At 38.5% G+C, this 135,138-nt stretch overlaps 14 protein-coding genes and 2 non-coding genes across 27 annotated transcripts in view; 10 read left to right on the top strand and 6 right to left on the bottom strand.

Moving 5' to 3' along the window:
- The window catches only part of c5h11orf68 (chromosome 5 C11orf68 homolog), an 8,398-nt gene extending 5,037 nt beyond the window's left edge, over positions 1–3,361 (top strand). The window contains exon 2 of the transcript XR_014123873.1: positions 2,936–3,361. The gene's annotated coding sequence lies outside the window, so the exon portion shown is untranslated. The remainder of the gene's footprint in view (positions 1–2,935) is intronic.
- The window catches only part of rela (RELA proto-oncogene, NF-kB subunit a), a 13,068-nt gene extending 265 nt beyond the window's left edge, over positions 1–12,803 (bottom strand). The window contains exons 1-12 of one of the 4 annotated variants that reach the window (XM_081714780.1): positions 12,626–12,803; positions 10,242–10,358; positions 9,947–9,985; positions 9,412–9,548; positions 7,059–7,204; positions 6,455–6,546; positions 5,387–5,521; positions 4,980–5,084; positions 4,651–4,866; positions 3,480–3,557; positions 3,080–3,157; positions 1–1,750 (exon numbers count right to left, since the gene is read on the bottom strand). The exon at positions 1–1,750 is cut by the window's left edge and continues 265 nt beyond it. In XM_081714780.1, coding sequence (XP_081570906.1) covers positions 942–1,750; positions 3,080–3,157; positions 3,480–3,557; positions 4,651–4,866; positions 4,980–5,084; positions 5,387–5,521; positions 6,455–6,546; positions 7,059–7,204; positions 9,412–9,548; positions 9,947–9,985; positions 10,242–10,358; positions 12,626–12,632 — 1,959 coding nt within the window. In that variant the 5' untranslated portion in view covers positions 12,633–12,803 and the 3' untranslated portion in view covers positions 1–941. Of the gene's footprint in view, positions 1,751–3,067; positions 3,158–3,479; positions 3,558–4,650; positions 4,867–4,979; positions 5,085–5,386; positions 5,522–6,454; positions 6,547–7,058; positions 7,205–9,411; positions 9,549–9,946; positions 9,986–10,175; positions 10,359–12,625 lie in introns of those variants that run through there. The other 3 variants (XM_081714779.1, XM_027020965.3, XM_081714781.1) reach the window with 3 other exon arrangements.
- A 909-nt stretch (positions 12,804–13,712) lies between these two features.
- On the bottom strand, positions 13,713–13,795 carry trnal-cag (transfer RNA leucine (anticodon CAG)). Its single transcript has one exon. It is a non-coding gene; the product is annotated as a tRNA-Leu (tRNA).
- On the top strand, positions 13,787–17,022 carry LOC145657921 (uncharacterized). The gene is made up of 3 exons (XM_081714789.1): positions 13,787–13,890; positions 15,959–16,169; positions 16,589–17,022. Exons 1-3 carry the CDS (start codon positions 13,871–13,873, stop codon positions 16,727–16,729), a joined length of 372 nt encoding a protein of 123 aa, XP_081570915.1. The 5' UTR covers positions 13,787–13,870; the 3' UTR covers positions 16,730–17,022.
- Positions 15,829–15,911, bottom strand: trnal-cag (transfer RNA leucine (anticodon CAG)). The gene has a single exon. It is a non-coding gene; the product is annotated as a tRNA-Leu (tRNA).
- On the bottom strand, positions 16,881–23,469 carry si:cabz01076231.1 (calcium-binding protein 5). 6 transcript variants are annotated; one of them, XM_081714787.1, is made up of 11 exons: positions 23,260–23,469; positions 22,940–22,978; positions 22,539–22,689; positions 21,493–21,523; positions 20,989–21,132; positions 20,652–20,761; positions 19,846–19,993; positions 18,372–18,389; positions 17,987–18,252; positions 17,138–17,158; positions 16,881–17,015 (listed from the first exon to the last, which is right to left on the bottom strand). In XM_081714787.1, the coding sequence occupies exons 2-9, from the start codon at positions 22,975–22,977 to the stop codon at positions 18,185–18,187; spliced, it is 708 nt and encodes a 235-aa protein (XP_081570913.1). In that variant the 5' UTR covers position 22,978; positions 23,260–23,469; the 3' UTR covers positions 16,881–17,015; positions 17,138–17,158; positions 17,987–18,184. The 6 variants fall into 6 exon arrangements, with proteins under 6 accessions (XP_081570913.1, XP_081570911.1, XP_081570909.1 ...); XM_081714785.1 differs by having other exon boundaries at positions 17,138–17,188; positions 23,354–23,444; XM_081714783.1 differs by having other exon boundaries at positions 23,354–23,444.
- Positions 23,470–25,730: 2,261 nt separating this feature from the next.
- LOC145657883 (uncharacterized) lies at positions 25,731–27,577 on the top strand. Its single transcript, XM_081714330.1, has 3 exons — positions 25,731–25,787; positions 26,509–27,060; positions 27,374–27,577. The coding sequence occupies exons 1-3, from the start codon at positions 25,731–25,733 to the stop codon at positions 27,575–27,577; spliced, it is 813 nt and encodes a 270-aa protein (XP_081570456.1).
- A 1,696-nt stretch (positions 27,578–29,273) lies between these two features.
- Positions 29,274–35,391, top strand: LOC113567806 (butyrophilin subfamily 1 member A1). Of its 2 annotated transcripts, XM_026995921.3 has the most exons (9): positions 29,274–29,363; positions 29,574–29,630; positions 29,919–30,281; positions 30,537–30,818; positions 31,968–32,069; positions 32,160–32,180; positions 32,261–32,281; positions 32,447–32,488; positions 32,594–35,391. In XM_026995921.3, exons 1-9 carry the CDS (start codon positions 29,348–29,350, stop codon positions 33,190–33,192), a joined length of 1,503 nt encoding a protein of 500 aa, XP_026851722.3. In that variant the 5' UTR covers positions 29,274–29,347; the 3' UTR covers positions 33,193–35,391. The 2 variants fall into 2 exon arrangements, with proteins under 2 accessions (XP_026851722.3, XP_081570904.1); XM_081714778.1 differs by lacking the exon at positions 29,274–29,363 and having other exon boundaries at positions 29,574–29,696; positions 32,594–35,390.
- A 564-nt stretch (positions 35,392–35,955) lies between these two features.
- LOC113567805 (uncharacterized) lies at positions 35,956–44,213 on the bottom strand. 2 transcript variants are annotated; one of them, XM_035529974.2, is made up of 9 exons: positions 44,074–44,213; positions 43,352–43,458; positions 42,695–42,779; positions 42,351–42,546; positions 42,068–42,136; positions 40,387–41,459; positions 39,356–40,212; positions 38,954–39,157; positions 35,956–38,020 (listed from the first exon to the last, which is right to left on the bottom strand). In XM_035529974.2, exons 1-9 carry the CDS (start codon positions 44,163–44,165, stop codon positions 37,773–37,775), a joined length of 2,931 nt encoding a protein of 976 aa, XP_035385867.1. In that variant the 5' UTR covers positions 44,166–44,213; the 3' UTR covers positions 35,956–37,772. The 2 variants fall into 2 exon arrangements, with proteins under 2 accessions (XP_035385867.1, XP_035385868.1); XM_035529975.2 differs by having other exon boundaries at positions 39,392–40,212.
- A 155-nt stretch (positions 44,214–44,368) lies between these two features.
- On the bottom strand, positions 44,369–49,363 carry LOC145657920 (uncharacterized). Its single transcript, XM_081714777.1, has 3 exons — positions 49,058–49,363; positions 48,046–48,360; positions 44,369–46,455 (listed from the first exon to the last, which is right to left on the bottom strand). The coding sequence occupies exons 1-3, from the start codon at positions 49,169–49,171 to the stop codon at positions 46,300–46,302; spliced, it is 585 nt and encodes a 194-aa protein (XP_081570903.1). The 5' UTR covers positions 49,172–49,363; the 3' UTR covers positions 44,369–46,299.
- Positions 49,364–63,651: 14,288 nt separating this feature from the next.
- Positions 63,652–77,993, top strand: LOC145657919 (uncharacterized). 2 transcript variants are annotated; one of them, XM_081714775.1, is made up of 9 exons: positions 63,652–63,783; positions 66,874–66,934; positions 67,068–73,792; positions 73,992–74,056; positions 74,241–74,419; positions 74,609–74,721; positions 74,840–74,904; positions 75,072–75,250; positions 75,361–77,993. In XM_081714775.1, exons 2-9 carry the CDS (start codon positions 66,895–66,897, stop codon positions 75,450–75,452), a joined length of 7,458 nt encoding a protein of 2,485 aa, XP_081570901.1. In that variant the 5' UTR covers positions 63,652–63,783; positions 66,874–66,894; the 3' UTR covers positions 75,453–77,993. The 2 variants fall into 2 exon arrangements, with proteins under 2 accessions (XP_081570901.1, XP_081570902.1); XM_081714776.1 differs by lacking the exon at positions 66,874–66,934 and having other exon boundaries at positions 63,665–63,783.
- A 3,554-nt stretch (positions 77,994–81,547) lies between these two features.
- Positions 81,548–90,537, top strand: LOC145657918 (uncharacterized). Its single transcript, XM_081714774.1, has 9 exons — positions 81,548–81,643; positions 84,374–84,436; positions 84,563–87,231; positions 87,430–87,494; positions 87,679–87,857; positions 88,047–88,159; positions 88,302–88,366; positions 88,534–88,712; positions 88,823–90,537. The coding sequence occupies exons 2-9, from the start codon at positions 84,397–84,399 to the stop codon at positions 88,912–88,914; spliced, it is 3,402 nt and encodes a 1,133-aa protein (XP_081570900.1). The 5' UTR covers positions 81,548–81,643; positions 84,374–84,396; the 3' UTR covers positions 88,915–90,537.
- A 1,275-nt stretch (positions 90,538–91,812) lies between these two features.
- On the top strand, positions 91,813–99,713 carry LOC145657916 (uncharacterized). The gene is made up of 9 exons (XM_081714772.1): positions 91,813–91,902; positions 94,631–94,693; positions 94,820–96,405; positions 96,604–96,668; positions 96,853–97,031; positions 97,221–97,333; positions 97,480–97,544; positions 97,712–97,890; positions 98,001–99,713. Exons 2-9 carry the CDS (start codon positions 94,654–94,656, stop codon positions 98,090–98,092), a joined length of 2,319 nt encoding a protein of 772 aa, XP_081570898.1. The 5' UTR covers positions 91,813–91,902; positions 94,631–94,653; the 3' UTR covers positions 98,093–99,713.
- A 1,277-nt stretch (positions 99,714–100,990) lies between these two features.
- LOC145657915 (uncharacterized) lies at positions 100,991–109,976 on the top strand. The gene is made up of 9 exons (XM_081714770.1): positions 100,991–101,080; positions 103,809–103,871; positions 103,998–106,666; positions 106,865–106,929; positions 107,114–107,292; positions 107,482–107,594; positions 107,741–107,805; positions 107,973–108,151; positions 108,262–109,976. Exons 2-9 carry the CDS (start codon positions 103,832–103,834, stop codon positions 108,351–108,353), a joined length of 3,402 nt encoding a protein of 1,133 aa, XP_081570896.1. The 5' UTR covers positions 100,991–101,080; positions 103,809–103,831; the 3' UTR covers positions 108,354–109,976.
- Positions 109,977–111,251: 1,275 nt separating this feature from the next.
- LOC145657917 (uncharacterized) lies at positions 111,252–118,371 on the top strand. Its single transcript, XM_081714773.1, has 9 exons — positions 111,252–111,341; positions 114,070–114,132; positions 114,259–115,844; positions 116,043–116,107; positions 116,292–116,470; positions 116,660–116,772; positions 116,940–117,004; positions 117,172–117,350; positions 117,461–118,371. Exons 2-9 carry the CDS (start codon positions 114,093–114,095, stop codon positions 117,550–117,552), a joined length of 2,319 nt encoding a protein of 772 aa, XP_081570899.1. The 5' UTR covers positions 111,252–111,341; positions 114,070–114,092; the 3' UTR covers positions 117,553–118,371.
- An 8,677-nt stretch (positions 118,372–127,048) lies between these two features.
- Positions 127,049–135,138, top strand: part of LOC145657882 (uncharacterized) — a 10,612-nt gene continuing 2,522 nt past the window's right edge. The window contains exons 1-7 of the mRNA XM_081714328.1: positions 127,049–127,156; positions 129,355–129,417; positions 129,627–130,720; positions 132,709–134,071; positions 134,270–134,334; positions 134,605–134,780; positions 135,033–135,138. The exon at positions 135,033–135,138 is cut by the window's right edge and continues 7 nt beyond it. Of these exons, the coding sequence (XP_081570454.1) occupies positions 129,378–129,417; positions 129,627–130,720; positions 132,709–133,593 (2,019 nt within the window). The 5' untranslated portion in view covers positions 127,049–127,156; positions 129,355–129,377 and the 3' untranslated portion in view covers positions 133,594–134,071; positions 134,270–134,334; positions 134,605–134,780; positions 135,033–135,138. The remainder of the gene's footprint in view (positions 127,157–129,354; positions 129,418–129,626; positions 130,721–132,708; positions 134,072–134,269; positions 134,335–134,604; positions 134,781–135,032) is intronic.

The raw sequence follows: 135,138 nt of genomic DNA, 5'->3' as shown, positions 1-135,138 counted from the left end.
AGAGCCACATATCATCAAAGTAGCTCAAATATGTTTTCATAAAGATTTGTTTTCGCACACCTTTGAAAACATTACATTCTTGCAAACAAACAAACAAGCAAAAAAACCTTTGTTCAACCTTATGTGAACACAGTATTTAAACAACATACTTCTGGTTATTTACTGAAGCATGTTCCAAACCTTCTATGTTAAAGTAATATTTTTATAAATTATTATACATTTTATAAAAACTTTACAGAATATTGTCTAGTTTAACTTAGTGGACTTTTAATGTATACCAAGGTCAAATACGAAACATAATTTGGGTTTACATCTGAATTAGGAAGAATTATTTCTTGCTGCCTATCGAGATGGTGCACCATGTTACTGTCCCAGTTTCAGAGGATTCTATTCCCAGGAGCTAATGTTCCTTAAACTTTGCTCTGCTCTTAGCAATCATCTAAACACCATCAAGCTCTCAACACCGGTAACAAAGACTGTATCAGCATCAAAGACAGTACATCACAAATATTACCAAAACACATACTTTGGAAAACAAAAAGATAATTTGAATCCCTTAGAAAGGAATCTTTAGCTGATTATTTCAGGAAAAACACATTTAAAAAGACAGATGATAAAGGGAATTTCAGGTGACAAGCATCTTGTGGAGCTAAATCTTCAAAAAACTATTCCATCAGGTCCCCACTAGGTACTGAGCGGGTGTCTGAACTCATGCAGGCATTTCCTGCTGGGGTCAGTCTGCAGTCAGGCGCAGGGAACTAATGTTACCCTTAAAAGACCAGCTGACCTCTTTCTTCCAATCTATCCTTTTTCCCTTTCCTGTCCTCAGAGTTTTCTCTGTTCGTCTTAAGTGGGATCGGCAGTCTCGACATAAAAGATAGCATGTATCGAGAAGTCAGAAGTGTCGATGACGTGGAACCCATGAGTCCCACCCAAGACCCCTAAGTAGGATGCCCAGACAGGAAGCTGACTTGGGTGCCACTGTTGAAGATGGACATGAGACGATCTTCATCCATAGAGCTCAGCACGTCCATGTCGTCAAAGGTGACACTGATGGAGGGCATGGTCACAGGGCTGTCCACAATCTGGTCACTCTGCAGCAGGTTGGCGATGCTCGGAGGGAAATTCATCCAGGTTGCTGTGCTGTTCCCTGCGTTACTGACTGCCGACTCTGTGCCGCTGCCCGCGGTGTCGGAAGTGCTGGCCGTGGCGATGGTATGGCACACGGAAGTGGAGTTCCCAGATGCAGCCTCTCCGGGAAGTCCGCTCTGGCCCAGAAGCACCTGGAAAGCTTCGATGTCAATATTCTCCACGTCCGAAGTCTGAGCGTCGGAAAAGCTCGGGAACTCCGGAAGCTCTTCATCCACCGAGGGATCCACTCGGAAATTCCCCATGCTTGGGGCACTAAAATTGTTTTGGACATCTTGGGCTACGGCAGTCCCAGTGCCATCTCTTCGGGGGCCCACGTCAGTCTTCTCCGGAGCAGAAGACGTGAAGGACGTGTTGAAGGCAAAGTCGCGGAGATCGGACAGATTTACAGTGTGGAAGTCTTGGGAAGCGGGAAGCGGAGCAGCAGTGGCGGTGACTGCAGGCTGCACCGTCACACTGTTGAGGAACGGCCATGTGTCTCCAGCAGAGGGCACTGCTGCCAGCGGTTCCACTTTAGGCTGAGTGAACAGATGTCCTGAAGGAGTGGTACTGAAAAAGGGCTGAGTCTTCAATGAAGAAACGGATGACACAGGATTCAACACTAGAGAGAGAGAAAATACAACAGTTAAAAAAGGAGAAGCTAACAACCCATAAATGATAACAAACAGTATAAAGCAGTAGTTTGTCTATACACAAATCCAAATAATTTAAATATTACATTTTAAATCTATACTTTAAACAAAATATGCTTTCTTTCCTCTCGTGACTCAACTGGGGCTGATGCATAGTACCAAGACATCAGCGACTACTTAAATTCACTTTCAAATTTATTTATGTAGCACTCTTTACAACATACAGCCAAATAGCATCTTTACAAAAATCCGGGTGCAGACTACAGAGCTGCTCGAGTATGGAATTCTGTCCCCTAGCCAGCAACAGTGTTTACTACTTTCTAAATGTCATTATCCATTCATGTGAATAAAATATTTTCACATGTGTTGTCTTTATAACAATTAGAACTATAAAAAGTATGTTCATTCATATGATACAAAGAAAGATACAAATATAATATTTGTCCTTACATTTTATATCTCAGTTTGCCAGGTTTGGTCTTAAGCAAGAGATGTATTAGAATTTTCTCACAATTTCAGCAAAATAGATCAATATGTAGTTCTTCACATTAACACTAGATCACAGCTGCATCTAATTTAAGAACATACTGAACTGCCACTCAAGACATTCAACTGATGACAATACAATACTAAACTGCCAGAGTTAACCTCACTTTTGCAAACTAAAATATATCCACATTCTCAGTAGAAGACATTAAGTCTTTCAACCTTGATCAGTGCATTTACGACACTTGGCAGACGCTCTAATCCAGAGCGATTTACAAAAGTGCTTTGTCATTTACTCATAGTGCAAAGTGCTTTCAGACATTTCAAAATGTAACGTGTGACTTTCATGGTGAACACGTGACTGAACGTCCAGGTTTCTGTCTAGTAACAGATGATATGAGATTGGCTAAAATTAGTGACATGCCTTTCAGCCAATGACAATAATCACTACCTTATCCATCATACGAAGACAAAACCCAAGAGTCAGACTATCCTCCTCAGTACAGAAACAGAGAATGGTTTTGATTACAGTATGTGGATGTAAACACTCACAGTTACCATCGCGTTAAAAGACATTTTATTACTGTTCCCACAGAAATGCCAAAAAGCTTATGCCCAGTCCTGCTGTCATCACAGGAATGTTTTTAATTGTGTCCCTTTACCCACAGATTACCATGGAAATCTGAGTCATCATCTCCATTCCCACACCACCATCTCGGAGAATCTCCTGAAGATGGTCAAGAAAGGACAGGTTCTCCTGGTACCAGAGGAGTGCGGTGTGTGCGCGCGCATGCATATACCTGGCGTAGCACCTGCAGAAGTGGAGGACTTTGGACCTGGGATTGTCCTTCTGGCAGTGCTGATTGTCCTTCTCTCAATAGACATGGGAGCTAAACACAGACAGACACACAGATACACACACGAATTAGAATGTCGTGGCCAAATATGCTGACACACAAGGAATTTGGTGCCGGCTGCTGGTAATTCTCAAGAAATACAGGCAATATACATACACTACACAATAGACCAACAATTTAAAGATTATGTACAAGAGAACAACAATAAAGTGCCAGTGTGTGGTAATGCCAACATCAGTATGCGAGGGAAGGTGTGAAAGCATTATTTAATGTATTACAGTGCATAATTAAACATAAGCATCACCTTATTACAGACAAAAGTTGTGAGAGAGTGTAGGTCACGTGCAGAACTCACTTGATATGACGTTGCTCAGTTTAAGGTTCTGCAGCATGCCCTCTGTCCGCTTCCGTTTCTCCATCAGCCTGTACTCATCTGCTCAAAAAAACCAAAAACTCATCTGCTTTCAACAGTTTAAGGGTGCATGTATAAGGGAAAAGAGGGAATAGAAGGATTTTAAATACGCTGTTATTGAAATGTGAATCACACAGCAGAAACAAGGGAACTAAGAAGTGTGTGCTTGTTCAAACAACTCAGTCTGCATCTGCATTTACATTCAGTCTTTTGGCAGACACTCTTGTCCAGAGCTGCTTGTGAAAAAAACGTGCCGACAGTAGAAGGCAAAGTGATCAAATATACAGAGGGACTGAACACATGCAGTAACCTATAACATACAAGAATCTTAATCTAATTTGACAGAGTGATTACAAAGTCTGAGACTACCATTCTACACCATTATCTGGACCTGCAGATAAGCTTAATCCTGGCTGCTTGAACCAGCACTGCTACAATGGGATACAGGGAGCAGTCGCAAAGACAGCCCACACCCAATTGTCCAATCACTGCACTTCATTCCCTTTATGGAACGAGGGGAACCTAGTTTACGGTTTAATGGTGTTTCAAAGTGTGCAGGTGAAATGCAGAAGCAGATTAATCAGTCTGGGTTTTTACTCCCTCCACTCCAGCAGAAACAGGTTCCAACATCAAATGTGCCCCTTAGCTGCCCCCGTTATTCCCCCCCCACAGTCCTGATGATTAACTGTGCCTTTCATCACTCCATCAGCACACAATACTCAAGCTCACTGTTCAAACAGCAGCTGCCACAGGATATTAAAACCTGTCGTCAACATCGACACTCGGCCTGAGATTTCGATCGGTAACCACACAGCTTTTCTGTCTGCAGCCTTCACTCTGGCTGCTCCAGGTCAAACAGACCCCGTCAGTAAACCTGCTGCTCTAACCTAGCGTCAACCGTTCACTACACAACAAATTAAGTGTTTAGACGTGCCCATGTGTCTCATGACTCAGTAGTTTCTCTACTGGCCTGTTCTTGCTGGCACATTTGCAAAGTCTTAGTTAGAGGAATACAGGGAGTTTGGAGAGTGGCAGATGTAGAATGGAGGACCAAAGAAATAAATCCAGTGTGTGAGCACACACTTACAACTGAGGTTGTGACATCACCACTGACCTGGGTCAGAGGGCAAGTACTGGAAGTCCACGGGCTCGCTGACTTCCCGGTCCGACGGCCGGCGCAGCTGCATTCTCACACGGACGGGTTCGGTCAGGTTGGTGTCGCAGTAGGCTGGCGTGCGGAACACGATGGCCACCTGTCTGTGGACATCTGCCTGTGAGAATGAGCCCTTGCCCTCCCAAGAGTCTCGGAAAAAGCGCACCTCAATGTCCTCTGTGGTGGGAAGATGGGCAGGGAATGGAGACGGAGGAAAAGGAGAGCAACAACGGCATTTAGGAGAATAAAACAAAGCAAAACATGAAGAGTTAACTGAGAAACTCACACACCTTTCTGCACTTTGTCACAGAGTAGAAAGATTTCATCTCCTCCTCTACAGCTACCAGAGTTCCTGTTCACGCGACAGATCTTTAACTCAGCTGTATTAGGGGCTCCTAGAGAGAGAGGGAGAGAGAGAGCACGCGAGAGAGGAATATCAGTACTACTTAGTTTCAGTTCAGCCCTCACTTCCGAAACACTTAGAATATAACATACATTACATGCTGCTCATGCTAAGTCTTTACACACTGAGAGGCTGTAGGTATGCAAATATCATGCAATAAATACACTAGACCATCTACAAAGATGTTTGCGATTTGAATAATGACAGATCAACAACCTCAAAACATAACTACTTTCAATCTCAGAATCAAAAACATGGTATTTTCCACAGAAGACCACACACGCACGCACTCACTATTGTCATAGATAGGCTGAGAAACTATAGGCTCCAAAACATAGAGGTCCCCACTAGGCAGAGTGATGGTTGCCTGGAAACACAGGCGGACCGCATTCAGGTCATACTCTTCCTCCCACACTTTGGCCTCGGCAACTGTAACCACAAAAGAACAAAGATGGGTGGGGCTAAAGGAGGGAAGTAATACTGCAGCAACATCCTGAGGAAACCAGTGTGGATCATGATTAAGCCCCCCCCCCCCAAGCATGTAGACACACGCATGCTTGCTTCTGGGAATTTTCAGAACATGTCAATTATATACATGCGTTTTATACATGTAATAAAAATTGAAATAATCCCAATCTCACTAACCGAAATGAAATAAGTTTTTGTTAGTGCCATTTTGGCATGTCCAAAACCTTAGTTAAGTATGTCAGATGGTTACATAGGGTCACTCTCAGTCACCTACAGCTGTCAAAATTAACAAGCCACACTCAATTTTCCCATTAATAAGATAAAAGACATGGATACACAAGTCAAACCATGATACCTGGACAAACGTTCACTCTGTAACAGAATAACTATCCAAAACAGTTTTAAATGTTGTGTTTAGACAGGTGAAACGGTGCAGTCACTCGCCACACAACTACACTGACCACTCGATAAGTCATAGCGAGTTCAGAATGTCATTCCAGAAACATTCCTGTTGGCAGGTCAGAAAAAGCCACAAATAGGTCTAACAGACCTTAAAGCCAAAGAAGATTGTAGAATTTAACCAAAATCAAAATTATGAATCAATTAGTTTAAACCCTTTTGTTCAGCAAAAAAAAAAAACCTTTTTAAATAAATATAAACTTTAAAAAAAACAAAAAAACCCACAAACAGTTATTTTAAACAAACAAAGGGTTGCTTCCAACTGTTAGGCCTGTATGAATGGGAATTTATTACAGCATTATATATACGCTTAGAACAGTAAAATATATTATTATTATTAAGATAATCTAAACCGTGAAAAGAAAGCATGTTTAGGACAGATGAGCATGGCAGCACGTGAGGGTGGGGGCATGAGGCATTGTGTGCGAGTCTCACTATTGAAAGGGTTGTTCTGTGTCTGCAGACGGCAGGAAACGGCTTCAGTCACATCTTTCTTTTTCACACACTGAATACCAAGATTCTGAAAACTGAGAGAGAGAGAAACAAACATGTAAATATCACAATTGGGCAGACCCGTGAAACCCAACAGAAACAGAAAGCAGGTAGGAGTGGATGGAACAGAAGCAGAGGAAACAAGATAGCAAGCACCCACCACCGCTCTCAGAGTTTCAACCGAGTCCATTTACAAGCAGTCTCATACACTGTACAGAACGTCACTGGCTGTTCTAGTGGGGGGAAAGGCTTGAACCGTTTAGAGCAAAACTAACATATCTGACTTTGCTTATGAATGGCTTTGTATTAGCCAATCATCTTAAGAAGGCCTGTCTGATTCAGCTCTGTTCACCCTGCTCCTAACACAATTGATACAGCCCATGATGTACATATAAAAACTTTCAAGATCTGGATCAGGTGAGCTAGGACAGAGAAAACTGCTTTAGTCTTATGATACTGGAAATTCCTGTTCCCTTAATCTGACCAATTCACCATTGGTTCTGTTCACACACACACAGACACACCAGACACACACACACACACACACCTGTGAACTCGTCTCTCGGGAAGGTCAGCCTCATAGTAGCCGTGCTTACAGTCTTTACCAACCAGCTCATGGGGGTGGGGCTTGTAGGGTTGGTTTTTGGTAACCAAAGAGATCCGCACTCTTATGGGACCACTGTAGTTATGGACCTGTCAAAACAATCACAGGCAATAATAATTAAAATCTCACCTCTCATTGTTGGCTCAATTCCAGAAATTCCATTATGATGTCCCAAAGGCATTGCGGTTGGATGGTTTTAATGAGTATTGCTTTAACACAACTACGCCGGAAAATAAAGTAGAGGCAGTCTTGAACTTAACACAAAAAAAATTCATAAAGTCATCTAACAAATTTTCAGCTGTTTTACCTTGCAAAGCAAGACATCAACAAAAAAAGGTTGCATCCGTAAACAAAACTTGCTGTGCAGAAACAGCCCCTGGACAGGCGACCTTAAAGCTGACCGCAGATATAACAGCCCCCAGAGAGGCGACCTTAACCCCGACCCTGGATACAACATCCTCCAGACAGGGGACCTAAACCTGACCTTGGGTATAACAGCTCCCTAGACAGCAGCACTGCCCAACTTCTGGAGATCAACCACCCTGCCAAGTTTACATACAACTCTGATTTAACATATCTGAACCACTTAATCAAGGCGTTCAGTAGCATCTTATTCCTAAAGTCAGGTGCTCTTGACCTAAATTCTGCAGGGCAGTGGATCTCCAGGGCTGACACCAGTTAGCGAGAGTCTCAAACCCCTCTAATTTAAACAAAGGTCTGTGCCCAACAGCTCATCTACCTTTATCAGAACTGAGACTTCTACATTCAGTTACAGAACAGCTGAGACATTGTATCACTTTCAAAGGCTTAAAATTCACTAACCAAGTGCACATACATTTGTGTTTATCTTAGTTCCCAAAAGAGAAGCTTTAGACTGAGGACAGAATGCTGCCAATTTAAAAATCACTAATAAACCACTGAAATGTTTCATTATGGTCACAATGATTCAATTTTGAAGAATTTCAAAATGGTTCAGAGAAGTGTCAAGTTAGGTTCAATACAGTGCTGATACTGAAGGCTGTGTCCAGTCAAGCTAAGAATGATAAATCGATTTACAAATTGAAATTAAAAATAAAAACTAAATTCCCTCTTAGAATAATCACCATCATAGATACCAGATTCACCACAAACAAAACTTTGATTCATGGCAAAGCACCAAGCACCTTGCAGCATGAAACCAGTCATAATGGTGCATCGGAACTATTTCAGAAATAATTTCCATTTTGTTACCACCACGGCTACACCATAGCTTGATTAAAATAACACTTCCTCTGAGGGATCCCAACTGCCAGATGGAAACATGAAAACCCAAGTGTCTGTGGCCATGAGACACTTTCATAAACATCCTAAAATGGGTGGCTATGAATGGAGTAAAAAAAAAATAAAATAAATTCTTTTAAATAAAAATTTAGTTCAAGAGATCAGAAGCGAGCTTACAAGGCCTAATATATTAAACAGATGCCTAAATATTGTTAAACAGGCTAAACATTGCAAACATTATAAAACAAGTCTGAGAAACACAGAAACTAGCAGAAGCAATAAAATACCCTGCACCGCTCCGCTGAGTCATGCACAGCTGCCAAGACTCAGCTATGCAAAATGTGACGTCATAGAAACTTTACAGTCATTAAAGGCAGGCGATATAAACAAGACGTTTCGAGCCACTGTACTCTCAGCCCATATTGTGTTTGTATTTCTTGCGTGTAACAAATATGAAAAAGTGTTTGTATAAGTCTCAAGAGTGATCACAAAGGAACTAAAATACCACCACAAAGAGACTGGTGTGGCCTGGGTAGAGTCAATTTCCACCCAAAAATGAGAATGTTACGGGAAGGGTGTGTCTCCAGTTGATCCTGTGTGCATTTGTGTGTAAATGGAAGGTTGTGTTTCTAGTACAGTGTGTGTGTGTGTGTGTGTGTGTGTGTGCGTGTGCGTGTGTGCATGCACGCGCACGCACGTGGGGTAGCAGTCACACTGACACCCAGCAGTGTGTCAGGTGCCTGTGCAATAGGAAACTCTCTCACTAGGGTTAGTATAGGGTTAAAAGGATAAAACCACGATTAATGTGATTGCACCTTTGTGTTTGCATGTGTGTGTTTTTACAGATCTTTAAAGAGGACAAAATCAAACATTTTGTTTTGGCATCTCGATGCCTAACAGTCTGATACATGAAAGAACCCTATGTACGTGTGGCTGCAGGACCGCAGCTGGGCTGCACAGGGCTAGGCGGCTCCTACGGCCCTGCTACACCTTCACCAATGTGGATGTAGCAACACCTCCGGCAGCGCGCAGGTACCTTGATAGCAGGATGCGTTTTGGTGGAATCGTTGCTCTTCTCTCCCGGGATGCTACCTGCTGACCTGCCCTCACATTTATAGCGGAAGCGCATTCCTCTTGCCTTGGGCTGCTCGATTATCTCCATGTACGGGGTGCCTGAAGGGACAAAAAAATGCAAACGCGAAAAGAAAAAATTAGCATTGCTACGTTAATACCAAAAAGAAATAACCAGCGGTATTGCTACTACACAGGAAATCTTCCTGAGGAAAGGACAGAAGTACTACTCCAACAACTTTCTTTTGGATCATTTACTGTGTTATGAGTGTAAGACGTATTACTCATGTTCATTGTTTATACTGTTTATGTTATGTGGATGCCTAGTGAATTATAGCTGCAACTACACAGATACACAGCATGGAGTAGGAACTGGAATTTTATTCAAGTTGTACACACATCATAATACTACTCCAAAAACATAAAATCAATGTCAATCAAAAAGTAATATCACTTACAAAGATCAAATAAACAAACACGTGCGCACACAAAAAACATACCTTGGGGCATAGTGGGCTGTACCCAGCTCCCATACATTCCTAAATATGTAAAATAAAGAGAAAGGGAGAAAAATGAACATTAAGTAAGACATACAGAGCAAACACAAGTGACTGATGTTTGTTTTACTCCTGCAATCCTAGGTTGCTGTTCCACAAAAGGTTTAGCTATGTGCAACATATACACAGTCTAAATAATAATAATAATAATAATAATAATAATAAAACCTACATCCTAACACCAGCCATGTGTTCCCTCTCAACCCTGAGTCAGTAGGAGGGCTGGATAATCTCCCACCTCCAAAGTAGGACATCAGAGAAGCCATCAAACACACATCAGAGTCGGGCCACATTTCTCTCCCCTGAGGACTGCTCAGTAAGTGGCATCGCAGTGCAGGCCTCTGACATACTAACACTGCAGAAGATAATATGTAAATCAGCTCTCTAAAACCAATCACTGATTTGATTATTGTGGACTGTGACAATTCTAACCAGACTCACATGGTCCTAATGAGTGCTTTATGAAGCTTTTGATAAAATGAAGGATCCAACAAATGTAAATAAACAGGGTTCAATTAAGGCAGCCAAGTCACTGCTGTACTGTCTCAGATACTGCGAGCCACATCGTTACTGCAGTACACAGAGGAGTACTCAGCATGATATATTTTACCCATAATGCGCAGCACACAATGACCACAAATCCCCCACAACACAGAAGCGTACGTCTCACTGCAGTGTGGTTACACATTTCTATTAGTGACAAGACACACACCCAAAAATAGTAAATGTAAACTGTGGCCTCAGCACACCAAACCTCTAGTCTCTAACTCAGTAAAGGTTGTTCCCATTAATGATGCGCTTCTTCAAGCAGCCAGTAGTGAAAAAGGTCTACAATCAAAGCATGCCTTTCACTCACTTAGCTAATACTCATGTACTAGTACACTATATCACTTCTCCACCATTTCTCTTTTACAACTGGACCTGGACACCAGTTTCTCCTTGTTGATTCTGCATGTGTGTGTGTATTCCATGCTGTGGCATCACAGTAACCTTCATTTCTTTTCAAATACTTCATGTAACTACAAAGGATTATGTCAACGTTTTTAAACTGACAGAGTGCATATTATGGCTTTTAGAACAGCAAGTTAAGAAATCCAATTAAAATCCAGGCAATACAAAACTCAACATTGCTGCAAATATGCCTATTAATTAAATGAAACCATAAATGCTCTATGCACAAGAGGTAGGTATAATAATCCTACTGGTTCTTTGAAAACATCTCAAAATCATATTCCATACTTGTATAAGTCTAAAGATAAGTCAGTAAGTCAGATAAGCCCTGGAAAACAATGCAACCAGCTACAATCCGTATAATCGTTTCAGTAAGATGTACGATGCATAATACGCATTAATGAGGACGTGTGGGGAGATTCATTTTGAAAGTTACTTGAAAGAAGTGGTTAATATGACACGGATAATTTGAAAGGTCATGAATATGAATAAGATGTTCCTTCAACTGTCCCAAACCGAAACACCCACGAAGCAGCCAGCCGACACTAGAGCAAACCTGTCAGATAAGACGATAGGATCGCTCCTACTTTTCACTAGTTAACTACTGGTCTTTAAAACAGGCGATTTTCAAGTTATTGAGTTAGATCTGCACTAACCCTGTCTTAATTAGATCAACACATTTAATACCCTAACAAACGGTTCACACACAGTTAATGGGCAAATATGGGAGAACCCATTTGACCAAGATAGTTTCAACCCAAATTAAAACTGATATAGCGGGCTGCTAGGTTAACTAAATAATTTAGGATGAAATTACCCTACAGAAGAGATAGACTTTGACTTGGCTAACTAGCTAGATTTATCACTTTCAATCAAGACAATTTGAATGACTTCCGTGTGTAACGTGGTAGCCCATCCTCAAATTAGACATTCAGACTAGATTACATTCTTTCCCTTCGCATAATCTGAACATAAACAAAACCAGGTGAAAGATTGTTAACTGGGTGACTAGCTAGTTAGTTAACTAACTTGCGTTTTACAACTCAGACACAGGTGCACTTCGACTGTTCATTTATAACCGGACTTCAAAATGCAGCCTTATGACTGGAAACATATTTCCGATTAGTTTCATAAAAATGTAATAAGATATTAACCATTGACAGCATCCAAATAATGCTTCGTTATAATGTGAGAGCATTTAAGTCTCTGACGTGGGACGCCTTCACACTAACCTACTGTCATCCACTAACCTACTGTCATCCATTTAAGAGTGCTATTGCTAACTTAGTTAACCTAGCTAACGCTAACCCATTTAACAACGCTGTTGCTAACTTAGTTCACCTAGCTAACGCTAACTAACTCACGCGTTTATAGCTAGGTTAACTAGCTCGGTGCTACTAGGCCTGGGCTAAAGGTTAACCAAACATTGGAAAGGTTTCGTGATGACCGAACTAGCCAGAAACAAACTGGTTAGGTGATTAAAAGCAACCGGTTTGTGTTTTCTGATCGACTGGCTCAGTAGGCTTGGTTAATGTTTGTAGCTAACGCTAGCTGCTTCCGGCAGGTCTGAAGTAAAAACCTGCCGTCTGGGGCTTCCCCGCGGACACAAACACCCTAGCTAGTTAGCTAGCTAACCACCAAACACACGGCTCGGCAAAAGACACAACTTACCATCCATTTCGGCCCCAACTCTCGCTCAGATAACGGTTAATTCCACACACGCACAAAAATAATAACAAGAGTCTAGTTTTCTGATTTTGAAAAGTAGCTTTCTTTTTCCCCCCCCAGTTTTGACTTCCTCGCCTCACCAACCCCGACACACGAAAGTAACTTTCTCGCCTGACCGGACCGCGCGCAGTGCGGAAATACCCGGATGACGCATGTGCGCGTGTAGCGAAGCAGAATATGAGGTCGTGTGGTCAGGTATCACCTACTGCACGGCAGAGGCCTTCAGGGGCTGTCATTACAAAGTAGGGAGAACATTGACTTATTGGGAGAATAGTTATTAGTGTTATGTAAATTTCTACAATTTCTGCTTTGACTATATCCATCTTTCGCATCTTTGATGGGTGGGTTGAGACTTTTCGCTTATTGGCAGGTTGATGTCAGTGGAGGGCATTTAGGGAGGATCCCCTAGGCTTAAAGTACCATTGTTTGCTCTCCGGGCCAACGACGATGGGCTCCAAACTCAAGTGTGCAGAGTACAATGGATATATCTGAGCCTTTGTGTATGCAGCCAATAGGAATCCATGTAATATAAAATGTAAGAGCAACAACGTTGCATTTCATCAGTACAGGCAGGAAGAAGTGCCTCTACAGCTCACATTTTTCTCTCATTTTCTCTTTTCTTCCATCACCCTTTTCAGGGGGACTGTTGTTCCCCAGCTTGAGCATAAAGCCTTAGACCGCTCAGCCATACTGACAGTGGTGGAAAAGAATTTTCAGAGTCGCCTGCAAGAATAAATCTGTTTGAATGAATTTGTCAAACCTATAAAGAATGCTCAGGTAACAACCCCCTAAAGTGTACACCCCATATGCAGATTCATATTATGCATTCCCAGATACAAGATGCACCCCTCATTCAGCTTTCCAACCCATAGGAAATCCACAACAGACAATTAAAGTCAGCAAAATGTGTTCTGAGGCTTATCCACCGACTCCATCCTCCTCTGGCCAAAAACACGGCTCTAATCTTTTTGCTTTCACAGGCACGGTATATCATCTCACTGCAAATAGGGGGAAAAAAATGGAAAGCTGCTGTCAGAAGTGGGATTCGAACCCACGCCTCCAGAGGAGACTGCGACCTGAACGCAGCGCCTTAGACCGCTCGGCCATCCTGACTGTTGTGGAAAAAAGAAACCACCACGAGAAGTCAGTCCTGCAGGCTTCAGTTACCCTACAAGCTAACAAACAAACATGTTATCTAACCAATACAGGTAAGCTCTGTAGTATAACCAAAGCAAATAATTACATATGTGTACTAGTGAAATGCAAAACAGACAATTAAACCCAGCAAAATATGCTTTCTGAGGCTTATCCACAGACTTCTAGCAATGAAAATGCAATAATAAGAGTTGTTTGCTTAGAGGTTAATACATGAGATGCTTGCAGTTTAAATTAACGTAAAAAGAAAACATGGCTCTAACATTTTTATTTTCTCAGGCATATTAATGCCAGTTAATAGTCTCACTGCAAATTTGAGTTAAAAAATTAAAAGTTGCTGTCAAAAGTGGGATTCGAACCCACACCTCCAGAGGAGAGTGTCAGTGAGGTTGACGACACTAATACAATTCTAACACGATATTCCGAAAGCTGCAAGGTGAACCAAACACAACTAAAGAGCAGATCAACACTCAGACTTTCTCAGGGTCTGTGGCATATCGTGGACCAACTCGATGACAGGTTTACAGCTTTCCCAGCGTACTTCTCCAGTCTAAAATGAATGAATCCCTCAATCCAAAACGATGCAAATATTATTGCAATGTGATTCAATTTAGGCCAATAATCCAAATAGAAAATAATTAGCATAACATATCCTTTACTCAGCAGGATTAAATACAACCTGGTCCTCTATACATGCTCCTTGATGACAAAATGTAGAAATATATAACTATATAAACAAATGCAATATTTACTATTGTATCCCATATTTATTTATTTATTAATGCTTTTATGTTTTACATTTGTTTATTCATTAATCTGTAGTTGCACTGTCAACTTTTGTCCTCTAGCTATGCTGACCATAACTTGTACTTTGATAGCTAGCTAGCTAAAACAGATCGAGAAACACAAATCTAGTTCCTCGTCCAGTTTCTGTATTTTATTAGACCTTGCAATCAGCAGTGCTTTGACTTAATACTCACCACTTATTCACTCTCACAAAGGTTTTACTTCAATTTAAACCAACACGCATGCACACCAAAGACAGCAGTATAGTTTCAAAATTGGGTAACTATTATTTAAGTGCTTAGTACAAAACTTTAAATGCGTATAAATCAAAGAGGACAACATGAATGACCACTGAAGTTAAACAAAAGAATTAGCTGCAGCTCGGGTTCTATTATTGTTTTACACAACAGTGTCTGTGTCTATATACGAGAGTCTCGAATACAGGGTTGAAGAAACAATATATTCAGACACAATATGCAGGTCTTTGTGAATTAATTGCGGTGAATGGAGCATCCACGGTGGATGCGAGTTCCTATGAACAGACACCAGACGTTTCTTCTCTCACGGGGCTACACGTACTACGAGTGGTGCATATACCACATACACAGGCGAATTCACTTAATGTGCACAAGTAAACACCATTAGTTTACATAAAACTAGCTGAACTAAAAGTAGTTATGCAGGACATGACAATCTAAGCTTACAGCACATGCACAATGAAATAACAGTGGAAATCATTAAAACACATTCACAAAAGTCTATAGCAACACTGTACCTAACAGACCGCAGAAAACATGGCTAATTTCCCCTGGTTAGCATAAATCACAACGTAATTGGTATACAACTCAGAGCTCAAAAGTAAATAAAAATATAATGTCTCTGAAATAACTGAAATGTCTTACGTAATATGAAGAAACTATTTATTCAGCTCAATATGGAGGTCTTTGTGAATTAATTACAGTGCATATAGCAGCCACCACACTTTACTTTACAATGAACATGTAAAAAAAATTAGAAATCAAAATGTATTTATATAGTGCTTTTTACAACAGATGTGGTCACAATGCATCTTTACAAATGTCCGAGTCCAAGCCCCCAGTGAGCAAACGCAAGAGTAACAGTGGCAAGGAAACACTCCCTAGAGCATGAGGAAGAAACTTTGAGAGGAACAACTTAGCATAATATTTTAAAAAATGAAAAATTGCTGTCAGAAGTGGGATTCGAACCCACGCCTCCAGAGGAGACTGCGACCTGAACGCAGCGCCTTAGACCGCTCGGCCATCCTGACAGTTCCCAAAAAGACTTCTTTTAATTGTTCTTATTCTGGTGTTTTAGGCTCAGGACCTCCTGGAGCACCCCAAAGATCCTGACAGCGAGGATGGTGTGGAGGACCTGCAGAGGATCTCTGCAGACCCAGCGGAAGGAGGAGAGTGTCGGATGGCGACCGACGGACCTTGGGTCCTGGAGCTGGCCGGTTGGGCCTCGGAGCCCTGGGGTACCATCTTGGTGGAGCCAGGTTCAGGAGCAGGTGGAGCAGGTGGAGCAGGTGGAAATAGTTTCCCTTTTCCAGCAGCTGTTCATATAGATTTGTGGCAAGATCACATGCACGATCAGCTACTGTGTGTCTGCTAAGGCTCACATTTAAAAATGCTTGCTTTTTATCTGGGCAGGCGATGTCGCAAACTTTGATCGTGCACTTTTTGACAAACTCTCCCTCGTCAAAGGGCTGGTTTTGTAGTTTCTGCTGCCACAGTAAAACCAGCCTTTACAGCAGCCTCACTTTGTGATATGGCTTTTGTGAGGACAGTCTGTCGTGAAACCAAACTTCTTTTCATCTCCTCTACTTGTCCAGGTCCTTGTACTTAACCTGGTGTTTCGTTTCAGTCTTACGTTATATTCTTTGGTTACAGCTACATTGGCTCCGCAAACAAGACAAACAGGTTTGTCCTTTACCTTTGTCAACAGATATTCTGCTTCCCACTTTTCTACAAAGCTCCTGTTTTCCACCTTTCGTTTGGCCATTTTTGGGAGGGGTGGCCTGATGTGATTGGCAGCATGAGGTCGCTGATGAATGTCAACACAGGAGAGGACGCTCGTGGGTCTTGACTGATGCGCCAACGCCCCAGCACAGCATTCTGGGATTTGTAGTATTAGCGGTGCACGCGCTGTCTACCGGCGGGCCAGCTCTAGTAGCTGGTAATTTTGTTCACGGGCCAAATATAATTACACCGAGGACCAGATTTGTCATCTCTGCTTTAAGCAATTCAAATCAACATTGCCACATTCTGCTCTCTCCCCCTCTCTTGCCTCTCTCATTTTAAATGCCATCTTTCTTTTCTGCTCGATGTCTTTGTCGTTTTGGGGCACCCACACTGCCGCCTGCCTTTGAGACCTCACAGAGGTCAAAGGGCAAACCACATACAAACATACATTGATAAAAATCTTGAACATAAACAACTATCCTTAAATAATAAAAATTAATCGTCTGATTGTAAAATGTGCTCCATTACTTACTGTGACTGCAACAGATAAGAGCTGATTAGGTCGGAACAGGTGTTGCAGTACCTCACAGGAAAAAAAGAAAGCACACTTCAGGCTTTATGTTAAACATATTGCTTCATAAGCATGCCTTTTATGTTTTGTGAAACAAAAAGTGGCCCCAAATTAGAAACAAGAAAAGGTTTGTTTTTTTAAAATATAATTGTTATACATTCTTTTCCCTTGTTGCATGTTGTCTGCTTTTGCTTAATGTTTCTGTTGTGTTCCTTAAGATGGCAGTGGATGATTTGATTTGGAGAGCTCTCCTTTGGAGATATCTTCTTTTTTAATCGTGCCATTAAGATCTTCCTCTCATTTTCTTGCTGTCTGGTGCTTACTTGCTCCTCATAGTATCTTCTTGCCAGCCCGGCTTTGAGCATGTGTGTGTGTTATAGGTACCCTCATAACAAAACGCTGCCTTCTAAGGCACTGACTCATGAGACAACATGGGTAGCAAGGAATCAAGGCTGTAGCCTGTAGTTTCAGATACATCCATATTTATAGGATCCCTGGTATCAAATCTGCTTATCACCATGCCCGTTACCTGGTGTTCTGTGTAATTACTAACGTGCCCAAGTTAAAAATATATGTCTTTATTAGGTACACCTCTAGCAGTAGCTATCTGCTACCAATCCTTTTTGGTCAAGTCAATGTAGAAGATAACACTGTTTTCACACAATGTATGAACATTGTATGAACATGTTTTCAGTGGCATTTTGTATAAATGGATATAAATTCATATACACAGTAAAGTATTTATATGTATATGTCCTGAATTACTTAAAGCATTGTGACAAGACAGTGCCTGGTTCAAATATACTTCACCTCACTCTCCACTCAGTGCATGTGTAGCCATCACGTGAGGGCATCATTTGGCCACTGGGGGGGTGTTTGCCTAAGGCCTTGCTGGGGACTTCGCTGGTTCAATGACAGACACAGTCTGCTTGAGGTCCTTTGGCTGCAGTGCTGATCCAGGGGAAGTTGAAGCATGGCCAAGGCTTATGATCCAGTCATGATCAGAGCTCAGCTTGGGCAGAAAGACAATGGTGAGACTGCAGTTGGTGGTGCAAGAAGTAGCATGTATGCCCCAGCTGCAAAAAAGGTGAAAGGTTACATGGAAAACTGCTCATCTCCTGCTGATGGTGCAACCAGTCTTCTCATCCATGGGAGAAACATTTTGTTTTTCTTGTAAATTTTTTTTTTGTCTTACCGCAATCAGGCTTGTTTGCTATAGAAAAAAAGGGAAATATACAGTTGTTGTATTTTATTTTTAGTGTAATAAAAAATTAAGGGAAGACCCTATGCAAGTGGTGCCAGAAACTATCACAGTCTTAGCTAAGTATTGTCCAATAAGCTACAACCCTAAATAGCTGGCCTTCTAATCAGGCTATGAGGTGCTATTCTTTCTTATCAGCCTTGAAACTGTTACATGAAACTTTTACAAAACAAAATCAACTGTGATATTTTTTTAAACTACAATGACATCAGACTACCACTGCAAATTATAGTCTTGACAAATGCATTTATATATATTTTTTCATTTATTTCCATATTATTTATTTATATATATATATATAACACACACACACACACACACACACACACACACACACACAGAGGAATAAATAAGGCTAATGATGGACATTTGGGTTCTCATTTAAAGAGAAGCCTCCAGGTGCAGTGAAGAGTAATTTCCAGTGAAGTATAGTAAAGTGTAATTTCCAGTGAAGTAGTTTCCAGTGAAGTATAGTAAAGTGTCATTTCCAGTGAAGTATCGTTTCCAGCGGAGTAAAGTGTCATTTCCAGTGTAGTATTGTTTCCAGTGAAGTATAGTAAAGAGTAATTTCGTGTATATACAGGATGAGGATGAGCAAACATTACATTTGCATGTTCTGCATTTAACAGACTTAATCAGAGCGAATTACAAAAGAGCTTTGTCATTTACTCATGGAATGTATCCTAGCCAGTACAGTAGGTTAGAGCCAAAAATACCATTCAGCTTGAATACAGCTAAATACAAGAATCAATGCTGATTTCCAGAAGAAATGCCCAATGAGCACAAATACTATAAAAAACAAAGTTAATTGAACTGTATAGTTAAGTAGTAGTAGTACAAAATTTCCATTGGGTTAGTAACCAAAACAGCATCCAAAAATGTAGTCGCAAAACCATACAACATAAGCAGTGGAAACCAGGAAATCCATGAACTGCGAGCAGATTTGTACACCACGGTAATGGTGAAATTTCACTAGCAGGTGGAGCCTGGTATGAATAGTCTGTGGTTTCTGCAGGAATTACAAATAATCGGAAACTGTTGTGGAACAGGGTGACGCTGTAGGAGTTGGTGCTTCCAGGTGACAGTCTGCACTGCACTGAGACAATCCAAGAAGCCCTGCTGTGAGAACTACTGCGTGGACAGCATCATAACAAACTCTGCAAGACATGCATACACACACAAACAGACCAGATCAACTGATCAAAATATTTTGCTTCATCAAAAACAGGCATGTGCTTAGAATAACCCAAACCTACTGATTGGTACAAATGTGTGAACAAGTAGAAGCACTGCAGGAGAACTGAAAAGAAACACTTTAGTAGTTCGCGTGCTCATTTTCTCTGGTTACTAAGGTTGGTTCTTTCATGAAGTGTGTGTGCATGTGTGTTTATTCACGTGAGGTCACTACCGTCAAAATCTACACTGCCGTCTCCATTCAGGTCCATCTCCTTCAGGATCTCTTCCAGCTCTCCTTTCCTCGGTTTCTCTCCCAGTAGAGTCTTTGCTGCTTCCTTCATCTCATCCAGACTAATCTTCCCATCCCCATCCATGTCAAACTAACAGAGAGAGAGAGAGAGAGAGAGAGAGAGAGAGAGAGAGAGAGGGAGAGAGAGAGAGGGAGAGGGAGAGGGAGAAAGAGAGAGGGAGAGAGAGAGAGAGAGAGCGAGAGAGGGAGAAAGAGAGGGAGAGGGAGAAAGAGAGAGAGAGGGAGAGGGAGAGAGAGAGAGAGAGCGAGAGAGAGAGCGAGAGAGGGAGAAAGAGAGGGAGAAAGAGAGGGAGAGGGAGAGAGAGAGCGAGAGAGGGAGAGGGAGAGGGAGAGGGAGAGGGAGAGAGAGAGAGCGAGAGAGGGAGAGGGAGAGAGCGAGAGAGGGAGAGGGAGAGGGAGAGCGAGAGAGGGAGAGGGAGAGAGAGAGAGCGAGAGAGGGAGAGGGAGAGGGAGAGAGAGAGAGAGAGAGAGAGAGGGGGAGAGGGAGGGAGAGAGAGCGAGAGAGGGAGAGGGAGAGAGAGAGAGAGAGAGAGAGGGGGAGAGGGAGAGAGAGAGAGAGAGAGAGAGAGAGGGGGGAGAGTTTGTGTCTGGAACACACTTTCATGGACATGAAAAGATCACATTTGAAATTTTAGGTTCATCCTTCACAGCCGTTCATCCTTAAAATTTTGAAAGGCAGCGTATGCACTAAGATTAATTGTGTGTGAGTGTGAGTGTGTGTAGCTCACTTGTTTGAAAGAGCACTCAAGTTCTTTCAGCCCCACCATATGAGCTGTCTCGACCATCATTCTTGGTCCCATCAGCTCACAGAAATCGTCAAAATCCATCAGCCCACCTACTGCGCAAACACACACGCATTCAAACAATCAGACTGTGGAGAATAGACAACAAATAAACAGATATTTAAAAAAAGTTAAACGGATATACGGATAAAAAAAGTTAAAAAGTCACTCAGTCAGTGTGTGGTCAGTACAATATGTTGTTATAATAACATTTAGTCACACATACACACAATCAGAAACTGCAGTTTTGTTGTAGAAAACCAGACATACGTGGGACACTCACGCCTCATTTTAATTTGCTGAATGATTTCTAGGAGCTCCATTTCCATAGGCATGTATCCCAAAGTTCGCATGCACTCTGCCAGGTCTTTGTAGTTCAGGTAGCCATCCTGGTCATAGTCAAACTCTTTAAACGCCTCTGCAAGCTCTGAGAAACACCATAATTTTTCACTCTTCACAATGTAAAATCACAACATGTATCCTCATTTTCTCAGAACATGATTCAGTCAGCCAGTCATAAAAGAAACCAAGGCAATTGGACACTATATGTTCATTGTTTGCAAAATATGTTGTTAATCTATAGAAAGCATAATGCCAAATGAAGTGATGGAATTTTGAGGATGCATCCCAGTTTTCCTTCTGTATGAACAAGATTTAACTAAGGAAGAGAGCAAAGCTTGCACACCTATTGGGAGAACATCACTGATTGTGAATGTGAAACATTTTTGTGGTAGTGCTTCAGTAAATTAGTAATTCTTTAATCGTCATACACTTTGTAGGTACTCACCATCTAATTCTAGCTGGGATAATTCTCTTTCCTAAAGAAGAAACAATAAGAGGGGTGGAGTTATTTATGGTGCTAAAGGTTACACTTTAAATATGTACTTTGTACATTTCCTATTATATAAGTTTCACCTAGCCACAGTTCTATGCACTCTCAGATGGTATTATAATAACCATACACTTAAGCTTCATGAGCCATCACAAAGCAAACATGTGCTTAGCTGGCACAGTGCTTAGAGCTGGGATTTTCCAGAGCAGACCAAACAATCAGGCAAAGCAAAGACGCTTTATAAGTTAAAACCACAAATCAGTTTGTACAGTTCAGGAAACAAACATGCAAACACACAGACAGACAGACAGACAGACAGGCGCACACACACACACACACACACACACACACACACACACACACACACACACACACACACACACACACACACACACAGAAATGCACACAGGACTACATTAACATGTTTGCTTTTTTAACAGTATTGCTTACACCCATCATTCACCATCCTTCATTATGGATTTCATCAAATCATACAACACAACACTGCAAGGTGAAAGGTCTGGCCCCAGTCCTCCCTAAGACTGGCTGAGTGGTATTAGCAGAAGAAATTAGCCACACTAAAGAGCTTTTTTTTTTTTTTAGATCTTAGAATTACTACAGGGATTAACCACTCTGCACAGGTCATTAAACACATGCACACGTACACGCGCACACACACACTTTTGCAGAAGAGATCAGAAGCAATGACTGAACCTCATTAGATATACATCAGAGATCAGCATCATTTCTGTTACTCATATTGACCAGGACTGGGCAGGGGAGAAGTAATCAATTAACAGATTAGATTATTGGTGTATTTCATTTCTGAAGGAGTGTCTGTAAAAGGAGGTGTGACAGTATCTGAAAGCATCACTGCGCACAATGTGACTGCCCTCTTTCTGTTATTTTGTGTCAGTCTGAAATAGGGAGATCATAACATGTGTCCACTGTCTGTATATTTTAATGAAACATAATTAGAATTGATATGTGTGTGTAAGTACCTGTCCAAAAACCCTGTTGAGCAGAGTTGTGTACATTTTGTTCATGACTTCCTCATTGGATTTCTGGCTTCTGGCTGTTTTCTTGGGTGTGTCTACCTTTCGGAGAGCAGGTTTCCGAGCACAACCTTCAGTCGACTGGGCAGATTTGATGCTATGGAACAGAGAGAGAGAGAGAGAGAGCGTGCGAGAGAGAGCGAGAGAGACTTAGTAAAATGAGTTAGTGCTCCTTTAAACCTGTATTGTAAGTGCTATAAGGATGACCTTAATAATATAGTTTTTCAAAGCACCAGATTTGAGATAGTAAAGAAATAAGGTAAAACTGGAAGGAACATTCATATAAGGCACATTCTCAAAGCTCAAACAGCCAGTGTTGAATACACAGCCACAGTCAGTCCTTATACCTGTCTGTAGTGGGTGCGGTCTCTGCCTCGTCTGTCATTCTAGAGGAAAAAAGAAGCAAACACAATCATGGATTGCATATGTACGTGAGGGAGAGATAAATTGATTACCTAGAATCTAACATTTCTTCAATTATACCATACTGCTATTAACACTATAAAAAGCTAAAAAACATGATACTAGGATCACTTCACTGCAGGCAAAACACAAAAATAAATGTTCCACAGTTGCGTAACGACTGGTGTAGTTCAGCAGATTCGGCTACTCAGCCACCATTCTACCAAGTGGTTCGCCGGAACCCTGTGGCTCTTTCCTGTCTTACCTTCAATGGGAGCTAAACGAAAATAACAAAAATACACTCCTTTTTTCACCACCACTCCGCCAAGGCTAGAAGGAAGCGAATGATTCTTTGTGACCTTTCGATTTCCAGCCTTTCATTCCGTCTTTCCTTGGAATTTTTTCCCGCTCTCTTCAGCTCTTCCCATCCCTTCATCCTCTCCTCCATCCGAGGACTAAGACATGATTACGTGGTTAAATGTAGTCAGATTAAGCCCAGAAACGTGCAGGTGCATGTGACAGTGGACTAGAGCCATAGAAGGACTGCAGAACAGTCTTGCTAATGACTAATAATTTAAAAATGAATTAAAATACTGTAGTAATATTGCATATAGAAAAAGGTTTTTCATATAATGTCTAAGTTTGAAAAATAAATCTTTAAATGCTTCCTTAAAACCAAACCATTAATAATGGGCTCAGAACAAAACAACTTCAAAATTAAATTATCTTTATTGCCTTAAGTTCATTGCAAATAAGCTTATAAGGAAATATAATGCCCAAGATTTACACCTTTAACTTTTAACTACTCATATGTGGCTTTGGAGTTTTTACTAATTCTACCAAGCTTATTGAACTTACATATGGACCACTGATTGACCATTTTCTCAGGTTGTGGTCAAGGTGTGTTTTGTAAAGGGAAACATTTGCCTTCATCCTGACTGTTAAATTTACGGCATTTAGCAGACGGTCTTATCCAGAGCCACTTACAAAAGTGCTTTATCATTTCCTCATAGAACACATCCTAGTACAGTACAGCAGGTTAGAGTCAAACATACCAATGGACTAGAATACTGTAGAACTACAGGGATCAATGCTGATGACTAGTAGTACAAAATACATGAGCTCTATCTTAGACCATGAGAAGTGCAATAAACAATAAGTACTAGAGTCCGTTAGACAACATCAGTGTAATGAACAATACCCTACAATACCCTGACCTTTTTAAGATAGCCTGGTTGTGCATTCCAGATCATTAAGGTAAAGTTAATACCTAAATTCAGTCCTCTGATAGGTGCAATTTTTAAATAGCCTACTGACATTCTGCTGACGGAGCCCTTCAGGGCTGTGTTATATATATGTGTGTAGGTATGTGTGCCCTGGTTTGTTCGCTTCTGTGTTGCAGGTTCGAGCCAGGTCTTGTGGGTGATTTTCCAGTACAACCCAGTACAAATGTTGCTTCTCTGTGCTGAGCTCACCAGATAAAAGGAGGAAGAGTGAAAAAAGAGAGAGGGAGGTAGCTTGTGTTGGGAAAGAGACTGGGCTGTGTACTTGTTTGCAGTTCAACTAACAGAGTGTAACTGTGTATGACCTTGTATTCTATCCCTGGTTCTCGAGTTAATGTTCTCCTTCTAATAGTTGGGAATGGGTTCCGTTTCTGTGTTCTTCGGTGATAGGGAGTGAGTGTAGGCTGTGTATTTTCTTTTGGTGGAGTAGACAGCTGTCTTATTCTTTCTTAGCCTGTTTTCTTTGTCTTGCTGGCCTTGGTCCCTCCTGATGTTGTTACACTGATCCCCTGAATAGTTGTATGTTATTCCAACACGTTGTATGTTATTCCAACGCTTTTTAATACACTTGCTATGCACCGTATTGACTTTATCTGTTTCGTTTGTCATATCACTCACCAGTCACTCACCATTATCACGTCATGTTTTAATGTTACAGACTCTCCTGCCTAGACTGAGACATAACAGATGTCTGAATCAGGTTGTTTAGTGCTTGTGTTTTTTTTTTAAAGGTATCTTAAGGTAAATTAATGTAGTACAATTAAGACAAAAATAAAGCTGTTATTTTTTTTGCTACATATGTCATACAACTTTACTGACAGAGGTAATACCAAAGTTGAACAATTCTTAACATTGGGTCACAGCCTATATCCGTTTTAATGTGATTACAACCAGGGCTGGATGCATAATGCACATTGCGCAACAACGTTATTCAGCAGACTGCATGTACCGTGTAAAAAGCTACAATTCTTGCCAAGCTCGACGATTACGCTTTCCAGTAGGTTTCAGTTTACTATCACTTGTGCAATCCTGTCAATTTAGATCCAACCAAGAACCTACTAGCTGCCAATAAACAAATTTTCCCTGCCTCCTGCTTTCTCCTGAGACACAGGTAACAGGATAAATAGGGCCAACTGCATCACTCCTCATCCTTAGTGTCCTCCTGGAAAGCTCATTATTCCTCTCCAGGAGTATGCCGAACTGATCACCTAGGCACCCATGTTACTCAGCACCAGTCATTAGTGAACTGCAGAACGTTCATCCAGACGGACTGTTTATTATCACCGGAGACTTCAACCACGCAAATCTCAAGTCAGTACTGCCTAAATTCCATCAACATGTGAACTTTGCAACGAGAGGAGCGAACGCGCTGGATCTCGTTTACACAAACATTTCCGGTGCGTACCGGGCGGAGTCCTGCCCGCACCTCGGATACTCTGATCACGTGTCTGTAATGTTGATTCCTGCATATAGACCGATAGTCAGACGCTCGAAACCGCTTCTGAAGCAGGTGAGAACCTGGCCAGCAGGAGCCATCTCTGCTCTTCAGGACTGTTTTGAGCAGACGACTTGGATCACGTTCAAGGAGGCTGCTACTGACGGTGGCACTGTTAACCTGGAAGAGTATACAGCATCAGTGACTGGCTACATCAGCAAGTGCATTGATGATGTTACTGTCTCCAAGACCATCACCACACGCCCCAACCAGAAGCCATGGATGCCTGCTGAGGTGCGCATGCTACTGAGGACCCGTGACTCAGCCTTCAGAACAGGTGACAGAGAGGCTCTCAGAAAAACAAGAGCCAAACTCACGTGCGCTCAGGGAAGCAAAGCGTGCACACGCACAGAGCATCCATGGACACTTCAAAGACACTGGTGACACACGGCGCATGTGGGAGGGCATTCAGGCCATTACTAACTACAGGAAAACATCACCTTTCTGTGACAGTGATGCCATCCTCCCAGATGCACTGAATCATTTCTATGCACGGTTTGAAGCGCAGAACAACGTTGCAGCAGAAAAGTCCATCCCTTCGCAAAATGACCAGGTGCTGTGCCTGATGGCGGCTGATGTGAGGCGTACTTTGCGTGGAGTTAACCCACGGAAAGCTGCTGGATCAGACAACATCCCGGGTCATGTGCTCAGAGAATGTGCTGACCAGCTTGCAGATGTCCTGACAGACATCTTCAATATCTCTCTGAGCTGCACCATGGTCCCAACATGCTTCAAGACCACCACCATCGTCCCCGTGCCCAAGAAGCCCACGGTGTCGTGTCTCAGCGAAGCACAGTTTGAATCACATCAGTTCGCTGATGACACGACCGTGGTAGGTCTCATCAACAAAGACAATGAGTCAGCATACAGAGAGGAGGTGCGAGAACTGGTGAGCTGGTGTAAGGTCAACAACCTGTATCTGAATGTTGACAAGACAAAAGAAATGGTTGTTGACTTCAGGAGAGCAAGGCGAGATCACTCCCCGCTTGCCATCAACGGCTCCTCAGTGGAGATCGTCAAGAACATCAAGTTCCCTGGTGTTCACATAGCGGAGAACCTGACCTGGACCCTGAACACCAGTTCCATCACCAAGAGAGCCCAGCAACGTCTTTACTTCCTTCGGAAGCTGAGGGAAGCCCATCTCCCATCACCCATCCTCACTACCTTCTACAGAGGTACTGTAGAGAGCATCCCGAGCAGCTGCATCATTACCTGGTTTGGGAACTGCACCGCCTTTGACCGCAAGACCCTCCAAAGAATAGTGAGAACAGCTGAGAAGATCATTGGGGTCTGTGGTGGAAATTCAGCAAACAAGGAGTCGGATGTGGATAAGAAGATTTTATTGAGTTATTAGTTTCAAAAAATGAGCGTGCCTATTTGCTTCGCTCTCCTTTGGGTGATTTCCCTCCCCTTATATAACAGCCGTAGCGTTCGAGAGAACGAGGGAGGGTTTGCTTCTGCTGAGACCAGATAACTCCTTGGAAGGAGTGTATTTCTTCAAGGACGTTCTCTAGGGAACGTCCTGTTCTTCTAATCTTATGCTAAGCTTTCTCACGCTTTACAATGATAGAGAAAGAAACACAACAATATTTCCTTCACAGGTCTCTCTTCCCTCCATCACGAACATCTACATAACACGCTGCATCCGGAAAGCCACCAACATTGTGAAAGACCCCACACACCCCTCACATGAACTGTTCACCCTTTTGCCATCTGGAAGAAGGTACCGCAGCATCCAGTCCCGCACCTCCAGACTGTGCAACAGCTTCTTCCCAGAAGCCGTTAGACTCCTGAACTCTGGCTAACTCCAATTCCAATTCAGATTCCAAAATGGGCACTTTTATACATGCTTATAGACAGTCACACACACACACACACACACACACACACACACACACACACACACACACATACATATCTATACACACACACACACACACACATACATACATACATACATACATACATACATATCTATACACACACTCACACATTGTTTTGGACTAGTGCTGAAGTCAAACCTCACACAAATAAACTATGCACTCCTGTTGCAGTCTTGCACATTATCCTACTTGCTGCTAGAGTACTGTACTAAACCAGCACTGTACTCTGAACTGTTCTGGCTCCAACCGGTGACTGCTATGTTCAGGGTAGCATGTCACTGATTGCTATGCACAACTCGCCCAGTACTGTGTACTGTACTAAATTGCACTGTCTACTCATTTTGTATTTGTCCTGTCCTGTATTTATTATTTATTTAATGTTTATTTAATGACATTTTGCACTATATTGGACTGTTTGCACTTGTGTAGCATGTTGTCTGTTGCACTGTTGCTTTTATGTTGCACCATGGTCCTGGAGGTACCGGTGCACATCTATATATAAGGATGTGGCCTTTTTTGTATTGCTATGGACATTGTCAATAATCTGTCATCTGAAGTTAAAGCCACTATACTTGAACATTTCTCAAAAATGGTCCATTTTATCCCACTAACTTCTTTCCCCAGAGAATTATAAATGACTGAAGAATTATTCCAGCACATCTTCTGTCTGCTTGGTCTGCCTGGTGTCTATATTTTCCATGGGTGGAATATACGTGAAACTTGCTCAGTCAGACCCTGTTTGAGTGTGTTTAACTCATGGATTTCATTAGTTTCGGAATGGCCATCATGGCAAACCTGGTTCCACATCACTGAATGTTTCTAAGGGACCTCAATGCCCCTTAATGCCTCCAAACCACCATTCAGCTTATCAAGAGGCACTCATATGTACACAGGTCAGCCACACCGCACTACAACCCCAGAGGAAAGGTGCGAGTATCCATGCTTATCTAGAATAGCTATGCTAATGGAAAGTCAGGTCCTACTTCCATACATCACAGACGAACAGATAAGGAAAGTCACATAGCATGTCATTCTTCCTCTGTTGTTCTCAATCTCCATCCTTTCACGTCTTTCTGTTGAAGCCAGTCATCCTGGGTCCACAGGAGGACTCACTTCCTTAGGGTTGGGTGCCATCATGCCACGGCCCCACAGGAACAGGCCCACATCCAGACAACATGATCACATTGGTCCAAACCCCTAGATCCCTCCTGCCCTGCTACAATGTTACTCACTTCCCAACCACACAGACACTGTGAATCTTCCCTTAAATATGACTGATTTCAATTAGCGGCAACATGGGCAGGAGATGTGCATTTCATTGTTTTCTACCAATGAAATCTTTGTTCCATATAGCTTACCCAAAATGCCATGGTTATGGGCCTGGTAGCGCAAATCTTTGTATTAAGAAGGTGAAGTTCTGGATAGTTTCATTATGTTCGAGGCATTTACTGTTTCCAAGAATCCAAGGCACACATTTATTGTTTTATTTATTAATATTCGTAAGAAGCTAGAGCATACTGTTAGCCTACAAGTCAATGTTTGGGCTAAGGATAAAAAATAAATGATATCGCCATTATTTCCATTTTCGGTGCCAAATGAAAATGAAAGTATATAAAGCAGACCACGCCCTCTCTGTAGGTTGAGTTGTTCGTTTACCGAGAAACGTCTGCTGTGTGTTCAAATTTCGCAAGTATGTGCGCAAGCAACGGTACGTTCATAATGATAATTTCGCTAATTTTAATTTACGCTAGCTATCTGATTACTTTTTCATTGCAGCCCAAGACGACTGGTAGAGGTTTAATCGTCCGTCGCTTTGCTTTGACCAACCGCTGGAGCTAGCGTTAAACTACAATCTTCATGATTTTTTAAACTGCTTTTAAATTATTTTTTTATTTTTACATTTTTTTTTTTTTAACAGAAGTGATATCGTGTGCCATCTTGATTTTCCTTGGGTCTCAGCTCGTTGGGGGTTCCGGTAAGAGTTTTGCTGTTAGGCTCGGTTACTGTAGCATAACATGACATTAATTGGATTGAGGTTCAGGTACGTATTTATTTTCTTTACGTGAACATCGTGTGGTATATTGGGTCTGTAGAATAGGCATCTGCTGCTTTCATAAGTATTCATATGAGATCACGTGGATGTCGAGTACAAATCCCTCCTGAAATAGTGCATTGCTAATATTTTTACTACAGTGGCAGTGACGAAAACAAAGTATGAATCTATCTCTGGGTTTCCTCTCTGTTCCCTCCCATTCTCTGTTAGATCTCCCTTTGAAGTGCGCTACTGGTTTGATCACGGGGAGACTGGGTTCCTCTGTGGTTCTCCCATGCTGGCTTTCTCCTCCGCTGGATGTGAAGGCCATGGAGATCCGCTGGTACCGTCCAGACCAATACAGCACTCCAGTCCTGCTCTACCTCAACCACAAGGTCATGACAGATTTGCAGAAGGAGAGGTACAGGAACCGGACCTCTCTAAGCCTGCGAGAGGAGAACTCCGCTGGGCTGAAAGGGGGAGATGTGTCCCTCGAGCTGAAGAACCTTAATATGGGGGATCGGGGGACGTTTCACTGTTTTGTGAGTGGAGATAAAGCATATGGAAGCTGTACATTGACTCTAAATTTAACTGGTGAGTTAAATCAAAATATTACTCTAGCTCAAATGTCTCCAAGCTCCATGGTGATTGTAATTGAGTATTAAAATATAGTCAATAAATAGAAATACTCTTTTTGTCCCTTGACAAGTTCAGTAGCAGTTTATTGACAGTGTGGTGAAAATGAGTCAGTGGTGTGTCACACTTCAGCATTTCTTTCTTTTGTCTCAACCGTTTTTCTCCTCCTTTTATTTCTCATTCATGTAATTGCCCTGCCCTGTTCTGTCCCAGCTCTGGGGTCTTCTCCTGTCCTGTCTCTGCAGCCCCAGGGTGACCAGGTAAACGTTACCTGTAGGTCCTGTGGATGGCTGCCAAAGCCACGGGTTGAGTTTAGTGAACAGAAGATCCCTGGTCCTGGTGGTCTGCTCTTCAGCCAAGAAGGAGAACTGACCTGTGTCCAGAGCTGGGTTCTTCTCTCTCCCTCTCGCTCAGGCCCGATCACTTGCTCCATCTCACTTCCTGGAGGAGAGGAGAAGGATGGACACGTGGACATTCAAAACATTCTCTGCCTAAGTGAGGAAATATACGAATGATTTGTAATTATAATGCTGTTTGCTGAATCAAAAATGGTGTGTTATGGATGTCTTCTGTAAGCAATTATATATATATTTATATTTACTTTGTCCATTGCATATTACTGCTAAACTGCTAATGACTGTTTTGCCACCTAGCTTGCCATTTCAAAGAGAAAAAGAAGCTCTTGTGGTGTTGTCATATATTCAATTAAAGCCCTTCTTAGGGTTTTAAAATTACATTTGCTGATTTTACATTTCACTGTAATTTAGCTTTTACAGCAAGCTTTATGGAGAATGTGTTGTTGGCTGATTAACAAGGAAATTATGTCAAAATCTTTTAAAGAATTATTTCAAGGACCAATCAGTTCTTTTTACCACCGTAAAGTAGCAAACAATATTTATGAAAGTGATTATTCATAATGAATACTGACCCTCGGAAAATGTATAAATAATTATCTATTGCTGTGCCTCTAAATACACTACCTAACAATTTATTAAACACATTGTTAAATACACATTTTCTAAGCACATTTTAAAAGTGTATAATTGCAGATTGCAACAAAAATTAAGTCGCACTGAATTAGTCAGTCACCATCAACCACATTCATGGTCAGTTTATGACAGTATTAATGCTGACATGGTAGTGGTATAGTTGTGGGCGTGGAGCTGGTGTACATTTATCAGGCACAGCAGTCTGGCTGGGTTTATTACACTGCTCGGCTGACGGCGGTTTGCTCTTCAAAAGATATCCAGTCTGCAGTGGTTATGCGGTCAGAAACTGACCACTGACTGAGCACTGAAAGGTGGCAAATCGTGCATAGATGCTGGGCTGAAACTTCTAACTGCACATCTGCAATGTATCTCAAATAACGTGGCATAACGAGCCATTAAACAATAGAACGATTTATCAAACGAGTGCAAACGTTACAGGCACCCAGCATTTGTGCAGAACATGGTGTCAGTGTATTGAAATCTACTCATCACTATTACTACTAACACTAATGCATTTTTTGCACCAAGTGATGAAAATAATTATTACTGATTATTAATCACAATACTATTGAAATACTTAGGTTGTGCCTTAAGTTGACTAAACTTATTGTGTTGTAACATTGGTTAAATCCACCTCCACTACTGAGCCCCACAGAGCACGGAGGAGGACCATGGAAGGCCATTTCTGCTGTGTCAACGTTAGCGGCAGTGGCTCTGGCCGCCATCAGCATCTACTTCTACAGAAAATACAAAACAGGTCAGACCTGCTGTGAATGGCTGCTTCTGCTTGGATGTCATACTGTTTTATCGTTTTGAGATCGTTCATAATAGCATTTCTCTGTTGCAGGATATACAGCAGTTAAGAAAGGTAAGAGGTGTCCTCAGTCTGGCTAGTGATCTTTCTCCCATTCGGGACATTAAAACTAAAACTCTGCTTTGTCTTTTCAGGTCAAGAGGCTGAGGAAACAGGTATGATAATAATGTATTTATGACAGATTTATGCTTGATGTCATTGATAAAATATTTAAAACAATAAAATATACTACAATTATGACAATTTGACTTGGGGGGGGGGGGGGAAGACAAAACAAAACAAAAAAACCCCTCATTTTAACTACTTATTTAAATTTTCAGCTTACCCTAATCCAAACATGGAGGAATTGAGAAAAGCAGCAGGTATAAATATGCATGGTCTCATACACAGTACTTATGCAAAATATCAGAATGTTTGAGAAAGTGTGGAATAAGCCTTTGTAAACTCAAATGCTTTCTTCCCTGCAGTGAGCATCACACTAGATGATACACGGACCTGTCCAGGTTTAATGGTTAAAAACAAACTTGTAAGAGATAAAGAAGGTGTTGCCGATACCCACAGAGAACCTGGTTTTCCGTACCATTTATCAGTGTATGGAAGAAACTCCTTCAGCAGTGGTCGTGCATATTGGGAAGTAGGACTAATATCACCTAATATACCACCCAAAACATCATGGCTGATTGGAGTCACCAAAGCTTCAAATGATTTCACTGAAAATAAGCATGACGACATGACCCCTTCCAAAGGTTTTTGGTTTCTTTACTTGAGTAAACAAACTGGCCTCCGTGTAAATACTGAACCTGAAATCTCACTCCCTCTAGTCTCAAGACCTGAGAGTGTTGGAGTTTTGCTAGACTATGACCAAGGCGAGCTTTCATTTTACAATGTTAAGGAGGGTATATGTCTGGTCACTATGAAAACGAAATTCCAAGGGCAGGTTTTGCCAATGTTTAACCCAGGGATAGGTGATGAGGCTCCTCTTAAGATCCTTGACACTGCTGGACCCAGCGCTGTTCCTGCAGAGGGTGCTAGTTCTCCAACTGACAACTCAGTTAAGATCCCATAATGACACTAACATCAGTATGTGCAATCTTGTTAACTCACATTTAGATTCTAAAAGTTACTCACATTTAGATTCTAAAAGTTAACTCAGACAGAGCAGATCCTTTTCACTCCTAATTCTACACAAATCATAAAATCACACTACATGAACAAACCAGGATGTTTTCCACATTTACCTTTGAGGGCGGGGTTGCATAACATATGGCTTAAAACCTAAGAGATGCACATCAACATAAATTAAATTACATGTGCAGGGCGCTACATAGTTGTTAGTTTTGCTAGATACATTTGTGCAGTTCTATGCTTTTAAGCAGTCTATAACAACTCATGTTTATGGAACTCCCTTGTCTGTTACAGTTTGCATTTATGGTTATTCTTTCAGAATTGCTGTTTAAAGCAGCAAACATTAAAAATGTAATTTTTAAAAAAGGTTTTAGCAAACATTTTATAATCTCTTGATGGTAATTTCATGCAAAGACCACCTACAGCTGTTTTAATATCACTGATATGATAGTATAGACATTGCAGATTCAGTATGTGGAGGTTTAAATCTACAAATGGTTGTAGACATTAGCAAACCTGTATCATGCCGCATTCTAGAAATCTGAGCAGCTATTTATTGAGTGGGTATGTATATTGTGACATATTGGAGTGCAGTTTTAGGATAGACACTAGCAAAGAACAGCCGTTTGCTTGCATGTGGCAGTCTTGCATTGTTTAATACTTTCAGACAGTAATGCACCTGCTTGTGTAAGTTTTGTTCTGTTGTGCTGTTGAGCTTTCTGCTATTACAGTGGGCATCAGCCATGGTTCCACTCCCTAATTTTGAAACCATGTCTGAAAGCAGATATGCACCAGCTATAGACTCAAATAAATGTAATTATTATTAGACAACAAATTACGTTATAGCCTGCCCTAAGTCTTTAATCAGGCAGACAGTTTTAGTTCATGTTCACACAATGTATTGTTTATCAGAACAGTTCTATTGTGATATGTTGCAGCTATGTAGTATTTAAATGTGAATGTTAATCTTTGTTAAATTTATACCTCTTATATTGATTCACTGCCTTTTTAAATTAAGCATAATACTTGTAGCAACAAGCATTTGCGCACCAATGTGCCACAGCTAAAGCCGTGATGAAAATAATCTTAACATGCCTGAGTGATGCGTCATCATAGGTTACAACTTATTTTCATTATAGAAATTTATATTTGAGAGTATTTATATTTGTGGCAACTATTTAGATTTTGGATGTGTTTGTAACAATCATTTCAACACTAATTTGTGCTTGATAGTAATTTGTATTAATGACAAAGCTATATACTGACAAATACTGAAATACTATCAAAGTGTTTACTTGTGATACTTTACACACTGACAGCCAGGAACGAACTGTTCAACCACAATAGTCCTAACACATTGTATTGTATCATTCTATGGCTTGGAATAATTTTAAAAGTGGTTAAAGAAAAAAAAAAGATCACTCATGAAAAACACAAGATGAAGTTCCTTGAGACACACTTGTGCTAGAAGCAAGTCAGTCATCACTTACACATCACCTAGCTGGGTGAAAAAGAACATACTTTGTTGGCTAAGCCAGTTGCATTCTGTTTATGTCTCAGGTCATAAGAGAGGCCATAATAGTGTTAAGCACTGCAGAAAACTGGCTATACAAAATCACCTTTCAAGTAATTAGCTCTTTGGAATTCATTTTAAAATGTGAATAAATTGCCAGGCTTGCATTTTTTTGGCAACTGTTTGTTAAGTTGTTTGTGACTTGTTTGCACAAGCACACCTTTGTATAATTGAATAAAATGTAAAATCCTTAAAAAATTATTAGTGTTTTTTGTGAAAAGTGGTCAGGTTGGTTAGACCACAGGAAAGTCAGACCAACGCTTCTGAAGTAAATGAATGCCCCAGCTGTCACTTAAACCATCACTCACCATTCATATGAAACTGAATGTCAACCGAATACATTAATTTATATAACGGTAGATTATTCAAAATTCTCTTTTAGAAAGGCTTCGCTCTCAGGAAACTTTGGCATAAAAGGCTCTCTCCTGAACATTACTGAACTGAAGCTTTGTTACATATTTAAGAGTCTTTTTGGTTTAACTTACACTTGGCCTGGTGACTATAATTTCTTTTAATGTGCTTAAATTGGAAGTAATTTAAGATCTTGGATGAACAGAGAATCTATTCAATGTCCAGCTGCCTTACAACATTTAGAGACCTGGTTGACCAAAAGCCTTCACTATTTCAGTAATATTAGTCTTTAATGATGTGATCATGATTTTGGGGTAGGTTAAAACTGATAGGACTCATCATGCTAAGAGAGGAATGCTGTGATGTGATATCTACTCACTCTTGGCCCTCGGCTCCAATCCCAGTCCCGGACTTTGTAAATATGGAACGATTAATGTTGACTGGGTTGTGCCATCACACCTGACTCCTGGAAAAATCTGCAGGAGCAAACCAGGAGGAACAAGGACTGAGTAAGGCATTCTGGGTTAAGACCAAATGATTTCTTTCCGCTTTGTGCTATTTTGTGCAATGTGTCTGTTGAGAAAATTTAGTCAGCTCGGACGAGCACACTCACTCCAGACTGAAGATTAAAATTTGATCAGTTATAAGATAACCCCCTACTGGCAGACAAAAATTATTTCTGGTTGTAGGTGCAGTAAATAGGCATATCATGACTCCGTATGTAACAAGATCAAAACGCAGCCATTCAAATAAAGGTGAAATAAAGAGCACAACCCAAACTAAAAATGCAAATAAGTGTGTTATTTCTTGCAGTGGGACATACATTAACCTCTGTGTTTCTCTAAACAGCTTTCTTCTAAAATCAGATAGATCTTTACAATGCCATTTAAGAAAAACAAAACATCCAAAACGTAGCACTTTTATATAAGTAGATATTTACAGAATGTACAGCTTCACACAATGAAAAGACAACACCCACTTCTGCAAGCGTGATTTTGTTACTGTAAGATTTTGAGAAACACTCATCGGCGAAAAGAAAGTTGTAAAAAACAAACAACAACAAACAAAAAAACCCACAACAAAAAAATTCCCCTCAAAACAAATACAAAATATGAAACAGAGCTCAGGTTCAAGTATGTGTGCACGCCTTGTAAAATTGTGACACTGAAGAACAGACTGAAAAATATATACAAAGTCAACAGTGGCTTTGCAAAACAACACAAACTTGGGGCCAGAGGCTTTAGCTTATGTTAAAATACTGTTGCTGTGTAAACAAACAAAAAAATCCCAAACAAACAATTTTACAGTCCATAACTGGTCGAGAGATTTTGCAGAGTAAGTGATGTGCCAGACTATTTGAAGAAAAAGGAGATAATGGAGAATCAACTCTAACGGAATGAAATCCTTGGCTAGCTTTATTTATGACACTTTTCACTTAATATTTACTGCAGTTTTTGTTACTTCCAGCAGTCGCACAACTAAGATGATCAAGATAAGTTCTTTTATCATACAAACACCAGGGACAAAGCCAGTTCATGTTTAAAAACACACTGGTGTCCACCTTTAGCTTGCTTTTGGGCTTAAAAACATATTTTAATGGTAATTCCACACTCACAATTCATTTCTTTACTTAGCTTGATAAAGTTGCTCTCACTTCTAGTCTCAGACCCACCATAAATGTCATTATTCAGGGTTTTCTCCACTACAAAGCACCTGACTTGGTTACTAGGGGGTTGAATAATACACTGGAAAGTGAAGACAGCAGAGAAGCCCAACAGCGAGTGGTCTGAACAAGCTTTCTGGTAACGAGTCTGAAAACCATTGGCTTATTTTGAGATAAAGAACCTCAACAAGGTTATCACAGCAAGCTTACCTTTTAAAATTCTCCCCAGATCTTGAGAATGACATGGTCCCACAAAATGAAACACTGCTTTGTACAACCCTGCAGCCCCCAAAGAATGACTTTAAAAATCTTAAGTCTTTATATATAAATCTAACACAATCAGTCCAACAGCAAGACTCCACTAGACAATGTTATTAAGGTAGAAAAGAAAGGGAAGGAAAAAAGTTCAGAGAAATAGTAACGCTGTATGAATCAAATGTACATTGTTTGCTTCAGTTCAGAGACATGATTTGAGCTGCATTGTTGGGGGTAGGTGAGATCTCCCTCATCTGTGTGTTTGCACGCACACACGCACGCGCGCGCGCGCGCACACACGCACGCGCGCGCGCACACACGCACGCGCGCGCGCACACACACGCGCACACACACACACACACACACACACACACACACACACACACTCCAGTCCCAACGGATGTCAGCGACCAGAGATTTTGTCCTTCTCGTTATGACGAACATTCGGTAAAGACGTGCGCTCGTCCATGTTCGCTTAACAACCATGACAGTCTGTGTGCGTGCACTCAATGGATACGCTGATACACAACCACCTACAAGGTCCAAAGATGCATAACAGTGTGTATGTGTAGTCAGTAAATTTCTTTAACCCCACATTCTAGGAATGAGGTCAGTGAATCCCTGTGTCTGTGTATGTGTGTTTGTGTGTGTGTGTTCAGAGAGCCCCTCACTGCTGTGGCTAACACACTGAAATGCCACTACCCTCCCTGCGCCCCTGTTTCTTAAGTAGCTGGATCCGGTTGTGGCAGTAGAATTTGATGGCCCTCCAGTCACGCTGGTTGGACACCAGTAGGGGGCAGTGCTGCAAGCATCGCTCACAGTCTGCCTTTGCCGGCACACGCAGCTCCTCAATGTTGCGCTTCAGGTGCGTCTCCACTGCGACGCGCTCCGCCTCCGACCATGGCCGCTTTAGCACCCCACGCTTGCCTGCAAGATGGACAGACAGATGAACACAGTCCTCACAGCACAGTTCAGTAGTTCAGACGATTACACTAAGTGACTAAAAATGTGTGCAGGTGAGGGAAACCAGCAGCCAACACCTGGCAGACTTCCACTTAGGGCCGAGTATACCGAAAAGATTAACCCAAATATCATTGTTACTTTTAGAGTGGGTAACTCTGAAATCTCTTACTTCTTTGAGAGAATGCCCACATTCTCCCCCCCCAGTTTTTTTTTGGTGACTGGAAAAGCAACACCCATCTGAGCAACTTGCTCATGCTCAGTATACTGCACCTTATCATTCTGCTATAGAAATGCATTTTTACAGACACAAACTTTATGAATTGTATGGAATGAACAAAACAATACTGGTACTGTACTGTTTCACAGACTAATAGGGATAGAACACGTCTGTGAATGTCAGATGATTTCCATGTAATTACATACATCAAATGTTAAAGACTATTGGCAGTAAACTCAAATGAACACATTATTCTGGAAGTGTCTACAACTGTGATTAGAACTGAGTGCATTAGTCACTATATTATTATATTATATATTATTCTTTTACATCTAGTCTACTGTATCCAACTTCCTCATAGAAGGCCCTTGGCTATAAATTAAATTGATATGGCCCACTTGCGCACTAGACCAAGTAAGGGTGGATAATTGGTATAATTATTTGGTTGAACTACTGAACGACACGTGCAGCATTCTCTGCACATGAGCACATTTGGTGTGGTGAATCAACTATATTTCAAGCCACTCTTGACACTGATAATCCTAAATTAAACCCTGTTACTACTGCAAATATAAATCTTGAAATAAAGAATCCAGAATCTAAACTTGTAGAGCATCTCTGAAGCCTGTATGGTGGTTAATTGTAAGGAAACTCAAAAGCTGTCTGAAAATCACCATTACCTGATTTCACCTGGGAGCTCCTCCTCTTGTGAGCAGCTGAGGGAGAGGGTGTAGTGGACGATGGGTGAGGGTTGGCATTCTTTTTGGGTCGCGGCCCACGTCCGTTCACTCCTGCCTTCTTCCCTGACTCTACTCTTTCTTTAGTCTTCTCTCCCTCGCCATCAGACTCCTCAGAGAAAGAGTCGGCAGAGTTCCCCGACATCACTGAAAAAAGTAGGAAATGGGAAACACGGGAGGGGGAGAGAGATTAAATGAGCGAGATAATATACTAACATTTGACTGTCTTGTCTCAAGGGAACACTTGGTATGACTCAGTTCAGTAAAACAATAGCTTGCTCATTACAGAAGAGTGCCAACTTCAAATCTTAACATTCCTCATGCAGTCTAACAGAGGATAATTACGTGGGAAATGCAGTTCTTGTCTTTTTGTCGCCTCACCGTCCAGCTCGAGGCAGATATGCTGTAGACTCATTCCTCTGAAGAGCACGCCATCCCTCTCTCCATACAGTACCACTCGCCCGACCCGGCCCATCAGAGCTGGGTCCTGGCTGATCCGGGTGCAGCTCTGCGTCACGTGATACTCCCTCTGCAGGAATTCCTCTAGCCGCTTCGAGGCGGCACCCTGGGGCCGTTCTCCCTCCTCTAGGAGGAGGAGCTGCGTCAGGATGGCCACCTGCCTCCGGGCACGGGGCGCCGTCAGGGCCGTGGGGTTCTTCGCCCCGCTGCTGCGAGCCAGACCCCTCAGAAGGTCTGTGCCGCGCAGAGGCGTGGCTGGCGAGTGGTACGGGCGGGAGAAGACGTATGGACTCTCGGGGTCCACGCCCACATCGGCGGAAGTCTTCAGGAGCAGGTCAAGGCAGGCTTCAGAGTGGGGCGGGAGGATGAGGGGCTGGACCCGCCCGCGCTTGCCCAAGACGCCCACACGGGGGCGGTGGCACAGCACATGGCGCTCAAACGGAGATAGAGAGGCCTCGAGTGGGGAGAGGGGTGGTGAAGTGGATGCAGAGGCAGAGGTGGGGCTGGTGGAAGGCGTGATGCGGTTGCGGTAGTCCTGGGCGGTGAGCTTGGCCACCTCGCACTCACGGTGGCGGTTGTAAAGAATCAGCAGAGCCAGGCTGGAGTGACAGAGAAGGCGCCAGGCCTCGGCCGAGCTGCTCGAACGGGACAGAGACAGGAAGGAAGAGTGTTGCTGCCGCCGAAGGTATAGCACCAGCGTGGACAGGGACGACAGCAGTGGTGGCATGTGGGAGCGGTGAGGGCTGAAAGAAAGAGCAGAGAGAGTGGGAAAAGATTTCAGGGTAGTTCCTGAATAATTCAGATAAGTCCAGATAATAATATGCCTTAAATATATAAATATCCTGTCATTCAAAAGCATAATTATGATTCATTAAGTAAATTAAAATGTAAACTGTCCTAAATGTATAAGTAAATACCTTGCCATCTCGCCAGTCTTCTCTTCTCCACTGTCATTTTCTCTAATTTCATTCATCCCCATCTCTTCATCTTCTTCACCAACTTCTTCCTCCTCATCACGTCCTGGGGTGGGTGGAGGTTCCTCTTTCGCTCTCTCCATTTCTGCCTGTTTCTTAGGCTGCTCCTCTTTTTCTTTTTCCTTCTCCTTCTCCTTCTCCTTCTCCTTCTTGGGTCGGCGCCCCCTCCTGGTGGGAGGGTTGGGAGTGACGGGGGCACTCTTCACCAAGGCGGCGGCCACCGTGGCACCCTTTCTGGGGGGCGTGGTGAGAGAGGCAGGAGATTTCCTAGAGGCGCCGACGGCCGTGGACGCCGGCGGGGGCGAGAGGGACAGCGAGAATGACACGGCTCCCGAGTTGGCAGCGGACGACTGCGAGTCCCGCTCACAGGAGAAGAGGGAGGGGCCGGGGGTGGCAGCGGTGGCGGCAGAGGAGGAGGAGGAGGAGGAGGGCTGTGGCGAGGCGAATGAGTGCGAGCTGGAGTGTGTGGAGGTGGCGTGTGGGGAATGCGAGTGCAGGTGGGCAAGCTCCATAGCCGCACGCACCTCGGGCTGTTGGTCATGGTGCTTCTCCAAGTGGCGGGCCAGTGAGCGGAAATGGCGACCGCAGTAAGGGCAATGCTGCCGCCTTGTGACCGTCCCGGTGGCACCACGGCCGATGTTTATGTTTATGTTGTTGTTAATGTTTGTGGTGGGTGGGGCTAGTGGGGCCTGGAACGAGGTGGAGGAGGAGGAGGAAGGGGTAGGGCGAGCAAAGGATAGGGGGCGTGGCTGAGCCCTGGGGGCGGCCTTCTTTTTGGGAGCAGGGGCAGCTGCTTTCCGTTTCTTGCGTCTCCGCAACATGCGGCCCCTCAGCTCCTCCAGTTCTTCTTCGTCGTCGTCGTCGTCATCGTCGTCTTCCTCCTCCTCATCTTCTTCGCGGTCCGAGTCGCTGGCCTCGGAGTGAGAGAGCGGAGAGGAGGAAGGAGAGAGAGACCATGAGGGAGTGAGGTAGTCGGATACAGTGAGAGAGAGAGGGAGGGGACCTGCCTCCTCTTCCTACAGAGTCAGTGAGAAAGACAAAATTATATTTAATGGCAGCCTGAAATCAAAATTGACCCCAGCCCTTTAATTCCCTGGTCATACTGTGTACTCCTCCTAACTATCACATAACTTTGTATTCCATAAGAAAAAATGCTGTATTCCATAACCTTCCACCAAAAGACAATGACTGCCTGCATCTAATGTCTTGTGATTTTTGGATATTTAGTCAAGCTTGAAAAAACAATATTAACCAATAGTAACAATATATTATACTGTCACTATCCTATTAAATCTTAAAAGTTAAAAAGGTCTGACCATTAATTCTTGCCTAAACATCCTGTGAAAACAACATTTCACTCACACTCAGCTCATGCTCCAAAATTATGATTTCAAGTTGATTTTAAATGGCCTTTATACCCTTCTCTCTCACACACAGTAAATTCATCCTGGACCTCATCTCTAAGGATTTATTTGAAGAAGTAAAATATATAACCAAAATGTGCTTTTAAAGCTACTTGAGAAAAATATATAAAAATTATATATTACAAGTTACAAAATAAAAGTGATCCAAGTTAAAAATATGTCTCTATAGATATGGGCAAGTCCAAAGATAGTAGATTTACTTTTTTGATGTTGTTGTCTGGATTGAAGCCGCATTCAAATCCTCGTGGGGAGACAGAGCGATGGAAACCCTAAATTTGTCAAAAACAAAAACAACCAGACTGTAAACAGCAAACAGTATAGACGAATGCCAATGTTTTTTTGTGAATTAAACCAGAAGGGGCATTCAATCACAGTCGTGGAAGGCTGGATTGGAATGCAGTTTAGCGCTTCACCAGCTTGCCTGTGTCTGAAGCTAGGCAACCCATAAAACAAAGTTATGTTGCAAGAGGTCAATTTAATTACCATGGCATTTTCGCTCCAGTCAGTCAGACTGTAGTCCACCGTTATCTCCTCTCCTTTGGCAATGTCTCTGATTGCTATGACGACCAGCCGCACCTGGCTCCCACAATGCACCTCTCGGATCCTGCAGTTGGGTGGTGGGTGGAAGAGCACAGGCCCCCGGACCCCGCTAGCCCCCTCCTCGCCCAGCTCCGACACACTGCAGGGCACACAATCACTCTTTTAGCAAAGTCCCTTACAAACACACATCTGAGACAGCTGCTCCTGAAAATATACACACCACAGATGCACTGTAGGAATTCTACAAATCCAGCCACATCCTTGACCTTTATGAAATAAATGCTTACCAAAGCTGAGCTGGGTCAGTAAGATAGTAGGGACTACCGGGTGGGGGGAGTCGGTCCTCCGCTCCGTCCGGATACTGCCCATCACCTGAGTTGTGTTATACAGAGTCAAGACTCGCATAAAAATTACTATATATATATATATATATATATATATATATATATATATATATATATATATATATAAGTGTCAACAGCCATACTTACTTAAACAAGTGTGTTGATATTCAGCTAAAAAGTAATATCTATGACAAACATTTTACTTTTAAGGCTCCAAAATTTGAAGTTAGCATTCCTATGACTTGCTTTAAATTTGCATGTTAATGCATAAGCTGAGTATGGCCCATAGGAGTCAAAGGGACAGATAAGAGGCTTCCTGTGCAGTAGTTCTCATCACTGATGAATAGGCAAACTGATGAATAGAGAATGTCAGGATGTGGTCTTAATGTAAACCCATCTTCTGAACCACAAACACTAAATCTTTCTTTTAGACTGCTTTCAGTCTCCATTTGTACTCCAATACAGTACAATTTGACATATTTCAGGAACACGAGGCAAGACCACGAGCTGTTCTATTACTATTCTTGCTATTACATTATTACAAAGGGGTGTAAACTGTAACAGAATATGACCGAATAACACGAATGCATGTGTGTGTACCTGGGCTGTAGCTGTGTTCAGACAGACTCTCCTCTTCATCTTCAGTGACATACGCGCGGTCGCAGACCTTAACCGGTGTACCCTTCCTCTTCCTCCCACACACGCGCCTGCGAGACAAACAAATCGGTCAGACAGACACCTCTCCGACACTCCAAAGTTAACCACACTACGAAGGAACATCATAAAATCAACAATCCGAGTGGGCTTGCTTTCCAGAGTCACGCTTCCAAAACAACGATAAACAAAGGTTGTTTTTGTTGAACAAGTGTGATGAAACGGCTCAGGTGTTATCGCCTAATGTAGGTTATCTGGCCAGCTAGCGTTAGCTTATCTTAGCCTAACCATCAGGAGGGTGAGCGCGCTAACCCAGCTCGCGAGCCTAGCTAAGCTAACGCTACGCCTTCTCCCAATAGGACGGCTAGCTAGCCAGCTAACCAGCCCTCTAGCCCATTGAATGTTTTGCTTACTGATATCTTAGCTTTTCGAGATTTTCCATGACACCTCGAGCGGCCAGATCGCAGTTTGAAGCAGAGGCGAATAAATGAGATAAATGGGAATTAACCCGCTCATCAATTTTCTACCACTGCTGACGTTACATGCGCGCGGACAACAACAGAAACAAACCCGCTAGCTAGCTTGCTAGCGCCACCCTTCTGAAACATGAACATGAAATTAATTTCGTTTTTAATCCAATGCCGATGTAACGAACAGGTTTCACTAACCCCCGGGGTGGCGGAGGCTTGCTGCCATCTCCGTCGCTGTCGAGGGTCGGTGGCTCCCGATAGTCGAAAGGCGACCGTACGTTCTCCGCCATTAGGGCTGCTACGGCAGTACCTAGCGCTCCGGTGAAGACGCCACTGCGCATGCGCGGTGTGCCTGGACTGAGGCTTGGGGCTGGTAAAATGGGGGTGAAAATGACACAGCTGGGCCCTACTAATGCTCCCATCCCAGTGTCTAGTGACACGAAGTGTGAAGGTGCTCTGCGTGTTTGGAGTAACTTAAAAAGAGTAATGCATGTTCATTTTAATAATTTATTCATCTACAGTCAAACACATACTCTCATAAATAACAATACAAAAAGAAGGAAAACAATATTCCAAATGCAACACTCTCCTACATTCTGAAGTCATCACATTTCTCCAATGAAGCATATAGTTAGTGTATCTAAAAAAACAACTGTATTTAAATGGATGCACATATAGTTAGTGAATCTAAAAAAACAACTGCATTTAAATGGATGCACATATAGTTAGTGTATCTAAAAAAACAATTGTATTTAAATGGATGCACATATAGTTAGTGTATCTAAAAAAACAACTGTATTTAAATGGATGCACATATAGATAGTGTTCTAAAATACGACCGTGTTTAAGTGGATACACAGTGAGCAAAACAGTTTTGGTGTCAGACGTGCAACAGTTTGCTACAGGAAACTGCAAAAATTAGTAATTATTAGGTTTTCACAGACCTATATTCATATTTACCTGTTAGTACCTATTCTGGTACCAAAATATCACACATTTTAGTAAACAAAGTAAGTAAATAAAAATAAATACATCAAGAAAAAAATATATTTTTCAAACTGAAATGTTGGTTGTAACTTGTCACAAGTACTTTCCAATGGATTCATTCTAAAATTCTTTCAGTTATTTAATTGCTTTGCTCTTTGTACAGTCACAGTAATAGAGATGCTACACAGAAGCTGTTAGTGTTCAATGTAGTGTTAACTGCAGTAGTGTTCAATGTAGTGTTAACTGCAGTAGTGTTCAATGTAGTGTTAAATGCAGTAGTAAATCTTAAAGCTTAGTGTTCAATGTAGTGTTAAGTGCAGTAGTAAATCTTAAAGCTTAGTGTTCAATGGCTAGACCCCTTTCCACATCCAAGTCCTGGCACATTGCAATACATCTTAAAATACATATGATGATTTTCAAAATTAATTATATACATATTTCCGTCTCATTCCTTAGATGGTGTGAGGTTTCAATTTGGGATAAGCCTTTAGAAATTTCATAGTGTACATTTTCCTAAGTACATAAAGCTTCAAATCTGAACATTGATGGATTGTAAGCACTAAGCTCAAATGACAAATTTGTTGTAGGCAATAATTAATATGTTCAGACATGTCAAATTTGTGATAAAATAACATTTGCAATGCCAGGCAGTTAAATAGTGCAACAACACTAATGAGATCCCCCTCTTACTTTCGAGATTCAGACGCTTAACTGGAGCATCTGTGAAAACCTACTGGCATCTCTTTCGGGAGTATGATCTGCTTTAGGGCTGCTCTAGGGCATACTTTAGAGTATGATCTGCTTTAGGGCATAACCCCAGAGGTGAGCTAGTATTACTACCATGATACATTTTACAAAAGAGACCTAGTCATTACAGTCCAGTGAAGCGTGACCTCATGACCTCTGTCTAGCAGGCGTACATTGCACTGTTAGGGGTTTGTTTCAACTAGACCGCTGAGAGCTTGGAAACATTTATGTCTGTCCGCCATGCATTTGGCCAAAAGAAAGTAATTATATTGCCCTCAAAAACACAGACAGTGAAAAAAATCTGAGGACCAGAATGTTGATAAATTTATAAAGAAATAAAGTGTCTGCTCTGATAAATGTGAAAAACATAAATAAATGAAAGATGGACCCACCCCATCCGTGCAAGAAACAAACAAACAAACAAACAAAAAAAACAACACATATAGGTTGTGGTCTCAAACCTAGATCCCGTATATTAAAACAAATCTTTTAACCAGATCGTGGAAGATCGAGGCAATAGACCTTGAAAAAAAATGATACCCCATGAAGAAGAAGAAGAAGGAAAAAAAATTAAGATGGTTGTGTCTTAAGAAGCCATAGTCTTTTTAGAACATTTGCCAAACATGATTCCAGGGTCTTTTCCCATGCGGTGAGCTTTCTGAATGCATAGTGGATGTGTATACAAGGCATCTATAGTTCTTGCTCCTCTGGCACCTCCTCTCTCTCAGAGTGGAGCAAGTGGAGGGCATGAGTAGCTGAGTCTGTCCAGTGGATCAGCTCCAGCAGAACCTTGTAGGTCCAGAGCTTGCCAGCAAAACTGCCGGAACCCTCTACCTCGTCCACAACCTGGAAGGGTACAAAAAAAAAGAAAGAAGAAGAAGTGGAGAATGGGGATGGATGAGGAGCCTCTAACTGCATGGATGAGCAGGTTTCATAAATATCTTTTTTAGGGTTTGTTGATGAGTGTAGGAGTGTGACAAAGAAAGAGAAAGGCTATGAGAGTGAGAAGAACAAATGAGTGTGTGTATATGCGACTGAGTGGGAGAGAGGTCTGTGTGTGTGTGTGTGTGTGTGTGTGTGTGTGTGTGTGTGTGTGTGTTACAGTTGGGTCAAATAAGGGCACAGAATGTAGGAGGGTAGAACCTGCGTAGGAGAGGAAGGATGTCCGGCAGATAAAATTCAGAACTACACACATCTACTTTTGGTGAACAAACAGGCGTACTGGAGCATGAAAATAGAATAAACAAAACATCCAACACCAACACAAAAGGAAATGGTATTCTGATCACAGGCCAAGCTTCCTTTTAGACAGCAGCATCAAACTCAACTTCAAGGTCACCTATTTTTACCTTGACAGCATGTCACCTGTTTTAACTACATCTGGCCACTGCGTAGGCAGAGAGGCCTGTTTGTAGCTGATGTATGGGAGTGTGTGAGGTGGATGCTGTTTTACTGTAAAGGAGGATTTACTGACAGGGCTTGGCAAAGCTCCAACCAAAGTTCAAAAGCCCATTTGTACAATTTACCAGAAGTAGTACTCCAAAACACTGCCTTATAGGTCAATGCTATAGAGTAATTTCTTTCTGTGTAATGCCCTTCTGGTTGACAAACCCCATCCAAGATTAAGGTAGTTCCAGTGGATTTCCTAATCAAAACAATATTCCCCATGTAATTACTTTCTAATGTAAAGCCTGGGCTCATTCCAGTTAAATAATACATCCCTTTCTGTATGACTGAAAAACATCTCTACAAATGTTTGTATGCAAAACCCCCCCCCCCCCCCAACAACCCTGTAATCTTTTGAATTACATGACTTATTGTAAGTTAAAGATAAATTGCTTTATAAAGAACACACAGTGGATTCTATTCCTAAAGAGATCCCAGAGTTTCAAAAGAGATCTCAGTATCAGGACTATATATGCAAAACAAGCATAATGACATCAGCACTAGACCTACCCATGGTTCTGTAACACGACATAAAACGTAAGGTTTTGCTGGTATGCTAAGTGATGCTCTCCTGATCTTGTTGAATCAATGGTGCACCTTATATAACAGCACTAAGTGCAGTTAAGGAAGATGTATTTAAAACACTGATTTGAGCACTGAACTCCAGCTTTTTAATTCCAGCTGTGTTTGACAACATGAATTATTAAAGCAAAGGGTTGCACTATATCTGCCTTGTATATTACTGCATAGCACTCATTCACAGTAATTCAGAAACTGACACTGTCTGCTGAAATTTTCTGAGATGTAATGAGTTTGCTCTCCTTGTTGACATATAGTTGTTTTCTTACCTTGTCACATTTTTGTGTCATTTGGACAATAAAAACAGTAATAAAAGAAATAAATGAATAAACAAAAATAACCCCCAAGGTGCTCATGCTCATGCTCTCTCTCTCTCTCTCTCTCTCTCTCTGTCTGTCTCTCTCTACCCACCTGGGTGCACTGAAACTCGGGTGATGGCGGGCAGAAACCCTCCCCGTTTTCCAGCAGCACACCGGTGCTGTGGAGGAGGTGCCCAAGCCGATCCTTGACCGTCTTCCTGGCTGTCTCGTACTCCCCTTCTAACTCCTCGCCCATCTCTTCTACCTCTCGGACAATCACGCACTCCAGCATCTCCAGGCACCGGCTGAGGGCGGAGCGTACGTGGCCAACCTGTTCTGTCGAGGTTGGGGCTTCGGGGCAGAGGGCAATAGTCACCAAGCGATCGCCCGCAGGGATGTGTTCAAAGTGAAAACTCTCTCGCTCTTTCTGAAAGGGTGGAAGATGGGCAACGTGTGAAAGGTAGGAACAGAGGGTCGACATTTAAGTCAGTGAACAACTTATAAAAGGACTCTTTTTCCTGTAGCCTTCCACAGTACTGAAACACTGAGAAAATAAAATTATCAGTGATAAAATAAAGAGACTAAAATAACCCCCTCAATATTATGTCTAATATGTATTACTGAATTTCTGTGTACCACTGAGCATCACATAGACAACAATTATTCTTGGTGCCTTCAGTATACTCTCCCCATTTTGTTTGGTTCTGGGGTTTACCTTACTGTATAAGCTGACACTGCGAGCAAAATACATCCAACTCTCATCCATTTAAGTGGGCCTCTCCCCTCGCCGAAATTACGTGTTACAGCGGTGGATGACATATAGCTAGTTGGAAGATGAATATCTCTAGGAATTAATTCATTAAAGACGAGCATGCATCGCTAAGCAAAGCCCTAGGAATCGACTAAGCCATGGTTTCCGAAAATGGTACAACAGTAGTTAGGGAAGAAAATACACAGGAATTAGTCGGAGTTCAGATTGTTAACAGGTGCAATAACAGAACTGTGATTTATTTCGGGAATGTTGTGAGCTATTATAAAAAGATAACGGTACACACAGCAGAATAACTTTCCCAACAGTCAAACTGATAGCTTGCCAATAAAACAAACCCGATATAGCTACTCACAAATAATTCCAACAGTTGTTGGCAGTCCTGGTGCAGTAAGCGAGCCAAAGCGGCCGCCCGACCGAGAGCCGACGGACCCGGGCCAGGCATGTCTGAATACGCTTGTCCCTCCATGCACGGCGAATACGGCTGGCTATCAGAGGAACTGGAGAAGCCGGTTCTTTTCCCAGCTGATATTTAGACTGCGCTAAATACAACCGAGCCGAGAATGTCGCGCACCCAAGCCTGATCTCTCTATCTGAGAGGTGCGCTACCCTGTTTCATTCCCGATGGCACTGCGAAAAGGCGCTCACTGGTCAGTGCTTTGAGGGTGGCCGGAGCGACAGCAGGAGGCATGGCCATTGGATGGTTTCACTGTCATCAGACCAATGACGACCAGGTCAGGTTCCGAAAATACTTTATTATGGGTCAAGGTGCAAATCCTTTTAGGAGCATTTGACTCATTTTTCATCATTATCCACCGTTAACAAAATAAGACCTTCTACATATGACATGGGTGGTTGTGGGGAAAAAATATAATAATTATCTAATTGGATCAGGTGACACGTGAACGCGAAGGATGTAGAAAAACGAATTGTGGTGGTCTACAGAATAAAAGCACGATCTGATTTTGAGGTTTTGTTCTTGCTGAAAGAACATCATCCGATTCACAATCCTGGAACGGTATAACATGAACCAGTGAACTTCAATACCCTCATTGTCCTCCATTAGAGACTCTTTAAAAGGAAAGTGATATTGTATTCTCTCTGGGGACGGCAACAAGATACTTACATTAAGCTAATTTGTCCAAAGCATGCTAGATTTCTGTAAACGCCTTACTGGTGGGATCGAGTGGGACTTCTTAACTGTCTTGCTCAAGGGGAGAATGACAGCGGTTATCGGTTGGGACAAAACCCATAACAACTTTAATCAAAGCCAGGCCTTACAGAGCTGAGAATAAGGAGATTAGCCGTGGGAAGAGCCAGCTCAACACGATAATGCATGTTGACAAGTTCAGTGTGTCTATAATATGATCGTGGGATCAAAACTTAATGGCTGTGTTTTTGAAAAAAGGTGGGCCAGTTATAATGCTGAAAAGAGGCTCCTCTGCAGTAGACTATGATCACATATATAGAGCCATTCTCCTTCAGTGCACTCATTGTCAAACCCCCAAATCCACTGCCAGACAACAGTGTTAACTACTTGAACTGAAAGGCAATTGGACTTTAAGCCTACAATGCGGTTCAGAGCAAGAATAAATTAAAATAGTCAAATTTATGTTTTTACGGTACTGTTTACAATCACGGTAATTCTAAAATTACTGGTAGCGCAGATGTCAAAGAAAAATATTGCAAAATTAGTACGACTTCCATTATTTCACTGCAGTTTCTGAGGAAATTACTGTAAAATTATCCAGATATGGACTTTTACAGCAAGAATCAACTTAGTCCTTCTTTTGAGGTTATAGCATGGCTGTGGTATCCATGCATTCTCTGCAGATAGTAATGATAGTTATGGACTAACTATAGGAGTATTAATATGGATTTTTTTTGGTTGTTTCTGATGAATGGTTGTAAATATATATATATATATATATATATATATATATATATATATATATATATATATATATATATTTGGAGTTTTTAAAATTCATGCTACATTAATTGTTCATTGTTAGTTGTGGGAAGGAGGAGGCAACACCATTATAGAGGAATAGAGGAGTGTGTGGCACAAAATAAGGACGTTACAAGTTCTCCATGTGCTCCTTTCAATGATGCCCATACAATAATGAGTACAATTATTTAAAATAATACTTACTCAATAAAGAATGGATAAAAGTAATAATATCCATTTAATATACATCGTGTGCATTTGTTTCTTCTCTTTTTGTTTTAATTGCCACAAGACATGTTGGTGGTAATTTTATCTGGTGCAAGAGGATATAATTCAACTCTGTTTTAGCACAATACACATAAACATACAAGATTATACATATACTGTAAACAATATACAGTACAATGCACAGTATACGACATTTAGCAAAGGAGAATCATGGAAAATTACACAGTATATGGATGAGTCTCCTTGGATCGCAAGAGTGCAGAACTGACATAATCTAATGCAGACAAGTATCGGAGCTAGAATCACAGACCAGATCGTTACCACAGACAGCTCTAAACCAAGCAGAGCCTTATGCTATTCAGTAATTTACATAATTGTCTGTGATAATTACTGTATGTTTGAAAAATAAAAATAGAATAGCTACCTTGAATAGCTAACTTTAGTTCCTTGTGTTATATAAATGTAGCCAGCAGGGGGCACAATTGCACTAATCTCAATTGTTCCCTGTTCAGTTCACCGCTGCGGGTCATTTTGATCAGTTTTATGATAATATAAAGAGCTTTGTATGTATAAGCATGGCGGATCTCTTCATCATTCTAGCATTAACTGCACATTCAAAATATTGCTTCTGCTAGGCAACATCTGACAGGTTCACAGTCTGATGATTCCCTGGGCTGAAAAGAGCTGCAAATATGACTGAAGTTTGTCGTCTCCATTAATCTCTGGCATGAAAGAAACTAGAAAATGCATAGCATGATCAAATCAGTCTAGACATTCAACTCCACATCAAAAATTTAGCATTGAATATTAATCTACTGTAGCATTCTCAAAGCCTAGCCCCGGGGTTTATAGTGTTTACTGGTTTTCTTATTCCAACCCACTTGATTCATTTTAAAGGTTTGCAGGAAACACTCTCATTCACTTCAACTTACATAAAATATCAGTATGATATAATTTTTGCTATCTTGAAATCTAACCAATGACCTTTAGGCTAGTAGGATTGTGAAGGACCCCACCCATCCCAACAACAGGCTCTTCTCTCTGCTGAAGTTAGCGAAGTGCGTTCACTCCCTGAAGACCAACACAGAGAGACTGAAGAAGAGCTTCTTCTCGCAGGCCATTCGGGCCCTGAATCAGGGCAACTGATGAACTGATGGGAATTCTGTGTACTCTGGGTATGATGTCCACAATAACATCATTAAAAAAAACTGTAAAAACTGTAAATTGTACATTGTATATATGCATAGTATACATCCCCTCTTCATTCATCCTAACATATTTATTTATCCATTAATCCACATCCATTTCCCTGCATCTCTCCTCGGCCACGGACAGAGCAGTTACAAAAGGCATTTCACTGCCAGTTATACCATATTTGACTATGTACGTGACAAACAAAATTCGAACTTTGAACGTTGAACTCTATATATATGTTGCGAGGCCAAGTGCATAACTTTCATCCCTTACATTCATTTTTGTAATATGTTTTCTTGGAGATATTGCTTTGTACACAATCAGGTATACAGGTTCAGAAACTGCCAGATTATTCACCTATAAAGAACATCTGATGTTACAAAACAACAGGTGAGATGTGATCTATTCATTTTGACTTTGACAAACCAGAGCCTAAGTAGGGAGTGTAGCTCAACCTACAAGATGTTTGTGCATTCATGCAGAAAAAGGGACATGGCCATACAAATAAAGAACTTCCTATAAACATGATTTTCTCATCTATTCTCACTGGTTCATTGCTTATTGCTATTCTCATGTAGTTGTCACACATATCTGATACAAAAAGATGTGACAGTGATTTCAAAATTGCTTTCTAAGGCATAGTGCTAATGGGGAAAAAAGGTTTTATTGCAATTAAAAAAATTGTGATTTAAAAAATGTGAATGATGACAAGTGAAGATAATTACTATTCTAGCAATGGAAAAGGTGAGATTCTGTAGGGCAATAGTTCTGTATATCTCTATATAGGCTGGATATCTAGCTCTATGGAATGCATAATGCATCAAGCTGAAACACCCTGCTGAACCTTCAGTGTCACGTGTTTAAAGCATATCTGGCATGACTGCTCAAAACAAACACAGATTTTATAAGAGGACATGTCTGATAATAATCAGAACAATTACATACAACATAAATCAATTTGATTTCTTAGAGGGCTTATTTGCTCATTTCAGCCTTCCGTGACGTCAGTATTGCATAAACAGAAACTGCAAAAATGACTAATCAGTGATATGTTTTGCAATCCTAATGCTTGCAAATGCCATTGTCTGGGATAGCTGAAGCACTGTGTCACATCACATACAATAACTCCTCTTACATAACTGTCACCCCGTCTATGTGGGTGCAGTAGTCTGGCTAAGATCTGGCCTTTATGCTGTGGGTCTCAATTTTTTTGGGGAAACCATATAGGATAAAATAATACAAAATGCTAAAATAATACATAATAATACGAGTATACAGTACAAGATACTCAAAATGCCATAGTGCTATGGACCGTCTATTCATGATCTATTCATCTATTCATGGAATATTTAAATGACCACTGACCCTGCTCCTATATTGACTGACTAAATTAATATTTATTGCAGGGTATTGTTTATTAAACTGATGTTGTCTAACGAACTCTAGCACTTATTGTTTATTGCATTTATCATTGTTTCAGAGACACCTTATGAATTTTGTACTTCTAGTCATCAGCATTGATCCCTGTATTTCTACAGTATTCTAGTTCATTGGAATACTGGACCCTAACCTACTCTACTGGCTAGGATGTATTCTATGAGTAAATGACAAAGCACTTTTGTAAGTCGCTCTGGGTTAAGAGCGTCTTCCAAATGCTGTAAATGTAAATGTAAAGTTATATCTTGCTGTGTAATGAATACGAATATTCAAAATTAAAGCTGGCAATACTGCAATCATTTTGTTTTATGTTATGAGACCACTGTATCGCAAATAGATTGTAGCACCATGGTACAGAAGAGATACGGGTATGCATTTAACAAATATATTTAGGTAAGAGTACTACAGGTTTTAGAGAATGCAAGTTTAGCAACTAAGCCAGATCTGTTGATATGTAGGTTAGTTTCTACATCACACCTGTCACTTTTGAAAAAGCATTACTTGTTTGAACGCTTCCCTCCCAAAGCAGTGAGATTAGGTTTTTACTTTTTAGGAGTAGAAGGTATCCCTGCCTGCTGTCTGATACCCTGACCCTGCTACAATCTTGCCCACTGCAGGACTAGAGCCAGGACTGAGTCAGAGATCAAGCCAGAAAAGGCACAAGACTTTATTGTAGCATTTGTGGTAGTACAGACACCTTGCCATACCACAAAGTGATCCAGGGGAGGAACCACAAAGATGTTGCCAACCACAAAGATGTTAGTCTTAGGAAACACCATCTGTATTTATCCATTCATTCTCTAAATTGCCTAAAACTACCATCATCTCCTTGCATGTACATTTAAAAAGAGATCGTACTGATAGTTTGCTGATAATTTTGTAATGTTATTTCTTCTCTATATCCTTATCAATATAAATAGAAAAATCTGTGAAAATCATATGATGACAACTTTGTGTGGTTATTATAAAATAGACTTTTCTGGTATAAAATTGTACTGCATGTGTTATGGAGGGGCACCAGGCCTTCCTTTGCATGGCTACAACAATAGTAATGTTTGGGAACATGATCATTTATTCATGGCCACAACTTAGTAAGGAAGGAGAAGACGTTTAAGACATTCAGAAGATACACAGATGACAGACCTTCACGCAAACATTATTTATATTTATATTTTATTTGATTTTTAATTTATTATGATACCAAATTCACATACTGAAATTACATGAACCCAGACACAAACACATTTTCAGACTTGACAGTAATCAGAGATTTGGGCATCCACCAGAGGGAAGTACCTGCAAGGTTAAATAGCTCCAGCTGGCTGTATCGCAGATGTGTGGAACCCGACATTAAATCTAAAAACTGTTTGATTGGCTTTGAGACTCCCTGATGCCTCAGAAAATTCACTGCAAATGATATTTTTTTATCCATTAATTAAACATAATGTAAAAATTATTTTTTTGTAAATATTTGCAATTTAGTTGTTTTACCAAATTAACATTTTGGCAAAATAACCTATAAATAAATACTATTATATCAACTAATAAAGTATCTCAAATCCTGTAGCCTATTTTGTGCCAGATTGTGTCATCTTATAGCCTAGTTTGATTACTCTTCCTGTTATACTTAAAATATCCCTACAAATTTAGAAACAGATGAATCAGTTCATGAGAATGTAATGAATATTCACTGCATGTGACCTTGCACAAATTTCTGCTGTGATGTATAGTCCTTCAGCTATGAGGTTCTGAAAGCTTCCTCATTCCTTGTAATAGCCTCATCAAATGCAAACAGGCACGTACTACGGCAGTGCCATACAATGAGAAAACATTTGGTCCAAGTCATTTAGTCATGCTAGAGTTAGATTAGTTCTAGATTTAGTTCTTTTATTTCTTATCTTTGATTGAGCAGCAAACATTACCTCAAATTATGTGTTACCTCAACTAATAAAAGGCTACTGTTGGAATTATCCAAAGTAGAAAATATGTGACATATCAGCTATAAAATTTAAAAGTCACCAATGTTTTATAAATTTATGCATATGCAATGAAACTAGCTCTGAGGAGTTGTATACTTTTTGGTCAGGTAAAAAAAATATATAAAGAAAATGTATTATTTACTTATATGCTTATTTATTGTAGGTACTTAATGCCAAGTAAAAATATGGCAGTTGCACTTTATACAAGCAGAACACTGATGAACCTTAGACATCCTTAGACATCCCATCACAATTCACTGAAACCACTCCAGCATCAACCTCAAACACATACATTTGGGTGCTATAAGCTATCAAAACTATTCGGATCTTCATAACGACGTTGTTTTACAAAGCTCCATTTGGGTTACGCACAATGTACCAAATATGAATAGTGCCATGATCACACCTGAATTCACCACAGCATAATGAGACTTAAGACATTTGAGGTAGGTTGAAAACCACTGAGCTGATAACATTCACATAATGGTTGGTGTAATGGCAGATAACAGTCCCATACAGAGTATAGTATTTATATAAACACAGTAATTATTATTAAATAAATATAGTATTTATTCATGCAAACGAGAGAGAAAGCAGCAAAGAATGTATGTTCACTTAAACCAGCCACCTGGCAAGTAAAGCTCTTCCTGCGTTTGTCTCACTTTCATCTGTCTTTCACATAGTGCTTTTAGATTAACTAGGTGAAATAACAAGTTAAACAATGTTGTCTTTGCTCACATTACATGGCAAGGTAACAGTTGTCAATTATGGTCATTTTTCTTTTTTTGGGTGGGGGTGGGGGGATGGGGATAAATGCATTGTTGCTCAATTCTACATGGGACTTTCCTGTTTCTGATTTCCTTGTTCTTATCTACCTATCTCTGCTGGCATTTCAGTCTGACTTAAAAGACGCAACTATTAAGATGAGTGCATTCTTCTAAACCTGTTCCATTGGTCACATGGGAAGACTTACTAAAAATGTACTTACTGCTTTGTTTTGTTAGCAGATGCATTCTTCTGAAACACACCTAAAGGCCAGCAATGTTTGTTTTTTTTTTATTGTGGTGGTTCACTCATTGGTCTTGTTTCATCTCATGCTCTCACTGGCTATTGGTCATTGCTGTTTTATATGACACCAGAAATAAAACAAATCTTAAGATTAAAATGTATACCAGTGTTATTTATAGACTGGTGTTTTTTGGGTGTTTCTGTCATCACAAGCTTTCTGTAAGTCATACGTAAAATACACATGTTTTGGGCTTGGCTTAAGACTACAAATGGGCATCCATCCAACTACCTGAACTGTGTTAACACACAAAAACCCCACAACACTTCCCTTTCTCCCTGACTACCTGACTAACACCAAAACCACAAACCCATTCCCAAACAAAACGGTTGTTAAGATACACAAGACACAGATTTATGTATATAGCAAAACCAAATCCAGTATGGAGAGAACTAAGATTTAAAGTCTATAACAAAGCAAAAGTATGATAACAGAATTAAGAAATGAGCAAAAACAGAACATAGAAATACAAAGCTGTCAATAAAGCAAGCATGATGTTACTGAGTGTTTCCTGATGATGTTCCTTACAGCTGGGGGAAGTGGGTGAAATAAAGACTGAAGGTGGACCTTGTCCTCCCGTCCAAGCCCAAAATTGGAGAAGCCAAATTTGGGCACCTTTTGGTCCATTTAGAATATGCAAAGGACAGTGTAAATTCCTGAGCCATTGACTTTGTCTGAATGCTTACTGGGATTCCGAACTTCCTCCTTCAGTCTCAGCCCAACACAAGCTGGATAAGCAATATTCAAAGAGGAAGTTTTAAATAACAAAGCCGGATTCAGATTTATTCCACCAATTGTTCGTTGGCAAAATGTTATATGCTTTTCTGACTAAGGCCGTGTATTTCTGTTGGAATCAATGTAAACTTTCTTTCTCATCTACAGTCAAAGTCACATTCTCAACAGCATAACTGGTGCGAACACCATTTTGTGTTACTAAGTAGCATAAAAACTATGAAGATATGACAAACTCAAAACGCACAATTGTGATACTGGTAACTTAAAAAAAACATAGTATATTTGAGAAATAACTACAATGTGTGATGGAAAGATGAATTACCAATAGTCTGAAATCATGTGATTCTATCACTAGCCTCTAGTCATCCCCTACCATTAATAACAGTAATAATGTAGGCACGTAGCACTAAAAAAGGCCACTTTGCTTAAATACCTTTGCATAAAATGTACCTCAGCCTCTACAGTCTGAAGTAGAGATATTTTTAGAGACTCTTTAATGGAGCAGGTTGTATACAGAATACTTGTATACAGAATAAACGAAAGCCTACAAATCACAGTGTCAGTTAACTGCTGCACAAAACCAATCAATTGGGAGAACTGTCAGTAAAGGAGGGCAGTAGTTACTAAGCATAAGAGTTCACATATTTTACTATACTCAGTTCACATATTTTACTATACTCAGTTCACAGATTTTACTTTACTCAGTTGCTTAAACAGTTCGAAATACTAAGGAAGGGCATAGAAAATTGTATGTTAAAGGTATAGAAAAAATTGTTAAGTATGAGTATATATATTATCATTAATTAGAGCTCGTTGGAAGAGGAGGAAACAAAGAACACAGTAGGCCTGCATATGCTTTTGCGCATGCAGGAGTGTGTTTATTGGAAAGGGTGTGTGCACATGTAAAATGATTACATGGAAGGATCTCATGAATCATTTGGGTGGCAGTATGAAGAGGAATGATGGAGAAATCAGATAAAAAGAGACAAAAGAAAACAGCCTGATAAACAGGCAGGACATGGCGGTGGCAGCACTGAAGAATCTCTGCAATGACAAAGCATACAATAGTACCAACAGAAATCAATTTTCCTAAACTAACATAAGATTAGATAAAGTAAAACAGTCCTAAAGTAAAACAGCACCCCATTTATACAGGTTCCCATCAATGTGATGGCAGACCAGGTGAACTAGCTTATATAATGAAGAGGTATATAAGCCTACTCTGGCATCACTGAAAAACCCCATCAAGTATAAATGTCAACAATAGGTGGAAATGATAGGCGGGGTGAGGGTATGTAAACATTACCATATAATGTTAATATAATAGCATAGGTTTATGCACAACAATTCATTTTTAAGTTTCAATTGATTGCACCCCCCCAATACAGTGCACCCTTCAATACAGTGCACTCCCCAATACAGTGCACCCCTCAATACAGTGCACCCCCCAATCACACATACACTACCCCTCTGCATGAGTGTCCGTGCAGCAAGGAATTGTTTCAGTGCAGTGGTAGGTAATCTTCAACAAGTGGCTACTTTACAAAGGTTAACTTTAAACAAAGTATGTGTCAGACATTTTTTGTTTCATCCCCTCAACAGAATAAAGCAAACTTGTTACCAGACTGTATTTTATTCGCTCCATTACCTCGTGACTGAATCTTGTGCATCAACATGGTTGCCATACTGCTACAAGGCAGCTGTGTTTTCTAATGCATGTATGTCTAGGGAGACAGGAGATGCACAATTAAAATCATCACAACTTGCAGAATATTTCAAGCAGTTTTGATTTGATAGCAATGCCAGAGCTGTATTACTGATACAGCATACTTGGTTCTGTGATACTGGCATGACAGGGGAGCAAGAGGAGAGGTTGCTAGAAGGTGCTCTTTATTTTCCATAAGTAAAGGCACTCATTTATAGCAACATAACTGAAATAAAAGGTAAGGGAGCTTGTCATGGTTCTCCGTGTCGGTTCCCCAACAGGTAATCCGCTAATGCGCAGCACCATCCCTGCTGACCAGCAGGTTGAAATAGTTGACGGGAGAAACAAGGGACAGGTGCACATGGTTAGTAGGCTGGTGATTGGGAGCAGGAAGGGGAGAAGGTCTCTGCGGGTGCTCCCGGTGGAAGGAGGCGATGAGGTTGGGGTCCATCACCTGGGAGGCCAGCACCCAGCAATGCTGCTCAGGCCCATACCCCTCCCAGTCCACCAGGTACTGCAACCCTGAGGTCCTCCTCCGAGAGTCCTACAAGGCCTTCACCCTCGATCTCCAGGGGTGGGGGTGGAGCTCCCGAGGGGCTCCCCTCTCGGAGGAGGGGAGCCCCTCGGGAGCTCCACCCCCACCCCTGGAGATCGAGGGTGAAGGCCTTGTAGGCCTTGTAGGACTCTGTACATAGCCGGGCCCTCCACCACGGGCTTCAGGGAAGACGTGTGGAAGGCCCGGCTATGTACAGGCTCAACTATGTCCCGACCTGTAGGTCACCTCATTCACCCGACTAGTTATGGTATACGGATCCTCATATTTGGCCCGCAGTTTGCCCAAACGGCCCGCCTGGCCATATTTGGTGGCGACCCACACTTTCTATCCCAGTTCGAAGCAGGGAGTCGCTCCCCGCTTTTGGTCTGCCTTTCTTTTGTAGGCTGTGATGGCGGCATGCAGTCTCCTGTGGGTTTCCCGCCAAACCTGTTCGCTGCATCTGCGCCACTGCTCGAAAGACGACTGGTCTGACGCTGGTGGGTTCCAAGGATAAAGGGGGGTTGGTACCCTAAAACACATTCGAATGGTGTTAGCGCTGTTCCAGCATGACACAGAGAGTTTTGTGCATATTTGGCCCACACGAGGTATGCACTCCGGGTCTCTGGATGTCGTTGGCAGTATAGCTGAAGGAATTTGCCCAATTCCTGATTTACCCTCTCCACTTGGCCATTGGCCTGGGGATGGTAACCTGACATCAGACTCATGGTAATATTCAGTTTCCCAAGCAGTTCCCTCCGCAGTCTTGAGGTGAATTGAGCCCCCCTGTCTGAGACAATGTCCTCAGACAGCCCAAACTGCCTGAAGATATGGTGGAAGAGCAAGTCCGTTGTCTCCAAGGCTGTGGGTAGGCCCTTTAGTGGGACCAACCTAACCATCTTGGAGAACCAATCCACAATCACCAAAATGGTTGTGTTCCCCTCAGAGGCGGGCAGGTCCGTGACAAAATCTATTGAGATGTGGGACCAGGGTCACTGAGGAGTGGGGAGGGGGAGTAGCTTACCGGCAGGAGGAGTGCACAGGGTCTTGCTGCTGGCGCAGTCGGTACACGAGGACACATACCGAGGACGAGGACGATGTCCCTGTGCATGGCAGGCCACCAGTATCTTGCGCTCAATAGTTGCATGGTGCGAGATGATTCCAGATGTCCAGTCCCCACAGATGTGTGTGCCCAGGTGATGAGATCCCTGCGATGTCTAAGCGGGACATATAGTCGGTTGGGTGGACATTTGGGATGCAGGTTTGTGGCCTCTATGCTGTGGTCGATGTCCCAGGTCACAGGGGCCACGAAACACGAAGGGGGGAGCACCAGTTCCTGACTGGAGGACTGGGGCCTCGGCATGATGTTGCCGGAAGAGCGCGTCCGTCCTCACACTTTTCTCTCCCGGGCTGTAGGTGACACGAAAAGCAAACCTGGAGAAGAAAAGAGACCACCGCGCCTGTCTAGAGTTCAACCTTTCTGTGGTCTGGAGGTACTCTAGGTTCTTGTAATCGGTGATGACAGTGAAGGGGTGTCTCGCTCCCTCCAGCCAAGGCCTCCATTCCTCCAATGAGAGTTTCATTGCCAGGAGTTCTCTGTACCCGAACTACAGTGAAATACCAGGCCCCCCTCAACTGCTCAAGCACTGCAGGGACCAGGGGTAGGGGATTAACCAGTAGTTTGATAAGTTTGTTAGTTTGTTAAATAAGTAGTCCACACACGGCCTCAACCCTCTGTCCTTTTTCTTGACGAAGAATATACCTGCCGACGCTGGAGAGGTGGAGGGGTGTATGTAACCCTGTGCCGTGGCCTCCCTGATGTACTGTTCCATGCCCTTAGTTTCCTCCTAGAAAGAGATGAGTCAGAGTAGCAATGATAGTTCTACACTTTTTGCTATGATTCTGTAGATTTCCTTCCTTAAAAATGGTATTCTCAGAGCTGGGCAGAGGACTATGTGTATGCTTTTAAAGCAATTTATGATAACCAAAGTACCCGTATATATTTTGGAAAAGATCAGTTGACTAACATAAAAACCCAGATCAGACCAGAATACTACACTGCAATAGAGGGCAAATGGTCTTATTTAAAAATCATAGGTTAAAACTTACATAACATCACAAGGATATTTGTAATAAATATGTATGATCTGTTTGATATAAATATGTACAATATCCTTGAAAGGTGTTATTTAAAAGAATTCAGATGAATGAAAAAGTATGGAATGCAGTGTTTGTTTTTGTCAAGTCAAGTCAATACTTTGATTATCAAAATTTCAATTTTGAGTTTTTTGTGTTACATTTCATAATACTTACATTATTGCTTTCAAATGTTCTTGTCTTTCACAACATTGTGTTTTTAAAAAATTGTAATTGCAATAACAGCACTGGCAACAGTTACAATTACCACATCCCAAACAAAAAATCTAACATGTACAAATACTACAACAACTGTAACTACAACTGGTACTACAACTGCAAAATATGACACAACAGGAGTAACAACAAAAAATAATCCAACAGCATCTACATGTACCACTACTCCAGGAACAACTGCTACACAAATTAGTACTCCAACAACAGTAACTGCGGAATATTGTCAGGATCCTGCTGGTGGCAAAATAAAGCCGATGACAAACAGTAGTTCAACCTAAACTAAAAGATAAGCAGAGAAAAAAAACTACCTTTTCCAAAACAGTGTAGTGCAAAAGTGAGAATTAGAGGTTGGAGCAGTTTAAGAGAAACAATTTAGCTACTCAGCATTACAAGAGATATATGTAATACATATCTAGATGTAATGCAAGAATGAACTGAAGAGAGTATTTAACTTAGGTGCAGCATTACTAACCAAATATGTTTTAGTATTTAACCTGATTCAAAAATAAGACAGCAACAGATAATGAAGGGAAAAAATATAGTCTTGAACTAATTACTTGACTAATTACTAATGCCTCTTTAAATATGTGTACATTTTGAAACACACCAGTGTTATTTTTTTTTACAATGACAGTGTCACATAATAGTTTTTAGAAAAATTGTTATTCATTCACAATTTGTTATTCATTCACAATCCAAACACAATCTGGTGTCTGTCACACTCTGTAGGCATACAATTTCTTAAGATCTAAATTAGTAGTTACTCCACATGTTACTCCACTGCCACTCCCTTCAATGGCTCCCTGTAGCTGCACGCATCAGATTTAAAACCTTGATGCTTGCCTACAAAGCCAAAAATGGACCATGAACTCCCGCTTGCTGTCTGGACAACAGAGTCTCTTGCAGTCTTCAAACGCAGACTGAAGACCTATCTATTTGTAGAATATTTAAAGGACAACTCCCTTATTGACTGACTAATTTAGTACTTATTGTAGGGCATTATTTATGCTTTTTAACAAACTCCAGCACTTATTGTTTATAGCACTTATCATTGTTTAAGATAGACCTTATGTATTTTGCACTTCTAGGTATCAGCATTCATCCCTGTATTCTACAGTATTCTAGTTCATTGGTATGTTACTTCTAATCTACTATACTGTACTTGGATATATTCTATGAGTAAATGACAAAGCACTTTTGTAAGTCGCTCTGGATAAGAGCGTCTGCTAAATGCCGTAAATGTAAATGTAGTTAGATTTCAGGTTTTTGTACAAGGCATTCCAACAAATGTGAATAAAACTATATGTGAACTCACCAACACAAAGAATGTCAGCAGTATCCTTAAATAGAATATATATATATATATATATATATATATATATATATATATATATATATATATATATATATATATAATTTTAAATATAGTAAGATGTTCTGCGTATGACATTGGTTATACAAGACTGATATGTACTTTTAAGTTAAGAATTTTATCAGTTATTATCTGAAGCTGTTGTGCAACAGGTACATGTCACAATAAATATTGTATTTCTTCCTTCTGTTGCTGATGATAGAATATGTCAAAAATGAATGTGAACAACACACCTTGCATGCCAGACAAAAAAAAAAAAGTTACCAGACACCAGTTGTGGTTATGGACAAATTTAGTTAAACTATACAACTGCGTCATGCTCTCGTCTTATAAAAAGGCCCAAGCTATGCCATGCATTGCTCTACAAACCTGCAAAATAGGACACAATATTACAACCACCTAGGACTGAGGAATTAGGAAACTGAAACATACAGTACAACATCATTAGCTAAATAACAACTCAACGAGTTTACAAAGACTGCACTAAGCTGACTTTATTAAGAAATTAGGTGAGTTTGAACCGTCTTTTTTATACACAATATTTAAAGGTTTTCCTTTTTTGTTGTAAAAGTAGTGATAAATGTTCCTAAGTAAAATTCCATATGGATGATTTTTTCCCATCAGGCTAAGCATGTAAAATCTTAATATCAAAAATTGATCAGAACAAATCTAAAAGAATCTCAATATCGATCAAGAATCTCTGAAATTCCTTACAGGTGAAAATTAACACTATCAATTTCTTAAAATAAACACTAGGATTTACATAACACTCTAATACACTGAGAAGATACCATGGAAGTATATCTTATACAGTGACATTTTAATGCCATGGATACAAGATGTACTTACTGAACAAAAGAAAGATTTGACTTCACAGTTATTAGTAAACATTAAATAATTAATTACAGTGGTAACAAGTAAGTAATTAAATGTGTAACATAAATGTAACAAGTAATAATTATCCATAAAGTCAATTTCAAATAATAAGCCTACAATTACAGTGGCAACAATAAATGTTTTATTTTGCAAAAACGTTTAGAATTCTATTTCCCTTACAGTTTTCATGCTAGAACGATCAAACTTTCTAGAGACCGTTAGCATATTCGGTACACCTGATAATTGTAATTGGCTTTTTCAAGCAACCCCTCAAATATTCCTATTTCATCACTTTATCTGACCATTTTTACCACAAACTTGCATGGAGTATTTTTTACATTTCAACCTGCAACCTCCATGTACACTGCACATGTTAGTATTGTTAGAAACTACTCATTTACTTTTCACAACTTTATTACTCATTGATCCCTCAATTTTCATTCCATACACTTATAGACATAAGAAGGCATCATTTCTTATTCCTATGTCTTACAAGCTAGAAACACCTTATACTGGTATACCTGGTATACCTATTCAGGCTCACTCACCTTAACTATCCATTTCCCAAGATACTTTCTCTACAGATTACAGCTGCACCCAAACTGTAAACTGCCTTTCCTACTGTGTAGGCCTTAATTTATCTGATGCTTCTCTTCTCTCTTCCATACCTCAATTTCCTCATAAATGATTTTGGTATACCTTGAATTTTACAGCTACAGCTATGAAACTTGATATAATTATTAAATGGCCAACTCAAAGCACAGAAAACACTTAAGGAACTTATTCAATGGATCCTTTTAACCTTTTTATTCTCTCCATTACTACTACTATGTTTGAACTCTAGTTTGTTAATGGAACCTATTGCCATTAAACCAAACTGTGTTTTTGTCAGCATTCTTTCTTTAGGGTTTCATGATATAGGGGATACCACATAAATCAATATAGTTTTTCTACTGTTTTATGTATAACCCTACTTCACTGAATAACACTAACAAATTAACACTAACACTAATTTACCTGTTTGCAATTTGTTTCTTAGTTATTGTTGCATGGTCAGGTGAAGTATAAACCACAGTAGCAAAATGGTTTTACAGTGTAAACTACATGGATTTGGAGCTGTAAAATACAAACTTCAAACAAAAGTCAAGGCAGGTTTTATTCTCGGTCTTCCCCATAATTTGTATATTGGAATGAATGCCATTTCTCTGGTCTATGGTGTAACACAACAGTAAGGCAGAACAGTATGCTGGATTTCACAAGTCTCAATGCACCACATAATAGTGTTAATTGAGTTCAGAATAAAGCACGAAACAGAAAAAATACATTACAGTACAACAAGGTAATTACAAGTTTCAGATATGACTAAACCACGATTTAAATTATCCAGTGTTGTTCTGTTACAGAAATGTTTACATACATAATATTCTTACTTAGATGTAGATGAGATAAATACACCGAGATTCCATTGAATGAGTGCTTGAGAATGCTAGACATGTTGCCACTGTATTATACAAGTCAAGTCAAATTTATTCATATAGCGCTTTTTTACAACAGTTGTTTTTCAATAACAAAACACATATCTGTCAAAAAGATTTAGAATTCAGAATCAGTAATTAAAATATAACGCATATTTTATACAACCTGTTTATCTTAAATAAGAATTACCACTACACAGAATACTATGCTAATATAATGAAAGCAAACAAAATCAGAAATCAGGTCAATGATGGAAATTCCAATAGCACAGCCCATATCTATGTATTTAACTGCATTTTTATCCAACTGTTTATCTATCCTTCCACATCAAAAAGAATAATACCACATAATAAAAAGACCAATAAATTGAGTGGTTTTTAACATGTATATTTAACATATCAAACATGACTTACACAGAAAATAAGGTAATGACAACATTACAAAACGGTCCTGCTCACAGGAATTGAAAGTTGTAGTAACAAACAGTGAGAGTGGAAAGCTGTAGATGTGATAAAAGTAGTTTGTATACTGTCTGAAAAACAATGAGCTAGCTAGCATGACTAGTTTCAACAATTAATAATAAATAGTCCTATGACAGGTAGTGAACCTATAAAACCAAAAAGTAACTTGCTAGCTATGTATGCTGTCGTCTTTGAGACATTTATATTAAGAGCCAGTGCAGTTGTGTTCTGTTGTAAGAAATTTGCACCGCGTAAATATTTGCAGTGTAAATATAGCTCTACTGTTTCACTTGACGTAGCACTTTAATATAAAACATGAAGATGAAAAATTACAAGAACATTAGTTTGACATGCAGCAAGAGAGAAAAAATGGTTGCAGCAAATAGAAAATTTAAATATTGTAAGTCATGCAGAATGAAGATGAAAAGTCAGATGAGTCAGAGTACCAATGATAGTTCTACACTTTTCTCTATGATTCTGTAGATTTCCTTCCTTAAAAATGATATTCTCAGAGCTGGGCAGAGGATTATGTGTATGCTTTTAAAGCAATTTATGAAGCCAGAATCAATCAACAATGGGATAATGCATAACCTAAGTACCTGTATATATTGGAAAAGATCAGCTGACTAACATAAAAACCCAGATCAGACCAGAATACCACACTGCAGTAGAGGACAAATGGTCTTATTTAAAAATCATAGGTTAAAACTTACATAACATCACAAGAATATTTGTAATAAATATGTATGATATGTTTGATATAAATATGTACAATATCCTTGAAAGGTGTTATTTAAAAGAATCCAGATGAATGAAAAAGTATGGAATGCAGTGTTTGTTTTTGTGGGTAAGTCAATACTTTGATTATCACAATTTCAATTTTGAGTTTTTTTGTGTTACATTTCATAATACTTACATTATTACTTTCAAATGTTCTTGTCTTTCACAATATGTTTTTTTTATTTTAATTGCAATAACAGCACTGGCAACAGTTACAATGAACACATCCCAAACAAGTAATCTAACATCTACAAATACTACAACTCCAGGAACAAATACTACACAAACTAGTACTCCAACAAGTGTAACTACAACTGGTACTACAGCTGCAAAATATGACACAACAGAAGCAACAACAACTATTATTCCAACAACATCTTCAACTACTACTTCTACTGCAGGAACATCTGTTCCAGACATTACTACTCCAACAATTGTAACTACAATTGCAAACTCTGACACAACAGAAGCAACAGCAAATAATAATCCAACATTATCTTCAACTACTACTACTCCAGGAACAACTGCTACACAAACTAGTACTCCAACAACTGTAACTACAAATACTACTACAACTCCAAAATCTGACACAATAGAAACAACATCAACTATTATTCCAACAACATCTTCAACTACTACTACTACTTCAGGAACATCTGCTACACAATCTAATACTCCAACAACTGCAAACTCTGACACAACAGAAGCAACAGCAAATAATAATACAACATTATCTACAAGTACCACTACTCCAGGAACAACGGCTACACAAACTACTACTACAACCTTAACTACAACTCCAAAATATGACACAACAGGAGCAACAACAACTACTACTCCAACAACATCTTCAGGTACAACTACTCCAGGAACATCTGCTACACAAACTAGTACTCCAACAACTGTAACTAGAACTCCAAAAGATGACACAACAGCAGCAACAACTACTACTCCAACAACATCTACAAGCACTACTACACCAGGAACAACTACTAAACAAACTAGTACTCCAACACCTGTAACTAGAACTCCAAAATATGACACAACAGAAGCAACAACAACTACTACTCCAACAACATCTTCAGGTACTACTACTCCAGGAACATCTGCTACACAAACTAGTACTCCAACAACTGTAACTAGAACTCCAAAAGATGACACAACAGCAGCAACAACTACTACTCCAACAACATCTACAAGCACTACTACACCAGGAACAACTACTAAACAAACTAGTACTCCAACACCTGTAACTACAACTGCAAACTCTGACACCAGAGAAGCAGCAGCAAATAATAATACAACATTATCTACAAGTACCACTACTCCAGGAACCACGGCTACACAAACTACTACTACAACTTTAACTACAACTCCAAAAGATGACACAACAGAAGCAACAACAACTACTAATCATACATCAATTACTACTACTACTCCAGGAACAACTGTTACGCAAAGTAGCACTCCAACAAGTGTAACTACTACTCAAAAAGATGACACAACAGTAGCAACAACAACATCTTCAACTACTTCTCCTCCAAGAATATCTGCTACACAAACTAGTACTCCAACAACTGTAACTACAACTCCAAAAGATGACACAACAGAAACAAAAACCACTACTAGTTCAACAACATCTACATCTACTACTACTCCAGGAACAACTGTTACGCAAAGTAGTACTCCAACAACTGTAACCATAACTGCAACTACAAGTGCAAAATCTAACACAACAGCAGCAACAACTACTACTCCAACAACATCTACAAGCACTACTACACCAGGAACAACTACTAAACAAACTAGTACTCCAATAACTGTAACTTCAACTCCAAAATATGACACAACAGAAGCAACAGCAAATAATAATACAACATTATCTACAAGTACCACTACTCCAGGAACAATGGCTACAAAAACTACTACTACAACTTTAACTACAACTCCAAAAGATGACACAACAGAAGCAACAACTACTAATCATATATCAACTACTTCTTCTACTCCAGGAACAACTGTTAAGCAAAGTAGCACTCCAACAAGTGTAACTACTACTCAAAAAGATGACACAAGAGTAGCAACAACAACATCTTCAACTATTTCTACTCCAGGAATATCTGATACACAAACTAGTACTCCAACAAATGAAACTACAACTCCAAAAGATGACATAACAGAAGCAAAAACCACTACTAGTTCAACAACATCTACATCTACTACTACTCCAGGAACATCTGCTACACAAACTAGTACTCCAACAACTGTAACTACAACTCCAAAAGATGACACAACAGAAGCAACAACAACTACTAATCATACATCAATTACTACTACTACTCCAGGAACAACTGCTACGCAAAGTAGCACTCCAACAAGTGTAAATACTACTCAAAAAGATGACACAACAGTAGCAACAACAACATCTTCAACTACTTCTCCTCCAAGAATATCTGCTACACAAACTAGTACCCCAACAACTGTAACTACAACTCCAAAAGATGACACAACAGAAGCAAAAACCACTACTAGTTCAACAACATCTACATCTACTACTACTCCAGGAACAACTGTTACGCAAAGTAGTACTCCAACAACTGTAACCATAACTGCAACTACAAGTGCAAAATCTAACACAACAGAAGCAACAACTACTACTACAACAACAACATCCACAAGCACTACTACACCAGGAACAACTACTAAACAAACTAGTACTCCAATAACTGTAACTACAACTCCAAAATATGACACAACAGAAGCATCAACAACTACTACTCCAACAATATCTTCAAGTACTACTACTCCAGGAACATCTGCTACACAAACTAGTACTCCAACAACTGTAACTAGAACTCCAAAAGATGACACAACAGCAGCAACAACTACTACTCCAACAACATCTATAAGCACTACTACACCAGGAACAACTACTAAACAAACTAGTACTCCAATAACTGTAACTTCAACTCCAAAATATGACACAACAGAAGCAACAGCAAATAATAATACAACATTATCTACAAGTACCACTACTCCAGGAACAACGGCTACACAAACTACTACTACAACTTTAACTACAACTCCAAAAGATGACTCAACAGAAGCAACAACTACTAATCATATATCAACTACTTCTTCTACTCCAGGAACAACTGTTAAGCAAAGTAGCACTCCAACAAGTGTAACTACTACTCAAAAAGATGACACAAGAGTAGCAACAACAACATCTTCAACTATTTCTACTCCAGGAATATCTGATACACAAACTAGTACTTCAACAAATGAAACTACAACTCCAAAAGATGACACAACAGAAGCAAAAACCACTACTAGTTCAACAACATCTACATCTACTACTACTCCAGGAACATCTGCTACACAAACTAGTACTCCAACAACTGTAACTAGAACGCCAAAAGATGACACAACCGCAGCAACAACTACTACTCCAACAACATCTACAAGCACTACTACACCAGGAACAACTACTAAACAAACTAGTACTCCAACAACTGTAACTACAACTCCAAAAGATGACACAACAGCAGCAACAACTACTACTCCAACAACATCTACAAGCACTACTACACCAGGAACAACTACTAAACAAACTAGTACTCCAACACCTGTAACTACAACTGCAAACTCTGACACCAGAGAAGCAGCAGCAAATAATAATACAACGTTATCTACAAGTACCACTACTCCAGGAACAACGGCTACACAAACTACTACTACAACTTTAACTACAACTCCAAAAGATGACACAACAGAAGCAACAACAACTACTAATCATACATCAATTACTACTACTACTCCAGGAACAACTGCTACGCAAAGTAGCACTCCAACAAGTGTAACTACTACTCAAAAAGATGACACAAGAGTAGCAACAACAACATCTTCAACTATTTCTACTCCAGGAATATCTGATACACAAACTAGTACTCCAACAACTGTAACTACAACTCCAAAAGATGACACAACAGAAGCAAAAACCACTACTAGTTCAACAACATCTACATCTACTACTACTCCAGGAACAACTGTTATGCAAAGTAGTACTCCAACAACTGTAACTATAACTGCAACTACAACTGCAAAATCTAACACAACAGAAGCAACAACTACTATTCCAACAACATCCACAAGCACTACTAATCCAGGAACTACTAAACAAACTAGTACTCCAAAAACTGTAACTAAAACTCCAAAAGATGACACAACAGAAGCAACAACAACTACTACTCTAAGAACATCTACAACAACAAAATTGGATACAACAGAAGAAACAACAACTATTAATCCAACATCAACTATTACTACTCTAAGAATAACTCTTATGCAAAGTAGTACTCCAAGAACTACAACTGCTACTACAACTGCAAAATCTGACACAACAGAAGCAACAACAACTACTACTCTAAGAACATCTACATCTACTACTACTCCAGGAACATCTGCTACACAAACTAGTACTCCAACAACTGTAACTAGAACTCCAAAAGATGACACAACAGAAGCAACAACTACTACTACAACAACAACATCCACAAGCACTACTACACCAGGAACAACTACTAAACAAACTAGTACTCCAATAACTGTAACTACAACTCCAAAATATGACACAACAGAAGCATCAACAACTACTACTCCAACAATATCTTCAAGTACTACTACTCCAGGAACATCTGCTACACAAACTAGTACTCCAACAACTGTAACTAGAACTCCAAAAGATGACACAACAGCAGCAACAACTACTACTCCAACAACATCTATAAGCACTACTACACCAGGAACAACTACTAAACAAACTAGTACTCCAACAACTGTAACTACAACTCCAAAAGATGACACAACAGCAGCAACAACTACTACTCCAACAACATCTACAACCACTACTACACCAGGAACAACTACTAAACAAACTAGTACTCCAACACCTGTAACTACAACTGCAAACTCTGACACCAGAGAAGCAGCAGCAAATAATAATACAACGTTATCTACAAGTACCACTACTCCAGGAACAACGGCTACACAAACTACTACTACAACTTTAACTACAACTCCAAAAGATGACACAACAGAAGCAACAACAACTACTAATCATACATCAATTACTACTACTACTCCAGGAACAACTGCTACGCAAAGTAGCACTCCAACAAGTGTAAATACTACTCAAAAAGATGACACAACAGTAGCAACAACAACATCTTCAACTATTTCTACTCCAGGAATATCTGATACACAAACTAGTACTCCAACAACTGTAACTACAACTCCAAAAGATGACACAACAGAAGCAAAAACCACTACTAGTTCAACAACATCTACATCTACTACTACTCCAGGAACAACTGTTATGCAAAGTAGTACTCCAACAACTGTAACTATAACTGCAACTACAACTGCAAAATCTAACACAACAGAAGCAACAACTACTATTCCAACAACATCCACAAGCACTACTAATCCAGGAACAACTACTAAACAAACTAGTACTCCAAAAACTGTAACTAAAACTCCAAAAGATGACAAAACAGAAGCAACAACAACTATTACTCTAAGAACATCTACAACAACAAAATTGGATACAACAGAAGAAACAGCAACTATTAATCCAACATCAACTATTACTACTCTAAGAATAACTCTTATGCAAAGTAGTACTCCAAGAACTACAACTGCTACTACAACTGCAAAATCTGACACAACAGAAGCACCACCACCAACATCAACTACTCTAGCAACGTCCACTGCTATTCCAAGTATTCCAAGTACTACGTCTCGAGTAAAAACTACTACTACAACAACTATTCTGACAGCTACAACAACTGCTGCTACTACAACACAAATATCTACATCATCTGGACCACTAACACCACCAACAAGTTCTCTCGCACCTTCTGTTATTGATACAAGTACTACAACAACAACAAATCCAACAACAGTAGAAAAAACATCAACAACTACATCCAGTAGCCCAGCAACCTCTACTACTCCAACAAGCACCCCTTCAGAATCATCTGCAGGCATAAAGATATCACTTACAACATCAACTCCAGTAAGTATTAGTATTCTACGGGCAATCACTCCATCAAATGTGACCAACGCTACTACAACACCAAAAATTGCTTCAATAAGAGTAGAAACATCACAATCTACTAACGTCACAACTACTCCAAGAATAACTATTCCATTAAATTATTCTACCACAGCGGCAAATACTATTGTGACAATTGCTCCATCAACTACAAGTACTACTTTAACAACAGCAGCAATTCCAACAAAATCTTTCACTACAACATCACAAACTACCACAAAAGCAACAGTAACAAATACTACTACTCCAACAACTACTACTACTTCAACAACAACTGCTACAAATACTACTACTCCAACAACAACTACCAATCTTACAATGACTACTACTATTCCAACAACAACTACTACTCCAACAACAACTACTATGACAACAACAACTACTACAATAACTACTGCAACAACTACTTCTACTACTCTAACAACACCAAATGCTACTACAACAATGACTACTCCAACAACAACTAGTACTACTCAAAGAACAACTACTACTACTACTCCAACAACAACAACAACTACTACTACTACTACTCCAACAACAACTACTACTACTACTATTCCAACAACAACTACTACTCAAAGAACAACAACAACTACTACTACTCCAACAACAACTACTACTACTCCAACAACTACTATTACTACTCCAACAACAAGTACTACTACCACAACAGCAGCCGCAGTAGCAACAACAAATCCTCCTCTAGCTGTTGGCCTGATGATTGTCATTCAGCAAGTGTATGCTCCTGAGCTCAGTGATCATAATAGTGCACAGTTCCAAGCCTTAGAAGTTGTAGTTGTTTATGAGGTGAGTATGACACTAATAAAAAAAAGCGTTGAAATATCTGATTCTGTTAGAACGCTGTACTGAGTGTGGGATTTTGCGTAGAAGACAACTGAAACCCACAAAGATTCTTAGTCAAATTCTGTATTAAGAGTATACAAAGAAATAGTTAAGAACATTGCACTGGCAGAGTTTATGAACAATTATGAAACTCTCTTTGTAGTTCAACCAACTGTACAGAAGCTTGTATGGAGTTCTCTTCATCAGGACTATAGTGCTAGGTTTTAGGTAAGAGTTGGTGCTTATGACTACAGACTGACTTTCATTACAAGCATGTGAAGTAGAACCCTATAGCACCACTTTATCATTTCTTAAGCAATAATGTTTATATAAACTACTTCTTAAAATCGTTACGAAGACTTTTTAGTCAATGCCTTTTTTAAGATTTTATTATATTTTTTCCCCTTCCCAGAGCTGGGCCCACACGCGCAGCACAAAATGTGGAGGCAGACATCCAGTTAATCTTCAACGAGAATTCCACAACACCGATACCAGACAATACTCAAATTTTGAATGCTCTTAAACAGGCTATAAAAAACCCAAGCTCAGGATTCAACCTGTCAGTGGATGCAGCCTCAATCACTATCACCAGTGAGCTGAGCCTAATCTACCAAATTTCTGTTACAAAGTTAATGGCATTAATTATATGTTAAGCAAGTACTATTGTAGCTAGCGAAGCTTATTATTATTGGTAATATTAGATAAGTGTAAGTTAATTCTGTATTCTAGTGATGCGTCAGGAAGAATTTTTGCATAACATATCCTATTTTTGTCTTTCAGGTTCTCCACAAACTATACCTATGATATTGCTAACAAATGGCACTTTTAGTAGTGCTCTCTCAAATTCATCTTCAACTTTATTCACAAACAGGTCATCAATGATTAAATCAGGAGTAAGTATGAAAATCTGTTAACTGCAGAAGTACTCTTTAAAAAAGTATGTGTGTGTGTGTGTGCGTGCATGTGTTTGTGTGTGTGTTTTAACCACCTAATTTTCCCTTTACTTTGTAGCTTAATCCTTTTTTCATTGCTGACTACCCTAACAAGTTCAGCACATTGACAGTCGCAAATTTCAGGTAATTACATTATGTGATTATACATATGTGCACAGACACACACCTGACCAGGCAAAACATATTTAATGTTGCAAAGGTTTGCATCACAACCCACTACATAACCAAATGATAATCAAATGGTTTGCATTAGTATTTTCTTGTGGTTCACATTACATTTGCCCATCCAGTGATGGAGGTCTTACCACTAACGGCATAGCGTCGATCTGGAACTTCATAGACCTACATTTCGGTGCCAATGTCACGCTGCCCAACAGCACCCAGATTGGAGAAACGATAATAAGAGCAGCAAGAAACAACACCCTCCCCTTTCAGATCTTCACCTCTAAAATTATAGTGAATGGCACAGGTAAGTAATTTCATTTACATGGTTTATGGAAACTCATGTTAAGTCTAACTCAGCTTGTGTCAATTTGTTCACTTTTATTCATCAAATATTCATACTTTATTGCAATGCAGTAATATCATCAAGTGAAGTCAGCAGCAAGATCAGCATCTTTTCAGCATCCTTCATGGTGGCCATGTCACTTCTGGTCACATGGTCCAGCTGAAGAAAACCATGAATCTTTCACCAGGAAAGATGCAGAAGGATTACAGTGTCTAACTATCTCACGGAACAATGCAAAATTTAAGAAACCTCACAAGAAGCCCAGCTAAGCACAAAATTCTTAAAGAATGCTTATCCCCTCAAATGTCCCAATCATTTAAACTAAATAATATATAAATAGAGCACTTTATCAACTGAGCAATTGCAATGAAAAACCATACATATCCATTTACTGTTTTTCCACATCCTACAAAATAAAAACAATAATATAAAGCATTACTGCAAAATTGTAATTTAATTTTAATGTAGACATTGTACAAAATCAAAGACTAAAATAACCAATTACACAAAAATGGGAAATGGCTGAAATATCGTTTTTCATTGCAAGAGCTCAACTATTATGGTCATTTTTAAAACCATGTCAGTGTTTGCTGTTCAGACTGCTCTTATGATGATTTTTATTGTAACTTTCTTTAAGTTATTTTTGTATATAATGATTCTCAAGTCTGTACAACTCATAGATAAATAATATATAATTACATTACATCATTCTACAGTGTTTAGTGCTTTACTTTTTTATGAACACATCTTGTATTAAATAATCTCTTGAAAAATAATTAAATTAAAAATGTAAAATGAGAAGAAAAACACGTGAATGTTTTTTGCTTAAATTTTTAGTACATAAGTGTTTGCATCTGTAGAAGGGCACATCTGCGTCACATGCACAATAATCAAACAGGTATTATGTAAAGAATGCAGTCAAAAATGTGGGAGTATGACGACCCACCCTGGGAAGCAATGAAGAGTTCCTCAGATAACTGGAGAGTCAAGAGCAGCCCTACGGACCGAAACATTTAGTTTTGGTGTAGCTGGTCTGACCTAGAGAGCTGACCAGAGTACACTCACATTTGCGCTATGAGCTTTCTAGGAAGTGGTTGCATTCCCGTCGGCACGGGTGGATGGATTGCATCTGATTCCACAGAGTCTATAGGGTTTTCAACAAGAACAGAAATCACTCTTTATCTTGTCTGCACATGTATACATGATTCGTTGTGCTCAGTATTGATGGCTGAATGAAGTTACACTTATAGTGTGCCCTCTAAGGAAATCAAGGCCACTTTACAATTAACACACACGACTTTATTAGGCTAGCTATCACTAGTTATGCAGACATACACATGCAGTTTATTAGGATAGCCAGTTTTTACCTAACCTCCATGTTTTTGGACTGTGTGAGGGAACCGGCAACCCCACAGGAAACCCATGCAAACATGGGAAGAATATGGAAACTCCACCAAGATAGGGACATGAACTGGAGACCTAGTGCTGAGAGGCAAATGTGTTCACCTTGGCCAGTGTGCTGCCAAATGGTTGTGATGTGATGGTTGTGATGTTTGCATTATTGTGCCACAGAGAATAGTATAGACATAGTATACATAATATACTATACCTTAGTTTACTATACATTACAAAGTATAGACACGATTATAATCCAGTTTCAATCAAAATGCTCATTATATTTCTGTAAGCCTAGAATTTCATTAGTAGCTATCCATTTCTTCATAACTGATACATAAATAGTGATTATGGCTGTTATACTGCAATGCTTTACTGTAGTCAAACATTTCACTCACAACAGTGAGTAAATATTTACACAACAGTTAGCAAACATTTATCTTCAGATAAATGATTTTTCAATGTTACCAGCTGTTATATTTTCTGGCCACTGTTATTGGTTCATTGGTTTTCGTAAATAAAAGGTTTAGGATGTTATGAGTGCCAACAATTTGCACCTCTGATGTAGCATGGTACTTCCATGACCACTGTACGTCTGATAATAACATTACATCAAAAACTAGCTGCAAAGGGTAAACAAACACAATTTTGTCACAATAAACATGATGAAAATTCCCCATCTGGAGGATATACTTTGTCAAATTCTATTAAGCTATATGGGTTTGTATGCACCACCAATGTAAATAAATACCCTGTACTCATTGTATATGTGGAACCACATGGTCCTGTGAGATTACAAAATGCTCTGGATTTTTATTTTTTGTTTGTTTATTTCCTGGAGAAAAAGGACACAACTCAAACATAAGCAAGGAACAACAAAAAAGCCTCAAGGACAAAGTCAAGTGACGTGAAACTTGGGATTTGAGTTTGGGCCAGTGAGGAGGCTTCTGTTGTTGAAGTATTTCAGATATTGAGTGGGGTTGAAATATACTTTGTGTCATTATTTATTCTGCATTTTTTCAGTGAACTTCAAAATATACAAAAAGTGATGTTATTTGTATTCATAACTATACAATTTTAACATTGTTGTTATCGTTTTTAAAATGCTATAAAAGTACTTTTGTTAAGATCTAATAATAGCCTGGTGTTTGTATATACGTCATTCTAACATCTGTGAATGAAGATGTGTGTGAGCTCACCAAAAGAAAGAATGTCAGCATAGACAACCAGATAACTGTCACAAATAATATGTAGATGAAAATATTTTTCTTTAACATAAAAACTGCAAATAAATGTAAGATTTTCTATGATTCCCATGATATTTTATTTTACAGATAAATAAATGTAAGATTTTCTACGATTCCCATGATATTTTATTTTAGAGATAAAAAGATATGCATTTGTTAGAGAAATGTTTCACCATAACACAATGTAACTACTAAGTCATTATCTGTATAAAGATATTTGGATAAGACGCTCAATATGCAGTGTGTTAATAATGTATCTGTCAACAATCTTTTCAAACCAGGATTGGTCTATGTTGTAAGTACTAAAGAGTTAAGGTTGTGATTCTTTAATAATGGTTTCACGGAGTATATCAGCGAGACATGCAGGCATGCAACTGCTATATCGGTCCTTCAAAGGACCTCTGGCTGAAATATTTATTTGGAAATTCTGTGAACTTTACTACAATTTTGAATATCTCTTACTACAGTACACCACAGTTACTCACCCAGAATCACCAAGATTACACACACACGTGTGTGCTTGTGTGTGTGTGTGTGTGTGTATATATATATATATATATATATATATATATATATATATAGGAGGGTGGGCCGTATACGATTTCTAGGCATATACTATCAAATACCTCTCTTTCACTCTGATGTCATTTACTGCTATTTGAACTTTAACTGTGTCAATGTCTTTATGATTGTTAAAAATAGAGGGTAGTGTATATCCCAAATGTGAGTACCCACAGGACATAAACCAGGCACTTTAAATCCAGCAGTCCAGGTTAACATTCTGTATATGGGATCACCAATTGCTAACACATTATTCATTGAAGGGGGCGTCAGGCGGACAGAGAATCTAAGACTTTGAATCAGTTGCTGGTGGCGAAAGCAGGCTAAATTGGCGGAGGGGGAAGCTTTCGCTCATCCTCCGTGATGCTGCTGTTCCCATGCTCCATCTCTTTTAGGCACCGGGATGAACGTTGCTACTCCAGACGCCAGTTTCAGGAATTTGCCATCCTGGCCTCTATATGGTGTAGAAGTTGCTTGTCACCAGCGCTCTTGCATGCAGTGTATTTTCCAAGACCACTTCCAGGCCTGGGAAAAATAGCATTTTGGGCAGTACAAGAGGAATCCTGGTCCTTACTCAGATGGGCTTTCTCTGCATAAAGTTGGGTGCTGTCGATCCAGCAGTGCCTTGATTTCAGCCTCCAGTAATTCCAGCTCTTTGCTAAGAGTATCTTCCAATCTACTTCATTGATCATTATTTGCAAACCTTTAGCAACTAGCCTTATTCAGATGTGCTAACTTTTATGCTAGCTCTACATTTAGCTAACAGTAGATGTTTTGTCGATCCAATAAAATAAATTCTACTTATTCGTAATCCCCAATACATTAATAAGTAATAAAACAACATAAACTAAAAGTATAAAAAGGTTTTTAAAATAAATATTTTGGAGCACAGCTCCACAGGTCTGTTACCCACGGTCTATGTTTTCATGAGTTTATTTAAAACAAGAAGTGTTCACAAATGCTGTACTATAAAAATGGTAAATTATATAATATGTTGCAACAATTATGATGTTGCAACTCTGGCTGTGGTAGTGCTGTGTGGTGTTGTAGAAGTAGTAGGTGTAGTGGTTGTTAGTGATAACATTGTTCCATTTGTTGTTGTATTGCTTTATTGTTTGGTGTAGTAGAAAATGTAGTAACTAATTGCTTATATGTTGTTGTAGTAGTTGTTGTTATTGATGTAGTTATGCGAGGAGTAGTTGTTCCTTTTACTGTTGTAGCTATTCTTTTCATAGTAGTTGTTGGAGTAGTAGCTGTCTCTTAAGTAGTAGAAATTGGTGGTGTTGTCAGCATAGTTGTATTGACAAGTTCTTATAGTAGGTGTTAGGTGGGGTAATTGCTAAACTTGTTGGAGTAGTTGGAGGAATAGATGTTGATGCGATTTTTGGCATTATAGTAGCAATAGATGTTACAGTTGTTTCAGCATAGGTGTTAGCAGATGCTACTGGAGGGATAGTAATTACTGGCGTATTTGTTATAGCGGTTGTTGGAGATATTATAGTAGTTGACGATATTACTGGTGTTGTTCCTAATGCTTCTATTGTTGTAAGGTGGGCTTGAATTCAGGTCAGCTAGGTGATGACACCAACAGCCTACTGGGTGAGTAACTGCACTCTAATGATGGTGGGCCCGTGTGCAGAACAGTTAGATCTTGGATCAGGTAAAACAAAAGGAAAAAACTAAACACGCCGAGCGTGGTAAAAGGGAGAACAAAGGACGCCACGGGAATAAATGGCAACCCCGAAACACTGGAGAAAACCAAACTAAAACTTCCCAAACAAAACCAGAAAACGGGGATGAACTAAAATGGCAAAGGGAAGCCTCAGGAGAGAGACAGACTCGAGAGGGAAAACTGGAGATGGGAGGGGATGTGTAAAAACACGAACACCCTCACAGACAAGAAGTGAAGTATAGCATGAGTGCTTACAGACCTCAATACCTGAAGTTACCATCTAGGCGCTTGGCTCAGAACTTTGCCAAAGACCCAGCACAGACTGACCGGGTCGCTGGGCTTATATAAGGTCAAGCCCAGCTGTTGGGTGTTAAGCCTGATTAGTGGTGTGCCTGACTCGAGGCCTCCCTCTGGTGGCCAGAGGGGGCCTCAGCCTGGCACCAAGCCTTAAAATTGTAGTGTTTGTAGTTGTAGTAGCAGTTATTGCAATTGTTGTCAGATTAGTTACTGGAACAGTAGTGTTAGTAGTTGTAGTAGTAGTTGCAATTTGCAGAGAAGACAAGGTCTTGTGAAGTACAAAACCATATGCACAACATTATATGAAACTATCAATTTGAACTTTGATGGTTTTAAACAATAGCCCACTGTGAAACACTTTCCCAAAGCACTGATTATTTACTTATAAAAATGTTACTATCTTGACTCTGGCTTGCTCATTAGCTACCTTCTCTGCTTCACCTGTGCCTCTATCCAATCCCAAACAGTGTCTACATATATATACAAAAAGTGATGTTATTTGTATTCATAACTATAAAATTTTAACATTGTTGTTATCGTATTCAAAATGCTATAAAAGTACTTTTGTTAAGATCTAATAATAGCCTGGTGTTTGTATATACGTCATTCTAACATCTGTGAATGAAGATGTGTGTGACCTCACCAAAGGAAAGAATGTCAGCATAGATAACCAGATAACCGTCACAAATAATGTGAAGACGGAAATGTTTCTTTAACACAGAAATTCCAAATCATGTAAGATTTTCTAAATTTTCCCATGATATTTTAAGTATAAAATTATATGCAGTTGTTAGAAAAATGTTTCAATATCACACTTAATTTAAAGTGAATAGTGAGTCATTAAATGTAACATGCTATTGTGCAACTGTGGTAGGAAACAAAGGTACCTTTTTGTCTGTTCTTCAGATGGATAACACACCCAATATGGAATGTCAACAATGCATCTTTGAACCACATAATCCTTTCAAACCAGACAAGAACAAAATGCTCGATTCCACGTCATCCCATAGTCATGATCATTGAGAAATATGTTTCTGGGCTATAAAATAGCCCAAACTAAAGCAAATGTTGCTTTACCAGCTTGCACCACAGGACACCATCACTCCAACCTGGTGACTATATGAACTGGAATACACCATACACAATAAATCACAATTCACCCAGACTTCACAAAGAAATTGGGTGAGTGTCACGTCTCATGTTGTTGTTGTTTTTGTATTTTCAGTGTAATGTGTTACTTTATCTTGCAAACAAAGACATAAAATATTTTCATGATGGGCCAAGTGTGTGAAATCTCAATATCTCAGTTAAAACTTAATCAAGTCCAACTGTCAAGCCTCTCGATTTCAATCACATATCCTTAAATTCATTACAGACAAAAATAATGGATATCACATTCATAGAATAGATACTGGAAAAAAAATCATAAATCAATATATGTGAATACATTAGCACATTTCTAATCCCTCAATAAACACTTTCTCCTTTATAACTGTTTTTTTTATTCGGTGTTATTTACCAATTACAATTTTGGAGTCCTCATTTCTTTTTAATCATTTGAAAAACTAGAGCTGTACACTAGAAAGAAATTCTACTATTTTGTCATTGACATTTACATGCCTACAAGTGCTCTATAGGTCATATTTTATGACTAATATACAATACTGAGAGCTAGCCTGACAATATTGGCCTGTTTCCACTTTGTATTAATGTGTTTCATATCTGTATTGTATCTAGATTTACTGTGGCCAAATTCCATTTACACTTTTTACAGTATGACCAGAAGAGATCTTATTGTACTTGCATAAAAAGCAGATAAACCCAAACACAGTTTCTGCTTTACTTCTTTAACCTACTAAAAACATAGTTCTTCAATGGCTATTACCAGTGTATTATATACTGTCATATACGGTCAGAAACCCTTTACAACAGACAATGAAGTGTCGGCATACAGTGTTAGCTGGCTGCAGGAACTCTGTTGGCAGCTGCTGTAATTTCTGTAATTTATATATGCTGTAATTGTATATGGATTCTGAAGACACACTTCTGAATAACACAGTTATGATTAATATCCATCTCTGGTCATCTCCAAATGTGGTCTGAGTGAGCTGATGGCATAGCATTTTTTGCTGTGTATATACCTGGTTTTTCATGTGGTTAATTTTAATCCGAACAAGAGCCCATCATCAAACATGCATGGTAATAGAAGGTGTGTACAAGATATATTGTTTTAATGTTACGGTTTTGATGGTATTTAATATATGAATCAAAGATTTGAAATTTGAATTGAAATGCTTTGGGATACATTGAAAGAAATGCTTCAAATGTCAAAAAAAAAAAAAGACTGGGAAAGATCACTTTACTGATTTAAAAAGATCTCTTATGACAAGGTGAGGCCGGATGCAAGTGTGAGGCAATATAATCCTTAAAGAAAAGATGTTTTGTAAAAAAAACAAAACAAAACAAAAGTAGAGATGCAAATAAAACACACAAGTGCAAACAAGGAATGCACAAATGTAGTCACTCAGGTTACGCACGGAGTCAGAAAAGGAGACCCAACGAGTATTCTGCTTGCTGTCATCAATGGTCAAAGAAAGGGAGAGACAAAGATTTATTCATATGCAGACACTGTTTAGGAATGGATAGAGGCAGAGGCGAAGCAGAGAAGGAAACTAAGAAGAGGTAGCCAGGGTCAAGATAGTAACAATCTTATAGGTAAATAATCAGAGCTTTTGGAAGAGTTTTCACATTGGGCTCAAGGGCAATTGCTTAAAACCATCAAAGCCTACTACTGGTTATAACCAATGAGTGGATATATAGGTGGGTAACATTGCTTCACCCATTCCAGTTGTGCTAATTTCAAGCCTCCAGTTGGCCAAATCGAAAATGAAACATGTATGTGGTTCGCATTTGTGCGGTAGATCAAATTTGAAACCAGTCTGTGTAGTAAGACCCCTGAAGGAAAGTAGAAACATGTGATAGGATAGTGGGTTTACCCAATGCCCAACCATATTTCAGTACTCAAACCAAATGTTTTTCTAGAAAGCTAACCATACCAATACTTTTGTTTGAGCATGGCATCTAACAAGACTGTTTCTTGAAGGCATTTTCGTGTAATTTTGGCTACCATGCTAATGTTATCTTGCAGCTGGTGGATATTAGAAATAACAAAAAATAAATAAATAAATTTTTAAAAATGGTAAGGAACCCATCACCCAGGATCTCTTAATTCTGATAACACTACAATAAAAAGGCATGGCTTGGCTTCACAACTCAAACTATTCTAACATTCAAAGCTATCAGCACTGTCAAATTTTAAAAACTGTCAGTAGTCTCAAATGATGGAGATGTTTCCTGTTTTGTGTTCTATGCTTAAGCTATGCAGTAACTTAGCTATTGGAAAATGTGTAAAGCATATACTATATGCAAAATTGTATCTCTTTGTCAACCAATGCCCCTACAAATATCAGGATATTTTTAAAAATATTTTTTTAAACAAAAATATAAGACAAAATATAAATATGAAGGCAATAAATAAAACTGCTGGAACACCACTGCCAAAAACAACAACCCTCACTGGGTGTGTAACTTGAAAGCTTACTTCAATGAGGTTAAAGATAATACTGCAGAAGGAATCAGAGAGAAATGTGGATTCACTTACAAATGATACTTCAGGCACCTGCTACATGGGATCAGACATTTTGGCGTTACTTTTCCATCACTGTCATGCCCTCTACTCATATACTATCCATAGCAACTAGAACAATCACCCACTGTTCATTTCAACAAAATTCACTTTGCATGCATTAAAAATAAAACAAATTGGATATATTATGAATAAATATGAATGTTAAGGTCAAACTGCTGATTCTTTAATATTATATAATAACATCTATATTATGTACTTTTAAGGTTTCATTTCTGAAATAAGCACGATGAATGCAAAAATATTGACTGCAGTGTTTGTTATTGTGGGTAAGTTACATGCTTTCATCACACAATTTCACTTCTTTTGAGTTTCCATATTATATATGATAATTTCATAATGTTATCCACATGGTTTTGTACTTCACAAGATCCTGTCTTCTCTCCTAATTGCAGGAACAATTGCAACTATTACTACAGCTTCTAGTACTACTGTTCCAGTAAGTACTCTGACAACAACTGCAGTAACTGCTACTACAACAACAAAGTCTACTAATGTTAGAACTACTCCAAGAACAACTACAACTAGTCCATTAAATACTAGTACTGCAACGACAACTACCACTGTGACAACTGCTCCATCAACTATTAGTACTTTAACAACAGCAATACCAACAAGCTCTCTGGTTACCTCACCACAAAGTACCACAAAAGCAACAGTAATATATACTACTACTACAACTACTACTACTCCAACAACAACTGCTACAACAACTAGTACTGCTCAAACATCAATTACTTCTACATCAACAACTACTACTTCTGCAACTACTACTACTACTCCAACAACTACTACTACTCCAACAAGTACTGCTACTACTCCAAGAACAACAGCTACAACAACTAGTACTCCTCCAACATCAACTACTACTCCAACAACTACTTCTACATCAACAACTACTACTTCTGCAACTACTACTACTGCAACAACTACTACTAATAGTACTGCAACACCTACTACTCCAACTACTACTACTCCAACAAGTACTGCTACTACTCCAAGAACAACAGCTACAACAACTAGTACTCCTCCAACATCAACTACTACTCCAACAACTACTTCTACATCAACAACTACTACTTCTGCAACAACTACTACTACTCCAACAATTACTACTAATAGTACTGCAACAACTACTACTCCAACTACTACTACTACTCCAACAACAACTGCTACAACAACTAGTACTCCTCCAACATCAACTACTACTCCAACAAATACTTCTACATCAACAACTACTACTTCTGCAACAACAACTACTACTACTCCAACAACTACTACTGATAGTACTACAACAACTACTACTCCAACTATTACTACTACTCCAACAACAACTGCTACAAGAACTAGTACTACTCCAACATCAACTACTACTCCAACAACAACAACTTTTACATCAACAACTACTACTTCTGCAACAACTACTACTACTACTACTCCAACAACTACTACTAATAGTATTGCAACAACTACTACTCCAACTACTACTACTACTCCAACAACAACTGCTACAACAACAACTAGTACTCCTCCAACATCAACTACTACTCCAACAACAACTTCTACATCAACAACTACTACTTCTGCAACTACTACTACTACTCCAAAAACTACTACTAATAGTACTGCAACAACTACTACTCCAACTACTACTACTACTCCAACAACTGCTACAACAACTAGTACTCCTCCAACATCAACTACTACTCCAACAAATACTTCTACATCAACAACTACTACTTCTGCAACAACAACTACTACTACTCCAACAACTACTACTGATAGTACTACAACAACTACTACTCCAACTACTACTACTACTCCAACAACAACTGCTACAACAACAACTAGTACTCCTCCAACATCAACTACTACTCCAACAACAACTTCTACATCAACAACTACTACTTCTGCAACTACTACTACTCCAACAACTACTACTAATAGTACTGCAACAACTACTACTCCAACTACTACTACTACTCCAACAACAACTGCTACAACAACAACTAGTACTACTCCAACATCAACTACTACTCCAACAACAACTTCTACATCAACAACTACTATTTCTGCAACTACTACTACTACTCCAACAACTACTACTAATAGTACTGCAACAACTACTACTCCAACAACTACTACTACTCCAACAAGTACTACTACTACTTCAAGAACAACAGCTACAACAACTAATACTCCTCCAACATCAACTACTACTCCAACAACTACTACTACTCCAACAACAACTGCTACAGCAACAACTAATACTCCTGCAACATCAACTACTACTCTAACAACAACTTCTACATCAACAACTTCTACTTCTCCAACAACTACTAATACTCCATCAACTACTACTAATAGTACTGCACCAACTACTACTCCAACAACTACTACTACTCCAACAAGTACTACTACTACTCCAAGAACAACAACTAGTACTCCTCCAACATCAACTACTACTCCAACAACTACTTCTACAACAACTACTTCTGCAACAACTACTACTACTACTCCAACAACTACTACTAATAGTAATGCAACAACTACTACTCCAACAACTACTACTACTCCAACAACAACTGCTACTCCAACAAGTACTACTACTCCAACAACAACTGCTACTCCAACAAGTACTACTACTCCAACAATAGCTACAACAACTAGTACTCCTGCAACATCAACTACTACTCCAACAACAACTACATCTACATCAACAACTACTGCTACTATTCCAAAAACTACTACTACTACAACAACAACAACAACTGCTCCAACAACAACTACTACTCCATCAACAACTTCTACTACTGTGACAACTCCAACAACAACTACTATTACTCCAAAAACTACAACTACAACAACTACTACTACTACTGCAAGGAGTACATCTACTACTATAGCAACAAGTACTACTACCACAACAGCAGCCGCAGTAGCAACAACAAATCCTCCTCTAGCTGTTGGCCTGATGATTGTCATTCAGCAAGTGTATGCTCCTGAGCTCAGTGATCATAATAGTGCACAGTTCCAAGCCTTAGAAGTTGTAGTTGTTCATGAGGTGAGTATGACACTAATAAAAAAAGCGTTGAAATATCTGATTCTGTTAGAACGCTGTACTGAGTGTGGGATTTTGCGTAGAAGACAACTGAAACCCACAAAGATTCTTAGTCAAATTCTGTATTAAGAGTATACAAAGAAATAGTTAAGAACATTGCACTGGCAGAGTTTATGAACAATTATGAAACTCTCTTTGTAGTTCAACCAACTGTACAGAAGCTTGCATGGAGTTCTCTTCATCAGGACTATAGTGCTAGGTTTTAGGTAAGAGTTGGTGCTTATGACTACAGACTGACTTTCATTACAAGCATGTGAAGTAGAACCCTATAGCACCACTTTATCATTTCTTAAGCAATAATGTTTATATAAACTACTTCTTAAAATCGTTACGAAGACTTTTTAGTCAATGCCTTTTTTAAGATTTTATTATATTTTTTCCCCTTCCCAGAGCTGGGCCCACACGCGCAGCACAAAATGTGGAGGCAGACATCCAGTTAATCTTCAACGAGAATTCCACAACATCGATACCGAACAATACTCAAATTGTGAATGCTCTTAAACAGGCTATAATAAACCCAAGCTCAGGATTCAACCTGTCAGTGGATGCAGCCTCAATCACTATCACCAGTGAGCTGAGCCTAGTCTACCAAATTTCTGTTACAAAATTAATGGCATTAATTATATGTTAAGCAAGTACTATTGTAGCTAGCAAAGCCTATTATTATTGGTAATATTAGATAAGTGTAAGTTAATTCTGTATTCTAGTGATGCGTCAGGAAGAATTTTTGCATAACATATCCTATTTTTGTCTTTCAGGTTCTCCACAAACTATACCTGTGATATTCCTAACAAATGGCACTTTTAGTAGTGCTCTCTCAAATTCATCTTCAATTTTATTCACAAACAGGTCATCAATGATTAAATCAGGAGTAAGTATGAAATAATCTGTTAACTGCAGAAGTACTCTTTAAAAAAGTATGTGTGCGTGTGTGTGTGTGTGTGTGTGTGTGTGTGTGTGTGCATGTGATTGTGTGTGTGTTTTAACCACCTAATTTTCCCTTTACTTTGTAGCTTAATCCTTTTTTCATTGCTGACTACTCTAACACGTTCAGCACATTGACAGTCGCAAATTTCAGGTAATTACATTATGTGATTATGCATATGTGCACAGACACACACCTGACCAGGCAAAACATATTTAATGTTGCAAAGGTTTGCATCACAACCCACTACATAACCAAATGATAATCAAATGGTTTGCATTAGTATTTTCTTGTGGTTCACATTACATTTGCCCATCCAGTGATGGAGGTCTTACCACTAACGGCATAGCGTCGATCTGGAACTTCATAGACCTACATTTCGGTGCCAATGTCACGCTGCCCAACAGCACCCAGATTGGAGAAACGATAATAAGAGCAGCAAGAAACAACACCCTCCCCTTTCAGATCTTCACCTCTAAAATTATAGTGAATGGCACAGGTAAGTAATTTCATTTACATGGTTTATGGAAACTCATGTTAAGTCTAACTCAGCTTGTGTCAATTTGTTCACTTTTATTCATCAAATATTCATACTTTATTGCAATGCAGTAATATCATCAAGTGAAGTCAGCAGCAAGATCAGCATCTTTTCAGCATCCTTCATGGTGGCCATGTCACTTCTGGTCACATGGTCCAGCTGAAGAAAACCATGAATCTTTCACCAGGAAAGATGCAGAAGGATTACAGTGTCTAACTATCTCACGGAACAATGCTAAATTTTAGAAACCTCACAAGAAGCCCAGCTAAGCACAAAATTCTTAAAGAATGCTTATCCCCTCAAATGTCCCAATCATTTAAACTAAATAATATATAAATAGAGCACTTTATCAACTGAGCAATTGCAATGAAAAACCATACATATCCATTTACTGTTTTTCCACATTCTACAAAATAAAAACAATAATATAAAGCATTACTGCAAATTTGTAGTTTAATTTTAATGTAGACATTGTACAAAATCAAAGACTAAAATAACCAATTACACAAAAATGGGAAATGGCTGAAATATTGTTTTTCATTGCAAGAGCTCAACTATTAAGGTAATTTTTAAAACCCTGTCAGTGTTTGCTGTTCAGACTGCTCTTATGATGATTTTTATTGTAACTTTCTTTAAGTTATTTTTGTATATAATGATTCTCAAGTCTGTACAACTCATAGATAAATAATATATAATTACATTACATCATTCTACAGTGTTTAGTGCTTTACTTTTTTATGAACACATCTTGTATTAAATAATCTCTTGAAAAATAATTAAATTAAAAATGTAAAATGAGAAGAAAAACACGTGAATGTTTTTTGCTTAAATTTTTAGTACATAAGTGTTTGCATCTGTAGAAGGGCACATCTGCGTCACATGCACAATAATCAAACAGGTATTATGTAAAGAATGCAGTCAAAAATGTGGGAGTATGACGACCCACCCTGGGAAGCAATGAAGAGTTCCTCAGATAACTGGAGAGTCAAGAGCAGCCCTACGGACCGAAACATTTAGTTTTGGTGTAGCTGGTCTGACCTAGAGAGCTGACCAGAGTACACTCACATTTGCGCTATGAGCTTTCTAGGAAGTGGTTGCATTCCCGTCGGCACGGGTGGATGGATTGCATCTGATTCCACAGAGTCTATAGGGTTTTCAACAAGAACAGAAATCACTCTTTATCTTGTCTGCACATGTATACATGATTCGTTGTGCTCAGTATTGATGGCTGAATGAAGTTACACTTATAGTGTGCCCTCTAAGGAAATCAAGGCCACTTTACAATTAACACACACGACTTTATTAGGCTAGCTATCACTAGTTATGCAGACATACACATGCAGTTTATTAGGATAGCCAGTTTTTACCTAACCTCCATGTTTTTGGACTGTGTAAGGGAACCGGCGACCCCACAGGAAACCCATGCAAACATGGGAAGAATATGGAAACTCCACCAAGATAGGGACATGAACTGGAGACCTAGTGCTGAGAGGCAAATGTGTTCACCTTGGCCAGTGTGCTGCCAAATGGTTGTGATGTGATGGTTGTGATGTTTGCATTATTGTGCCACAGAGAATAGTATAGACATAGTATACATAATATACTATACCTTAGTTTACTATACATTACAAAGTATAGACACGATTATAATCCAGTTTCAATCAAAATGCTCATTATATTTCTGTAAGCCTAGAATTTCATTAGTAGCTATCCATTTCTTCATAACTGATACATAAATAGTGATTATGGCTTTACTGTAGTCAAACATTTCACTCACAACAGTGAGTAAATATTTACACAACAGTTAGCAAACATTTATCTTCAGATAAATGATTTTTCAATGTTACCAGCTGTTATATTTTCTGGCCACTGTTATTGGTTCATTGGTTTTTGGAAATAAAAGGTTTAGGATGTTATGAGTGCCAACAATTTGCACCTCTGATGTAGCATGGTACTTCCATGACCACTGTACGTCTGATAATAACATTACATCAAAAACTAGCTGCAAACAAACACAATTTTGTCACAGTAAACATGATGAAAATTCCCCATCTGGAGGATATACTTTGTCAAATTCTATTAAGCTATATGGGTTTGTATGCACCACCAATGTAAATAAATACCCTGTACTCAATTATATGTGGAACCACATGGTCCTGTGAGATTACAAAATGCTCTGGATTTTTATTTTTTGTTTGTTTATTTCCTGGAGAAAAAGGACACAACTCAAACATAAGCAAGGAACAACAAAAAAGCCTCAAGGACAAAGTCAAGTGACGTGAAACTTGGGATTTGAGTTTGGGCCAGTGAGGAGGTTTCTGTTGTTGAAGTATTTCAGATATTGAGTGGAGTTGAAATATACTTTGTGTCATTATTTATTCTGCATTTTTTTCAGTGAACTTCAAAATATACAAAAAGTGATGTTATTTGTATTCATAACTATACAATTTTAACATTGTTGTTATCGTGTTTAAAACGCTATAAAAGTACTTTTGTTAAGATCTAATAATAGCCTGGTGTTTGTATATACGTCATTCTAACATCTGTGAATGAAGATGTGTGTGAGCTCACCAAAGGAAAGAATGTCAGCATAGATAACCAGATAACTGTCACAAATAATATGTAGATGGAAATGTTTCTTTAACACAGAAATTCCAAATCATGTAAGATTTTCTAAATTTTCCCATGATATTTTAAGTATAAAATTATATGCAGTTATTAGAAAAATGTTTCACTATCACACTTAATTTAAAGTGAATATTGAGTCATTAAATGTAACATGCTATTGTGCAACTGTGGTAGGAAACAAAGGTACCTTTTTGTCTGTTCTTCAGATGGATAACACACCCAATATGGAATATGTCAACAATGCATCTTTGAACCACATAATCCTTTCAAACCAGACAAAAACAAAATGCTCGATTCCACGTCATCCCACAGTCATGATCATTGAGAAATATGCTTAAAAGTTAAAAGACCATCTACAGTTACGTCATGCTCACCCTGCCCTATAAAATAGCCCAAACTAAAGCAAATATTGCTTTACCAGCTTGCACCACAGGACACCATCACTCCAACCTGGTGACTATATGAACTGGAATACACCATACACACTGAATCACAATTCAACCAGACTTCACAAAGAAATTGGGTGAGTGTCACGTCTCATGTTGTTGTTGTTTTTGTATTTTCAGTGTAATGTGTTACTTTATCTTGCAAACAAAGACATAAAAATATTTTCACGATGGGCCAAGTGTGTGAAATCTCAATATCTCAGTTAAAACTTAATCAAGCCCAACTGTCAAGCCTCTCGATTTCAATCACATATCCTTAAATTCATTACAGACAAAAATAATGGATATCACATTCATAGAATAGATACTGGAAAAAAATCATAAATCAATATATGTGAATACATTAGCACATTTCTAATCCCTCAATAAACACTTTCTCCTTTATAACTGTTTTTTTATTCGGTGTTATTTACCAATTACAATTCTGGAGTCCTCATTTCTTTTTAATCATTTGAAAAACTAGAGCTGTACACTAGAAAGAAATTCTACTATTTTGTCATTGACATTTACATGCCTACAAGTGCTCTATAGGTCATATTTTATGACTAATATACAATACTGAGAGCTAGCCTGACAATATTGGCCTGTTTCCACTTTGTATTAATGTGTTTCATATCTGTATTGTATCTAGATTTACTGTGGCCAAATTCCATTTACACTTTTTACAGTATGACCAGAAGAGATCTTATTGTACTTGCATGAAAAGCAGATGAACCCAAACACAGTTTCTGCTTTACTTCTTTAACCTACTAAAAACATAGTTCTTCAATGGCTATTACCAGTGTATTATATACTGTCATATACGGTCAGAAACCCTTTACAACAGACAATGAAGTGTCGGCATACAGTGTTAGCTGGCTGCAGGAACTCTGTTGGCAGCTGCTGTAATTTCTGTAATTTATATATGCTGTAATTGTATATGGATTCTGAAGACACACTTCTGAATAACACAGTAATGATTAATGTCCATCTCTGGTCATCTCCAAATGTGGTCTGAGTGAGCTGATGGCATAGCATTTTTTGCTGTGTATATACCTGGTTTTTCATGTGGTTAATTTTAATCCGAACAAGAGCCCATCATCAAACATGCATGGTAATAGAAGGTGTGTACAAGATATATTGTTTTAATGTTACGGTTTTGATGGTATTTAATATATGAATCAAAGATTTGAAATTTGAATTGAAATGCTTTGGGATACATTGAAAGAAATGCTTCAAATGTCAAAAAAAAAAAAAGACTGGGAAAGATCACTTTACTGATTTAAAAAGATCTCTTATGACAAGGTGAGGCCGGATGCAAGTGTGAGGCAATATAATCCTTAAAGAAAAGATGTTTTGTAAAAAAAAACCAAACAAAACAAAAGTAGAGATGCAAATAAAACACACAAGTGCAAACAAGGAATGCACAAATGTAGTCACTCAGGTTACGCACAGAGTCAGAAAAGGAGACCCAACGAGTATTCTGCTTGCTGTCATCACTGGTCAAAGAAAGGGAGAGACAAAGATTTATTCATATGCAGACACTGTTTAGGAATGGATAGAGGCAGAGGCGAAGCAGAGAAGGAAACTAAGAAGAGGGAGCCAGGGTCAAGATAGTAACAATCTTATAGGTAAATAATCAGAGCTTTTGGAAGTTTTCACATTGGGCTCAAGGGTAATTGCTTAAAACCATCAAAGCCTACTACTGGTTATAACCGATGAGTGGATATATAGGTGGGTAACATTGCTTCACCCATTCCAGTTGTGCTAATTTCAAGCCTCCAGTTGGCCAAATCGAAAATGAAACATTTATGTGGTTCGCATTTGTGCGGTAGATCAAATTTGAAACTAGTCTTTGTAGTAAGACCCCTGAAGGAAAGTAGAAACATGTGATAGGATAGTGGGTTTACCCAATGCCCAACCATATTTCAGTACTCAAACCAAATGTTTTTCTAGAAAGCTAACCATACCAATACTTTTGTTTGAGCATGGCATCTAACAAGACTGTTTCTTGAAGGCATTTTCGTGTAATTTTGGCTACCATGCTAATGTTATCTTGCAGCTGGTGGATATTAGAAATAACAAAAAATAAATAAATACATTTTTAAAAATGGTAAGGAACGCATCACCCAGGATCTCTTAATTCTGATAACACTACAATAAAGAGGCATGCCTTGGCTTCACAACTCAAACTATTCTAACATTCAAAGCTATCAGCACTGTCACATTTTAAAAAGTGTCAGTAGTCTCAAATGATGGAGATGTTTCCTGTTTTGTGTTCTATGCTTAAGCTATGCAGTAACTTAGCTATTGGAAAATGTGTAAAGCATATACTATATGCAAAACTGTATCTCTTTGTCAACCAATGCCCCTACAAATATCAGGATATTTTTAAAAATATTTTTTTAAACAAAAATATAAGACAAAATATAAATATGAAGGCAATAAATAAAACTGCTGGAACACCACTGCCAAAAACAACAACCCTCACTGGGTGTGTAACTTGAAAGCTTACTTCAATGAGGTTAAAGATAATACTGCAGAAGGAATCAGAGAGAAATGTGGATTCACTTACAAATGATACTTCAGGCACCTGCTACATGGGATCAGACATTTTGGCGTTACTTTTCCATCACTGTCATGCCCTCTACTCATATACTATCCATAGCAACTAGAACAATCACCCACTGTTCATTTCAACAAAAATCACTTTGCATGCATTAAAAATAAAACAAATTGGATATATTATGAATAAATATGAATGTTAAGGTCAAACTGCTGATTCTTTAATATTATATAATAACATCTATATTATGTACTTTTAAGGTTTCATTTCTGAAATAAGCACGATGAATGCAAAAATATTGACTGCAGTGTTTGTTATTGTGGGTAAGTTACATGCTTTCATCACACAATTTCACTTCTTTTGAGTTTCCATATTATATATGATAATTTCATAATGTTATCCACATGGTTTTGTACTTCACAAGATCCTGTCTTCTCTCCTAATTGCAGGAACAATTGCAACTATTACTACAGCTTCTAGTACTACTGTTCCAGTAAGTACTCTGACAACAACTGCAGTAACTGCTACTACAACAACAAAGTCTACTAATGTTAGAACTACTCCAAGAACAACTACAACTAGTCCATTAAATACTAGTACTGCAACGACAACTACCACTGTGACAACTGCTCCATCAACTATTAGTACTTTAACAACAGCAATACCAACAAGCTCTCTGGTTACCTCACCACAAAGTACCACAAAAGCAACAGTAATATATACTACTACTACAACTACTACTACTCCAACAACAACTGCTACAACAACTAGTACTGCTACAACAACAACTACTTCTACATCAACAACTACTACTTCTGTAACTACTACTACTACTCCAACAACTACTACTAATAGTACTGCAACAACTACTACTCCAACAACTACTACTACTCCAGCAAGTACTGCTACTACTCCAACAACAACTGCTACAACAACTAGTACTGCTCCAACATCAATTACTACTCCAACAACAACAACTTCTACATCAACAACTACTACTTCTGCAACAACTACTACTACTACTGCAACAACTACTACTAATAGTACTGCAACAACTACTACTCTAACTACTACTACTACTCCAACAAGTACTGCTACTACTCCAACAACAACTGCTACAACAACTAGTACTGCTCCAACATCAACTACTACTCCAACATCAACTACTACTCCAACAACTACTTCTACATCAACAACTACTACTTCTGCAACTACTACTACTACTCCAACAACTACTACTAATAGTACTGCAACAACTACTACTCTAACTACTACTACTGCTCCAACAACAACTGCTACAACAACAACTAGTACTACTCCAACATCAACTACTACTCCAACAACAACTGCTACAACAACAACTAGTACTACTCCAACATCAACTACTACTCCAACAACAACTTCTACATCAATAACTACTACTTCTGCAACAACTACTACTGCTACTCCAACAAATACTACTAATAGTATTGCAACAACTACTACTCCAACTACTACTACTACAACAAAAACTACTACTAATAGTAATGCAACAACTACTACTCCAACAACTACTACTACTCCAACAACAACTGCTACTCCAACAAGTACTACTACTCCAACAATAGCTACAACAACTAGTACTCCTGCAACATCAACTACTACTCCAACAACAACTACATCTACATCAACAACTACTGCTACTATTCCAACAACTACTACTACTACTACTGCAAGAACAACAACTGCTCCAACAACTACTACTACTCCAACAACAACTACTACTCCATTAACAACTTCTACTACTGTGACAACTCCAACAACAACTACTATTACTCCAAAAACTACAACTACAACAACTACTACTACTACTGCAAGGAGTACATCTACTACTATAGCAACAAGTACTACTACCACAACAGCAGCCGCAGTAGCAACAACAAATCCTCCTCTAGCTGTTGGCCTGATGATTGTCATTCAGCAAGTGTATGCTCCTGAGCTCAGTGATCATAATAGTGCACAGTTCCAAGCCTTAGAAGTTGTAGTTGTTCATGAGGTGAGTATGACACTAATAAAAAAAGCGTTGAAATATCTGATTCTGTTAGAACGCTGTACTGAGTGTGGGATTTTGCGTAGAAGACAACTGAAACCCACAAAGATTCTTAGTCAAATTCTGTATTAAGAGTATACAAAGAAATAGTTAAGAACATTGCACTGGCAGAGTTTATGAACAATTATGAAACTCTCTTTGTAGTTCAACCAACTGTACAGAAGCTTGCATGGAGTTCTCTTCATCAGGACTATAGTGCTAGGTTTTAGGTAAGAGTTGGTGCTTATGACTACAGACTGACTTTCATTACAAGCATGTGAAGTAGAACCCTATAGCACCACTTTATCATTTCTTAAGCAATAATGTTTATATAAACTACTTCTTAAAATCGTTACGAAGACTTTTTAGTCAATGCCTTTTTTAAGATTTTATTATATTTTTTCCCCTTCCCAGAGCTGGGCCCACACGCGCAGCACAAAATGTGGAGGCAGACATCCAGTTAATCTTCAACGAGAATTCCACAACATCGATACCGAACAATACTCAAATTGTGAATGCTCTTAAACAGGCTATAATAAACCCAAGCTCAGGATTCAACCTGTCAGTGGATGCAGCCTCAATCACTATCACCAGTGAGCTGAGCCTAGTCTACCAAATTTCTGTTACAAAATTAATGGCATTAATTATATGTTAAGCAAGTACTATTGTAGCTAGCAAAGCCTATTATTATTGGTAATATTAGATAAGTGTAAGTTAATTCTGTATTCTAGTGATGCGTCAGGAAGAATTTTTGCATAACATATCCTATTTTTGTCTTTCAGGTTCTCCACAAACTATACCTGTGATATTCCTAACAAATGGCACTTTTAGTAGTGCTCTCTCAAATTCATCTTCAATTTTATTCACAAACAGGTCATCAATGATTAAATCAGGAGTAAGTATGAAATAATCTGTTAACTGCAGAAGTACTCTTTAAAAAAGTATGTGTGCGTGTGTGTGTGTGTGTGTGTGTGTGTGTGTGTGTGTGTGCATGTGATTGTGTGTGTGTTTTAACCACCTAATTTTCCCTTTACTTTGTAGCTTAATCCTTTTTTCATTGCTGACTACTCTAACACGTTCAGCACATTGACAGTCGCAAATTTCAGGTAATTACATTATGTGATTATGCATATGTGCACAGACACACACCTGACCAGGCAAAACATATTTAATGTTGCAAAGGTTTGCATCACAACCCACTACATAACCAAATGATAATCAAATGGTTTGCATTAGTATTTTCTTGTGGTTCACATTACATTTGCCCATCCAGTGATGGAGGTCTTACCACTAACGGCATAGCGTCGATCTGGAACTTCATAGACCTACATTTCGGTGCCAATGTCACGCTGCCCAACAGCACCCAGATTGGAGAAACGATAATAAGAGCAGCAAGAAACAACACCCTCCCCTTTCAGATCTTCACCTCTAAAATTATAGTGAATGGCACAGGTAAGTAATTTCATTTACATGGTTTATAGAAACTCATGTTAAGTCTAACTCAGCTTGTGTCAATTTGTTCACTTTTATTCATCAAATATTCATACTTTATTGCAATGCAGTAATATCATCAAGTGAAGTCAGCAGCAAGATCAGCATCTTTTCAGCATCCTTCATGGTGGCCATGTCACTTCTGGTCACATGGTCCAGCTGAAGAAAACCATGAATCTTTCACCAGGAAAGATGCAGAAGGATTACAGTGTCTAACTATCTCACGGAACAATGCTAAATTTTAGAAACCTCACAAGAAGCCCAGCTAAGCACAAAATTCTTAAAGAATGCTTATCCCCTCAAATGTCCCAATCATTTAAACTAAATAATATATAAATAGAGCACTTTATCAACTGAGCAATTGCAATGAAAAACCATACATATCCATTTACTGTTTTTCCACATTCTACAAAATAAAAACAATAATATAAAGCATTACTGCAAATTTGTAGTTTAATTTTAATGTAGACATTGTACAAAATCAAAGACTAAAATAACCAATTACACAAAAATGGGAAATGGCTGAAATATTGTTTTTCATTGCAAGAGCTCAACTATTAAGGTAATTTTTAAAACCCTGTCAGTGTTTGCTGTTCAGACTGCTCTTATGATGATTTTTATTGTAACTTTCTTTAAGTTATTTTTGTATATAATGATTCTCAAGTCTGTACAACTCATAGATAAATAATATATAATTACATTACATCATTCTACAGTGTTTAGTGCTTTACTTTTTTATGAACACATCTTGTATTAAATAATCTCTTGAAAAATAATTAAATTAAAAATGTAAAATGAGAAGAAAAACACGTGAATGTTTTTTGCTTAAATTTTTAGTACATAAGTGTTTGCATCTGTAGAAGGGCACATCTGCGTCACATGCACAATAATCAAACAGGTATTATGTAAAGAATGCAGTCAAAAATGTGGGAGTATGACGACCCACCCTGGGAAGCAATGAAGAGTTCCTCAGATAACTGGAGAGTCAAGAGCAGCCCTACGGACCGAAACATTTAGTTTTGGTGTAGCTGGTCTGACCTAGAGAGCTGACCAGAGTACACTCACATTTGCGCTATGAGCTTTCTAGGAAGTGGTTGCATTCCCGTCGGCACGGGTGGATGGATTGCATCTGATTCCACAGAGTCTATAGGGTTTTCAACAAGAACAGAAATCACTCTTTATCTTGTCTGCACATGTATACATGATTCGTTGTGCTCAGTATTGATGGCTGAATGAAGTTACACTTATAGTGTGCCCTCTAAGGAAATCAAGGCCACTTTACAATTAACACACACGACTTTATTAGGCTAGCTATCACTAGTTATGCAGACATACACATGCAGTTTATTAGGATAGCCAGTTTTTACCTAACCTCCATGTTTTTGGACTGTGTAAGGGAACCGGCGACCCCACAGGAAACCCATGCAAACATGGGAAGAATATGGAAACTCCACCAAGATAGGGACATGAACTGGAGACCTAGTGCTGAGAGGCAAATGTGTTCACCTTGGCCAGTGTGCTGCCAAATGGTTGTGATGTGATGGTTGTGATGTTTGCATTATTGTGCCACAGAGAATAGTATAGACATAGTATACATAATATACTATACCTTAGTTTACTATACATTACAAAGTATAGACACGATTATAATCCAGTTTCAATCAAAATGCTCATTATATTTCTGTAAGCCTAGAATTTCATTAGTAGCTATCCATTTCTTCATAACTGATACATAAATAGTGATTATGGCTTTACTGTAGTCAAACATTTCACTCACAACAGTGAGTAAATATTTACACAACAGTTAGCAAACATTTATCTTCAGATAAATGATTTTTCAATGTTACCAGCTGTTATATTTTCTGGCCACTGTTATTGGTTCATTGGTTTTTGGAAATAAAAGGTTTAGGATGTTATGAGTGCCAACAATTTGCACCTCTGATGTAGCATGGTACTTCCATGACCACTGTACGTCTGATAATAACATTACATCAAAAACTAGCTGCAAACAAACACAATTTTGTCACAGTAAACATGATGAAAATTCCCCATCTGGAGGATATACTTTGTCAAATTCTATTAAGCTATATGGGTTTGTATGCACCACCAATGTAAATAAATACCCTGTACTCAATTATATGTGGAACCACATGGTCCTGTGAGATTACAAAATGCTCTGGATTTTTATTTTTTGTTTGTTTATTTCCTGGAGAAAAAGGACACAACTCAAACATAAGCAAGGAACAACAAAAAAGCCTCAAGGACAAAGTCAAGTGACGTGAAACTTGGGATTTGAGTTTGGGCCAGTGAGGAGGTTTCTGTTGTTGAAGTATTTCAGATATTGAGTGGAGTTGAAATATACTTTGTGTCATTATTTATTCTGCATTTTTTTCAGTGAACTTCAAAATATACAAAAAGTGATGTTATTTGTATTCATAACTATACAATTTTAACATTGTTGTTATCGTGTTTAAAACGCTATAAAAGTACTTTTGTTAAGATCTAATAATAGCCTGGTGTTTGTATATACGTCATTCTAACATCTGTGAATGAAGATGTGTGTGAGCTCACCAAAGGAAAGAATGTCAGCATAGATAACCAGATAACTGTCACAAATAATATGTAGATGGAAATGTTTCTTTAACACAGAAATTCCAAATCATGTAAGATTTTCTAAATTTTCCCATGATATTTTAAGTATAAAATTATATGCAGTTATTAGAAAAATGTTTCACTATCACACTTAATTTAAAGTGAATATTGAGTCATTAAATGTAACATGCTATTGTGCAACTGTGGTAGGAAACAAAGGTACCTTTTTGTCTGTTCTTCAGATGGATAACACACCCAATATGGAATATGTCAACAATGCATCTTTGAACCACATAATCCTTTCAAACCAGACAAAAACAAAATGCTCGATTCCACGTCATCCCACAGTCATGATCATTGAGAAATATGCTTAAAAGTTAAAAGACCATCTACAGTTACGTCATGCTCACCCTGCCCTATAAAATAGCCCAAACTAAAGCAAATATTGCTTTACCAGCTTGCACCACAGGACACCATCACTCCAACCTGGTGACTATATGAACTGGAATACACCATACACACTGAATCACAATTCAACCAGACTTCACAAAGAAATTGGGTGAGTGTCACGTCTCATGTTGTTGTTGTTTTTGTATTTTCAGTGTAATGTGTTACTTTATCTTGCAAACAAAGACATAAAAATATTTTCACGATGGGCCAAGTGTGTGAAATCTCAATATCTCAGTTAAAACTTAATCAAGCCCAACTGTCAAGCCTCTCGATTTCAATCACATATCCTTAAATTCATTACAGACAAAAATAATGGATATCACATTCATAGAATAGATACTGGAAAAAAATCATAAATCAATATATGTGAATACATTAGCACATTTCTAATCCCTCAATAAACACTTTCTCCTTTATAACTGTTTTTTTATTCGGTGTTATTTACCAATTACAATTCTGGAGTCCTCATTTCTTTTTAATCATTTGAAAAACTAGAGCTGTACACTAGAAAGAAATTCTACTATTTTGTCATTGACATTTACATGCCTACAAGTGCTCTATAGGTCATATTTTATGACTAATATACAATACTGAGAGCTAGCCTGACAATATTGGCCTGTTTCCACTTTGTATTAATGTGTTTCATATCTGTATTGTATCTAGATTTACTGTGGCCAAATTCCATTTACACTTTTTACAGTATGACCAGAAGAGATCTTATTGTACTTGCATGAAAAGCAGATGAACCCAAACACAGTTTCTGCTTTACTTCTTTAACCTACTAAAAACATAGTTCTTCAATGGCTATTACCAGTGTATTATATACTGTCATATACGGTCAGAAACCCTTTACAACAGACAATGAAGTGTCGGCATACAGTGTTAGCTGGCTGCAGGAACTCTGTTGGCAGCTGCTGTAATTTCTGTAATTTATATATGCTGTAATTGTATATGGATTCTGAAGACACACTTCTGAATAACACAGTAATGATTAATGTCCATCTCTGGTCATCTCCAAATGTGGTCTGAGTGAGCTGATGGCATAGCATTTTTTGCTGTGTATATACCTGGTTTTTCATGTGGTTAATTTTAATCCGAACAAGAGCCCATCATCAAACATGCATGGTAATAGAAGGTGTGTACAAGATATATTGTTTTAATGTTACGGTTTTGATGGTATTTAATATATGAATCAAAGATTTGAAATTTGAATTGAAATGCTTTGGGATACATTGAAAGAAATGCTTCAAATGTCAAAAAAAAAAAAAGACTGGGAAAGATCACTTTACTGATTTAAAAAGATCTCTTATGACAAGGTGAGGCCGGATGCAAGTGTGAGGCAATATAATCCTTAAAGAAAAGATGTTTTGTAAAAAAAAACCAAACAAAACAAAAGTAGAGATGCAAATAAAACACACAAGTGCAAACAAGGAATGCACAAATGTAGTCACTCAGGTTACGCACAGAGTCAGAAAAGGAGACCCAACGAGTATTCTGCTTGCTGTCATCACTGGTCAAAGAAAGGGAGAGACAAAGATTTATTCATATGCAGACACTGTTTAGGAATGGATAGAGGCAGAGGCGAAGCAGAGAAGGAAACTAAGAAGAGGGAGCCAGGGTCAAGATAGTAACAATCTTATAGGTAAATAATCAGAGCTTTTGGAAGTTTTCACATTGGGCTCAAGGGTAATTGCTTAAAACCATCAAAGCCTACTACTGGTTATAACCGATGAGTGGATATATAGGTGGGTAACATTGCTTCACCCATTCCAGTTGTGCTAATTTCAAGCCTCCAGTTGGCCAAATCGAAAATGAAACATTTATGTGGTTCGCATTTGTGCGGTAGATCAAATTTGAAACTAGTCTTTGTAGTAAGACCCCTGAAGGAAAGTAGAAACATGTGATAGGATAGTGGGTTTACCCAATGCCCAACCATATTTCAGTACTCAAACCAAATGTTTTTCTAGAAAGCTAACCATACCAATACTTTTGTTTGAGCATGGCATCTAACAAGACTGTTTCTTGAAGGCATTTTCGTGTAATTTTGGCTACCATGCTAATGTTATCTTGCAGCTGGTGGATATTAGAAATAACAAAAAATAAATAAATACATTTTTAAAAATGGTAAGGAACGCATCACCCAGGATCTCTTAATTCTGATAACACTACAATAAAGAGGCATGCCTTGGCTTCACAACTCAAACTATTCTAACATTCAAAGCTATCAGCACTGTCACATTTTAAAAAGTGTCAGTAGTCTCAAATGATGGAGATGTTTCCTGTTTTGTGTTCTATGCTTAAGCTATGCAGTAACTTAGCTATTGGAAAATGTGTAAAGCATATACTATATGCAAAACTGTATCTCTTTGTCAACCAATGCCCCTACAAATATCAGGATATTTTTAAAAATATTTTTTTAAACAAAAATATAAGACAAAATATAAATATGAAGGCAATAAATAAAACTGCTGGAACACCACTGCCAAAAACAACAACCCTCACTGGGTGTGTAACTTGAAAGCTTACTTCAATGAGGTTAAAGATAATACTGCAGAAGGAATCAGAGAGAAATGTGGATTCACTTACAAATGATACTTCAGGCACCTGCTACATGGGATCAGACATTTTGGCGTTACTTTTCCATCACTGTCATGCCCTCTACTCATATACTATCCATAGCAACTAGAACAATCACCCACTGTTCATTTCAACAAAAATCACTTTGCATGCATTAAAAATAAAACAAATTGGATATATTATGAATAAATATGAATGTTAAGGTCAAACTGCTGATTCTTTAATATTATATAATAACATCTATATTATGTACTTTTAAGGTTTCATTTCTGAAATAAGCACGATGAATGCAAAAATATTGACTGCAGTGTTTGTTATTGTGGGTAAGTTACATGCTTTCATCACACAATTTCACTTCTTTTGAGTTTCCATATTATATATGATAATTTCATAATGTTATCCACATGGTTTTGTACTTCACAAGATCCTGTCTTCTCTCCTAATTGCAGGAACAATTGCAACTATTACTACAGCTTCTAGTACTACTGTTCCAGTAAGTACTCTGACAACAACTGCAGTAACTGCTACTACAACAACAAAGTCTACTAATGTTAGAACTACTCCAAGAACAACTACAACTAGTCCATTAAATACTAGTACTGCAACGACAACTACCACTGTGACAACTGCTCCATCAACTATTAGTACTTTAACAACAGCAATACCAACAAGCTCTCTGGTTACCTCACCACAAAGTACCACAAAAGCAACAGTAATATATACTACTACTACAACTACTACTACTCCAACAACAACTGCTACAACAACTAGTACTGCTCAAACATCAATTACTTCTACATCAACAACTACTACTTCTGCAACTACTACTACTACTCCAACAACTACTACTACTCCAACAAGTACTGCTACTACTCCAAGAACAACAGCTACAACAACTAGTACTCCTCCAACATCAACTACTACTCCAACAACTACTTCTACATCAACAACTACTACTTCTGCAACTACTACTACTGCAACAACTACTACTAATAGTACTGCAACACCTACTACTCCAACTACTACTACTCCAACAAGTACTGCTACTACTCCAAGAACAACAGCTACAACAACTAGTACTCCTCCAACATCAACTACTACTCCAACAACTACTTCTACATCAACAACTACTACTTCTGCAACAACTACTACTACTCCAACAATTACTACTAATAGTACTGCAACAACTACTACTCCAACTACTACTACTACTCCAACAACAACTGCTACAACAACTAGTACTCCTCCAACATCAACTACTACTCCAACAAATACTTCTACATCAACAACTACTACTTCTGCAACAACAACTACTACTACTCCAACAACTACTACTGATAGTACTACAACAACTACTACTCCAACTATTACTACTACTCCAACAACAACTGCTACAAGAACTAGTACTACTCCAACATCAACTACTACTCCAACAACAACAACTTTTACATCAACAACTACTACTTCTGCAACAACTACTACTACTACTACTCCAACAACTACTACTAATAGTATTGCAACAACTACTACTCCAACTACTACTACTACTCCAACAACAACTGCTACAACAACAACTAGTACTCCTCCAACATCAACTACTACTCCAACAACAACTTCTACATCAACAACTACTACTTCTGCAACTACTACTACTACTCCAAAAACTACTACTAATAGTACTGCAACAACTACTACTCCAACTACTACTACTACTCCAACAACTGCTACAACAACTAGTACTCCTCCAACATCAACTACTACTCCAACAAATACTTCTACATCAACAACTACTACTTCTGCAACAACAACTACTACTACTCCAACAACTACTACTGATAGTACTACAACAACTACTACTCCAACTACTACTACTACTCCAACAACAACTGCTACAACAACAACTAGTACTCCTCCAACATCAACTACTACTCCAACAACAACTTCTACATCAACAACTACTACTTCTGCAACTACTACTACTCCAACAACTACTACTAATAGTACTGCAACAACTACTACTCCAACTACTACTACTACTCCAACAACAACTGCTACAACAACAACTAGTACTACTCCAACATCAACTACTACTCCAACAACAACTTCTACATCAACAACTACTATTTCTGCAACTACTACTACTACTCCAACAACTACTACTAATAGTACTGCAACAACTACTACTCCAACAACTACTACTACTCCAACAAGTACTACTACTACTTCAAGAACAACAGCTACAACAACTAATACTCCTCCAACATCAACTACTACTCCAACAACTACTACTACTCCAACAACAACTGCTACAGCAACAACTAATACTCCTGCAACATCAACTACTACTCTAACAACAACTTCTACATCAACAACTTCTACTTCTCCAACAACTACTAATACTCCATCAACTACTACTAATAGTACTGCACCAACTACTACTCCAACAACTACTACTACTCCAACAAGTACTACTACTACTCCAAGAACAACAACTAGTACTCCTCCAACATCAACTACTACTCCAACAACTACTTCTACAACAACTACTTCTGCAACAACTACTACTACTACTCCAACAACTACTACTAATAGTAATGCAACAACTACTACTCCAACAACTACTACTACTCCAACAACAACTGCTACTCCAACAAGTACTACTACTCCAACAACAACTGCTACTCCAACAAGTACTACTACTCCAACAATAGCTACAACAACTAGTACTCCTGCAACATCAACTACTACTCCAACAACAACTACATCTACATCAACAACTACTGCTACTATTCCAAAAACTACTACTACTACAACAACAACAACAACTGCTCCAACAACAACTACTACTCCATCAACAACTTCTACTACTGTGACAACTCCAACAACAACTACTATTACTCCAAAAACTACAACTACAACAACTACTACTACTACTGCAAGGAGTACATCTACTACTATAGCAACAAGTACTACTACCACAACAGCAGCCGCAGTAGCAACAACAAATCCTCCTCTAGCTGTTGGCCTGATGATTGTCATTCAGCAAGTGTATGCTCCTGAGCTCAGTGATCATAATAGTGCACAGTTCCAAGCCTTAGAAGTTGTAGTTGTTCATGAGGTGAGTATGACACTAATAAAAAAAGCGTTGAAATATCTGATTCTGTTAGAACGCTGTACTGAGTGTGGGATTTTGCGTAGAAGACAACTGAAACCCACAAAGATTCTTAGTCAAATTCTGTATTAAGAGTATACAAAGAAATAGTTAAGAACATTGCACTGGCAGAGTTTATGAACAATTATGAAACTCTCTTTGTAGTTCAACCAACTGTACAGAAGCTTGCATGGAGTTCTCTTCATCAGGACTATAGTGCTAGGTTTTAGGTAAGAGTTGGTGCTTATGACTACAGACTGACTTTCATTACAAGCATGTGAAGTAGAACCCTATAGCACCACTTTATCATTTCTTAAGCAATAATGTTTATATAAACTACTTCTTAAAATCGTTACGAAGACTTTTTAGTCAATGCCTTTTTTAAGATTTTATTATATTTTTTCCCCTTCCCAGAGCTGGGCCCACACGCGCAGCACAAAATGTGGAGGCAGACATCCAGTTAATCTTCAACGAGAATTCCACAACATCGATACCGAACAATACTCAAATTGTGAATGCTCTTAAACAGGCTATAATAAACCCAAGCTCAGGATTCAACCTGTCAGTGGATGCAGCCTCAATCACTATCACCAGTGAGCTGAGCCTAGTCTACCAAATTTCTGTTACAAAATTAATGGCATTAATTATATGTTAAGCAAGTACTATTGTAGCTAGCAAAGCCTATTATTATTGGTAATATTAGATAAGTGTAAGTTAATTCTGTATTCTAGTGATGCGTCAGGAAGAATTTTTGCATAACATATCCTATTTTTGTCTTTCAGGTTCTCCACAAACTATACCTGTGATATTCCTAACAAATGGCACTTTTAGTAGTGCTCTCTCAAATTCATCTTCAATTTTATTCACAAACAGGTCATCAATGATTAAATCAGGAGTAAGTATGAAATAATCTGTTAACTGCAGAAGTACTCTTTAAAAAAGTATGTGTGCGTGTGTGTGTGTGTGTGTGTGTGTGTGTGTGTGTGTGTGCATGTGATTGTGTGTGTGTTTTAACCACCTAATTTTCCCTTTACTTTGTAGCTTAATCCTTTTTTCATTGCTGACTACTCTAACACGTTCAGCACATTGACAGTCGCAAATTTCAGGTAATTACATTATGTGATTATGCATATGTGCACAGACACACACCTGACCAGGCAAAACATATTTAATGTTGCAAAGGTTTGCATCACAACCCACTACATAACCAAATGATAATCAAATGGTTTGCATTAGTATTTTCTTGTGGTTCACATTACATTTGCCCATCCAGTGATGGAGGTCTTACCACTAACGGCATAGCGTCGATCTGGAACTTCATAGACCTACATTTCGGTGCCAATGTCACGCTGCCCAACAGCACCCAGATTGGAGAAACGATAATAAGAGCAGCAAGAAACAACACCCTCCCCTTTCAGATCTTCACCTCTAAAATTATAGTGAATGGCACAGGTAAGTAATTTCATTTACATGGTTTATGGAAACTCATGTTAAGTCTAACTCAGCTTGTGTCAATTTGTTCACTTTTATTCATCAAATATTCATACTTTATTGCAATGCAGTAATATCATCAAGTGAAGTCAGCAGCAAGATCAGCATCTTTTCAGCATCCTTCATGGTGGCCATGTCACTTCTGGTCACATGGTCCAGCTGAAGAAAACCATGAATCTTTCACCAGGAAAGATGCAGAAGGATTACAGTGTCTAACTATCTCACGGAACAATGCTAAATTTTAGAAACCTCACAAGAAGCCCAGCTAAGCACAAAATTCTTAAAGAATGCTTATCCCCTCAAATGTCCCAATCATTTAAACTAAATAATATATAAATAGAGCACTTTATCAACTGAGCAATTGCAATGAAAAACCATACATATCCATTTACTGTTTTTCCACATTCTACAAAATAAAAACAATAATATAAAGCATTACTGCAAATTTGTAGTTTAATTTTAATGTAGACATTGTACAAAATCAAAGACTAAAATAACCAATTACACAAAAATGGGAAATGGCTGAAATATTGTTTTTCATTGCAAGAGCTCAACTATTAAGGTAATTTTTAAAACCCTGTCAGTGTTTGCTGTTCAGACTGCTCTTATGATGATTTTTATTGTAACTTTCTTTAAGTTATTTTTGTATATAATGATTCTCAAGTCTGTACAACTCATAGATAAATAATATATAATTACATTACATCATTCTACAGTGTTTAGTGCTTTACTTTTTTATGAACACATCTTGTATTAAATAATCTCTTGAAAAATAATTAAATTAAAAATGTAAAATGAGAAGAAAAACACGTGAATGTTTTTTGCTTAAATTTTTAGTACATAAGTGTTTGCATCTGTAGAAGGGCACATCTGCGTCACATGCACAATAATCAAACAGGTATTATGTAAAGAATGCAGTCAAAAATGTGGGAGTATGACGACCCACCCTGGGAAGCAATGAAGAGTTCCTCAGATAACTGGAGAGTCAAGAGCAGCCCTACGGACCGAAACATTTAGTTTTGGTGTAGCTGGTCTGACCTAGAGAGCTGACCAGAGTACACTCACATTTGCGCTATGAGCTTTCTAGGAAGTGGTTGCATTCCCGTCGGCACGGGTGGATGGATTGCATCTGATTCCACAGAGTCTATAGGGTTTTCAACAAGAACAGAAATCACTCTTTATCTTGTCTGCACATGTATACATGATTCGTTGTGCTCAGTATTGATGGCTGAATGAAGTTACACTTATAGTGTGCCCTCTAAGGAAATCAAGGCCACTTTACAATTAACACACACGACTTTATTAGGCTAGCTATCACTAGTTATGCAGACATACACATGCAGTTTATTAGGATAGCCAGTTTTTACCTAACCTCCATGTTTTTGGACTGTGTAAGGGAACCGGCGACCCCACAGGAAACCCATGCAAACATGGGAAGAATATGGAAACTCCACCAAGATAGGGACATGAACTGGAGACCTAGTGCTGAGAGGCAAATGTGTTCACCTTGGCCAGTGTGCTGCCAAATGGTTGTGATGTGATGGTTGTGATGTTTGCATTATTGTGCCACAGAGAATAGTATAGACATAGTATACATAATATACTATACCTTAGTTTACTATACATTACAAAGTATAGACACGATTATAATCCAGTTTCAATCAAAATGCTCATTATATTTCTGTAAGCCTAGAATTTCATTAGTAGCTATCCATTTCTTCATAACTGATACATAAATAGTGATTATGGCTTTACTGTAGTCAAACATTTCACTCACAACAGTGAGTAAATATTTACACAACAGTTAGCAAACATTTATCTTCAGATAAATGATTTTTCAATGTTACCAGCTGTTATATTTTCTGGCCACTGTTATTGGTTCATTGGTTTTTGGAAATAAAAGGTTTAGGATGTTATGAGTGCCAACAATTTGCACCTCTGATGTAGCATGGTACTTCCATGACCACTGTACGTCTGATAATAACATTACATCAAAAACTAGCTGCAAACAAACACAATTTTGTCACAGTAAACATGATGAAAATTCCCCATCTGGAGGATATACTTTGTCAAATTCTATTAAGCTATATGGGTTTGTATGCACCACCAATGTAAATAAATACCCTGTACTCAATTATATGTGGAACCACATGGTCCTGTGAGATTACAAAATGCTCTGGATTTTTATTTTTTGTTTGTTTATTTCCTGGAGAAAAAGGACACAACTCAAACATAAGCAAGGAACAACAAAAAAGCCTCAAGGACAAAGTCAAGTGACGTGAAACTTGGGATTTGAGTTTGGGCCAGTGAGGAGGTTTCTGTTGTTGAAGTATTTCAGATATTGAGTGGAGTTGAAATATACTTTGTGTCATTATTTATTCTGCATTTTTTTCAGTGAACTTCAAAATATACAAAAAGTGATGTTATTTGTATTCATAACTATACAATTTTAACATTGTTGTTATCGTGTTTAAAACGCTATAAAAGTACTTTTGTTAAGATCTAATAATAGCCTGGTGTTTGTATATACGTCATTCTAACATCTGTGAATGAAGATGTGTGTGAGCTCACCAAAGGAAAGAATGTCAGCATAGATAACCAGATAACTGTCACAAATAATATGTAGATGGAAATGTTTCTTTAACACAGAAATTCCAAATCATGTAAGATTTTCTAAATTTTCCCATGATATTTTAAGTATAAAATTATATGCAGTTATTAGAAAAATGTTTCACTATCACACTTAATTTAAAGTGAATATTGAGTCATTAAATGTAACATGCTATTGTGCAACTGTGGTAGGAAACAAAGGTACCTTTTTGTCTGTTCTTCAGATGGATAACACACCCAATATGGAATATGTCAACAATGCATCTTTGAACCACATAATCCTTTCAAACCAGACAAAAACAAAATGCTCGATTCCACGTCATCCCACAGTCATGATCATTGAGAAATATGCTTAAAAGTTAAAAGACCATCTACAGTTACGTCATGCTCACCCTGCCCTATAAAATAGCCCAAACTAAAGCAAATATTGCTTTACCAGCTTGCACCACAGGACACCATCACTCCAACCTGGTGACTATATGAACTGGAATACACCATACACACTGAATCACAATTCAACCAGACTTCACAAAGAAATTGGGTGAGTGTCACGTCTCATGTTGTTGTTGTTTTTGTATTTTCAGTGTAATGTGTTACTTTATCTTGCAAACAAAGACATAAAAATATTTTCACGATGGGCCAAGTGTGTGAAATCTCAATATCTCAGTTAAAACTTAATCAAGCCCAACTGTCAAGCCTCTCGATTTCAATCACATATCCTTAAATTCATTACAGACAAAAATAATGGATATCACATTCATAGAATAGATACTGGAAAAAAATCATAAATCAATATATGTGAATACATTAGCACATTTCTAATCCCTCAATAAACACTTTCTCCTTTATAACTGTTTTTTTATTCGGTGTTATTTACCAATTACAATTCTGGAGTCCTCATTTCTTTTTAATCATTTGAAAAACTAGAGCTGTACACTAGAAAGAAATTCTACTATTTTGTCATTGACATTTACATGCCTACAAGTGCTCTATAGGTCATATTTTATGACTAATATACAATACTGAGAGCTAGCCTGACAATATTGGCCTGTTTCCACTTTGTATTAATGTGTTTCATATCTGTATTGTATCTAGATTTACTGTGGCCAAATTCCATTTACACTTTTTACAGTATGACCAGAAGAGATCTTATTGTACTTGCATGAAAAGCAGATGAACCCAAACACAGTTTCTGCTTTACTTCTTTAACCTACTAAAAACATAGTTCTTCAATGGCTATTACCAGTGTATTATATACTGTCATATACGGTCAGAAACCCTTTACAACAGACAATGAAGTGTCGGCATACAGTGTTAGCTGGCTGCAGGAACTCTGTTGGCAGCTGCTGTAATTTCTGTAATTTATATATGCTGTAATTGTATATGGATTCTGAAGACACACTTCTGAATAACACAGTAATGATTAATGTCCATCTCTGGTCATCTCCAAATGTGGTCTGAGTGAGCTGATGGCATAGCATTTTTTGCTGTGTATATACCTGGTTTTTCATGTGGTTAATTTTAATCTGAACAAGAGCCCATCATCAAACATGCATGGTAATAGAAGGTGTGTACAAGATATATTGTTTTAATGTTACGGTTTTGATGGTATTTAATATATGAATCAAAGATTTGAAATTTGAATTGAAATGCTTTGGGATACATTGAAAGAAATGCTTCAAATGTCAAAAAAAAAAAAAGACTGGGAAAGATCACTTTACTGATTTAAAAAGATCTCTTATGACAAGGTGAGGCCGGATGCAAGTGTGAGGCAATATAATCCTTAAAGAAAAGATGTTTTGTAAAAAAAAACCAAACAAAACAAAAGTAGAGATGCAAATAAAACACACAAGTGCAAACAAGGAATGCACAAATGTAGTCACTCAGGTTACGCACAGAGTCAGAAAAGGAGACCCAACGAGTATTCTGCTTGCTGTCATCACTGGTCAAAGAAAGGGAGAGACAAAGATTTATTCATATGCAGACACTGTTTAGGAATGGATAGAGGCAGAGGCGAAGCAGAGAAGGAAACTAAGAAGAGGGAGCCAGGGTCAAGATAGTAACAATCTTATAGGTAAATAATCAGAGCTTTTGGAAGTTTTCACATTGGGCTCAAGGGTAATTGCTTAAAACCATCAAAGCCTACTACTGGTTATAACCGATGAGTGGATATATAGGTGGGTAACATTGCTTCACCCATTCCAGTTGTGCTAATTTCAAGCCTCCAGTTGGCCAAATCGAAAATGAAACATTTATGTGGTTCGCATTTGTGCGGTAGATCAAATTTGAAACTAGTCTTTGTAGTAAGACCCCTGAAGGAAAGTAGAAACATGTGATAGGATAGTGGGTTTACCCAATGCCCAACCATATTTCAGTACTCAAACCAAATGTTTTTCTAGAAAGCTAACCATACCAATACTTTTGTTTGAGCATGGCATCTAACAAGACTGTTTCTTGAAGGCATTTTCGTGTAATTTTGGCTACCATGCTAATGTTATCTTGCAGCTGGTGGATATTAGAAATAACAAAAAATAAATAAATACATTTTTAAAAATGGTAAGGAACGCATCACCCAGGATCTCTTAATTCTGATAACACTACAATAAAGAGGCATGCCTTGGCTTCACAACTCAAACTATTCTAACATTCAAAGCTATCAGCACTGTCACATTTTAAAAAGTGTCAGTAGTCTCAAATGATGGAGATGTTTCCTGTTTTGTGTTCTATGCTTAAGCTATGCAGTAACTTAGCTATTGGAAAATGTGTAAAGCATATACTATATGCAAAACTGTATCTCTTTGTCAACCAATGCCCCTACAAATATCAGGATATTTTTAAAAATATTTTTTTAAACAAAAATATAAGACAAAATATAAATATGAAGGCAATAAATAAAACTGCTGGAACACCACTGCCAAAAACAACAACCCTCACTGGGTGTGTAACTTGAAAGCTTACTTCAATGAGGTTAAAGATAATACTGCAGAAGGAATCAGAGAGAAATGTGGATTCACTTACAAATGATACTTCAGGCACCTGCTACATGGGATCAGACATTTTGGCGTTACTTTTCCATCACTGTCATGCCCTCTACTCATATACTATCCATAGCAACTAGAACAATCACCCACTGTTCATTTCAACAAAAATCACTTTGCATGCATTAAAAATAAAACAAATTGGATATATTATGAATAAATATGAATGTTAAGGTCAAACTGCTGATTCTTTAATATTATATAATAACATCTATATTATGTACTTTTAAGGTTTCATTTCTGAAATAAGCACGATGAATGCAAAAATATTGACTGCAGTGTTTGTTATTGTGGGTAAGTTACATGCTTTCATCACACAATTTCACTTCTTTTGAGTTTCCATATTATATATGATAATTTCATAATGTTATCCACATGGTTTTGTACTTCACAAGATCCTGTCTTCTCTCCTAATTGCAGGAACAATTGCAACTATTACTACAGCTTCTAGTACTACTGTTCCAGTAAGTACTCTGACAACAACTGCAGTAACTGCTACTACAACAACAAAGTCTACTAATGTTAGAACTACTCCAAGAACAACTACAACTAGTCCATTAAATACTAGTACTGCAACGACAACTACCACTGTGACAACTGCTCCATCAACTATTAGTACTTTAACAACAGCAATACCAACAAGCTCTCTGGTTACCTCACCACAAAGTACCACAAAAGCAACAGTAATATATACTACTACTACAACTACTACTACTCCAACAACAACTGCTACAACAACTAGTACTGCTACAACAACAACTACTTCTACATCAACAACTACTACTTCTGTAACTACTACTACTACTCCAACAACTACTACTAATAGTACTGCAACAACTACTACTCCAACAACTACTACTACTCCAGCAAGTACTGCTACTACTCCAACAACAACTGCTACAACAACTAGTACTGCTCCAACATCAATTACTACTCCAACAACAACAACTTCTACATCAACAACTACTACTTCTGCAACAACTACTACTACTACTGCAACAACTACTACTAATAGTACTGCAACAACTACTACTCTAACTACTACTACTACTCCAACAAGTACTGCTACTACTCCAACAACAACTGCTACAACAACTAGTACTGCTCCAACATCAACTACTACTCCAACATCAACTACTACTCCAACAACTACTTCTACATCAACAACTACTACTTCTGCAACTACTACTACTACTCCAACAACTACTACTAATAGTACTGCAACAACTACTACTCTAACTACTACTACTGCTCCAACAACAACTGCTACAACAACAACTAGTACTACTCCAACATCAACTACTACTCCAACAACAACTGCTACAACAACAACTAGTACTACTCCAACATCAACTACTACTCCAACAACAACTTCTACATCAATAACTACTACTTCTGCAACAACTACTACTGCTACTCCAACAAATACTACTAATAGTATTGCAACAACTACTACTCCAACTACTACTACTACAACAAAAACTACTACTAATAGTAATGCAACAACTACTACTCCAACAACTACTACTACTCCAACAACAACTGCTACTCCAACAAGTACTACTACTCCAACAATAGCTACAACAACTAGTACTCCTGCAACATCAACTACTACTCCAACAACAACTACATCTACATCAACAACTACTGCTACTATTCCAACAACTACTACTACTACTACTGCAAGAACAACAACTGCTCCAACAACTACTACTACTCCAACAACAACTACTACTCCATTAACAACTTCTACTACTGTGACAACTCCAACAACAACTACTATTACTCCAAAAACTACAACTACAACAACTACTACTACTACTGCAAGGAGTACATCTACTACTATAGCAACAAGTACTACTACCACAACAGCAGCCGCAGTAGCAACAACAAATCCTCCTCTAGCTGTTGGCCTGATGATTGTCATTCAGCAAGTGTATGCTCCTGAGCTCAGTGATCATAATAGTGCACAGTTCCAAGCCTTAGAAGTTGTAGTTGTTCATGAGGTGAGTATGACACTAATAAAAAAAGCGTTGAAATATCTGATTCTGTTAGAACGCTGTACTGAGTGTGGGATTTTGCGTAGAAGACAACTGAAACCCACAAAGATTCTTAGTCAAATTCTGTATTAAGAGTATACAAAGAAATAGTTAAGAACATTGCACTGGCAGAGTTTATGAACAATTATGAAACTCTCTTTGTAGTTCAACCAACTGTACAGAAGCTTGTATGGAGTGCTCTTCATCAGGACTATAGTGCTAGGTTTTAGGTAAGAGTTGGTACTTATGACTACAGACTGACTTTCATTACAAGCATGTGAAGTAGAACCCTATAGCACCACTTTATCATTTCTTAAGCAATAATGTTTATATAAACTACTTCTTAAAATCATTACGAAGACTTTTTAGTCAATGCCTTTTTAAAGATTTTATTATATTTTTTTCCCTCCCCAGAGCTGGGCCCACACGCGCAGCACAAAATGTGGAGGCAGACATCCAGTTAATCTTCAACGAGAATTCCACAACACCGATACCAGACAATACTCAAATTGTGAATGCTCTTAAACAGGCTATAATAAACCCAAGCTCAGGATTCAACCTGTCAGTGGATTCAGCCTCAATCAGTCTCACCAGTGAGCTGAGCCTAGTCTTCCAAATTTCTGTTACAAAATTAATGGCATGAATTATATGTTAAGCAAGTACTGTTGTAGCTATCGAAGCTTATTATTATTGGTAATATTAGATAAGTGTAAGTTAATTCTGTATTCTAGTGATGCGTCAGGAAGAATTTTTGCATAACATATCCTATTTTTGTCTTTCAGGTTCTCCACAAACTATACCTGTGATATTCCTAACAAATGGCACTTTTAGTAGTGCTCTCTCAAATTCATCTTCAACTTTATTCACAAACAGGTCATCAATGATTAAATCAGGAGTAAGTAGGAAATAATCTGTTAACTGCAGACGTACTCTTTAAAAAGTATATATATATATATATATATATATATATATATATATATATATATATATATATATATATATACATACACGTGTGTGTGTGTGTGTGTGTTTTAACCACCTAATTTTCCCTTTACTTTGTAGCTTAATCCTTTTTTCATTGCTGACTACCCTAACACGTTCAGCACATTGACAGTCGCAAATTTCAGGTAATTACATTATGTGATTATGCATATGTGCACAGACACACACCTGACCAGGCAAAACATATTTAATGTTGCAAAGGTTTGCATCACAACCCACTACATAACCAAATGATAATCAAATGGTTTGCATTAGTATTTTCTTGTGGTTCACATTACATTTGCCCATCCAGTGATGGAGGTCTTACCACTAACGGCATAGCGTCGATCTGGAACTTCATAGACCTACATTTCGGTGCCAATGTCACGCTGCCCAACAGCACCCAGATTGGAGAAACGATAATAAGAGCAGCAAGAAACAACACCCTCCCCTTTCAGATCTTCACCTCTAAAATTATAGTGAATGGCACAGGTAAGTAATTTCATTTACATGGTTTATGGAAACTCATGTTAAGTCTAACTCAGCTTGTGTCAATTTGTTCACTTTTATTCATCAAATATTCATACTTTATTGCAATGCAGTAATATCATCAAGTGAAGTCAGCAGCAAGATCAGCATCTTTTCAGCATCCTTCATGGTGGCCATGTCACTTCTGGTCACATGGTCCAGCTGAAGAAAACCATGAATCTTTCACCAGGAAAGATGCAGAAGGATTACAGTGTCTAACTATCTCACGGAACAATGCTAAATTTTAGAAACCTCACAAGAAGCCCAGCTAAGCACAAAATTCTTAAAGAATGCTTATCCCCTCAAATGTCCCAATCATTTAAACTAAATAATATATAAATAGAGCACTTTATCAACTGAGCAATTGCAATGAAAAACCATACATATCCATTTACTGTTTTTCCACATTCTACAAAATAAAAACAATAATATAAAGCATTACTGCAAATTTGTAGTTTAATTTTAATGTAGACATTGTACAAAATCAAAGACTAAAATAACCAATTACACAAAAATGGGAAATGGCTGAAATATTGTTTTTCATTGCAAGAGCTCAACTATTAAGGTAATTTTTAAAACCCTGTCAGTGTTTGCTGTTCAGACTGCTCTTATGATGATTTTTATTGTAACTTTCTTTAAGTTATTTTTGTATATAATGATTCTCAAGTCTGTACAACTCATAGATAAATAATATATAATTACATTACATCATTCTACAGTGTTTAGTGCTTTACTTTTTTATGAACACATCTTGTATTAAATAATCTCTTGAAAAATAATTAAATTAAAAATGTAAAATGAGAAGAAAAACACGTGAATGTTTTTTGCTTAAATTTTTAGTACATAAGTGTTTGCATCTGTAGAAGGGCACATCTGCGTCACATGCACAATAATCAAACAGGTATTATGTAAAGAATGCAGTCAAAAATGTGGGAGTATGACGACCCACCCTGGGAAGCAATGAAGAGTTCCTCAGATAACTGGAGAGTCAAGAGCCCTACGGACCGAAACATTTAGTTTTGGTGTAGCTGGTCTGACCTAGAGAGCTGACCAGAGTACACTCACATTTGCGCTATGAGCTTTCTAGGAAGTGGTTGCATTCCCGTCGGCACGGGTGGATGGATTGCATCTGATTCCACAGAGTCTATAGGGTTTTCAACAAGAACAGAAATCACTCTTTATCTTGTCTGCACATGTATACATGATTCGTTGTGCTCAGTATTGATGGCTGAATGAAGTTACACTTATAGTGTGCCCTCTAAGGAAATCAAGGCCACTTTACAATTAACACACACGACTTTATTAGGCTAGCTATCACTAGTTATGCAGACATACACATGCAGTTTATTAGGATAGCCAGTTTTTACCTAGCCTCCATGTTTTTGGACTGTGTAAGGGAACCGGCAACCCCACAGGAAACCCATGCAAACATGGGAAGAATATGGAAACTCCACCAAGATAGGGACATGAACTGGAGACCTAGTGCTGAGAGGCAAATGTGTTCACCTTGGCCAGTGTGCTGCCAAATGGTTGTGATGTGATGGTTGTGATGTTTGCATTATTGTGCCACAGAGAATAGTATAGACATAGTATACATAATATACTATACCTTAGTTTACTATACATTACAAAGTATAGACACGATTATAATCCAGTTTCAATCAAAATGCTCATTATATTTCTGTAAGCCTAGAATTTCATTAGTAGCTATCCATTTCTTCATAACTGATACATAAATAGTGATTATGGCTTTACTGTAGTCAAACATTTCACTCACAACAGTGAGTAAATATTTACACAACAGTTAGCAAACATTTATCTTCAGATAAATGATTTTTCAATGTTACCAGCTGTTATATTTTCTGGCCACTGTTATTGGTTCATTGGTTTTCGTAAATAAAAGGTTTAGGATGTTATGAGTGCCAACAATTTGCACCTCTGATGTAGCATGGTACTTCCATGACCACTGTACGTCTGATAATAACATTACATCAAAAACTAGCTGCAAACAAACACAATTTTGTCACAATAAACATGATGAAAATTCCCCATCTGGAGGATATACTTTGTCAAATTCTATTAAGCTATATGGGTTTATATGCACCACCAATGTAAATAAATACCCTGTACTCATTGTATATGTGGAACCACATGGTCCTGTGAGATTACAAAATGCTCTGTATTTTTATTTTTTGTTTGTTTATTTCCTGGAGAAAAAGGACACAACTCAAACATAAGCAAGGAACAACAAAAAAGCCTCAAGGACAAAGTCAAGTGACGTGAAACTTGGGATTTGAGTTTGGGCCAGTGAGGAGGCTTCTGTTGTTGAAGTATTTCAGATATTGAGTGGGGTTGAAATATACTTTGTGTCATTATTTATTCTGCATTTTTTCAGTGAACTTCAAAATATACAAAAAGTGATGTTATTTGTATTCATAACTATACAATTTTAACATTGTTGTTATCGTATTCAAAACGCTATAAAAGTACTTTTGTTAAGATCTAATAATAGCCTGGTGTTTGTATATACGTCATTCTAACATCTGTGAATGAAGATGTGTGTGAGCTCACCAAAAGAAAGAATGTCAGCATAGACAACCAGATAACTGTCACAAATAATGTGTAGATGAAAATATTTTTCTTTAACATAAAAACTGCAAATAAATGTAAGATTTTCTATGATTCCCATGATATTTTATTTTACAGATAAAAAGATATGCATTTGTTAGAGAAATGTTTCACCATAACACAATGTAACTACTAAGTCATTATCTGTATAAAGATATCTGGATAAGACGCTCAATATGCAGTGTGTCAATAATGTATCTGTCAACAATCTTTTCAAACCAGGATTGGTCTATGTTGTAAGTACTAAAGAGTTAAGGTTGTGATTCTTTAATAATGGTTTCACGGAGTATATCAGCGAGACATGCAGGCATGCAACTGCTATATCGGTCCTTCAAAGGACCTCTGGCTGAAATATTTATTTGGAAATTCTGTGAACTTTACTACAATTTTGAATATCTCTTACTACAGTACACCACAGTTACTCACCCAGAATCACCAAGATTACACACACACGTGTGTGCTTGTGTGTGTGTGTGTGTGTGTATATATATATATATATATATATAGGAGGGTGGGCCGTATACGATTTCTAGGCATATACTATCAAATACCTCTCTTTCACTCTGATGTCATTTACTGCTATTTGAACTTTAACTGTGTCAATGTCTTTATGATTGTTAAAAATAGAGGGTAGTGTATATCCCAAATGTGAGTACCCACAGGACATAAACCAGGCACTTTAAATCCAGCAGTCCAGGTTAACATTCTGTATATGGGATCACCAATTGCTAACACATTATTCATTGAAGGGGGCGTCAGGCGGACAGAGAATCTAAGACTTTGAATCAGTTGCTGGTGGCGAAAGCAGGCTAAATTGGCGGAGGGGGAAGCTTTCGCTCATCCTCCGTGATGCTGCTGTTCCCATGCTCCATCTCTTTTAGGCACCGGGATGAACGTTGCTACTCCAGACGCCAGTTTCAGGAATTTGCCATCCTGGCCTCTATATGGTGTAGAAGTTGCTTGTCACCAGCGCTCTTGCATGCAGTGTATTTTCCAAGACCACTTCCAGGCCTGGGAAAAATAGCATTTTGGGCAGTACAAGAGGAATCCTGGTCCTTACTCAGATGGGCTTTCTCTGCATAAAGTTGGGTACTGTCGATCCAGCAGTGCCTTGATTTCAGCCTCCAGTAATTCCAGCTCTTTGCTAAGAGTATCTTCCAATCTACTTCATTGATCATTATTTGCAAACCTTTAGCAACTAGCCTTATTCAGATGTGCTAACTTTTATGCTAGCTCTACATTTAGCTAACAGTAGATGTTTTGTCGATCCAATAAAATAAATTCTACTTATTCGTAATCCCCAATACATTAATAAGTAATAAAACAACATAAACTAAAAGTATAAAAAGGTTTTTAAAATAAATATTTTGGAGCACAGCTCCACAGGTCTGTTACCCACGGTCTATGTTTTCATGAGTTTATTTAAAACAAGAAGTGTTCACAAATGCTGTACTATAAAAATGGTAAATTATATAATATGTTGCAACAATTATGATGTTGCAACTCTGGCTGTGGTAGTGCTGTGTGGTGTTGTAGAAGTAGTAGGTGTAGTGGTTGTTAGTGATAACATTGTTCCATTTGTTGTTGTATTGCTTTATTGTTTGGTGTAGTAGAAAATGTAGTAACTAATTGCTTATATGTTGTTGTAGCAGTTGTTGTTATTGATGTAGTTATGTGAGGAGTAGTTGTTCCTTTTACTGTTGTAGCTATTCTTTTCATAGTAGTTGTTGGAGTAGTAGCTGTCTCTTAAGTAGTAGAAATTGGTGGTGTTGTCAGCATAGTTGTAGATTGACAAGTTCTTATAGTAGGTGTTAGGTGTTTTAGGTGTTGTTCTTGGTGCTGCAGTAATAGTTGTTTTTGCTGTTCTTGATGGACTAGTTAGTGCATTAGCTGTTACTGGAGTAGCAACAATGAATGAAGGACATATTTCTGGAGTTGTTGCTGCCTATGTGGTGTCAGTTATTGGGGTTTTAGTAGCAGTAGATATTTCCTTGTTGTTGGCATAGTTGTTGATGTAGTAGATGTTACTGGAGTAGTATTAATTACTGGAGTAATTGCTAAACTTGTTGGAGTAGTTGGAGGAATAGATGTTGATGCGGTTTTTGGTATTATAGTAGCAATAGGTGTTACAGTTGTTTTCAGCATAGGTGTTAGCAGATGCTACTGGTGGGCTAGTAATTACTGGCGTATTTGTTATAGCGGTTGTTGGAGATATTATAGTAGTTGGCGATATTACTGGTGTTGTTCCTAATGCCATTCCCAAACAGTGTCTACATATAAATAAAAATATCACTCCCTTTCTTTGACTGTAGAATAACTACTGTTACATCTTTTGTCTCTGTGTATAACCAGTGTGACTATATTTGCATAATTCTTCTTCATACTTTCGTGTCTTATTTGCACCTCTACATTTGTTTTTAATAAACATCTTTTCTTTAAGGATTATCTTTTGAGCTAATAGCGTATTTACAGGGAAAAGAGGCTTAAAAGTGCATTAGACACATTAATAACATAAAACATAAGGGAGTATAGAGAATCTGGGAGGAGGCCTCTGTAGGCTTCTGCAAAGGTTACTGGATAGGCTTCAGTGGGCCTCAGTGTAAGATATATTATCCCTCCACCAGGCTCAGGACCTCAGGATCTTCTTTAGGATAAGGTCAAGAGAAGTCTTCTCTCGCAATGTGGTGGTAATGGGTTCCAACTGGTGTGGGTGTTGAATATGAGTTTGCATATGTTGACTAATGCATGGTGTGGATGTAATGGTGGCAAATACAAACACTAATATGTAAAAGAAGGTGGGGTCAATGTAAGATCACTTCTGACAAACGTATAAACATGTGGGTTCTTTGTCTGATTGTTAGACATTCTCCGGAGGGGCCTTCAATGCTTGTTAACATTAACCTGTAAAAAGGACGTGACCAGTTATTCTCTTTAATTAATTCGGAAGTCTACATCATTATTTTCTATTTGAATTCTCAACTTTAAAATTAGCTACTGGGGACTTAGGAATAACACTTGCCTCACACTTGCATCCTGCCTCACCTCACAAAAGATCTTTTTAAATAAGTGCATGTGTGTGACTTTTGAAAGCATTTCTGTTAATCTATCCCAATGCATTTCAATTAAAATTCCAGTTATTTTTTCATATATTAAATTCCATAAAAATCATAGCATTAAAACAATAGATCTTGTATACACCTTCTATTAACATGCATTATTGGTGATGGGCTCATGTTCAGAATAAACTGCACACATGAAATGGCAGTTGTAAACACAGCAAAAAATGCTTTGCAATCGGCCCACTCAATCCACAGCTGGATGTGAACAGAAATGGATCTTGATGGATGTTCTGAATCTGCACACAATGTTAGCTGACTGCAGAAATTACTGCAAAGGTCCTGTAGTCAGCCCACATTGTATGCAGACACTTCATTATCTGTTGTAGATAGTTTCTGCCCATATTTGAAAGTATATAATACACTGGTAAAAGCCAGTGAGGAACTCTTTGTAGTAAGAAGTAAGAAAGCTTAGTGTGCACCTGGATTCAGAATTAACGTTTAAACCAAGATTGCTAAAACTGCCTTTTACCATTTAAGAAACACAGCAAGAGTAAGACCTCCGGCTTGAAGACGTCAAGAAAGTGACACAAAATTGTTCTCTTGACTATTACATGTTTAGCTAATCCAGGAATTTGTTAGTCCAGTTACTTACTGGGTTTGATAAAACTGCAATACATTTAAAATTGCAGTGCTACTAGCACTGGAGGCTCAGGAACTTACCCAGCGCCTGGTTTCCACTCTCCATCTGCCTGTTGGCGGTAGCCTGAGATGAGGCTCACCAATATATTGAGCTTCCCCAGGATCTCCCAACATACCTGGGAGGTGATCTAATCCCCCTGGCCTGAAACGATGTCTTTTGGAAGCCCGAACTACCAGAAGATGTGGTGGAAGAGCAGGTTGCCTGTCTCCAAATTGATACTCAGGTGACACCTGGGATGATGTGGTGTAGAGAGGGGTAGCAGGTCACTGGCACGTGGTGTGTGAGGTGTTTTGCTGTGTGCACACTCTGCACATGACGCAACATGCCTCACAATGTACCTATGCATCGCTGGCCACCAGTACCATGCTGTTGTGGGGATGTTGCAGTCGATGTCCCAGCTGACAGCCCCCATGACACAGGGAGGCGGCAAGGACTAGCCTATGGCTAGTGGGAATACTAAAACATTCATAACCCCCCCCCCCAAAAAAGCTGGCTGAAAAGCACAAAGTAGTATAACGCAACAGAGCAGCAGTAACACTGAAGCCATCTAAAACAGCAGCGAGGAAACAATGCATAGCACTGGATGAGTGTTCCTGTGAGCTTAAGTAAGAGGGAGAAAGCAAAAGGCAAACAAGGAACAGGTGCAGTGTGTGTGTGTGTGTGTGTGTGTGTGTGTGTGTGTGTGTGTGTGTTGCAGTGGTGCTCTATCTGGGTACCTGGCATACAATGACAATAATTATCAATTATCAACTTTCTGAAGAACCTGTTAAAATGTTACTGTTCAGTTGCTTACTGCTCTGTACAGTCTAGATAATGCAGCGAGAACGGAAGAATGTACATAAATGTGTTCAAGGGCACACATGCGTCACATGCAAAATAATCATAGAGCAAGATCAGAAGCTATGTGGAGACAATGTATGCAGAGACATATCAGACAGAGATCAATGCTGAGAAGAAATGAAGAATGCTGCAGATAAAAGGAGAATGAAGACTGGCCACATATAAGAGAACTTAGAAGAAGAAAAAAAAGTTTTTGTTCAAGTGTAGACGCAGGCATGACCTACCAAAGCTTACCAGAGTAAGCTAAACACTTTCTCTATCACCCATGTGGCAAACGGTGGCATCCGAGTTGTTGTGGGTGCACAGGCTGAATGTTACCCTTAATTTGAAAGAGGTAGAACTCCTACTATAAAGTTCAACACATTTTTGTATGACCCTAAGTTAATCGAGCCTGGGGAAGGAGACTTATGACCATATATACTTCTCTAAAACATGTGGTTTAAGCAACTATGCAATGTTTTTAGCAGTTCCAAGCAGCGCATAAAGGTCCAAGATTGAATTAATTTACATGTTTAGCAAATCCAGGAATTTGTTAGTCCAGTTAAATTAAATAAAAATTCTTGACAGTAGTTTGCACTCTAAAAATTCTAGCTTTACTGCGCTGACACGGAACTTTTCCAATCACTTGACTATTCTTGTGACATATCCATGACCCATTCTATAAAATACATTGACATACAAAGATAAAGCTGTAAAATAAACAGATAATAAAATAAGATATGACAAATAGGCATAGAAAGCATTACCTCCACGACTATGTCTGAGAAGTGAAAGAGATGAATACTATGTTAAAATGTTTATGAATGTGAGCAAGGTACAGTTTTCATCACGGCACTCTTTTCTGCACAACTGGACACTGAAGTGTCTATAAGGTGATACTTTTATCATGGTGTTCAGTGGTGGGTTGTATGTGCGTATGTCGTTGTGCTACTGACAATAAACATTTTACAGTGTAGACCCAATCATAATCCATTAAAAACAAATTATATATATATATATATTACCTTTATGTTTGATGTCTACCTTGTGACTATGGGTGTTATACTATAGTCAAACATTTTATTTAGAACAGTTTTTCTTTCAGTTAAAATTCTGAGTAAACCGAAAAGTATAAGTCAAACTTTCAGACCTTGATTTTAGAAACCATATAGCTAAGACTAAACTTGCATTCAGCTTCAGGTAAATGCTTTTCCAATGTTACCACCAGAAACAAGTAGGTTTACTAGCTGTTTTTGACTCACTGGGTGCTGGGAATAAGAGGTACAGGATCCTATGCTAAACCATTTTCAGCGCTGATGTAGAGTGCTACTTTTACAGAACAGGTTTACCAGACAAAAACACATTCTGGGGAAAAAAAAAAACCCAACCCCCCCCCCCAAAAAAAACCACGTCTAATATTCCATATCTAGAGGACATGCTTGGTAATAACATATTAAACAATATGGGCTTGTATGCTAACCAATGTATGTTACTACCCTATACACAGTGTACATATGGAACAACCACATATGAAAATACTCTGGATTTATTATTATTTTTGCTTGTTAACTGCAGGAACAATTATAATGAAAGAACACGGAACAAGGAAGAACAATTTCCTTCTTTACTGAAGAACAGTAAAAGGCACATATGACAAAAAAAAAAGTCTGAAGAAAATTAATTAAAATTCAAGGAAAATATGTTAATTATATAAAACATAATTATAATGTCCAAATTTGCTAGTAACACTTTGTGAATGCTAAAATATGCAACAAATGCAGAATCACTGCCACAGATTAATCATTGATGCACAGAAATTTGTATTAATAATTGCCCAAAATTTTCATAATGTTGATTTGCTGTTGAGTGATAGCCAAAATGTTTAAATATACTTACCTGCTGTTCATCCATACGTAATTCTAACATGTATGAGTAAAAAGGTATGTGAGCTCACCAACAGAAAGAATGTCACCCTAGACAGATATCCCTGTCTTATATCTAGTTTTTCCAAAAGTGAAAATATTTTCCTGAGACTGGATTAAAAAATCTAAGATTTTCTATGTATACCCATGACATTATATTTGAAATATAGAGCAAATACACATTTGTTACAGAGGAATTTTCAACTTAACACTTTAATAATTTAAAGTTATCATAGAGTCATTATCTTTAACATGCTATTGTGCAACAGCCACAGTCTCCATATCTACATTTTTGTCTATTTTTGCAACCATGGATGAATAAGATGTCAACGATGGAATGTGTTAAAATGCACCCGTGAACAAGACAGAGGAGAAAGAAAACAATGGCGAATTGTTGTTAGATTCCACACACCCAGTCGCGATCACTGTGAAATATTTTTAAAGGTTTCTACAGCTACGTCATGCGCCCTCTGCCATATAAAATAGCCCAAACCAAGGCATGTATTGTTTTAGCACCCTGCTCCACAGGACACAGGATCACATCATTGGCGGCTTTATAAACTGGAACACACCATACAGCACGGAACTGTATCTTAACCAGTTTACAAAGAATTATCTAAGCTGACTTCACAAAGAAATTGGGTGAGTTTCACGTTTCACGTTTCTTTTTAGTATTTTCAATTTAAGGTGTTTCTTTCTCTTACAAATGAAGTGGTAAAGTATTTTTTCAGTTGCGCCAAGTGTGTGATTTCAATATCTAAAATTAAAACTTAATCAGAACAAATTGTCATGGTCTCAATTTTGATCACATATCCTAACTTTCATTATAGACAAAAACTATGGATATAAAATACATACAATAAATGTGAATGAATTAGAAGATAATTTTTCAATAAATATATATTTTTTAGATTTATTTTTTGTCACTTGCTTCTATTGGGTGTTACTTCTTGAGTACAGTCCTGGATCTCTCATTTGTTTTTAATTATTTTAAAGAGTACTGTACACTAGAAAGAAATTCTAGTATTTTGTTATTGACATTTACATGCCTACTGTACATGCCTAAGTACTGTAAATGATATATATTATTACTAATATATATTATTGAGATCTTGGCTGACACTGGTAATCTGTTTACACCTTATTAATGTGTGTTAATGTGTGTTTCATATCCATATCTGGATTTCCTTTGGCCAGATTCCATTTACATTTTCATTAAAATGTGTCCCCAATATGACCAGATGAGATTTGGTTGTACGTTCCTGCATAAAAAGCACATCAACCCAGATGCAATTTCTGTTTTACTGCCCTTATCATACTAAAAACATAAATCCTCACTGGCTATTACCAGTGCATTATATACTGTCAATATTGGTAGATATCATTGATAACAGGCAACGAAGCATCTGCTTAAGTGCAGGAACACACGAAATATTAGATGTATCATAGGAAAAATGTTGGAATACAAATATTTCCATAAAACAATGTTTTATTTGAATGCATTTGAAGAAGATTTCTCAAAAAATAAGCATTTCTATTTTAACACTATTCTTTTTGTTAAGTGTTATTTATCAAATACAATTCAAATACAATTTTCTTTTTAACTATTTGAAAAGTAGAGCTGAACACTAGAAAAAAAAAGTCAATGTGTACTGAGAGCTGGGCTGAGAATATAATATTCATTTTATGTTGTTGATGGGATCTGAAGCTTGAAACGCAATGGGATAAAAATGAAATGCTTATCAAAGGCACACAACTACACTGGGAAAGATGACTTGATCTTGAAAGAACTTTGCTTGAGTTTCACATTGGGTTCAAGCGCAACTGGTTAAAACCATCAAGGCCTAATACTGGTTAAAACCAATAGCTGGATAACATGGTTACACTGATTCCAGTTGTGCTATTTTAAAATCTCCAGTTGACCAAATTGAAAATTCCATCTTTTTCACATTTGTACAGTAGATAAAACTTGTAGCTAGAGACTAAGTTGTAAGACCCTTGAAGCCAGAGTCTGGATAGTAGAAACGGGTGATAGGTCACTGTGTTCACCTGACACCCAACCATATTTCAGTACTCAAACTGAATAATGGTTTGCTAGCTAGAAAACCGACTAGCTGGGTTTCTAGCTAGTTAACCTTTTCTTCTAGGCATTTTAGTATTATTTTAGATACCTTGGCAAAGTTAGCTAGCATTTAGCTAGATATCAGAATTAAACACTCACTTAATAAGCTTCCCCTCTAAGGACTCTTGAAACACTACATTACAGGACAAGCTTCTGTTTCGCTTCACTTCGCTTCAGCCCTGTCAAACTAAACCAGCATTCAGTTATCAGCTCTGTCAAACTTTATAAACTGTCAGGGCTGTCAAATGCTGAAGAAGCTTGCTGTTTTTTGGCCTGTGCTTATGCTTTGAAAAATTGAGCTATTGGAAAATGTGCAGAGCATCCACTATTTGATAGTATGCTGTATCTCTATTAAGCAATTTGCCATGCCCCTTCGAATTTCAGCAGATTTTATAAAACATAAAAAACATTAAAAAAAAGAGCAAATATATAAGCATGAAGGCAACATATAAAACACATGAAACACCACTGCCAAACAGACCTCAGTGGGGTGTAACTTGGAGGGTTACTTGTGGGAGGAGTTAAAGAGGTATCAGAGAGAAAGGCTGATCCAATTTTCATCCACTGCAATGTCTGCTACGCATCTACTCTCCGTAATTAAACGCGATTATAACAAGAACCTGCTGTTGTACATTACAAATATGATATATGAATGGTTGATTTCAAACTCTGCTGATTCTTAAATATTATGTAGTAAAATATATTATGCATTCTTAAGGTCTCATTCCTAAAATAATCAAGATGAATGCAAAAGCATGGACTACATTGTTTGTTTTTGTGGGTAAGTTACATGCTTTCATCACAATTTCACTTCATTTGAGTACACAATTTTACAGTTATTATTACTCAATTTATATTTACATATAACATCGTATGGCTTTGTCCTTCACAATATCCATATCCTACCTTCTCTCTTTATTGCTGGAATAGTTACAATGCTTAAAACTACTACTGCTGATCTGACAGCAACTGCAATAACTGCTATTACAGGATTACAAACAGCAACATCTGCTCAGACTACTTCAACAGAGACTGCAATAACTGCTACTACAGGATTACAAACAGCAACAACTGCTCAAACTACTTCAACAGAGACTGCAACAACTGCTACTGCAGCATTACAAACAGCAACAACTGCTCAAACTACTTCAACAGAGACTGCAACAACTGCTACTACAGGATTACAAACAGCAACAACTGCTCAAACTACTTCAACAGCGACTGCAACAACTGCTACTGCAGCATTACAAACAGCAACAACTGCTCAAACTACTTCAACAGAGACCGCAACAATTGCTACTACAGGATTACAAACAGCAACAACTGCTCAAACTACTTCAACAGCGACTGCAACAACTGCTATTGCAGCATTACAAACAGCAACAACTGCTCAAACTACTTCAACAGCAACTGCAACAACTGCTACTACAGGATTACAAACAGCAACAACTGCTCAAACTATTTCTTCAACAAAGACTGCAACAACTGCTACTACAGGATTACAAACAGCAACAACTGCTCAAACTACTTCAACAGCGACTGCAACAACTGCTACTGCAGCATTACAAACAGCAACAACTGCTCAAACTACTTCAACAGCGACTGAAACAACTCCTACTGCAGCATTACAAACAGCAACAACAGGAGTAACGACAACACCAACAACTTCCCTAGCAGTAACTACTACTTTTGCAACTAATTCAACAACAGCAATAACAAGTACTCCAGTAATTACTATTACTCCAGTAACTACTACACTAACATCTATGCCAACAACTACTGCTACTACAAGACCAACAACTTCCACGATAGGACCATCAGCATCACCAACTGCTCCCACTGGATTACAAACAGCAACAACAGGAGTAACGACAACACCAACAACTTCCCTAGCAGTATCTACTACTTTTGCAACTAATTCAACAACAGCAATAACAAGTACTCCAGTAATTACTACTACTCCAGTAACTACTACACTAACATCTATGCCAACAACTACTGCTACTACAAGACCAACAACTTCCACAATAGGACCATCAGCATCACCAACTGCTCTCACTGGATTACAAACAGCAACAACAGGAGTAATGACAACACCAACAACTTCCCTAGCAGTATCTACTACTTTTGCAACTAATTCAACAACAGCAATAACAAGTACTCCAGTAATTACTACTACTCCAGTAACTACTACACTAACATCTATGCCAACAACTACTGCTACTACAAGACCAACAACTTCCACAATAGGACCATCAGCATCACCAACTGCTCTCACTGGATTACAAACAGCAACAACAGGAGTAATGACAACACCAACAACTTCCCTAGCAGTAACTACTACTTTTGCAACTAATTCAACAACAGCAATAACAAGTACTCCAGTAATTACTATTACTCCAGTAACTACTACACTAACATCTATGCCAACAACTACTGCTACTACAAGACCAACAACTTCCACAATAGGACCATCAGCATCACCAACTGCTCCCACTGGATTACAAACAGCAACAACAGGAGTAACGACAACACCAACAACTTCCCTAGCAGTAACTACTACTTTTGCAACTAATTCAACAACAGCAATAACAAGTACTCCAGTAATTACTATTACTCCAGTAACTACTACACTAACATCTATGCCAACAACTACTGCTACTACAAGACCAACAACTTCCACGATAGGACCATCAGCATCACCAACTGCTCCCACTGGAATACAAACACCAACAACAGGAGTAACGACAACACCAACAACTTCCCTAGCAGTAACTACTACTTTTGCAACTAATTCCACAACAGCAACAACAAGTACTCCAGTAATTACTATTACTCCAGTAACTACTACACTAACATCTATGCCAACAACTACTGCTACTACAAGACCAACAACTTCCACAATAGGACCATCAGCATCACCAACTGCTCCCAATGGATTACAAACAGCAACAACAGGAGTAACGACAACACCAACAACTTCCCTAGCAGTAATTACTACTTTTGCAACTAATTCAACAACAGCAATAACAAGTACTCCAGTAATTACTATTACTCCAGTAACTACTACACTAACATCTATGCCAACAACTACTGCTACTACAAGACCAACAACTTCCACAATAGGACCATCAGCATCACCAACTGCTCCCACTGGATTACAAACAGCAACAACAGGAGTAATGACAACACCAACAACTTCCCTAGCAGTAACTACTACTTTTGCAACTAATTCAACAACAGCAATAACAAGTACTCCAGTAATTACTATTACTCCAGTAACTACTACACTAACATCTATGCCAACAACTACTGCTACTACAAGACCAACAACTTCCACAATAGTACCATCAGCATCACCAACTGCTCCCACATCTCCTGCAGTAACATCTAGTACACTAATAACTACACTAACAGCAACAACCCCAACTACTGCTAGTACAACACCAAACAATGTCTCAACACAAACATCTTCAACATCACCTGTAAGTACTGCAGTAACATCTACATTAACAACTAGTCCAACCTCAACAGGAGAAACATTAACATCAGTTACCGTAACCACTACTACTCCAACATCTACTACCCATACATCAAATACAACCACAACAGGACTGGGAAGAAGTACTCCAGCAACAACTATTCCAACAAAAATTACATCTCCTACTACAACACCAAAAATGACATCATCCTCTGAAGCAATATCTGCTACAAAAACCATGCTTCCTTCAGCAACTTCTCCAATTGAACCAACATCACCAACAAGAAGTACTCCAGCAACACCACCATCTTCTGCTCAAGCATCAACTACTCTAGCAACTAATATGACAAGAACAGGAACAACTACTCACACAACTATGCCAATAACAACAACAGGGAAAAACTTACAAAGTACTACAAATAATAAATTAGGATCTACTCCTATAACTATAACAAGTACTCCAATAAGAACTACTATGGCAGTAACATCTATTACACTAAGAAATACATCAGCAACTGCAAGAATTAGTGCTACACCACCACACGCACCACCAACAAATAAAAGTACTCCAATTATATCTACTGCAAGTAGTCCCATATCAGTTATAGTAACTACTACTCCACAAACAACTACTATTCATACATCAAAAAATACCTTAACAGCCCTATTAACAACAAGAACTCTGGCAACAACTATTCCAAAGACAATTTCAACTACTGCAATAACAAAAATGACATCATCTTCTCTAGCAAAGTCTACCACAAAAAACACTCTTCCTTCAGCAAGTTCAGCAACTTTAGCAAGAACAACACCACCACGAAGTACTCCAGTAACACCACTGCCAAGAAGTACTCCAGTAACATCACCACCAAGTACTCCAGTAACACCACCACCAAGAAGTACTCCAGTAACACCACCAAGGAGTTCTCCAGTAACACCACCACCAAGGAATATTCCAGTAACACCACCAACGAAGAGTACTTCAGTAACACCATCCACAAGAAATACTCCAGTAACACCACCAACAAAGAGTACTTCAGTAACACCACCCACAAGTACTCCAGTAAACCCACCACCAAAGAGTACTTCAGTAACACCACCAGCAAGAAGTACTCCAGTAACACCACCACCAAGAAGTACTCCAGTAACACCACCACCAAAGAGTACTTCAGTGACACCACCAACAAAGAGTACTTCAGTAACACCACCCACAAGAAGTACTCCAGTAACACCACCACCAAAGAGTACTTCAGTAACACCACCAGCAAAGAGTACTTCAGTAACACCACCAGCAAGAAGTACTCCAGTAACACCACCATCAAGAAGTACTCCAGTAACACCACCAACAAGTACTCCAGTAACACATTTTCCCCCATCAATGCCACCAACTATCTCAACCATTTTCCCCAACCAGTACCAATCATCATCTACTACACCAACAACTACTCTGACAAAAACAACAGTGACAACAGCTAGAACAGTAAAAGGAACAACTACTCCTCAAACAAAATCTACAACTACTACAACATCTAATAAATCAGGAACTACATTTTCTACTATATCAAACAATACAACAACAAATGCAACAACGTTATCGCTAACAACGACTACTACTATTGCAACTACTACTCCAACACCACACAGCACTACCACAGCCAGAGTTGCAATACCAACACTGCAACCAAATACTCAAACAGCTACTACTACTACTCCAACAACAGTAACTACTACTACTACTACAACCACTACTTCTACTACTCCAACAACTACAACTACAAAAATGAGTACCACTACATTAAAAACTACAACTACTGCAGCAACAACAGCACTTGTACCAACACGTCCACCCCCAGCTGTTACCCTCCAGTTTGTCATTGTTACAGTGTATATTCCAGCATACAGTGACTCCACTACTCCAGAGTTTAAAAGCTTAGCTGCTCAAATTACTGGACCAGTAAGTATAAGACTAATACAAAAATGTGTTTTTGTCATTTTCTTAGATAGCTGATATAATTTTTCAAATGAAAGACCATTCTTGTAAAATTCGAAATACATCATTGTTGCTCAAGATCTTTTCACAGAACATACAACAAAATAGTAAAAACAATTTTAATGACAGGATTAATGGATATTTATGAATATCTCTTTGTAGATGAACCAGATGTACAGTAAGCAGTTTGGAGCACTCTTCATCACGGTTATTGTGCTAGCCTTTAGGTAAGCATTAGCACTTATGACTCCAGACTTTTTTTAATTTCAAGTATAAAGAGCATAACGGTGTGACACACCCTAAAACTTGAAGTAATATTAGGCACACTCATACAAGAATGTGGCATGTTCTCATTTGTAGCTTTATTCAAATATTTTTTATGTAAATCCAGATTTGCTGTTTATCTTTTATACTGGTACAGATTCTACTGTTTGAACAGCTAAAATCACATTTATTTGTTAATTTATTTTCAATTTTTATTTTTGCTTTCTCACCAGGCCTGGTCCCACACGTGCAAATAATGTGCAAGCAGATGTCCAGTTAATATTCAATGAGAATTCCACAAAGCCTATCCCAGCCAGTACTGAAATTGTGAACATTTTTCAAGCAGCTGTAACAAATCCAAACTCAGGATTCAATCTGACAGTGGATGCAGCCTCAATCACTGTCACCAGTGAGTTCCTGAGTAAAACATTTGCCAGATTTATGTATGTTCGTATGGATTATTATTAGGATTATTATTGTTGATACTTTAAACATTTGTATTTATAAAGTTCAGTTTAAAAAAGATTTGTAAAAGTATATGGATATATATATTACATTTGTTTGTTTGTAATATATATTTCCATAATGCAAAATGTCAGCAACTCAAACAAAAACTCTTGAATTCACACATAAAAATAAATATCCTACTTCTGTCTTTCAGGTTCTCCACAAACTATACCTGTGATATTCCTAACAAATGGCACTTTTAGTAGTGCTCTCTCAAATTCATCTTCAGATTTATTCACAAACAGATCACTGATGATTAA

Source organism: Electrophorus electricus, chromosome 5 (genome assembly GCF_041902795.1).
Source record: "Electrophorus electricus isolate QZ-2024a chromosome 5, ASM4190279v1, whole genome shotgun sequence".
Taxonomy (NCBI): domain Eukaryota; kingdom Metazoa; phylum Chordata; class Actinopteri; order Gymnotiformes; family Gymnotidae; genus Electrophorus; species Electrophorus electricus.
The sequence above is the reverse complement of the archived record's forward strand: the minus strand, read 5'-3'. Positions and strand labels throughout refer to the sequence as shown.

Bases quoted from the DNA above. Each gene is read 5' to 3' on its own strand.
- LOC145657921 (XM_081714789.1), top strand. From the start codon at position 13,871: ATGTTATCTAACCAATACAG. The intron at 13,891-15,958 runs GTAAGCTCTGTA...CTGGTGTTTTAG, and splicing joins ATGTTATCTAACCAATACAG to GCTCAGGACCTCCTGGAGCA. The intron at 16,170-16,588 runs GTGGAAATAGTT...CTTTGTCAACAG, and splicing joins AGGTGGAGCAGGTGGAGCAG to ATATTCTGCTTCCCACTTTT.
- si:cabz01076231.1 (XM_081714785.1), bottom strand. From the start codon at position 23,442: ATGGAGGAGAGGATGAAGGGATGGGAAGAGCTGAAGAGAGCGGGAAAA. The intron at 22,690-22,939 runs GTATAAGGACTG...TCTGTTCCATAG, and splicing joins ACCGCACCCACTACAGACAG to CATCAAATCTGCCCAGTCGA. The intron at 19,994-20,651 runs GTGAGCTACACA...TCTCTCTGTTAG, and splicing joins TTGAGTGCTCTTTCAAACAA to TTTGACATGGATGGGGATGG.
- LOC145657883 (XM_081714330.1), top strand. From the start codon at position 25,731: ATGTTGATTCCTGCATATAGACCGATAGTCAGACGCTCGAAACCGCTT. The intron at 25,788-26,508 runs GTGAGAACCTGG...ACATGCTTCAAG, and splicing joins CGAAACCGCTTCTGAAGCAG to ACCACCACCATCGTCCCCGT. The intron at 27,061-27,373 runs GTCTGTGGTGGA...TTTCCTTCACAG, and splicing joins CAGCTGAGAAGATCATTGGG to GTCTCTCTTCCCTCCATCAC.
- LOC113567806 (XM_026995921.3), top strand. The intron at 32,181-32,260 runs GTAAGAGGTGTC...TTGTCTTTTCAG, and splicing joins ATATACAGCAGTTAAGAAAG to GTCAAGAGGCTGAGGAAACA. The intron at 32,282-32,446 runs GTATGATAATAA...TTAAATTTTCAG, and splicing joins TCAAGAGGCTGAGGAAACAG to CTTACCCTAATCCAAACATG.
- LOC113567805 (XM_035529974.2), bottom strand. From the start codon at position 44,165: ATGGCGGAGAACGTACGGTCGCCTTTCGACTATCGGGAGCCACCGACC. The intron at 42,547-42,694 runs GTAAGCATTTAT...TGTGCCCTGCAG, and splicing joins ACTGACCCAGCTCAGCTTTG to TGTGTCGGAGCTGGGCGAGG. The intron at 39,158-39,355 runs GTAATTATCCTC...TACTTTTTTCAG, and splicing joins ACAAGAACTGCATTTCCCAC to TGATGTCGGGGAACTCTGCC.
- LOC145657920 (XM_081714777.1), bottom strand. From the start codon at position 49,171: ATGGAGGGACAAGCGTATTCAGACATGCCTGGCCCGGGTCCGTCGGCT. The intron at 48,361-49,057 runs GTGAGTAGCTAT...CCACCCTTTCAG, and splicing joins AACAACTGTTGGAATTATTT to AAAGAGCGAGAGAGTTTTCA. The intron at 46,456-48,045 runs GTGGGTAGAGAG...GTACCCTTCCAG, and splicing joins CCGAGTTTCAGTGCACCCAG to GTTGTGGACGAGGTAGAGGG.
- LOC145657919 (XM_081714775.1), top strand. From the start codon at position 66,895: ATGAATGAAAAAGTATGGAATGCAGTGTTTGTTTTTGTGG. The intron at 73,793-73,991 runs GTGAGTATGACA...CTCTCTTTGTAG, and splicing joins AAGTTGTAGTTGTTTATGAG to TTCAACCAACTGTACAGAAG. The intron at 74,057-74,240 runs GTAAGAGTTGGT...TCCCCTTCCCAG, and splicing joins ACTATAGTGCTAGGTTTTAG to AGCTGGGCCCACACGCGCAG.
- LOC145657918 (XM_081714774.1), top strand. From the start codon at position 84,397: ATGAATGCAAAAATATTGACTGCAGTGTTTGTTATTGTGG. The intron at 87,495-87,678 runs GTAAGAGTTGGT...TCCCCTTCCCAG, and splicing joins ACTATAGTGCTAGGTTTTAG to AGCTGGGCCCACACGCGCAG. The intron at 88,160-88,301 runs GTAAGTATGAAA...TTTACTTTGTAG, and splicing joins CATCAATGATTAAATCAGGA to CTTAATCCTTTTTTCATTGC.
- LOC145657916 (XM_081714772.1), top strand. From the start codon at position 94,654: ATGAATGCAAAAATATTGACTGCAGTGTTTGTTATTGTGG. The intron at 96,406-96,603 runs GTGAGTATGACA...CTCTCTTTGTAG, and splicing joins AAGTTGTAGTTGTTCATGAG to TTCAACCAACTGTACAGAAG. The intron at 96,669-96,852 runs GTAAGAGTTGGT...TCCCCTTCCCAG, and splicing joins ACTATAGTGCTAGGTTTTAG to AGCTGGGCCCACACGCGCAG.
- LOC145657915 (XM_081714770.1), top strand. From the start codon at position 103,832: ATGAATGCAAAAATATTGACTGCAGTGTTTGTTATTGTGG. The intron at 103,872-103,997 runs GTAAGTTACATG...TCCTAATTGCAG, and splicing joins TGCAGTGTTTGTTATTGTGG to GAACAATTGCAACTATTACT. The intron at 108,152-108,261 runs GTAAGTAATTTC...ATTGCAATGCAG, and splicing joins AATTATAGTGAATGGCACAG to TAATATCATCAAGTGAAGTC.
- LOC145657917 (XM_081714773.1), top strand. From the start codon at position 114,093: ATGAATGCAAAAATATTGACTGCAGTGTTTGTTATTGTGG. The intron at 116,108-116,291 runs GTAAGAGTTGGT...TTCCCTCCCCAG, and splicing joins ACTATAGTGCTAGGTTTTAG to AGCTGGGCCCACACGCGCAG. The intron at 117,005-117,171 runs GTAATTACATTA...TTGCCCATCCAG, and splicing joins TTGACAGTCGCAAATTTCAG to TGATGGAGGTCTTACCACTA.